The sequence below is a fragment of the Myodes glareolus genome, chromosome 5 (assembly GCF_982192425.1).
Source record: "Myodes glareolus chromosome 5, mMyoGla1.1, whole genome shotgun sequence".
Lineage (NCBI taxonomy): Eukaryota > Metazoa > Chordata > Mammalia > Rodentia > Cricetidae > Myodes > Myodes glareolus.
Genome location: NC_142030.1, coordinates 3,529,696 through 3,673,874, shown reverse-complemented (window position 1 = coordinate 3,673,874; position 144,179 = coordinate 3,529,696). Strand labels below are relative to the sequence as shown.

Below are 144,179 nucleotides of genomic sequence, written 5' to 3'. Positions count from 1 at the left end.
CACAACACTCCACTCAGAGTTTTCTTCTTGGCACAATTGGCCTTTGGGCATGGAACTGCCCATGCCTCAACCACTGACAAAGTACATGATATCTGGACTGGATAAGCAGGACACAGGGTAAAGGACCGCCGAACCTTGCCAAGACAAGGTAAGATGGTTCTAAAAAATTCCCTGCCTCTGAAAATGGTCTGTCAGTTATGCTGGACCTTAGAAAAGCTGGTTGCAAATGAGACTTTGGGTGATTGCTCAGGTAGAAAATTGTCTCCGTCATATACTGCAAGCTGCTTGAATGCACTTCCTGCCTACTCAATATTATCTCTCTTCTCAGGCCTTTGATGGAGTTGAAGATTAGATAGTCATATTTACCTTCCTCTTGTGATTTAGCCAAGCTTATTTCTGATGCAAGACTTAGACTCTTTGGAATAGAATGTTTATTAAAACATTTGTCATGTGTTCCTTGCTTAATACTGTTTACATTGCTTGTAATTTTATACTTGATATCTGTTCCTATTGTATATAGTTGTATTGGGTTTGGATCGCTCTTGTTTAGACAAAAGGGGGAGGTGATGGAGAAGCCTTGTTAATCAATTATCTTTAAGAGGTGGGACCAAGTTAGGGTGTGGCTTTCTGGGACCCAGAGAAAAACAGGCCTTGTGCTAGGGTTAGCTAGCCTGGTTATTTCCCGAATCGAGTTAGCTTCTACATTCTTGTTTGCCTCTTTCTGCTCTGTTTCTTTTTCTTCTATATCTTTTTTCTCTTAATACAATGTTTTATCATGTAACCCAGGCTGACTTCCAATTTATAGCCATCCTCCTGACTCAGCCTTCTGAGTGCTGGAATTTACAGAAGCAATTACCAGTTTCTTTCTTCTTTCCTCTGGGTGGTACCTTACCCTAGTAGGGTCTCATGAGGTGGCTCTTTGTGGTCAAACTCATACAGCTACTTGACAAAAAAGTAAAGAATATTTTCCCACAATCTTTGCTGAGAAAAAAATCCTTGGCTTTCCCCCCCTTTGGCACTGAATCTTGGCTGACTTCCCACAGCAATCACTGGTCAGGTGAGTAGGAGGGTATTATGGTTGTCATGGATAGCCTTCCTACACACCCTGGAAGGAAAGGACCAGGGAACTTTGATCAGCAGCCTCCTCAGAACAATTTGGAGGAGAAAGGAATTTCTCCCAAGGAAGAAAGTGTAGTCCCCAAAATGTCATGTAGCTCCAGCAATTTTTGAGTGACAATTGCTCGCCCATAGAGCTGTCACGAAAGACAGAAGACTTGCAGGTGAGAGAGGTCGGAGTCTCCAAGAGACCCGGACAGATTTGCGCTGCCACTAAATTATTAACAAGTAAGACCAGGACTCTCCAAGATTATCCCCCATGGAATAAATTCATAGTCTGGTTCATGGGCCACTCCGGAGATTTGAAGTATTATTTGTCTTCCGGGGCACAACGGGACTGTTTTCCTAGAGCCAGGGATATATTTCTCAGAGGTTAAATGATACAAGACCTGAGTTGGAATCTAATAGAACATCAGCATGCAGGAAGAAAAGCTGTGTGTGTGTGTGTGTGTGTGTGTGTGTGTGTGTGTGTGTGTGTTAGACTGCTAGGGAAAAGAAAACAATAGGAAGTAATATGCCTCTATATGCCTCTGAGGATTGATTTGACCTTGAACTAGCAGTTTTGGCAGTATCTTGGATAGGTAGGCAATTTGAATTGCCTCAGTCCTTTGCTTCTGCCCCACTTTGTTTCCTAGACAGCCTGAAGATTTTTCTCTCTAGTTTCCCACCACTCCAAGTTCAGTAGCCCCTGGCCATGGAGACCCTGGGTGAAGGCGACACCACCGCTGGCCACGTCAGCCTGGCCACGTCAACCTCGCCACGTCAACCTGGTCACATCACCCTGGCCACAGCAACTAGAGGCTGAGAACTGAGTGCAAAGAGAGACCCAGACTCCTAAGAATGGGTCAAAAAGAAAAAAAAAAACAAGGAAAAAAAAACCCAAAGCCCCCTCAGAGGCAGCCCAGCCCTTCAGCATATCCAGGACAAAGTGCCCAACTGGATCATGTTCAGACCTGGATGATAGGCTACTCCCACAGCTGTAGTAGGCAGATGCCCCCTTTCCACCACTGGAGGACAAGCCTCTGAATAGCCAGGCTGAGCTCAGCCAGGGGCACAGAATGAGTATCAGAAGTGTTCAGTGAAGAGGAGGGGAGAGGACAATGAAGAGACTCTCTTCAAGACCAGGGTGGTAGGTGTCTTAGCTACAGTGTCTATTGCTGTGAAGAGACACCACGGCCACTCTTATAAAGAAAACATTTAATTGGGATGATTGCTTACAGTTTCGGAGGTTCAGTCCATTATCATCATGATGGGGAGCATGGTGGCGTGCAGGCAGGTGTGGTGCTGGAGTAGCCGAGAGTCCTACATCTTCAGACAACAGGCAATGAACTGACAGGTTGAGGGAAATGAGCAGAGAGACCTCAAAGCCTGCCCCCCACAGTGCAGCAAGACCATCTGTACACCTCCTAATAGTGCCACTCCCCTTGGGGGCCGTTTTCTTCCGAACCACCACAATAGGAAATATCCCAAGAGGCTGTGCTATCAGTTCAGTACAAGTCAAAGGCCACTGTGCTCAGTTCCCTAGAAAACACTCATGGACTCCGAGTGCAGGAGGTGTTCAGCATGCCCTTGGGACTGTTACAGCAGACTAGAGGGATGGGGAAGGGATTGAAGTTCACTGAGAGGCAACAAAGTTCTCAGGTGAGTCTCACAGGGCAGCTCTTTAGAAGTGTCCTGCCTGAGACCAGGGGCTGAGTCCCAATATGTCCTCACCAGACAGAGGCTGCACACGCTTTCCCTCCTGGGGAGGACACAAAGGTGATTCACCTGGGGCTGTCAGGAGCAGATGCCTCCAAACGGGCACGAATGAAGTCCTCCGTGTTGAAGGAGGGGGCAGGTCAGCACACCACAGCGGCAGACATTCACTGGGAGATGACTGGGCCAGTGATTCCCAAATGTCCTCTCGAGGATTCCATCGCCTTAGCGTACTTAGAAGTTGGTCCAGGATTCAACAGAGCCGTCAACATGGATAAGGAGGAATGGAAGGTAGATCTGGGTCCCCAGTCCATCATCAGGGCCTCATAGAAGACAGAAGACAGATTCTGGGCCTGTTTCAGGGATTTATTTCTTGAAAGTCTGAGGCAAAGTCCTGAAAATTTGCTCTTGTGCAAGGATCTAAGTTATCTATATGTGACCCATCTGTAATCTGTAGCATCTATGACCTTGATAACAAACCACTGTGCAAACTGTCCAACAGGTTTGGCAGCATTCAGATCCATTCATAACACTTGGAAAGCTGGGGATCTCGAGTTTGGAGCCAACCCTGATGATATGGGAGATCTCAGATGATCCCAAGGGAGCTCTACTCCTAAGTCACTACTATTCAAACTTTTATTCATCAATAACATTAATAAAACATATATCCCCTGCAGGTAATCCCCAAAGAGAAAAAATGATACTATTTGAAGTATTCAATAGTTTCAGCATTTTGGGTGTTGTAGAAAGGTTCTCACTAAGCAACCCAGGCTGGCCTCAAACTTGCAATCCTCCTCCATCTGCCCGCAGACTGCTGGATTGTAGGAATGAACCATTGTGCTTGGCTAGATTGATATTTATTGACAACAAAAGTTGTTTATGACTTTTAAAATATTTTTAAAATTTATTTTATGTGTATGGGTATTTCGCCCACACACATGTATGTGTGAGTACCATGTGCATTCGGTGCCCACAGAGGCCAGGAGAGGGAGGTCATTAGGTCCCCCGGAACAGGCATCACAGAGGGTTGTGACCTGCCACATGGGTGCTGGGAAGTGGATCTGAGACCTCTGTAAGAACTGTCTCTTAACTGCTGAGCCAACTCCCAGCCTGTTTCTGGTTCCCTAAAAGAGAAATCAGCAGAGAGTCACTGGGGTATTGTGGTTTAGAACAGAGATTCTAGATTCTAATGAACTGCCTAGGTTAAAATCCTTGCCCGTCACGCGCTCACTCCGTGACCTCGGTAAAATTACTCACTTCCCTATGTCTTGGGCCCCTCATCTGTAAACTGGGGGCACTGGCTTACAATCAAGTTAAAACATGTTTTAAGAGTTATAGTCGTGCCGAACACATACCAAGCTCTGTATAAACATTCTGTGGGTTGTTTTGTGGTGGTTGTGAAACGCCCCTTAAACTTAACAGCTTAAACCGTGATGGCTCCCGTGGCTCTTGTAGTGTTCGCATCACTTGGTATTAACTGTGCCCTGGGGAAGCTGGCAGGTCCCAAGGGTCCTCGTGTGCAGGGAAGATGCGCCACACGCGTGCTCAGCTGAGTGCTCATCTAGCATGCGCCCTCCATGTGGGCCCCCCATGTGGCTGCAGGCCCCCCCTCACCTGGTGGCTGGGCTCCATGGAGAGTCCTAAGGCTACTTCTGCTACCTTCCCAGGACCAAAGAAACTTCAGACCTCGGCCAGAGGAAACTGGGGTGGAAGTGTGCCCCACCTTCCCACCTTCCATTGACGGGGGCAGGGGGTAAAGCAAATTACTATCTACCTGTAATCTATCACACCTTAATACTACTTCTGTATCCAAAGCCCAGGATATATCACGTTGGCCTTTGTGGGAGTAGAAAAATGAATACATGGCCATTTGCTTGAAGAGCCTCCTCCTTTACCTGGTTAAAGGCAGTGGCCCGAGCTAAATGAGTTCTTCATATCCTTTGATGGGTCTCCATGTGGATATTGCCCTTCCTGTGAAGACCTAATAAATGACAGATGTCCTCAGTAGAACTCTAGCCACACAGAGACACCCTGGGTGTTGTCAGCCTTACAGTGTGAGAGTACAGATATATCCTCACCATATGGATGTGTCCTACTTAGCTTTGCCGACTTGCCACAGCCTACAGTCATCTGACAAGAGAGCTGCGGTTTAGGAATTGCCAAGATCAGATTGGCCTGTGGGCATGTATGGGGGAGATTCCCTTAATTATTACTTCTGCAGGAGGGCCCAGCCCATTGTGGGCAGCACCATCCATAGGTAGGTGGTCGTAAGCTGTGTCAGAAAGCTGGCTGAGCGTGAGCCCGTGACAGAGCCAGAGAGCGAGCCGGCCAGCAGCATCCCTCCATGGCTCCTGCCCTGACTTCCCTCGGAGGAGGACTAGGCCCTGGAACTGTAAGCAGAGAAACCCTTGCTTCCTCTAAGTTGCTTTTAGTCGTAGCGTTTTATCACAACGACAGGAAGAAAATTAGAACAAGACGTAAGCTTCCTAGATCTACTCCTTGCCATGGATGGGTGCCTGTGGATGTGGCAAGGCCCCAAAGAGCAAATGACAGGTTCTCGACAGCAGAGAAGCTTGGGGAGGTGGGAGTCTTAGCTTGAGGAGAGGAGACATGGAAGCTATGGGAGGAAGGGGTCGTCCCACACGTTACCGGGCACAGCATGTCTGGGGGATGAGATGCCAGTCTTAAGAGTTGGGCTTTCCTAAAAATAAACCATATTGTATCTTTGCTGATGACCACAGGAAGGACTTGCTGATCTGTGTGTTCACTTATCAGTTTGAGTACCAGCCCAGCCGTGACCACTCTCCTGGGACCAGGGTCCAGAGATAGCAAGTGCTCTGTGTGGTTCGTGTCTTCTGCACCTTGCCCACAGTGGTAGTTCCTAGCAGCCATCTGTTCAGCATGAGCCCTCTTCTCTTACCCTCTCAAGGCTGTCAGAGATCACACATGAAATTGTGTTCAAAGAGAAACCCAGGCTCTCAACCGGATGGGAACTATAATGTGGAGACAGTCGGTGGCACAGCCTGCCGTGACTGTGGCAGGGATGGGGGTGGGGAGAGATGCCCAGAGAGGAGCTGAGATTGGGAGGGGCACCTCGACCAGGCCGGTGAGCCGCCCACTTCCCTGATTTTTGTTGTTCCTGGAATCTGACACCTTTCTGCCTTTCACTCAGCAGCTCTCTGACTTAGGGGAGCCTATGTGACTCTCACCAATAGTGTCTGACCTCTGTTCAGTGAGGAGAGACTTCTAATGTGTTGACCTGAAAAGATCAGCTCAGGCCGCTCAGCTCCTTCCGGTCTGTCCTGTGGCGGCATTGGGGAGGTGTGGTAGAAGCTGTGCTCTGCCTCATCAGGCAGCTTCAGACCCGTGCGCTGCTGGGAGCATGCTGGGATTCGCTGGTGGAGTTCAGCAGCTCCCATTCCTTGCCCCTTCTCCAAAGGAAGGTGGCGCAGGCTCCTCTATAGCTGTTTTCACATTGCCAAAGAAGCAGGTCCTTGGATGGCTGGGGCTCAGACTCTGGCAGCGACCCCAGGACAGTCCCCATTTCTGCTCTGCACAGGCCCAGTGGTCAGAGTCACCTCCCCACCTCCTTCTATGCTTCGGCGGAGTCCACAGATTCTCCACCTGGCTGGTGTCAGGAAGAACCTTGCCCCAGTGTCTGGGAGCGCCTTTGGGTTACAGTCCTTCTTTCATTTGCGTAGGTGTGTGACTGTAGGGCCCTGTCTTCCCTGTTCCTCGAGGCCAAAGCACAGGATGCAAGAATTGTTTACGCTAACCAGTTTAGCTTCCCCTGCTCATTCTGCCAGCCGGAGGGAACTAGTTCAAAGCCTTGTTTCTGTCATTGCTATGATAATTTCACCTGCTAAGGAAGATCCTCACAGGCTCCCTAAATCTCCTCCCATCTGTCTGTCAGGGTTCCCAGCTCGATATCCCCTACATGGAGGCTCTGGTTGCTGGCGCCATGCGGCCAACACCCCTCTTCTCACTCCCAGGTGGGAGGGGGCTCTCGTCCTCTTGCCTTCAAGTGTATAAGCCTATGTGTGCTGAATAAAGATTGGCATTTACCCTTTGGGCAAATGATCCGGTCTCTCTGTGTGTCTTGTGTCTGTTTTCAACTCCTAGGATATTGATCCAAACTCGTGGTCCGGTATGGGAAGCGCGCCCTGTACCGCAGAGTGGGTTTCGCAGATAAGTGCAGGACATGTGACCCCAGGTTTGAGAGCCTGGGGTCCCGTATCCCACTTGGTTTTGTGTTCTGGGTCCCTACTATAGTGGGCAGCATGCTTGTTCATGATAACATCTGGGGAATGAATGCCTGAGAGAACAAATGAATAATTGAACCAACTCATTTCCTCTCAACTCTATTTTCTTTAGTGTTCTTCCACTCTGACACACTGAATATGCTGATTTCCTTTAGTAATACTTGTGGGGAAAGAGCATATGCATATATGTGCATATGTGGATGCAGGTGCACAAACTGTGATCGACATGCGTGTGGAAACCAGAGGCTGATGTCTTACCCTATTGCTTCTTAGTTTTTGAAAGTCTCTCGCTGAGCCTGGAGCTCACAGTTTGGGTCAGTGAGCCCGCGGGACCCACCCGACTCCGCCCCCTCGCACCAGAGTTACAGCTGCATGCAGCCACGCTCAGCTTTTCTACCAGAGATCTGAACTCAGGTGCTCTGATCTGTGCAGCAAGCCCTTTGCCCACTGGGCTGTCTCTGCAGTCCCTGGTTGCTTTCCCCCGCTAGATTTTCAAAATTTATTATGTGTTTGTGTGATGTGGGGGTGCACAGCACATGGCATGCTTGTGGAAGTCGGCGGGCAGCTTTCCCATGTCTCTCACTCCATGTTTACGTGTGGTTCGGGGATCAGACTCCTCAGGCTTTCATGACTTTAGCCCTTTCCCTGACCCCTGCTGTTTCTTTTACGGTAGTTGTATCTTTTGCCTTCCTTATCCAAAAGACTGAACCAAAGCCCTTTCTTTTCATACCTACTAGCACCAGGCTGCACACACTAGGCGGCCATTCTGAGGTGTGAGTGTGTGCGTGTATGCACATGTGTGTAAGTGTGACACTGTGTATGTGAGTGTGTTTGTGTGTGTGAATGAGTGTAGTGTAAGAGGGAGAGAGAGGGAGATTTGCAGTGGGTCCTACAAAGCTTTAATTAGCAACCTTCCTTGCGCTCCTTCTCCAGCAGGGGATTACTTTTCCGCCCTGTCCTTGTCCCTTCTCTCCTGTGGTCAGTGGTCACCACCTCCTATCAGTGGACACCCTTCAACACTGGGCTTTAGATTTGACTCAAATGACCTCTGGCTTGGAAATTCTAGAAAGGAATTTCCTCAAATATCAGAGAGAGAGGCAGCTGTTTAGCTGTCCTGGCCGCACACAGGACCTCCTTCAGGACACGTTCCTGCACTTTCTCACTTGCTGAGAGGAGCAAAGAGGACTGAGTGGCTGCTGGGAGCTCACCAGTGTCCTGGGTCCTGGCCAGTGAGGCGACAGGTGCACTCGGTGCTGTGGTGACCTCCCTAGGGGACACAGGCCTCTGCCATTGCTGTCTCTGGTTTCAGGCTGCTTTTCCCTCCCACAAGGCAGTGTGGCCTTGCTCTGGCTCCAGCACAGCCTGTGGAGGATAGAGGGAGAAGAGAGGAGGAGAGTCAGACAGGGGAGGCCCTAGAGAGAGCCCTCTGCAGGGTGGTACGGGTCCCAGCATCTCATGGCACTCGGGGTTCTCCCAGAAACGCCACCCATCATGTTGCTAGGCAAACCCAGACTAAGGTGCTGTCAGGGCCCTGGGCTCTCGGGGCAGGAACAGCTCTGCCTGCCGTCACATAAGGGCCTGTGTCATGTCAAGGACCTGCCTTTTCCCTCCTGTCCCCCACTTCTTCCGGCCATTCACAAGCATAACTAAGAAACTTTACAGATTCCGAATTAGTAATAATCCTCCCTAAACAATCTCCTTTTCTCGTGTCTGGATTGCTGAGACTTGTTTAATCTCTCAGTTTCCCACCCATTCAGGAAAGATGTGAAATTGATGATATTCAGACTTTAAAAAGGAGGAAATTGGCAGGGTGTGGTGGCGCACACCTTTAGTCCTAGCACTAAGAGGCAGGAGCACGTGAATCTCTGTGAGTTCAAGGCTAGCCTAGCCTACATAGTGAATTCCAGAACAGCCAGGGATACAGAGAGAAACCTGTTTCAAAAAAAGAAAAAGAAAGATAGAAAGGAAGAAAGGAGGAAGAAAGAGAGAAAGGAAAGAGAAAAGAAAAAAAAAGAAAAGAAGAGAAAGAAAGTAAAATAAACTAAAAACCAGAAAGGAGGAAACCCTGTTATTTGCAACAGCACCTGCCCAGTGACACACGCCAGGTGCAAGAAAGCTAATTCTCTGCATGACTTCTCTTCCATGTAAATATTAAACCAGTGAAAAGTTCACAGAAACAGTAGAAGGGTGAATGCCAGGTGCTCCAATCAGGAAGGCAGGTGCTGCCAGAGGGATACTGACTCGGTACACAGTGTGTAAGCTCTGGATGTGGACAGGATGTGATTATGGGAATGGCAGTCACACTGGAGATTCTCAGAGAAAATAGTTTGGGGTTTTTGTTTTCTGTGTTTGAGGCAGGGTTTCTCTATGTAGCCCTCCCTGTGCAGGAACTAGCTCTGTAGACCACACTGGTCTTTAACTCAGAGATCCGCCTGCCTCTGCCTCCCCAAGTGCTGAGATTAAAGGCGTGAGTCATCAAGGTCTGGCAGTGGTTCAGTAATGTTAACACACGGAGGTGGAGGTGGAGGTGGAGAGGGAGAGACAGCAAGTGAGGGGGCAGGGGCGTGGTATGTGAGAAGATAATTGTTAAATATCTGGCTGTGACAAACATGTCACAATGTGCACACAGTGGAAAGCCCTCTGTATCTACCCACCATGCTGTGACATACATGTCATAAAGTGCACACAATGGAAAGCCCTCTACCCACCATGCTGTGACAAAAGCCCTCTGTATCTACCCACCATGCTGTGACATACATGTCTTAAAGTGCACACAATGGAAAGCCCTCTACCCACCATGCTGTGACATACATGTCAGAATGTACACACAAAGGAAAGCCCTCTGTGCCTACCCACCATGCTGCACTGTGGCCTCCCTCATTCTCCTGTTGCCAGACCAACCTGCCCCCTGCTTTCTTTGCCACACAGACCATACCTTCTAGACCATAATCCAAAATGAGAGCCCTCAATTCTTATTGTTAATTACACCTCTATAAACCTTATGAATGCCGACTGTGACATCATATAACAGTTGACCCAGCTCTTGAGAAACTAAGGCAGGAGGATGGGGGATTTGAAACCAGCCTTATCTACACAGTTTGAGGCCAACCTAAGCTACATGAGACCCTGCCAAAAAAAAAATATAAAAGTAAAGCAAAAGAGCCATAAAACTACCCCACCCCCCGGACTCAGTGGATAATAAGCACATAGACAATACAGGCAATTTTAAAATAAAAATAAAGGCATAGGTTTAATCATTTAAAGATATATGAACTTGCCTGTACTTCTACACATAAAACACAGGACAGAAATTCTTCTAGTTCTGGTCTTCTATCTAGCTCTGAGCTTCTGGGGAGAAACTGTCTCATTCTATTCTCAGAGCTGCGCAGGAACTTGAAACAGGAGACTGAAAAGTTGGGGGGTAAATCGGACCTGGTAGCCCAGGCCTATAATCCTGGCTGCCAGAGGCCCCACCTATCAGAGCACAAGGCCAACCTGGCCAACCTAGTGGAACCCTGTCTCAAAATAAAGAGTAAACAGCGGGGCAGAGCACTTGCCCAGCAGGCACAAAGCTGTGTCTAACCCCCAGCATTGCAGATAAATCAATTAAAAAGACATTGGAGGATAATATAGCTCAGACTGACCCATCTCACACACTCCCTTCTCCGCTGGCTGGACGGGTGAACTCCCGACTGACCCATTATATCCCCTTCCCTGGTGGCTGGACAGGTGGACTCCTGGCTGACCCATCACAGTGTACTTCCCTGCAGTTTTATATAGCTGACGGGTGAACTTCTGCTCAGGGAATGTGTATAGATGTGAGTGTGACCTCTAGGCTGTATTCCCTGCCTGTGTCTCCTCCTCAATCTTCTCTCCCTTCCCACACAGTGGGACTCCACCATGGAGGTGACTCAGCCTTGACTTCAAAGACATCAAGGCCTGGACATGGAGGAATCACAAGATGGAAGAACTATGGATCCTTCTGTAATTAGGGGTGAGAGGGCACTTCAAGGCCTGGAAGGCCTACCTTGGACGATCCCATAAGAAAGAAGTATCCTAAGATGCAGTACTGTTCATGGGACTCTGTCAGAGCAATCAGACTTATGGTTATGATTATGGAAATGACACAGAAATGGCATTGCTGTTGAAAAGCCTACAATATGTGGCATTGTCTGAACACCTGGGAGACAAAATCAGTGTTCACAGGAAAGCTGGGGTCATCTTTCTGTGCCAGAACATTTGGCAAGGAAGCCACTTGCAAATAACTGGAGGGCATTCCACTTGCCTATTAAGCTCTTGGGTCTAAAGGAAGCATTTACATAAAAGCCACATTGTTGATGTGTGCTAGCTGCTGCTTCCAACATTTTTTCCCCCCAAGGTATCACAGAAAGAATGCATGTTACAACTGACCAGACTGCAGTGTCCATATTCAGGATGCTGGTCTCTACAGAGCTAGACAAGTCAATTATTTCTATACCCTAAACAAGAAATCAACCAGGGTTGCCCAGAGCATTTTCCAAAGGCCACCCAGGTTTCCCAGCCAAATTAAGAGCCACACTTAAGATAAAGGTAAGGCTAAGGGTTTAAGAATTTGTACTGAAGCCTATAGTCCCAGACAGACTCCGGTGACCCACTCTTAAGTAGGTTGTTGAGAAACAGAAGCAGCTTAAGAACTGGGTCTGTGAAAGACAGGCAAGCTGACTGACTCATGGAGCAGACTGAAGACTTTCGAGGGTACTATGCTGGCAAAGAAATTATGTCTCAATTTGAAAGAGTCTGTATGTGTTTAAGCCTTAAAGCATCTGGGGGACCTTTCTATTATCACCAGAAAGCAGCGTGAAGTCTTCACAACTCCCAGGGGCGTGGCCCAAAGCTGGCTTGACATGATGCAAGGGGGGACAGTGGCACAGAAGCTCCCAGAAGACAAACCATCAGCCATGATGGACAACAGACACAACAGTTCCATGACCACTTCCATTGGCCATGCCATCCCATGGCATTGCTGGTCATCCATATTCACCAAAAGGTCCCGGTGCTCCGAGTATCGCTGGGCGGACTTCAGCGCACACGCGTGCACACCTCTCTGTGTTCTGCTGAGAACAGTGGGGGATCATGAGATATTTCATTCAGAGTGCCAGGCTCACTCCTTGTCCCAGTTCTCCTCCTCCTCATGGTGCGTCGGGTCATCTTTGGGTCAGTCTTGTCTATATTGACCTCTGGATGTTTTGATTTTTCCAGTCCATGTGATGTAGGTGGATCTTCTTTCTATGTGCTGCTTTCATTGGTTAATTAATAAAGAAACTCTTTGGCCTGATAGGTCAGAACATAGGTGGTTGGAGTAGACAGAACAGAATGCTGGGAAGAAGGCAATGAGGCAGACGCCGTGGAGCCAACCGCCAGGTCAGACATGCTGAATCTTTCCCGGTAAGCCACCACCTTGTGGTGCTACACAGATTATTAGATATGGGTTAGTCAAGATGTGAGAGTTAACCAAGAAGAGGCTAGAACTAATGGGCCAGGAAGTGTTTAAATGAATACAGTTTTTGTGTAATTATTTCGGGTAAAGCTAGCCGTGAGCCGGGTGGCGAAAAGCGGCTCGCTGCTCCTTTTACATCCATGGCTGTCCACGGGCACATCGCTTGAGTGAGTTTACATCAGATTACCAATTGAGCCAAATAGCTTTTCATGTTGTTTATTGGTCACCTAAATTTCCTCTTTAGTGCCATTCAAAGCTTTGGAGAGAGCTATTGTATCACTTCACGTCATTTTCTTCTCTGTGGCTTATCTTCTGTGTGGCTCGTCTTTTTGCCGTCTGATCTCTGGGAAGAGTGCTACAAAATCATCTGGTTAGACCTAAAAATAGTTCCTTCAAAACCCTGGTCTTAAACCTTCCTGTCAGCAGTTCACACACAGCATCCGGTTGGTTGTGCAGACCCAGTACAGGGACGGTGGAGTTGGGAAATACTTTCATATCAGAGAGTTTTCGAGGCCAGGGCCACCTACAGATGTCTGCAGTGGGCTAAGTGCCAGGCTGGCCCTATTGACTAGGACTAGTCACAACAGAACAAATGGGGGCAAAAGAAATCAGACAGAGTGGATGATACCCAAACCAAGAAACACTAAGACAGTACTCTTAGATAAAGAGAATATGATATGTACACAAATTTGGATGCTATTGAGCTTTTCCTCAGACGGAAATCGGCCATTTGTGACAACACAAATAAATCTAGAAGACATGTAGGTGACGTTAGAAGGTACAGAAAGAAACTGGCAATGACCCCGCTTAGATATGGAATTTAAACAAGTTAAACTCATAGAAATGGAGGAGAACGGTGGTTAGCAGAGCTGGGGTAGGGCTGGGCTAATGCTGGTCAAACAACACATCTCAGACAGGAGGAAATATAATCAAGGAGTCTATTGTACTTCGTGAGACTATGATTAATGAAAATATATTGCGTAAAATGTCAGGAGGAGGAGCAGGGATGGGAGAGAGACAGGAAGTGAGGGGGAGGGAGGGAAGAAGGACCGAATAAGGAAGGTGGGAGGAGGGAGGAGAAAAACGTGTATTCACAGACAACAAAGCTCTTAATCCACACTCAGAAAAGAACACAATCAGCAGACACTTCTGGGCAGTGGCATCATCCCTTCTTGTCATTCCATTCTGGGATGACGCTTTCATCTCAAGTATCTGCAGACTAAGTAATTAACAGCAATAACTCACTCTATATGTAAATCACAGTTACTGATTAAGGTAATTACGAAGATATCGCCATGGAATGATAAATTCCAAACTCCACGCATGCTGAGATCGTTCTAACTGCCACCTAAAACGTGGCAGTGCAAAGTCTGGAGGAAGGGATGTTAAGATGTACCGGTGTCCACCAAGAGTCCCTAAGAACTGGTCTGGCAGATGTGAGCTTTCCCGTCACTCCAGGAAGCTGTTTCCACCCAAGTGGAGGCCTGGGACTGGAGTGAACAGGAAGCAGATGGGGACCTGTGCTGAGAATTGTTAGCAGAGGAACGGCAAGGGAGAGCCCTAGAACCAGGAAAGAACTGTACCAGAACCATGGGCTCATCAAAGCAGCAGGCATTTCTTGAATGTCTACTGTGTGCCAGTCACTGGGGTGGAGGCAGAATGAATAGAGAGAAAACTGGGCTCTCAGGTCGTCTGGCCCATGTAATGGCAGGGCAGCAGTGGAAAAGGCCTCAGGGTTGAATCACTTCAGGGGGTCCTGGGCTGTCTCCCTTCTCTGTGTTGGTCTCACCTTTAGGCTGGCTCTCTGTCAGTGTTCCCTAATAGCTCCTCTGGACACCAGGATTTACCAAAGAGAATAGATAACTTTAATCCAAAAATACCTAGCCATTTCTGCCTTGTGTATCCCTGATCCAATCTGGATGCTGTAGTTTGGAGTTGTTTTATCCCCCAAGAGTTCATATTCAGGGGGCAGGAGTAAGAGTAGTAGAGCCTAGTGGTTGGAGCCTCATGCAGGATGGTCAAGATTATCGTGGACATCATCTTAGGAAGGAATTGTCATAGTTCTAGTAGAACTCTGAGTATTAGGAAAAGAAAAGATGGTGACGTGGTGGTGATACACTAGCGCTGGGGAGGAAGAAGCAGGAAGATCAAGAGTTCAAGGCCAACTTGGGCTACGTGAGACCTTGTCTCAAAACAAAATAAAACAAAACGTGACTCACTGGATAAAGGGCTTGGTGTGCAAGTCCAAGGATCTGACTTTAGATCCCTGGCACCCATGGAAAATCTGGGCATGGTTGGGTTTGTTTGAAACACCTGAGGGACCATGTCGCTGGGCAATGACTGATGGATTTAGTTTTTTGTTTGCTTATTTATTTGTTTGGTTAGTTGGTTTTTGGTTTTTCAAGACAGGGTTTCTTCTGTAGTCCCATCTGTCCGGGAGCTCCCTCTATAGACTGGGCCTCTGCCTCCTGAGTGCTGGGATTAAAGACATGCGCCATCACATCTTGCCAACAGATGAGGTTTTGAGAGCATGGATGCTGAAGGGCGACCTAGGCTAAGGGAACAGTGTGAGCCTTCACTGAGACCCAGGGTGCAGCACCACCCACCCAGCAAGGACAGTGACGACTCTGAGGGCAGCGAGGGCAGCGAGGACAGTGTAGACAGGGGCCATTTAGGAGAGGAATGACCCGAATTGGATCTCATAACGCTAAAACGTCCAAGTGAAAATATCTGAAGCTGGGAAGGTGCTGCTGGGGGATGACAGACAGACAGACAGACAGACAGACAGACAGACAACACTTGTTAAATGCTACACACGGGCTGTGCCAAGCACTTTCCTCACACTGCTCCCTTAAGTCTTCAGACTCTCCCAGAGAGTCTCCTTTTGTTTTGTTTGGAGGCAGAGTCTCTATGGCCTCAAACGTGTTATTTAGCTGAGGGTGACTTTGAACTCCGCATCTTGCCTCAACTGCCCAGGTGCTCAGATTACAGGTGTACCTATGTGCCCTACCACCATATCAATACTTCGATCACAGTTTTATTGAAAAGGAAATAGATACACAAAAAAGTTATTTATCAAGACCGTCCAGCCAATCAGTGGGAGTCAAACCTGGTACTCTGGAGCCTGGACGCTGGCTGGGTAAACAGGTTCAGGAATAGAAAAAGCCAATTCCCAGTGTTGCTAGCTCCAAAAAGCAGCCATCCTCCATCTATGTGACTGCTCTGACCATATATTTGCTCCAAGTTTGTTTACTGTGCAAAGCCTTTTTCCTTATGTCACGTGGGGTCCTTTTGTCTGCAAGTACCTGGTGACACTGACTCAGCAGGCTAAAATCTTACTGAGAAATGCCACTGTGTAACAGGTGTGCCTAGCGGACATCTCTAGAGTTACTCATCCACTGGCTCCAGGTCATCAAGAACCTTGTCACCCCATCTACTCTGCACTTTCAGCTGGTTACTCCTGGAAGCTGCTCTCCCGATGAATACAACGCAGCTGCCAGAGTTCAAGTTCCAGTCGAACCACAATGAACTGACAACGCCCTCGGGGGGAAAGGTTGGCCCTCTCTGTCATGTCTGTCTTTTATTTATGAAGAGGCCCAGAAGATCTGCCTTCATATCTTGCTGCCTGCAATTGTGTTACACACCCATCCATAATCAGTCACTAGCAAAACTGCCAGCAAAGGGGCTGGGGCTGCCTGATTGGTTCAGTGAAGTTCATGACCTTGTGGAAGACAACAAGACAACAATAGGAAAGTCAGGGTTCTCTTAGGAGGGAGCAGCTATGGTGGGGCGAGAATGGAGCAGGCTGGGGGGTGAGGTCACCCCGTCACAGGCCAGCAGTACACTGTCCCCTGCTTGCTGTGTCCTCTGTCACAGGGGCGTCCTCCCTTAATGTCAAAGCAGTGGTGGGAGAGGATGTTCTCTCTTTATGTGTTTGGTGGTTTGAGTAAAAATGGTCTTATATAATTGAGTGCTTATTCACCAGAGAACGGCACCGTTTGAAAGGATTAGGAAATATGGCCTTATTGGGGTGGGTGTGGTCTTGCTGGAGGAAGTGTGTCGCTGGGGTGGGTTTTGAGATTTCACTCTCTCCTCCAGCCTGCTGACCAGGATGTAGCTCCAGGCTACCCCTTTAGCTCCATGCATGCTGCCACACTCCCTGCCATGATGATAATGAACTAAAATTTCAACCCTCTGAAGCTGTAAGCAGGCCCCCAATGAAATGCCTTCTTTTGTAAGAGTTGCCTCAGTCATGGTGAGTGACTAAACAATGTGTAAAACACAGATACATATAGAATTTGTGAACAAAACTGTATACATCTATAGTGTTCAAATTTCACAAGCAGGGCTGGAGAGGCGGCTTAGTGATGAAGGGCACTGGCTGCTCCTGCAGAGGACCAGGGTTCAATCCCAGCACCCACGTGGCTGCTCACAACTGCCTGGAACTCCAGTTTCCGGGGACCTGACACCTATAGCAAAATACCAGTGCACTTCAAATAAAAATAAATCTTAAAAAATGTATAGGAAAGTGGTTGGGAGCACTATGTAAATAAGATCCCTGGAGTCAGGAGTGCTAATGGAAGAAAAAGGTGAGGAGCTCTGACACACACCCTTGCACTTCTCTCAGGTAGCGGGGGCGCCAAGCGCACATGGCCTGCACTGCAGAGAGCCGAGCTGAGCTCAGGGTAGCATGCTAAGGACACACCAGTCGTGCTCTGACCACCTGCCATTTCTGCCTCCTTATGGCTCCAGACAGAGTTCACCCTGCCGAGGGTGTGGCAGGCGCTGACTGGCTAACTCTCCACAAGTGCACAGGGTGTAATCACTGTCTTTCTTTGCCAGCTGACGGAAGGGTCAACAATTCTTGAAGGAAAGGGGTTGAATGGAACTTAGGAAGAAACCAAGAATTTCAGTGATGGGAGTATTCACAGGAGAACAAGACTGTAAAGACGAGCTGGGCACAGGTGGTGCACACCTTTAATCCCAGCACCGGGGGTTGGGGGGAGGCGGAGACAGGAGGATCTCTGTGAGTTTGAGGCCAGCCTGATCTACAAGAACTAGTTCCAGGACAGGCTCCAAAGCTACAGAGAAACCTTGTTCTTGAAAACAAAACAAAACAACAACAACAAGAGAAAACAAACAAAAAAAGAGATTGTAAAGCCAACCGGAGCCAGCCGTGCTGAGACCAAAACACATGCTCGTGCTCCACGCTTGTGCTCCATACTCGTGCTCCGCTCTAGTGTTCCACGCTCGTGCTCCACACTCGTGCTCCATACTCATGCTCTGCTCTAGTGCTCCACACTCGTGCTCCACGCTCATGCTCCATGCTCGTGCTCTGCTCTAGTGCTCCACACTCGTGCTCCACGCTCATGCTCCATGCTCGTGCTCCACACTCGTGCTCTGCTCTAGTGCTCCATGCTCATGCTACACACTCGTGCTCCACGCTCATGCTCCATGCTCGTGCTCTGCTCTAGTGCTCCACACTCGTGCTCCACGCTTGTGCTCCACGCTCGTGCTCCATGCTCATGCTCCACGCTCGTGATCCATGCTTGTGCTCCACACTCGTGCTCCACACTCGTGCTCCACACTCGTGCTCCACACGACACACTGCTTTGTAACCCTTAGTTCTTCTTTTTGCCCAAAGAGGAAGCATTCTTTCAGTGCTGGTTGCAAATGCACAGGGAGACAAAGGCAGCAGCTCAAATGCTACTGCTCAGTTAATCCATTATAGTTTACAACATTACAAACACTGAAAGGAAACAGCTTTGTTAAAAGCAAAACAAACAAAGAAACTTCTCTGAAGCAGTGTGAAGAGCGCAGTGCTGTTCAGAGGCATCCTCGCTCCGGAGTTTGGATACATCTCATCCTTACCTAGGGCACTGTGAATTGTCACCAAGGATGCCTGAAATGTGAGGCTTCACTTTAATGTCGCTTCTTCTGTGAAGCACGATTAGTAAAACTCATAGAGAGAAATTCAACCTGAAGACCCAAAAAGCAAAGCAGCCAACCACTGACCCTTACCTTGACCTCAGTCCAAAACTGGCGATCCTGCCTCCAGGAATTTCAGAATGAGACTGTGTGTGAGAGCTGTCTCCTCCTGTTTTATAACCCTCTCTAGGGCTGGGATTAAAGGCATGCACTGCCTGATTTCTATGGCAAGCTAGCTAATGTGGCTACTGGGATTAAAGATGTATGTCATTGTTGACTAATCTGTGAGGTTGGCCAATGTGGCTGTTTTACTTTCCCAATTCCCAGACAAGCTTTATTTATTAAAATACAAGTGAAATTCCACTACATTTCCCCTTTCTGTCTAAAATAAAAAAGGCTATAACTAATAAAATAAAACTATATACAATAAGTACAGTAACTACATACAATATACACAGGAAATAAATACATCAAGAATGTCTAGATCATTTACATTTGACAAATTCAGAGGAAAATATTCCATATCTATCTTATCTTGGTGAGTCCAAAGTCTTGTACCTAATTTACTTTCTATCATAACTTGCTTTCTGCACCTGGTAAACTATAACTATAGCCATCTTCAACTCCCTCAGAGACCCAAGAAGGAAATAATATCAACTGAGTAAGCAGGAAGTGCAAGCAAGAGATTTCCAAAAAATGTGAGTAATGACAGAAACAGCTGGCTGCCTGGACAGTCACCCAAAGTTCCTCTGCAATGTTGGGGCATCCATCTTCGGTCTACAAGCCTTGCATATCCGACAGACTTTTCTGTGAAGCTGGATATTTTGTGTCCTGCTTGTCTAGTTAGGACAGCATAATGTCAGCAGCTGAGGCAGGGGCATTTTCTTGCCCAGTGGCTTACTTTTGCCACAAAGAAAGTAAACTCCACGTGGAGTTTCTTTGATGCCCATCGTCTTCTCTGAAGTAGACTGGTGTTGCCAGGAGCAGAAATGTCTCATTGTTATAAGAAGAATCTAGGTTATCAAAACATCTTAAATGCCATATTCTGTATATGTCTGAAGTGTTTGAAGATTACTTGTCTATCTAAAATATATCTTTGTTTATCCTTGAAAACATACCTAATGCAACTACAAGTTTGATTATAATAGGTGATTAATTATTAACCTGCATTTTCTTTTCATCCTAAATAGTTGGTAATAATAATTTTCAAGGACTAGAGATTTGCATTACATTGTTAAGTGAGCTGTATAGGTACAATACCTTGAACAAGATTAGAAATGTATGTACAGGGGGGCTGGAGAGATGGCTCAGTGGTTAAGAGCATTGCCTGCTCTTCCAAAGATCCTGAGTTCAATTCCCAGCAACCACATGGTGGCTCACAACCATCTATAATGAGGTCTGGTGCCCTCTTCTGGCCTGCAGACAGAATATTGTATACATAATAAATAAATAAATAAATATTTAAAAAAGAAATGTATGTACAGTAGGTTTTAACAAAATTAAGCTCAAATTTGTACCAATATTCAAAATTTGTATACAATATTCAAAAGTCCAATCCAATATAAAACATATAAAACTAGTAGTTGCTTTTAAAAAGTAGATTCAATAATCTACCTTTTTATCTTATCATAGCTATATCCTCCTTTTCTCTTTTCAGAGTAGATTCAATAATCTATCCTATCATATCTACATTCCCTTCCCCACCCCAAACAAGAACCTTGAATCTAGTTTCCTTTGTTTAGCTTTTTTCCATTACCCATAACAACCTGTAACCAACACTCTAAACAAAGACAAAGATCCATAATCCATTTTTGAGGAATGTGGATGTAGTTTTATGGGCTGATTGGGGGTGCTGATAATCTTATGAGGACCCAAGAAAATTTAGAATTATGGCCAAGTCCTTTCTGGAGTATTCTGTGAGGCGGGATCATCTCAGCCAGCAGTCTTGAGGCAGTTCTGGATGTAGAACTCAGAGGAAACTGCAGTGGAGGATCATCAGGGCCATCTGCTCCTATCAGAGATTCTTCCGGGGGTCTTCCTTGATCAAACCTTAGTTTTCTTAATCAAGAATGAATCCACAGCTTCTCATATCCTGTGGACACAAAATCAAAACCTCTTCTCCAAAGTGACATATCTTTTGACTTAATGCATTTTTTAAAATATATAGGTTTGATTAATCCAGCAGAATTTATAATCAAATGTCTTTTAGCAGCTGTTGCTCCTTCCTCAGCAGTCAAACACAAATACAAGACAATACAACAACGTGCAATACCCAGATTCTCTGTGTGCTTTCCATCTTTACATGGAAGCTAAGCTGGGGTGGGTGGGAGCTGGGAGCGCTAGTTTTCCCCTAAACCCAGGTGGCTAGGTTTGGGTTCCTAGAGCTGAAATTCCAATCCCAGCTCTGCCCTGGGCTGGTAGCTAAAAAGCCTCAGGCAAATGGCTTTTTCATAAATTCACGCCCCAAAAAGTTTGGTGCCAAATGAAGCACGATTAATTAAAAACTCAGGAATAGATATTGGGGTTCAACCTGAAGATCCAAAAAACAAAGCAGCCAGCTGCTGGCTCTTACCTCAACCTCAGTCTGAAATTGGCACTTCTCCAGAAATTGGCCTCCAGGAATCTCAGAGTGAGATTGAGAGTGAGAGCTGTCTCCTCCCATTTTATAATCCCCTCTAGGGCTGGGATTAAAGGCGTGCACTGTCGGTTTCTATGGCAACTAGTGTGCCTACTGGGATTAAACATGTATGTTATTGCTTACTGACTGGTCTGTAATGCGGGCCAGTGTGGCTGTTTTATTTCCCAGATCTCTAGGCAAGCTTTTTTATTAAAATACAATTGAAATGCCTCTACACTTCTGGAAACTTCATCTGCACAACAGAATTGCTTTTCCTTATGAAGTCAGTGTATTGCCTCCCCTGAGCTCCCAGGCTACACAGATGAGCCTCAGCCAGTGGTAAGGGCAGCATTCCCACCTATGTCTATGTCTATGTCTATGTCTATGTCTATGTCTATGCCTATGCCTATGCCTATGCCTATGCCTATGCCTATGTCTATGCCTATGTCTATGTCTATGCCTATGTCTATCTCTGTCTATGCCTATGCCTACCTCTATGCCTATGTCTACGTCTATGCCTACGCCTACGCCTACGCCTACGTCTATGTCTATGCCTATGCCTATGTCTATGTCTATGCCTATGCCTATGCCTATGCCTATGTCTATGCCTATGTCTATGTCTATGTCTATGACTATGCCTATGCCTATGCCTATGTCTATGCCTATGTCTATGCCTATGTCTATGCCTATGCCTATGCCTATGCCTATGCCTATGTCTATGCCTATGCCTATGCCTATGCCTATGTCTATGCCTATGTCTATCTCTGTCTTTGTCTATGTCTATGTCTATGCCTATGCCTATGTCTATGTCTATCTCTATGTCTATCTCTATGTCTGATAGAGGAGGGTTATTTGTCTATTGTGTTATTTTCATTGGTCAATAAAGAGACTGCCTTGGCCCCTTGATAGGACAGAAAATTAGGTAGGCGGAGTAAACAGAAAAGAATGCTGGGAAGAGGGCTATGAGGCAGACGCCATGGAGCCAGCCACCAGGTCGGACATGCTGAATCTTTTCCGGTAAGCCACTACCTCGTGGTGCTACCACGAGATTATTAGAAATGGGTTAATATCAAGATATGAGAGTTAGTCAGTAACTAACTCTCTAGAGATAATGGGCCAGGCAGTGTTTAAATGAATATAACTTGTGTGTTATTATTTCTGGGGCTAAGCTAGCTGTGCAGGAGCCAGGCAGGATGAAAAGCAGGCCTGCCCGCAGCCCCTCACTACATATGGCACTCACGTGGATAACTGAATCCACAGAAAGCTTGAGAAAGCTTGGAAAAGAATAGAGTAAAGCATGTTTTCTTGGTATGGTAGCAGCAATTTCTCAGGTCTGCACTGCTTGCTAGAGGCAAGCAAGGCTCTCAGTTAAGAGAGGCTTCCTGGCTCAGCTTTAGCTGCAAAACCCTGCAGCTCATTAAGAGGTCCTGCCACAAAACACTTAAACGGTGTTGATGAAAAGCTGAATGCATGCTTTTCGGTTTTCAGTCATAGCAGGAAAAAAGCTGCGCTGTTTTAAAATGCCGTCTTTCTGGGCCGTCCTGCCAGGGCAAACTCTGACTCTTTCAGGCAGGCAGTCTGACTGAGTGTGGTCTGTGAGCAGAATACTACAGCTTGCTTGCTAGCAAGGACCTTGAAATGCCATAGAGTTGTGGCAGTGAACACAGCTCTGGCTGGTACCTCAGCCATGATGCTGGAAAGCTAAATAATGGGCTGGATCTAGCTGTCAAAGCCACGGCTTTAGTCCTACCAATATTACTTGTTATAAAGACTCATGTGGTCAGAAAAAGAGAGATATACAGTAAAGAGAGATTCAAAGACGAAGAAAACCTCTAAATGGCTTATAGTGTGTTACAAATAAATGCAGGATAAAAGTTAAAGTTCTTAAAGTAAAAAGAGAGTAGTTAGGTGTGGTGGTACACACCTTTAATCCCAATGCCCGGGAGGTAGAGGTACCTTGATCTCTGAGACTTTAAGGGGCAGAGGTAGTTGACCTCTGTGACTTCAGGATGTGGTAGCACACACCTTTAATCCCAATGCCTGGGAGGCAGAGACAGACAGATCTCTGAGTTCAAGGTGTGGTAGCAAACACCTTTAATCCCAGCACTGGGGAGGCAGAGACAGAGGATCTCTGTGAGTTCAAGGACAGCCTGGTCTACAGTGTTATTCCAGGACAAAGATATATACAGAGAACCTGTCTCAAAAAGCCAAAAGATAAAAGAAAAAATAAAATAGAGATTGAAATAAAGCTGCATAAAGATGGAAAATACACAGAGAATCTTGATACTGTATGCTATTATGCTCTCTTTGAATTGTTTGAATGCTGAGGAAGGAGCAACAGCTGCTAAAAGACTTTTGTTTATAAATGCTGCTGAACTAACCCAAGATAGGTATTTTGAAAATACCTTGGCTTCAAAATTGAAGTCAAAAGGTATGCTAGTTTGGAGAAGAGATTCTGCTTTTGTTTCCACAGAAAATGAGAGGCTCTGGATTTATTCAGAGTTAAGAAAAATCATCTTTGACCAAGGGAGGCCACCTGAAAAATCTCCGACAGGAATAGATGGCCCAGATGTCTGAGTTCTTCATCCAGAACAGATTCAAAATGCTGCCTGAGATGATCAAGACTCACAGAATACTTCAGTCAGGACTTGATTATAACTCTAAATTTTCTTTAGGTCCCCATAAGACTATCAGTGCCCCAAACAGCAGGAAGTAGCCTGAAATACTACGCCCACATTCCCAACAAATGGACTATGGGTATTTTTCTTTGTTTAAAAAAAAAAAGAGGGAAATGATGCGGGAGAATTGTCTGTATTGTGTCAATTATATTTTAATAAAACGCTGATTGGCCAGGCAGGTAATATAGGCGGGAAAGCCAGACAGGAAGTAGGGGTGGAGCAAAAAGACCGGGGATATTCTGGAAGCAGAAGCTCTCTCAACCACTCCTGCGCAGACCACCGAAGAGGTAACATGTGAGCTGCCCAGCTGGAAAAGGTACTGAGCCATTATGGCTAACATAGATAATGATAATGGATTAATATAAGTTACAAGGACTAATAAGAAGCCTGACCTAATGGGCCAATCAGCTTTATAACTTATAGAGTTCTCTGTGTGATTGATTTCCTTGGGGTTTGCCGGCTGGGGGGTACCGGGCAGGACAGAAACCCCAACAAGCCGGCCCTCATGCTACATATGTCTATGTCTATGTCTATGTCTATGTCTATGTCTATGTCTATGTCTATGTCTATGTCTGTCTCTGTCTCTGTCTATGTCTATGTCTGTCTCTGTCTCTGTCTATGTCTATGCCTATGTCTATGTCTATCTATGTCTATGTCTATCTCTGTCTATGTCTATCTCTGTCTATGTCTATGTCTATGCCTATGCCTATGTCTATGCCTATGTCTATGTCTATCTCTGTCTATGTCTATGTCTATCTCTGTCTCTGTCTATGCCTATGCCTATGTCTATCTCTATGTCTATGTCTATCTCTGTCTATGTCTATCTCTATGTCTATGTCTATCTCTGTCTATGTCTATCTCTATGTCTATGTCTATCTCTATATCTATGTCTATGCCTATGTCTATGTCTATGTCTATCTCTATGTCTCTGTATCTTTATCTCCGTATCTCTATCTTTATTTATCTCTATCTCTCTATCTTTAGCTCTAGCTCTCTCTATAGATCTCCCATAGATAGCCATCTATGCTTGGCTACAATCTCACTTCTAACATTGCACTTCTCCTTGCTTTGGCACACTGCCATTTTCAGAAGACTGATTCTCCTTTTGAGATTATCTGTTTCTGTCAGATGTCACATGCTTTCATCATGAGGAGACAAAGGGTCAACACAGCAGGTTTCCTGTATGCGTGTGTGAACTAATAGATGGATTTGATCAGTCACCAGATGGCAGACTGTGCAAGAGGTGACATGACCAGCCGCTGATAACGGTGCATTGGCATTTATGCAGTGGTCTGCACACGGAAGAGCCATTCGTCCCTGGTGCAGTTAGTTGTCAAGCTGGCATGTTACGGAGGCTGGAATGGTGACCCAGACACTGTCATCAGGTTGCTGTTGTATTAACTAAATCATGGGAACTGAAATCCATGCATTCTAAAATCATGCAAATTGAGAGTTGCTTGCTTAGAAACAGGCAAATTAGTGTAATAATCACATACACCCTACCTGTGCTGAGCACCGAGCTTCAATCCTCCTGTACCCAAGTCAGTCATTTGTGTACTACTGCAGCTGATCTAACCTTCCTATATTTTAAGTCAAATCCCTGGTATCTCATGAATAAATATATCTATTCTCAATTCAAACTCAACTCTGTCAAGTCTCAGAGTCCAAGTTCTTAATATGCCCTGTAGCTAGTGAGAAGCACAGATGACAAGGAGCACTGATGGCAAGGAGCACCAATGACAAGGAGCACAGATGACAAGGAGCACTGATGACAAGGAGCACTGATGACAAAGAACATGGATGACAAGGAGCATGAATGACAAGAAGCATCAATGACAAGGAACACTGATGACAAAGAACATGGATGACAAGGAGCACAGATGACAAGGAGCATCAATGACAAGGAGCATCAATGACAAGGAGCACGGATGACAAGGAGCACGGATGACAAGGAGCACGAATGACAAGGAGCACGGATGACAAGGAGCACCGGTGACAAGGAGCACCGGTGACAAGGAGCACCGGTGACAAGGAGCACCAGTGACAAGGAGCACCGGTGACAAGAAGCACTGATGAGTCTTTGCTCTTTTGTTCTGACAACATCTCTGTAAGTTATTACTGACTTTTTTTCAGATGTGGCAATTGAGGCACAAAAGGGCTAAGTGGTTTAATCATGATCACACATCAGTAGTTTGTTTGAGGCATCAAATTCAGATCTCCATATTCAACAGGTCTCTGTCGTAAACGTTGCTACACAAAAGGGACTTCTTGCCCATTGTTGACTATCTCTCGTGCCAGCCAGGGGTCCAGAACATATGGATCCATCCTTCCCTTCACGTCCAGCCTTACTAGATGGAATATACTTTAAAATGAAAGAGAAGACAAACAAACAAGGACTCAGAACAAACCCTGGCTCAGGTCTTGCCATCTCCCTTTACCATGGAGTATTATGGCTCCCACTGCAGGCATCTATTCCAGAGAAGTACCTGCTGCACGCTGAGGAGGGTAAAGAGGAGCCTGCTCCACTACAAACCCCACCCCAGAAGCCTTTCTCTGTGTCACCAGCTCACAGAAAACCTGGACCAAGCAGACGGTTGCCTTGAAGTCTGCTAGGCCTTCAGCTTGACCCTAGCTGCACCTAGGATAAGTTATTCTGCCCTTGCTCCAACCCCGCTCTGGATGCCAGCCTCCAGGGGTGGAATATCTGGCCTGAGGAGGAATGTTGCCTGCAGAGATTGGTTACAATGAAAACAGCAGACAAATGTGCAGGTGGTTGGGGGTGAGAGAGAGTGGGAGGAAAGGTCCTGCCTTTCTCATGTGGGATTCCCTCTAGATGGCTGGGGATGCGTCCAGCACTAGCAGAGAAGGCCTTAGAATGGCTTCTCCTTTTCCTTTCTGACTTCCCTGTAAGTCTTTCTCCCATCAGAACCGAAACCATGCGCTCTCCTTTCTCTCAGGAGTCACCAGAGTGGGGTTCTTTCAGCCTCTTGGGCTGGAGTTTCCCAGCAATCTCAGCCGTGACTGTGGGTGAGCCTGGGACACAGACACTCGAGGGAGGAGGTCAAAGGCTCTGAGAACAGTGGGACTGAAGGCTGTTGAAAGAAGGGAGGAAAGGTTTGCTGTTGACTTAGGTTCCAAGCATCCAGCCTTGTACCCGACATCCCAAGGGCTGAAAAGGCAGCCGTGTTTCATGTGCCCAAACTTTTCTCCACTCTCAGATACCTACTTTGTGAGAGCATTTACATACTCTTCCCTTTGGGGAATTACCTTTTCCATATAAATGACCCCAGAGCAACAGCCAATCCTGAAACCCTTCTCTCCTCACAGTGGGGGGCATGCAACCCAGAACTGGCCAATGAGATCCTTCTCCTTGGCCTTGGTATGCAGATACCAGAAAAGAGAAGCCTTCTTTCCCTCCAGGTTGCTAAACAGAAGTTAAAATGTTTGCAACAATTGCCACCCCATGTATAGAGGCTGCCCATTTGCTGTAAGAGACGTGTGTGTGTGTGTGTGTGTGTGTGTGTGTGTGTGTGTGTGTGTGTGTCTGTCTGTCTGTCTGTCTGTCTGTCTGTCTGTCTGTCTGTCTGTCTGTTTGTCTGCCTGCCTGCCTGTCTGGACCTGGTACCTTTATTGATCTTCTGGATTGTCATAATGTTGACATATGGTTAGAAATACTTCTGTGAATCAGTTTGTGTGTGGAGTGGGTAGAAAGCTTATTTAAGTTGAGTTTTCAATGCTTAGGGTCCTTCTGTCCTCCTGACCATCCTCTGGGGCAGTTGAGGCACAGAGGGACACAGGCAGCATTGAGGAGCAAAGGTTCACAGGAGACCCCTCTGATCCTCAAGTTCTGCAGCAAGCCCCTCCTCCAAGCTGCCTCTCAAAGTCAGGTAGCCCTGGTCCTACCCCAGAGCAGCACAGCTTGCGAGGAAATCTAGAGCTTTGTGGTGTAAAGGCAGCACAGTGACATCACAGATACAAGGAAAGTTCAGCAGGATCCACTGGGGAGAATTAGTTTATACCAAATTGTACCTTATTCACCCCAGCCCAATTTGGAGGATTCCTGTTTCCTTGAATGCCAAACAAAACCCCAAAGTGCCCAGTCTTCCAAAGGCACTTCGGGCTGTTAGGGACTCTGGCCGTTGTATAACAAGCAGCTTTCACAACTTCAGCAGAAGCAGCTGCATCCTCTAGCTCCCTCCTGCAGAACCCAGGTTCCCAGTTGCCCTGAAACCTTTGCTCCCAAGAGCAACTGCCTCACCTTGTCCGTCCGTTCCTAGTCACTGCTGTACTTGTTCACTGAATCCCATTGACTCCTGCTGTGGCTATAGTGAGCCCGCAGCTGGGTGGGAAAAAGTAAAGACATATTTTTATTACCCAAACATCTGCTGAGAGAAATGTATTTGTACAAGTCCCTTGAAAGCCATTGTAAAGGTGTGCAACACATTCTGTTGTTGAATCTTGGTTTTCAACCATTTCTTTTTCTTACTCTTAGATGGCTTTCAAGTTGGGCAAAATAACCAAGTAGGCCTACCTGTTGGAGGAGGCCACTTGTTTGTTTCCTGGCTGCCCAGAAACTGAAATAATCACACAGAAACTGTACTAATTAAATAGCTGCTTGACCTATTAGCTCTAGCTTCTTATTGGCTAACTCTTACATATTAATTTAACCCATCTCTAGTAATCTGTGTATGGTCACATGGCTGTGGCTTACCAGCTAAAGTTCTGTCTGGCTCCAGCAGGGCTACATGGCTTCTCCTGATTCCACCTCCTTCTTCCAAGCATTCAGTTTAGTTCACCATGCCCAGCTCTGTTCCCCTATAGCTCTGCTATAGGCCCAAAGCAGTTCCTTTATTCATAGCATACAGAGGGAAATCCCACATCATCTATCCCTCCCTTCTAATGAACAAGTGGACAAATTAAGAAAATTACTATCAAGGGACCTGCATAAAGTATATTTGGAAAGATCAGGTGTGTATGTGCCTTAGCCGTCAGGCATATGTGACTATGATCCCACTGCAATGCATAATTGTCTACAGGTACAAAGAAACAGTTAAACACACACCATTAGTCACAGATCTCAACGACCTTGCTACAATGGAGCTAAATTGGCAATGAATCATAACTGAAAGCAAGAATGGCAGTAACCGGAGACCTTGATCCCCTCCTGACATACTGATGAGGAAGCATCCGCCCTGATAATGCAGAGACCAGCTGGGCTGCTGGGTGGTGTGTGTCAGACTTCCTGGTAGAATGCAAAACCAGAATCCTCAAAATTTGGTCCACCTTGATTTTGACTTAAGAACTTCACTTAGTAAGTGGCCATTAATAGGTCTTAGAGGTACATAAAAGTGAAAACGTTACAGTCTGAATTCAGACTGACTTCCAAAGACTCATATGTTCAAAGTTTGCTCCCCAGTGAAGCAATGTTCAGTGGTAAGGTTTGGGGAAAGTGAATGGTTCTTGGGAACTCTGACTTCATTCACGGAATAATCTACTGATGGGTTCATAGTGTGGTGGGCTCTTAGGAGGTGGGACCTAGTTTAAGGAAGTCAAGTTTTGGGGGTCCTATCCTGTCCTTACAATAAGCACAGGTCCAGAACCAATGGGGCTACACAATCATGGGCTGTAACTTGAGGAAGTGTGAGCCAGACTGAGCCTTCCCTCCGCTAAGCTGGCTGATTCTTACGTCTTTTGTCACAGTGTGGAGAAGCTGGCTAGCATACAGGGTATATGTAAGTGGTTACAATAAAGTCGTCCCACACTAGGTCAGAATGGAGTATGATAAAGGTCTCTTTATTTAGGGGTAGACTCACAGATCAGCAGTCCTCTGCATGAGCAGGAAAAAGGAACTGAATCCAACAGTCAAGGGGCTTCCCCACACCCCTACCCCTGCATATATAGTGTCCAAGACCACGCCCTAAGTGGGCCAGCATCTCAAAGACCATTGGCTGAAGGAGTTCCCACAGCACCTCCCCCTCTTGTCTAAATAAGAGAGTTCCAAACCCAATACAAAAACTATATACAGTAAGAACAGATGTCAAGCATAAAGTCAGAATTACAAGGTGCAATAAATGTCAGGGACAACTGACGACTTTGCAGATAGTTTAGCTCAAAAGAATACACGGGAGATTTGCTTTTTCTGAGTCAGTTTCTAGGTCACATGGACCTGAGGCAGAAGGTGCTGGAACACAGCTAAATCATTCTCAGGAAATTCAGACAAGACACAAGACCTGAGAACCAGAGATGTTCATCACTTGTTTTCCACTCTAAGAGTTACTTCAGGATCTCAGGCACTAACTAAGCATTCTAGCCAGAGGGGTTATTGTATAGGTTAGTGAGTCTTCGAAGGTTCTTATTCTTGCTAATTACAAACAACAACAACAACAACAACAACAACAACAACAACAACAAGTGCCTCAGAGTAATGAACATTGAGAATGACAACTCACCAAAGACTTGAAATACTTTAGTTGTGCCTTAAAAATTAACTGAAAAAAAGATTAGGGAGTAGTTGGCAGAAAGCCTACAGCACTGGTCTCTGAAGGGCATTGTACCTGGGCTTTTCTTTCTCAGAAAGCAACACTTTCCCAGCGTATAACACTTCAGCTCACATGCTTGCCTCCAAGAGCAGGTGTAATTTCTGAGGTGACCTGAGGCAATTCACATCTCTCTGACCCCATTTTCCTCCTTCCTTTAACCCTCTCCTCTATCTCCTTGGGTCTGTATTCCTCCTAATGTCCTTTCTCTCTTATTCATTTTTCTGTTTCTTGGTTTCTGCTTTAACAGCTCTCTTAGCTTATGCTCAGCTTCAGATAAGTCTTTCCAGCGTTAACCAGAATCCAAGACATGGCAGATTCTGTTCTAATCCAATATAGACTTGTGGAGTCTGTTCTGAAATATCAAACTATTTATCTTTCCAAATGAGTTAGGCAGACCTTCCTTGGAAGGTCTTTGTTTCCAGACAGATTCTCAAACAGTGAGTGGATTTATGCATTGAAAGCCATTGGTGCATAGGATAGGTTATCCACCTGTCTAGCCTGGGTGAGTCAGCCAGCACCAGTTGTGAAATCTAAAGCTCAAGGCAACTGGAGGTTTCTTAGGGCTTCATTGTGCCCCACCTCTCCAGGTTCACATTGGAAGGCCTGATTACCTCAGAACAGGACCTCGTTTGGAGACATGGCCTTAGGTGAGGCAAACAAGTTACATAACATTAAAATGAAGTTGAAAATGAAGCCATACAAGTGAGCCCTAATCTAAATGACGGGTATCTTTTTATAGAGGGGAGGTTAAGGACAACCACATACAGAGAAAAGGTCAACCAGGTGAAGTTACAGGGAAGGAAGGGGGCCTGGAGCAGATCTTTACTTCACAGCCCTCAGTAGGAGTCTATCTACATTCTGAACTCTGATTCCTGGCCTCCGACCCTGTAGAAAATGAAATTCTGTTGTTACATAATACAGCTTATAGCATGACAGCCCTAGAAAGCTAGAAAAGGGACAGCAGGGCACAGCTGGCTCAATTTCCCACCTCATCACAGGGTTGTTAAGAATAAAACGGTCTAAGAGAAATATCAAACTTCAGAAATGAAGCAGTAATGAAGATGAAAGCGATTGGTACTAGTTTTGGGGAAAGTGTATAGGAGCCACCTGAAAGGGAGGATTTCAAGACTCTGAAGAAAGGTGGATGAGCCCAAGGCTGCACAGAATCCATGAAGTGGAAACTTATGGAGGGAAGTATCATCTTGAGCAGCAGCAGAACAGCAGAGGTTCCCACCCCTCAAAGAAGGAAGAGAGGATTTACACGCTAAGATGGACAAAGCTGGACTGTGACCAGCTGGAATATGCCCCGGCTTTTCTGGGTCTGTATGTAGCGTGAGATATTTGGCTCTGTCAATGAATGTGTTTATCTTACAGGGTTTGGAATACGTGCCAGGCTCACCTGAGGCCCCAAATGGCAGTAATGACTGGCAAGATGATTTAGTGGGTGAAGGTACTTGCCACCGAACCTGACAAGCTAGCTCAATTCCCAGGACTCACATGGTAGAAAGAACCAACTCTCTAAAGTTGACCTCTCACCTCCACAAGGGTGCCATATTATGCATGTACATGCACACATACACATCACCACAGAAATAAAGTAAAAATGGAATTGTGAAATGGCAATCATAACCAAGATGTGTATGGTTGTTGACTCAAGCTAGGTTCATCTTGATGTGGGATGTCCTTCTATATATGTGTTGCTTTTATGGAATAATGAATAAAGCTATTTCAGTCAATGGCTTAGCAGAATAAAGCTTGGCAGAAAGTCAGAACAGAGATAGAGAGAGAGAGAGAGAGTAGGCGAATTTAGGGAGATGCCATGTAGCTGCTAAAGGCGAAAGATGCCCAGAACCTTTACTGGTAAGTCACAGGCTTGTGGCAATACGCAGATTAATAGAAATGGGTTAAGATGCAAGAACTAGCTAGAAATATGCCTGAGTCATTGGCCAAACAGTGTTGTAATTAGCATAGTTTCTGTGTGATTATTCAGGTCTGGGAGACCGGGAAATGAATGAGCGGTCTCTGTTAACATATCCTGTGCTAGCAGAGTCCCCTTTGGTGCTATCCTCAAAGTTCCTGCATTTAATACGGCTTCTCTGCAGAAGGAGTACCCGGATCCCTTTCCATGGCTTCTTTTTCTCTATGTAGCGTTTATCGTCCTCCAATGGTCTCTACTGTGTGTTATTTGTCTCCTTCCACTAGAAAGAAAGAAGCTCAGGGAGGTCAGGCTTTGGGTTTTGTTCGCTGCTGTCTCATCAGCCCTTGCCAGGCACATGGAGGGTCCTCACTGGTCAGCGCTGAGTCCACATTTGCATCTTCTCACCCTCATCAGGACACACCTCCCGATCCTCTGAGACCTAGACCTGCTCCACCCATCTTCTCCCAAAGGAAACCTCCCAGGCCCCACCCTCTACCCTAGTTTAGAATTCTTCTTCCCTTCTTTCACAAGGACATTTTTATCTTTCTACTGAGCACACTGCACTTCCATAGTGCTTGTTTTCTCTCTGGCTCTCTCCCTCATCCTTCCTCTCATTCCTCCTTCCTCTCTCCCTCCCTTCCTCCATTCTTCCCTTCCTTTCTTCTTTTTCTTTATATGGTTGGATGGTGCGGGAGATTATCCGTATTCTGTCAATCATATTTTAATAAAATGCTGATTGGCCAGGCAGGAAGTATAGGTGGGTCAACCAGACAGGAAGTAGAGGCGGGGCGATGAGAACAGGAATATTCTGGGAAGCAGGAAGCTCCCTCTGCCATTCCTGCCCAGATCACCGAAGAGGCAACATGTGAGCTGTCACACTGAGGAAGGTACTGAGCCATTTGGCTAACATAGATAATGATAATGGATTAATATAAGTTACAAGGATTAATAAGAAGCCTGACCTAATGGGCCAATCAGTTTATAACCTAATGTAGACTATGTGTGATTTTCTTTGGGACTTGCCGGTTGTGGGGTACCAGGCGGGAACAGATACCCCAACAAGCCGGCCCTCATGTTACAGTTGGAGATTGAGCCCAGGGCCTCATGCATACTAGACAAGTGATCTACAGCTCCAGTGCCTGTTTTTCTTCAGTATAGCAAAAGAGCTGAGCTGGGTAATTCTATAAAAACAAAGATGTGTGTTTTTCTTGGAGTACTGAAGGGACATGGGCATGGTGCCTGCTTGGTTCAGCTCTGTGAGGGCCTGGGCAGGAATGCATCACAGCAACGAGTGGGTGGTGGAAGAGACAGATCACAGGATAAGGCAGGAAGCCAGAGAGCGTTCCAGGGTCAAGTATGGACTTTCATAAGAACTCTCGCTGGCAAGAAAGCTACTACCTAAAGGGACCCTTGAGAATAGTCATTCCTTCGGGAAGCATAACCCCAGTGATGTCAGGACTTCTCAGGTGCTGCACCTCTGAAAGGTCCCGCTATTGCTACACTGTCGCATGAGTACCAAGCTTTAAACACTCACACTTTGATGGACAAATCATGGCAACCAGTAACTAGGGAGCAAGTGAAGGGTATGGATCTAACATGGCACACTGTGAGGTACTGACCTTATTATGTAGGTCCAGCTCAAGAGCTGAAATAGCCAAACATGAGTATGTTAAAGGAAGCCTTATGGCAGGTCCTTTGAACAGGACAGGACAGGAGGCCAACTTGATATGGTATTAATAAATCATAGCAGAGATGAGCAAAGCCTCTTTACAGATGAAAAAGAAGGTCTCCCGGATATGCAAAGTGGGGGTATCACTGATGCATAGGTGATTATCTAGGTCTGTGATACGGCCTGGCTACTGTCAATTCAGAGACCTTGCTAGGAAGCAGGACTGAGACCTGATTGTAAAGTGACTAGACCTGGGGCACAGGTATCAAACTTTCCTGGGAATGAGCTGAAGGCAGAAGAAAGGCCTCCTGGGTAATGGAAGCACTGTGAGGCCGGTGATATAAACATGGGGTTCACAGACAATAGACTGGTTCAACCTGAGCCTTTCTCTGCCCTCTAAGCACAGGAGAGACGAAGCTGAGATTCCTCTCTTCGCAGGGAAGTCAGGCTCTCTAGTTGATGCTTCCCCTGTGGGAAGAATGAGGACAGGTTCTGCTTGTGGTTCATCATCCTGGGGCGGGCGAGGGGCAACAGATGTCATCCTGCCTGTTCATTCACTCACTCATTGAGATGTTTGTGAGTCCAACACCAGATCTTGAGGATACAAAAGTAAACGTCCACAGCCAATCTGATTAAAAACCATAACATCCTGGAACTGTGTAATCCATAGTGCAGTTGGAACAAATACTCTCTGGCAGCCTCCCTGAGCGGAAAGTGGTTAGGGAAGACAATGCACACAGCCATGGCAAAGCTTACCGAGCTGAACTGAAGACTGGGAAGAGGGTAAGACTCCAGCCCACTGGACAGGCTGGAAGTACAATAGCACAGGTTCTTGCTGGGAATTTGACAGAGGCGATTAGAGCAGAAAAATAGACTCAATTAGGCTATAGGCACAGCCGTAGCAACCACTTAGTTGAAGCTGTCATTGAGCTAAACAAGGGAAGACTTCATTAGACAAACCTTCTGGGATGCCTGCAGAGGCACGAAAAATTGTTGCCTGGGTGCATTGGATCATATCTTTCCGGACAATGGATCACTGCCCTCCAGAAGCAGAAAGATGAGTCTAGCCTGAGCCACACCACCTGGTTTTAAAAATACAAAGCTGTAGACAGAGACCACTCCTTTGTTTCCCAGCTTCTCAGACCCAAATAATCACACAGAAACTATATTAATTACAACACTGCTTGGCCTATTAGCTCAACCTTCTTATTTAATAACTCTTACATCTTAAATTAACTCATTTCTATTAATCTGTGTATTACCACAAGGCTGTGGCTTACTGGTAAGAGTCCAGCATCTGTCTCCTTCAGCAGCTACATGGCATCTACCTGACTCCACCTTCTCTCTCTCTCTCTCTCTCTCTCGCTCTCGCTCTCGCTCTCGCTCTCTCTCTCTCTCTATCCCTTCAAGCCTGGGTATAGGCCAAAGCAGTTTTATTCATTAACCAATAAAAACAATACATATACATAAGAACATTCCACATCACAAAGTATATCACCCAGGCATGTTTGCATGTGCCTTTAATCCCAGGACTTGGGAGGCAAAGGCAGGCAGATCTCGGTGAGTTCAAGGCCAGACTGATCTACAGAGTGAGTTCAGAAACCCTGTCTCCGATGAACAAACAAACAAACAAAACTGTGTCTCTCCAAGAAACAGTGTGAAAGGTAACTCCCTAGACATTTTGGATCTTTTGTGTGGTAGAGATGAGATGATGTTTCACATCTATAGTGGATGTAAAAGGAAGCACATCTTGGAAGAGAAATTGTGACACGTTTGTATCTTTCTACTATTTATCAGACTAATTTAAAAAATAATTCACCTCTGTGTAGTAGGAGCGGCACCCAGCTCCCGGCTAGTTTACACCCGAAATAATTACACAGAAACTGTATTCTTTTAAACACTGCCTGGCCCATTATCTGTAACTTCTTATTGGCTAACTCTCACATCTTGACTTCAACCCATTTCTAATAATCTGTATGTCAGCTCGTGGCTTACTGGGAAAGATTCAGCATGTCTGACCTGGCAGCTTCATGGCGGCGGCTCTCTGCCTGACTCTGCTTCTTTCTCCCAGAATTCTGTTCTGCCTACTCCACCTATCTAAGCTGCTGTACTATCAAAAGCCAAGGCGGTTTCTTTATTAACCAATGAAAGTAACAAATAGACAGATGACCCTCCTACATCACCTCTGTAGGCCTCATTGGCTACAATCTACCAAATGATTTCTAGTCTTTGGCAAATACAGGTTCTTTTATTTCATTTTTAATTACTAACTCTCAGAGTACATGTTATACACCATGTTATGCTCAAGTTATTAATCACCAAATGAATTCATGGAGCTTGTTTCCTATACAAACTACATGAGGGTCTTTATTTTACAAACCCAAGTTTGGACCACCGCTTTCTAGCACCCCAGAATGGTGAACTTTTAAAGAGAAAATGCTGCCATCAGGGGGGTTCATGTCCTGTTGTCCTGAGATGGGGTAAGGAGGGCATAGGGTAAGGTAGCTTCTGAAACCATTGGTCAGCTTTTGGGCATGAAACACTAGCAAAGAGCCATTAATAACTGACAAAGTATCTTCAAGGACAGAATGCCTCTTAGGAACATCTGGACCTCGTTCAATTTTATGGTTCTGCTTCCTAGTTCTTTAATTGGCTTTTTCAGGGTATCCATTCAAATCTGCTATGGCAGCACATTTCTGGAACTGAGATCAGGTTCCTGATCATTATATGGCTTAAGATGAAGTCCCTTCTTTAAAATGGAGTTTGCAAAGTCAGGTCCTCACAACCATGATCCTATCTCTCCGTATGTTTATTTGCAGGCTGGAGAATAGCCACGAAAGACTTAAAGAAGCTACAGTAGAGTCCAACTTCAAGGAGACCTTCCTGACAGAGCAGAGCAGAAAGGAGATGCAGAGGCTGAATTGCTGCAGTGTTGAGGTAGGAGAGTAAGAAGCCAGCTGCTACAGGGTCTCAGGCCGAGTCGTGATGTGGGATTCCCCTCTGTATGCTGTGAATTCCATCGGTTAATAAAGGGCTGCTTTGGACCTATAGCAGGGCAGAACAGAGCTAGGTGGGGAAAACTAAACTGAATGCTGGGAGAAAGGAGGTGGAGTGAGAGAGAAGCCATGTAGCCCTGCCGGAGACAGACGCTGGACATGCACTTTTACATCGGCATAAATAGTATAAGAGGCCACGCTCAAGTGGGCGGGTAATTTAAAGGTTAGTGGTGGTAGGAATTCCTACCTCACCTCCCCCTTTTGTTTAAATAAAAAGGTTCTAAGCTTAATACAAAGTTATATATAATAAAAACAAATATTAGGTATAAAAATTAGAACTACAACCAGCATAAACAATATCAAGCAAGAAACATGTGATGTTTTAATAATTATCCTATCCTAATGAGTCTAAGCATTATATATACATAACTTGGCCAAGTCATGAGAGGAAAGTAACTACAACTATCTAGTCGTCAAACCCATTGAAGACCTGAGAAGGGAAATAATATTACTTGAGTAAGCAGGAAGTGTAATCAAGCAACTTCCAAAAATGTGCAACAAAAGACCCGAGAAGGGAAATAATATTACTTGAATAAGCAGGAAGTGCAATTAAGCAACTTCCAAAAAATGTGCAACAAATGACAGATACAACTGGCTATCTGGGCAATCACCCAAAGTCTCATTTGCAACACTGGAGCAACCAACATTGGCTAAGGCCTAGAGTAATTGACAGACCATTTTCAGAGGCAGGAAAGTTTTCAAAACCATTTTACCCTGCCTTGGCAAGATTTGACAGTCTTTTTTCTTGTATCCTGCTTGTCCTGTCCAGACATCATGCATTTTGTCAGTGGTCAATGCATGAACAGTTCCTTGATCAAAGGCCAGTTTTGCCAAGAAGAAAACAAGCTCCAAGTGGAATGTCTTCTGTGCTCAACAATCTCTCGGAAATAGATCCATGCTGCCAGGAGCAATCTTGTCTCACTTCAACAGAACCTTAAATTATTTAAATGTCATATTCTACAGCTCTTTGAAGTGGTTGAAGATTATTTACCTATGAAGAATACAATATGTATCTAAAGAACCTGATTAGTCTAACTACAAGTGTGACAAACATGGATGACTATTGACCAACGGATCTTAATACCTACATAACTTAAAGACTAAGACTTCATATTAGAATATTAAACAATCTTTAAACAACTGTGCAACAAATGAGGACAATGATTTCACAATATAAACAATGTATAAGTATCTTGATCAGAGGTATAAATGTATATTGCATTATGATAAATATATCCTAAAATTGTATCAATATACAAAATGTTTTAAGTAGAGGTAGATGCATGCATGCATACAATATGACAAAATAGCTTTGTTTAAGTATACAAATATTGTAGACAAAAACAGGAACATATTCAATATAATTTAAGTTTGCATCAATATACAAGAAGCTATTCTAATGTAAATTGCCTATAAATAATAGCTCACAAATATTCATTGTATTACTGATTATTATTATTTGTGTGAGTAAGCTTGCACTAATCTATTATCCCATCCAATTGAGCTGCAAGGTTCAGCACCTGTAGTGGCAAGGTACAGGACCAGGTCTGGACAAATAGATGGTAATTTGAATGGGCTCTGTCAAGCAATGGGGACTAAGCTGACTTGAAGCCTAGGGGACAATCAGGAATTCTTTGTTCATTCCTACACACACACACACACACACACACACATATACACACCAGATGGTCAGATGACAGTTCAGTAGAACTATCATAGTATTAGGTATCTCCCTTCTCATGGAGCCCAGAGGAAGGTAGTGTACCCTCCAGGGCTCTGATGTGATGGATAGGTTCTTGGGCCTGTATTCTCATCTGGTTTAATATACCTATGTGTTCATGTATTAAGTCTATTTTGATAAATTGACAGTTGGCTCTGTTTTACTTTTATGCATCAGTTATTTATTAGTCTGTGCTCATGAGTGGCACAGGACAGGTGGTGGTGTCTCCATGCACAATAAAATGCAGAATTCCTCTGCCTCCACATCTTTATACAAAATGGAATCAAATGCTGCTCACAAAATGGAGTCTGCCAGGACAAAGTGCAGCCCAAAAGCATTGTTTTGTCAATAGGACATAACCCAGAGTAAGGAACAGGCTGATCTGTACAGCTGCCCAGATTTGTCCAAGTCATCGTCTGTTTTCCACTAATTAGAAGTTTGCCAAGGGTCCCTCTATTCAGCATCATGAGGCAAGTCATTCTCTGTCCTACCAGTCAGCTCCCAAATTATGACACTAATTATTAATTAGGAAATCCCTACCCTAGCTTAGACTTGTTTCTGACTAGCTCTTATAACTTAAATTAACCCATTTTTATTAATTTACGTTGTGCCTCATGGCTTTATTACCTCATCTCCATAGTGTCCCTACTGCTTGCTCTGCATCTCTTGGCCTTGCTTCCCTTCTTCTTCCCAGCATCCTCTGTGCCCGGAGATTCTGCCTACCTATTGGCTGATCCGTTTTTTATTAAACCAATCAGAGTGATACATCTTCAGTGTACAAAAAGATTATTCCACAACGGCACCGTGCTGGATTCCAGAGTGATGGAGAATGCTACAGCCAGTCCTGTCTAGGCTCTCTATCTGGTAGGCGTGTTGGAGATTAGGATCCCTTGATCTGAGAAGATGGGTGGGGAAAAGAAGTTTTTGTTTAAGAGTGTTCTTAAGATCAATACCTGTATGGGACTGAGGGAAGATGGGCTAGGCAGAGGAGGAGGTTGAACTGTGATGTGATGCATGGTGTCCTCAGCGGTTCCTATGGGTCACTGTGAAGCTGAGATGGCCCGAGCAATACCTTTTTGTACTTGTCACCTTTTAAGATAATGGTTTTATTTTTTCTTTGAAAATTTCTTACATAGATACAGTATATTTTATCTTATCTCCCCATCCCTTCCATTTCCTTCCTTCATTTCCCTCTGAACAAGTCCCCATACATCCCCCCTTTCAACTTCATATCCTTTCAAATTTATTTATATTTTTATACACCTCATTGAGTCCAGTTAGCACTTTTCATGTAGCCATGGATGTGGAGCCATCGACTGGAGCACGGGCAAGCTTCCAGTGACCATACCCACAGAGAAAAGTGATTCTCTCTACCCCAATAAATGCTCAAAGCCTCTGCCAGGGGTAAGACCACATGAACCCCTCACCCAACCATGGTAGACTGTTTGCTGTCTGGATCCTGTGCTTGTCTTGTACCAGAAGCCAAGTGCTGTGAGTTCACAAGGGCAAGAGCCACACCATGTCCAGAACACAGCGCTGAGACGATTTTCCCCTCCTCCTGATCTCACATTTGGGGGATGGGAGTTGATATATAGATATTCCATCTATGGTTGAGCCCTCAACAGACACGTAGTCTCAGAACTTGTTTATTAACTGTGAGAAAGAGCTTCTCTGACAAGAATGAAAGCAGCATGGGTCTATAATGCACATACATCATAAGACAATATGATAACATGACTGTTTAGTAGAATAATAACAGTAGGCTCCGTGCTAGGGCCTATGACCTTCTCATCCATGGGCATGACTTCTCTCCTGTGAGCAGGCCTCAGATCTGATTCGGAGGTGGTTGCTCACCTTTCTAGTGCACCAGTGAGCAATCTGGGCAGTCCTGCAGGATCCATCATCTCTGAGTTAAAATCATTGATGTCTTTTCTCCCCTGCTGGCCTCTATCTCACGCTCTGCACTCCAAATGCTAGTCAGCAGGAGGGAAGTTTCCAAACTAAGGTTTGAGACTGATTTTGCTATGTCCTGCCACCAAAGTGTGTGGTGTCTTCACCAGGATTTTAATTTTAGGTAGTATGGGCAACCAAAAACAATGCCAAGAACCTGTGTTGTTTCGGGGGACTTCTGAGACCTCCTTCTGACCAATAACTCATAAAGAGGCATCCTATTGCTGGCACTGAGGTTTTCATTCATTAAAGCCATGTCTTCTGGAGGCAGTATTGTCCACACAAGCAGGGTACCTTCATTTAAACTCAATTTTATTTTTTAAGACTAATTTTATCTATCTATCTATCTATCTATCTATCTATCTATCTATCTATCTACCTACCTACCTATCTATCTATCTACCTATCTACCTACCTACCCACCCATCCAGACAAGGTCTCTTTACATAGCCCTGGCTGTCCTGGAACTATATAGACCAGGCTGGCCAGGAACTCACCAAGATCTATCTGCATCCGCCTCCTGAGTACTGTGATTAAAAGTGAATGCCACCATACACAGTTTCCAAACTTATTTTTATTATATTTTAAATATAATATATAACATATATACATACACACATGTATATACACATAGGTTTTATTTTTATTTTATGTTTATATTTATATGCCTATGTCTGTGCATTACACATGTGCCTGGTGTCCCTGGAGGCCAGAAGAGGGTCTGGAGTTAACAGATAGTTGTGAGGCCACTACTGTGTGTTAGGAATCAAACCTGTGTCCTCTGGAAGAACAGCAAGTACTCCTAACCACTGAGCTGTCTGTCTCCCCAGTCCTCAATTATATTTTTAACTGAGCCATAAGATAATAGGTTTCCTGGAGCACAATCTGAGCTCCTCAGCGCTCGGGAGGCAGAGGCAGGTGATCTCTGTGAATTCAAGGCCAGCCTGGTTTACAAGAGCTAGTTCCAGGACACACTCCAAAACTACAAAGAGAAACCCTGTCTCAAAAATCAAAAACAAAAAGGAAAAGATAGTTGGTTTCCATATGGCTTTTCATACACCTTCCGTTTTGGTTAACCCTACTGTGGTGGACTGAGTAAGAATGGTCCCCATAGGCTCACACATTTGAGTGCTTTCATCAGGGAGTGGCACTACTTAAGAAGGATTAGGAGGTGTGGCCTTATTGAAGGAGGTGTGTTACTGGGGGTGGACTTTGAGATTTCAAAAGTCAAAGCCAGGCTCTGCTTTGTTCTCTTCCTGCTGCCTACAGATCCAGATGTAGAACTCTCAACTACTTCTCCAGTACCATGTCTCCCTGCATGCCGCCATGTTTCTCTCCCTGATGATAATAGATTAAACCTCAGAAACTATAGCAAGCCACAACTAAATACTTTCTTTTATAAGAGTTTCCATGGTTATGGTGCCTCTTCACAGCAATAGAACAGTTTCTAAGACACCTACCCTTTACACCCTTGCTTCACCCATCCTTCACCCCTCCCTGCTAAACCTTTCCACCCCCAGTATTCTCCCTCTCTGCTTTTTTTAAACCTATGTTCTGCTGTCTCCCTCCCTTTACTCCCGCAATGTATCCTTTCTAGTTCCCTGGCTTTCACAGTTGCTCCAAGTTAAAGCACAAAACAAAGAACTTGAAGCTAGTACCCACATTTGTGAGAGAGCAAACAGTCTTTCTGAGCCTGGATTACCCCACTCACTGTAATTTGTTTTTCTAGTTTCATCTACTTTGCTACAAATTTGCTTTCATTTTTCTTTACAGATAAATAAAATTACATTGTGTATAGGTGTCATGTTTTCCTTACCCATCCCTCAGTTGATGGGCACATTAAGGTTGATTCCTACCTGTTGTAAATAAAGCAGCAGTGAACGTGGGTGCTCAAGAGTCTGTAGAAGGATGTAAAGACCCCAGGAGTGTGAAAGACAGGTCACACAGTTGTTCCCCTTCTAAGTTTTTGAGGATTCTACAGACAGATTTCCAAGTGGCTACACAGTTAATACTACTGCCAGCAGTGTGTAGACTCCCTCTTTCCTCACACCCACAATAGCATTTGTTGGCATTTGTCTCCTTGGTGAGTACCCTGAGAGAGGCGAGATGGACTCTCAATGTAGTTTTAATCTGTATTTCTCTGGTAGCTCAGAGACATAAAACCTTTTTATTAAAAAGGTTTACTAGCCCTTTGTATTTCTTCCTTTGAGAACCTTCTCTTCAGCTCCATTACCTATTTTATTATTTATTTATTTATTACTGAGTTTTTGTTTTTTTAGATAGGGTTTATTTAGCTTTGGCTGTCCTAGAACTCACTGTGTACACAAGGGTGGTCTTGAACTCACTGAGATTCCCTTGCTTTGAGCTCAATTTTCAATTGAGTGGATTGTTTTCTTGGTGTTTAAGTTTTTTGAGCCCTTTATTATATTCTAGACACTAATCCTCTGTTGAATGTTGTGTTAGTTAGGGTTTCTGTTGCTGTGAAGAGACACCATGAACCGTGCAAATCTTATAAAGGAGAACGTTTAATTGGGTGGTTTATAGTTTCAGAGGTTTAGTCCATTATCATCATGGTGGAACATGGCGGCACGCAGGCAGACATGGTGTTGGAACTAGAGCTGAGAATTCTACATCTTGATCACAACAGGAAGTGAACTGTATCACTGGGCATCACTTGAGCATAGGAGACCACAAAGTCCATCCCAGCAGTGGCACACTTCCTCAATACCATACCCTCTCCAACAAAGTCACTCCTCCTAATAGTGCCACTCCTATGGGGCCAATTACATTCAAACCACCACAGATGTATAGCTGGTAAAGATTGTCTCCTATTCTGTAGGCTGCCTCTTTCCTTGATTAACAGCATGAGACCCCATCTGTCAATTGTTCGTCTTATTTCCTGTGCCGCTGGAGTCCTTATTTAGAAAACCTGCCTGTGCCTGAAGTTGAGGCACATCCCTTACCTTTTCCTCTAGCAGTTTCAGGGTATCAGATCTTATGTTGAGGTTTCTGATTCATTTGGAGTTGAGTTTTGTTCAGGGTGAGAAATAAAGATTTAGTCTCATTTTTATGCATGTTGAAATCCTTTATAACTTGAGTGCATTGGGCAGCTGCCACATTGTCTTCCAGGAGTATCTCTCTAAATTCATTCTTTTCCTAAGAGAATATTTGCCACTTGGACCAACAGAGGCAGTTCTCTGTAATGGAGCTCTGGTTTCTTGTGCCGGGTTAGTGCCTCAGCGTGTCTGACTATCTCTGTGAGGACAGAGAAGCTAGCAAGGGGTGTGACATAGGACTGGGATGGAATGATGGCAAGAGGTGAGAACACAGCTAAGAAGCTGAGTCTAGATTGATGATAGAGCCTTGTGAGCCTAACCCTGAACAGATAATAAAGGATATACAAATTAAACCAGAGAAATAAACATCTATAATCAACAATGAGTTTGAAGCAATAATAAAAAGTCTCCCAATTTAAAAAAAAATCTAGCACTAGAAGGATTGACAACAGAATTCTACTAGAACTTCAGAGAACAGTTAACACCAATACTCTTCAAATTATCCCATAAAATAGAAAAGGGGGAGGCCTCCATATCCTATTTGTGACTCCAGTATTGCTGTGACACCAGAACCAGGAAAAGATACAACAGAAAGGAAATTACAGACCGATTTCCCTAGTGAGCACAGATACAAAACACTTGTAAACCTAATTCAAAATCACATGAAAAGATAATCTATTGTGACCAAATTAACTTCATTCCAGAGATTGATTATATATATAAATCAATAAATGTAATTGAGCACATGAATGAACTCAGAGATTGAAATAACACGATAATCTCAATAGATTCAGAAAAGGCCCTTGAACAAAATCCAGAAGCTCTTCATGATAAAAGTCATGGAAAGGTTGGGATAGAGGGAACCTCAACATGATATACAGCAAACCCATAGCCAACATTATACAGAATGGAGAAACACTTAAAGCATCTACACCAAAAGTAGGAGCAAGATTTCAATATTGCTTGAAATCGTAGCTAATGACAACAGGAGGAGAAAAAGGATAAATAAGAAAAGAAGTCAAAGCACATCTATTTGCAGATGACGTGATTCTATGCTATGAGACTCTAAGGACTCCAGCAAAAGCCTGTTAGAGCTGATACACATTTCAGCAAAGTGGCAGGATAAAAAATTAAAACACAAACATTAGGAATCTTCTTATATACTAATGACAGACAGACTGGAAAAAAATCAGGGAAACAATTCAATTCAACACACACATACAGACACACACACTACATGGATATAAATTTAAAGACCATTACAATGAAGACATTAAGATACTGCAAAAAGAAACTGAAGGATACACCAGAAGATAGAAAGAACTCCCATACTCATGGATCAGAATAATCTTGTGAAAATGGCTTCTCTACCAAAAGCAACCTACAGATTCGAGGCAATCCTCATCAAAACTTGAATGTAATTCTTCAGGGACTTGAAAAAATAAAAATGTAAAAATATATATAGAAAGACAAAGTCCAAGGTTCAATCCTTAGTAACCATCCCACATACACACCTAATGAATAGTAGTCTAACATGTACTTTCCCAGGGAACCCCGCTCCTCCTTCCTTGTGCTGATGGCAACAGCTGACTCCAGAAAATCTCATTCCATCTATTTCTGCTCCCATCCTGCACTGGGACCACAGATCCAGGCAAGATACTTCCTCGCTTGCTAAGTGAGCACTGTTCCCTCAGAAGAGGGGACATCTACTCATCTACTCCATTGAACCAGCTCCCACCCCAGAGTGCACAGCAGGGTCCAGTTTCTTAGCACCCACGGCCTCCTCGGATAGTTGTGCCCCCACTCCTTAGATCTTTTCAGCTGACTTCTTCCCAAGGGTGTTGGGATTTGAGCACAAACTGGCCAGAGTCAGACTTGTCAGCTTTGCTTTCCATGTGTGTCCTTCTCCACTGCCCATTCTTGCAGAAGGCAAAAACGAGATGCTGATGATGGTTGCTTTTGAGGGAATTCAATAATAGCTTTCTCTATCTCTGAATGTGATTCTCCATCAACATGCTGTTAATAATTAATACAGCAATATCTATCCCACAAATATCCATAATTGCTAGGTTGCAGTGAGGTCTAAAGACAATGTGTATCCAGTCCCAGACACATCAGTGATATCTATGAAATGGTGGTTATTATTGATGCTGTGAATTTGCTCCAGCTCTGGAGTCAGACAGCCCAGAGTTGAAGCTGTAGCCCTGGATGTGCAAGGCCGAGTAACCCAGGTAAATCACAAGCCCTCAATGACCAGTTCCCACCTCACATGGCTGTGGAGATCTGATGCTGAGTTCCTGCCGAGCGTTGTGCTCATCACGGTGCACCAGGCTTTGGCACCACAGGAACTGCCACTCTGGGGCCCTTCCCGTTATGCTGGTCCTGGATGTCACACACTATCTTCTTGCTAAGGTTCTCCACACCCTTTTCTCCCTTTTGCGGTATGTACAATTTTTAAATTAAGAAATCTATTTGGAAGAATTCCACTGGACTCTTTCCCTCTGCTCCTCGGCATGTCTATTTTGATTGCTCTCTAGGTCATGGTCTTTGGCATCACTCTAGTTCAGGGCATTCTTGACGCAAGCCTATTACAAAGATGCAGCACATTCAGTGACTTGGAAGCTCTCTGTTCAATAACAGCCATGCCCTTGATTACGGTCATGATACTTGATTCACATCTGTGGCTGCTTTTTCCCAAGAGTCCATCCGTGCTCTTGAGCCACCAGCAGTGTCAGTGGTGGCCCGCCTCCTTTCTGTTCCCTCAACAGCACCTTTCAGGGCACGTGGTCTCCGCTCACCGCGACATGTCCCATCTCATCTGTTGCCCAGGGGCTCTTTCTTCTGCTTCTGTTCCTTCTGTTTCTCTGTAGTTCCCCTTAGTTTTGAAGCTGTAATAACATGATTTAAATTTTGTACTATTTCTCACACTCCAGTTCCTAAAATAAGACTATACTAGCTAGCAGAAATATCTAAGTACAAATATGCAATAATTATGTTTTTATAGCCCAAAGTTTGATGCCCCCCCCCATTTTGTCTTGTTTTTGTTCTTTACAGACAGGAACTCAATTTTTAGGTCAGGCTGACCTTGAATTTGTGGTCCCTCTGTCTCAGCCTCCTGAGTACTGGGATTATAAGTATGTACCATTATGCCCAGTTTAGTTAAGTTTTCAAAAGTTATATTTTGCTTCAAATATGCCAGGAGAGAAAACTGCTCCCCATAGTGAATCCCATTGAAAAGGATGCTTGGCCCTAGCTTGTGCCGATGCATAGAAGCATGAGAACGTTGATGGACCTGATTTACAGCCACTGGGATTCTCACTCGGAAGCGTTTATGAGGATCAGAACTACACACTCAAAAGATTCCAGGTCTGCTGGGCATAGCTTTCAAGATGGCAATGTAGGGGTTATGGGCAGAGAGTAGGTAGAAGAGGGCTTGCCTAGCATGTGTGAAGTCCTAGGTTTGATCTCAGGCACCATACATCACACCATACACTGTAAAATGCAGAGGGAATAATATAGGTGACCTTGGATTTGGTAAAGAAGTGTTAGGCACAATGTCAAAGCCATAATCTATGAAATAAATGATTGACAAGATGAGCTTTACTAAAATTAAAAATGTATGCTTTCATAAAGATGTTATAAAATGAGAAGACATTTGCAGAAAACATCTGAAAATATCTATAAAATGACTAATGTGTTCTCTATATAGCTGTTCAAAGCATAAAAGACTCTTCCAATAGGAAAGTAACAGCCTGAGGAGCAACAGGGCAGAAGACGTCTGTGAATGTGAAGGACACTGTCCCTACTCAGCCCTGCTGCAGTCAGTCACTCTGGCTACCGTGGGAAGCACCACACCCCAAGCACATGCGCTCTGGATTTACTGGGCATTACAACAGACATAACACTTACCTTTAGTGGGTGTTAGTTAATGCCTCTCTCCAAGTTTTCTTTGAAGCTATTGATAGTAAGTATAAAAGATTATACCTTAATTTGGTTAGTTATTTATACACAGTATCATCTTGTGAAAAAAGTTATTAAATAATAATTATCAAATAAATAATTAAGTAATAAAGAGAAAAAAGAGCAGAAGACCTGATGCCAACCTGGTCTGACAGGGCGTACATACAGAAAGTATGCATACACAATTTTTATTAGGTAGCCAGAAACTCACACTCTGTCACTCTAGTTTCAGAACAGCCATCATCCCAAACACTGGAAACACCAAATGCATGGGGATGGGGAATAACAAGAACTTCTCAGTGGAGGGAGTGCAAAGAAATACCCATATTAGAAGATAGCGTGGCCATTTCTTTCTTTTTCTTTTTATTATTGATTTTTATTGAGCTCTACATTTTTTTCTGCTCCCCTCTCTACCTCTCCCCTCCCCACTTCAACCCTCTCCCAAGGTCCCCATGCTTCTAATTTACTCAGGAGTTCATGTCTTTATCTACTTTCTACTTCCCATGTAGATTAGATCTATGTAAGTCTCTCTTTGTGTCCTCATTGTTGTCTAAGTTCTCTGGGATTGTGGTTTGTAGGCTGGTTCTCTTTGTTTTATGTTTAAAAAACACCTATGAGTGAGTTCATGTGATAATTGTTTTTCTGTGTCTGGGTTACCTCACTCAAAATAATGCTTTCTAGCTCCATCCATTTGCCTGCAAAATCAAGATGTTGTTATTTTTTTTCTGCTGTGTAGTACTCCATTGTGTAAATGTCCCACATTTTCCTTACCCATTCTTCAGTCGAGGGGCATTTAGATTGTTTCCAGGTTCTGGCTATGACAAACAATGCTGCTATGAACATAGTTGAACACATGTCCTTGTGACACGATTGAGCATTCTTTGGATATATACCCAAAAGTGGTATTACTGGGTCTTGAGGAAGGTTGTTTCCTAATTTTCTGAGAAATCGCCACACTGACATCCAAAGGGGTTGTACCAGCTTGCATTCCCACCACCACACACAAATAAATATTTTTTAATCTAATCTTAATAGTAATTAGCACTCACCATTGAATAAGAAAATCTATGGGAAGAACCTGGGGCAGGTAATTCAGTGGTAGAGTGCCTGTCTAGCATGCACAAGGCCCTGCATCAATATTCAGCACAGCAAAAACCTGGAAAAAAAGTCTGGGAACTTTCATTAAAAATATATCCTTGGCCAGGTAGCACACGCCATTAATCCCAGGAGGCAGAGGCAGGCAGATCTCTGTGAGTTCAAGGCCAGAGTTACAGGACAGCCAGGGCTACACAGAGATTCACTGTCTCTAAAATAAAAACAAGTAAACAACAACAACACACACACACACACGCGCATGCACATGCACACACACACACACACACACACACTCACAGTGGAATGGACTTCAAACTATGCTTCCATTTTATTTTAGTGGCTCATACATTTTCTTAATCAAGTGACTGCTTTGAAAGTCTACCATGACTAATTAAAATGTATCTTGTAGTCAATGACATTATTTATTCAATTTTCACAGTAATTTATAAAATTACATACTCCATACAGATGAGGAGAAATGGGGACAGAAAGATTTATAAAACAGCTCCCAGGGGGGCTAGAGAAATGGCTCAGAGGTAAAGAGCACTGGCTGCTCTTCCAGAGGTCCTGAGTTCAATTCCCAGCAATCACATGGTGGCTCGCAACCATCTGTAATAAGATCTGGTGTCCTCTTCTTTACTGCAGGATACATGCAGGAAGAACCCTGTATACATAATAAATAAAGATCTTTAAAAAAAAAAAACAACAGTTCCCAGTGTATAAAGAACAGAGCGGGGACGGGAATTCAAGGACAGTGTGACTCTAGGGCCACACTCTGGGCATGACGGCACTGAACCTCTTTAGAAAACTGTATGCTGATCTGATTGGCTGTGGTTATCATAAACTGCCATGCTGCTTAGCTCATAAAATCCATCTTGAGCTACAATGTTAAGGAAGGAGGTAGTGGGGCAGCTGGTCCAATGAGCATGTGATAAAGGGGTGGAGTCCCCCTGCCAATCTTCATCCTGGTGACAGAGCCTTGGCTCTGTGATGAAGATAAGGCCACTATCTTTCCCTCTTGAGCTCTACTGTGATTTTGTTTGTTTTTACATTTATTTTTATTTTATGAATATGAATGTTTATCTTGCATGTATGTCTGTGTGCCATGTACATGCCTGGTGCCTGTAGTAGCCAAAATAGGGCACTGGATCCCTGGCACTGGAGTTATAGATGGTTGTGAGCCTCCATGTGGATGCTGGCTAGAACCTGGATCTGCAAGAGCAACCAGTGCCCCCAGCTGCAGAGCCATCTCTCCAGCCCCTCAACTATGATTTTACCCATCAAGACCCCTTGAGCCTTTTCAGCCTGCAGGACCAAGCTGGGTGACGTCTCACCCAAGACAGTCCTACCCTGAGCATCAGAAGGTCACTTCTCAGAAGTGGACTGCCAAAGTGTTTTAAATGAGGAAAAGAACTGTCCCTGATAAAAACAAGGAAATTACTCAACTGCAGTTAAGACATCGCCCTGAGGTACAACTCAGCTAGTCCTGCTGGAAACGTCACTCTTCTGAGGCATCTGCAGAGACAGCCAGTCCAGGCAGGCAGCCTGCAGCAGCATCTCTGGAGTGAGATTGCGTTTTAACAAATAAAGCTTGTCTGAAGATGAGAGGGAGCTAAGCCACTAGAGGCCAGGCAGTGGTGGCACACACCTTTAATCCCAGGACTTGGGAGACAGAGGCAGAGGGATCTCTGTTAGTTCAAGGTCACCTTGGACTACACAAGATTGAATCTGTCTAAAAGAGAAACAGAACTCACACAAAGGTGATCCCAGCACTTGGGATCCCATGCCTTTAATCCCAGCACTAGTGGGGTGGAGACAGGAGTGATATGGCTGGGTAGGGTGAGGAATAAAAGGCAGGAGAAGACAGGAGGGCAGAGCTGTCTGAGGTTTGGTGGAGAGAGATGCAGTCTGGAGATGCAGTCGGAGGACAGGCTCACCCCTTTGGTCTGAGCATTGGCTTAAGTGGCTGCCTCCTGAGTGAAGCGCACCAATACTGACTGTTAGAACTGTAGAATTGGTAGAATCGTAATCTGAGTCTACACTGATGGCTGAGTGCAAACTTGAAGTCAAAAGTAAAAATATTTTTTAATTGGTATCGGTTGAGAGGTAATATAAAAAATTATCAATGATTTTCCTTGAAAGGAAACCACCTGCCAACCACCTGCCAACCACCTGCCTGTGCTTTCTGTTTTGCTAGAAATCAAACCTGGACATTAAGCAAATGTCCTAAACATTCGCTCTTCCTCAGCCCTAGGACTCAGCTGATTCAAGTTTCGAAGGAGAGTAGTGAGCAGCTTTCAGCAAGAAACCGCACTGTTTTGAAATGGTCCCCTCTAGTGCAGCTGCACATGCTCCACCCACCCCAGTGCAGCTGTTGTCATTCCTCAGAACCTCCAGGGTACAGGTAACATGTTTGACAGAGAATAGCCCAAGAGAAATTATCAGAACTTACAGCTGAATTCAGCAAAGTTGGAGCATAAAAGATTAGTATTTGAAATATCAATTATAAATAAAACTGGGTAAGCAATTATATTAACAATAGCATAAAAACAAAATATTTAGAAATCACTGAGCGGTGGTGACACATGCCTTGAATTTTATATATAAAATAAAAGACATACAGAAGCTTTTCTCTGAACACATAAAATATTACCATCACAATCTAAATAATAATTTCATCTGTTTTTTTGTTCCCCAAAACTGGTAATTTGATTATAACATCCATATGTGAATTCAAGGCACTAAGAATAGCTAAAACAATCTTGATTAAAAAATAAAATTGGGGGACAGAAGAGATGGTTCAGAGGTAAAGAGTACTGGCTTCCCTTCCAGAGGGCCCAAGTTTAATTCCCAGCACCCACATGGCAGTTCACAACTGTCTATAACTCCAGTTCCTAGGGATCTTAAACCCTCACATAGACACACACACAGTCAAAATACCAATGCACATAAAATAAAAACAAATCATTAAAAAGGTAAACATTAACAAACTGCAAAGGGGCAGTAATCTAAGCAGCAGAGTACTGGCTCAGGAAACACACGACCAGTGGACAGAATAGGGTTCAGAGCTCCTCAGAGCTGCGGTCCATTGGCTGATCGGATTGCTTAGACTATTCATTCAATAGAGAAAGAATATCTGTTAGCCGAGTGCTGTAGTAGCATGTGCCTTTAATCCCAGCACTCGGATCTCGTTGAGTTCCAGGTCAGCCTGGTCTACATAGTGAGTTCTAGCTACATGGTGAGATCTGATGTGGGATTCCTCTCTGTATGCTGTGATTACCATTAATGAATAAAGAAAACTGGCTTGGCCTGATAGGGTGGAACTTAGTTCGGTGGGGAAATCTAAACTGAATGCTGGGAGAAAGGAGGCAGAGTCAGAGAAAAGCCATGTAGCCCCCACCAGAGACAGACACTGGACAAAACTTTACCCAGTAAGCCACAACCTAGTGACGATACACAGATTAATAGAGATGGGATAGTTTATGATATGAGTTAGCTAGCAATACACTTAAGCTATTGTCCAAACAGTCTTGCAAATAATATGGTTTCTATGTGATTGTTTCGGGGCTGGGTGGCTGGGAGATCCTGTCTAAAACAAACATCCAAAAATGCCAACCAAAAAACAAGCAAATAGAGAGAGAGAAAAAGAGAGAGAGAGAATGAAAAGAATATTTGCTTAACAAATGATATGATTCTGGAGCATCTGGATAACTATAAACAAATTAAATACAGTTGCCGCAAATTTAAAAATGAACTCAAAAGTAGTACTAAACTTTAAATTCCAAGAAGATAACATTGCCATAAATGAATGAAAATGAGGATATAATTGCTCCTAGTTATGGCTGAGGAGAAAGTTTTTACTGTAGATATGAGGGAGAGAACAGCCAGAGGCATCTGGAAGAGTCCAGGTTGAATATGGCCAGTAAAATAGACAGGGCCATGAGAGGCGGAGGGGGAGGAGTGTGAGGGGGCAAAACAAAAGAGGAAGAGAAGAGAGGGCAAGTGGATCAATAGAGGAACCAAGGGCCTAGAAACCAAGAGGTCAAGAGAGGGAGGTGTCAACATAGGTGGGTTATATAGAAAAGAGAAGCTGGGGAAAGTGGGTGAAGCTCAGGGGCTGGAGAAGTTTGGAGTGGGACAGGGCACGGAGAAGAGCCAGACTCTCTAACAGGTGCTACAACACCCAGTGTTGCTCTGATATGGTCATAGGCACCTCAGGTAGCATATGTTCTGAGTTCCTTTGGGACCAAACAATAAATTTTTGCTTTTTTAGTGGAGTAGGCTTCTTTCCTTCCTTCCTTCCTTCCTTCCTTCCTTCCTTCCTTCCTTCCTTCCTTCCTTCCTTCCTTCCTTTCTTGATTCTGAGACAGGGTTTCTCTCTGAAGCTTTGGAGTCTATCCTGGAACTTACTCAGTAAACCAAGCTTGCCTTGAATTCACAGAGATCCGCCTGCCTCTGCCTCCCAAGTGCTGGGATTAAAGGCATGCGCCACCACCACCAGGCTCTAGAGTAGGCTTTCTTTGATGTGGAAACAAAGCATAAGTAACAACAGAAAAATAAATAGATAAGTTGGATATAAAAATATTTTTGTGGTCTACTAACAAAAAATGAAAAATGGGAAACTATTTGTAATATGTGGATGATAAAGGGGTTGCAGTTAGACTATATAAAATATTATAATTCAACCATGAAAAGAACCTAAAGCCTAAAGACAGAAAAAAATCTGAATGAATATTTCTCCAAATAAAGTATGAAACTATGAGAGGAATACAAATCAGAACAGGGCTCTAAGATCTCATACCCACAAGAAAGGTGTGTGTACCTTTGCATCACTGTGACAAATACCTAACAGAAACAGCTTAAAAGGAGAAGACTTCCCTTCTGTTTGTTTATGGTGTCAGAGCTGCCGCCCATCATGGCAGGGAGGCGCGGTGGAACACCTTACACCACAGTGAACAGAAAGGAGGTGAAAGAAGGGTCCCTGGGAAGATAAAGTCCAAGGATATTTCCCTAAGTGATCTACTTCCTGCAACTCAGCCCTGTCTCCTACTGTAATCACCTCCCTGAAATGCCACTCTATTCTGAAACTCTCCATGGGTTAACTCATTGGTTAGTTTAGTGCCCTTGTGATACAACTGTCTTCGGAAATGCCAACCTGATGAGGTGGGCTGCACTAGTCCCTTGGGCTTGTCTTAATCCAACCAAATTGACAATTAAAAGTCACCACCCCAGACGCCTTGGAGAAGAGAAAGGACGTAAGAGTGGAGACTCCAAGTCCCCACACTTTGCTGGGGTGATGGAGTCTAGCACGCCATCTGAAAAATATTGTCAATAGGTTAAACACAGAGTTGCCATGTGACCCACAACTTCATACCTAGGTACACGTTTAAAAGTATTGAAGACATGGCCCATGACAAACTGGTTCACTGATGTCCAGAGGAATGTTTTCATAACAGCTGCAAGGTAGAGATAATTTAAACATGCATCAGTTGATGAACTGATTGGCGCAATAGCATACCAGACAATGGACTATTTAACAATCCAAAGTGAAAGAAGCCGGACACAAGAGACTGTAAGCTCCATGGTTCGATTTATTTGACACGACTAGAATAGATCACTCTTTAGAGACAAAAAATAGCAACTTTCCTATAGCCATGGAATTCAAAGAAAGATAGTATGTGGTTACTAATGGACTCAGACCTTGTTGGGTTGAAAAAATACTTTCAAAACTGATTGTGGTGATATTTGCATAACTCTGTGAATGTACTAAGAAAAGCATGTTTTATATACTTTAAATGAGGGAGTCATGTGCTATGTGAATCACATCTCAATAATCCTGAAATATATGTTGTATACACTTCTATGTATATTTGGTTTTTATATAATACTCTTAATTATATCACAATATATATTTACTGGTAGAGCTGTATGATGAAATATATATATATTTCAGAACTGGGTCTTTTCCTCCTTTTCTCTCAGCTGATCAATAGCTATTCTTTACTACTTAGAAATTTGATAGTGTACCTATTTTTTTTTTCTCCACTCCTCCTTCTTTTTCTTTGAGACAGGGTCTTGCTTGTATTATTTGCTAGACTGGAATTCACTATGTAGCCTAAGCTAGCCTTCACCTTTGTGTAAGTCTCCTGCCTCAGCCCACCATCAGAGTGCTAGAATTAGACTCATGTGCTACCATACCCAGATATCGAATGGGTTTTATATAGAAACAAAAATTTTTTAATGTATCTTGAGAAACATGATAACTTCTCTAGTTGATGAGAAGCATATAAGGATGGATGCAAAGAGATTCCACCTACCACACATCCCTCTGTTGCAGATAGGAAGACGCTTTCCTCAGCCTTTCAGTGAAGCATTCCCGAGGTCATGTTTTTGTGCTCCAAACAGAATTCACACCTGGACACAAGCAGAGTGAGCAAGTACTGTAGAAGCATTCCAAGTGGTCAAGTCAGTCAAAGCTAAGTCATCCACCCAGGGAAGAGGGCAGGTCAAGTCAGAAAATGGCTTGGTCTGCCTCTAGCGTCTACCATACAAGGCTTGCTCTACCATGTCTCTTCCTGTTGTCTACCTTCAGGTAGTCTACAGTGGTCTCCTTTTGGGAGCAGGCTCAGACTTTCTTAGAAAATGTCCTTACACACAATTCAGTCTGTGACAATTAGATATATTATATGCAAGAACATGAATAAATGTGTAATTGCCCATAAAGTTGAGAATTGTACTAGGGGAAAGGTCAACCATACCTTGTAGGTGCTCTTTGGGGAGGAGGGAGTCATGGCAGTTGCTCAGAGCCTACCCAACCTGGTTTGTTATTTCTCCTAGAGTCTTGCCCCTTCTCTTAACTAATCATCATGGCTATATCTTCATACCCAACCACAAACCTTTCTATTTATCTTCTTCAGCATTCTTGTCATTTTAATTCTAATATTTATTTTAGCCATAGGAACTTCTGCAACACTGTAAAATATCTAAGCTAAATCATCCTAAGTTGGGGATGTCAAGAAGACATTAAATTTGACAGGAGATGCATAAAGTGCAAAGCTGGACAGAGAGCTATGAATGAATTCCCAAGTGACTCTAACTGCCGGTTGAGCCTGGAGGCCATGGTGTACTGTATAATACCTCTCTATCACATTGTGAGAATTTCTCAGTTTGACCCGAGCTTCCGGTTGATCGATAATTCTGCTGTCGCAATACAATGTGAGAAGCAAGAAGAGGGCACTAGCAGCAGGAGGGTGAGAGTAGCCCAGGGGAAATGAAGGGTGGAAGGAAAGGAAGCAAGGATTCAAAGCAGCAGATGTGAGGGAGTGAGGTGGGAGAGAAGGAAGCTGTGGTCAGAGGCTGGTAACAGCTGGACCTCATGGTCAAAGCAGTTATGGTAGCAACCAGCTCCAAGATGACTCTGAGTGGGTTGTTGATGTGTGGGTTCTACACACCCTGAATCTGCTTCCTCGGAGCTTCTAGACATTGAGGTAGTTTTTAGGGTGTTTTGTTGTTTGTTTGTTTTTATCATGTCCTGCCCAATTCCACCTCCTAAATTTCTATCAAGTTCATCTCAGCTTCACTGTCCCCACCCCAGCGTGAGTTACCGCATTCTCTCATTCTCATGACTGAATTCTCCTAGAAAACCTCAACAGTCTATGAGTCTTATGTCCTTTTTTTTATTTTTGGTTTTTTTATGCCAGGGTTTCTCTGTGCAATAGTCCTAGCTGTCCTGGAACTTGCTCTTGTAGATCAGGCTGACCTTGAACTCGGAGGTCTGCCTTCCTCTGCCTCCTGAGTACTGGGAGTAAAGGCATCCGCCACCATGGCCCCGCAAGCCAGGTTAACCTAATGTCTTATTTATTGCACTACTCCCTTCATTTTCAACACAGTTGTGGGGGAGGGGATAATAGGAACAGAGAGGAGGACATCAGAGTAAGGAACAGACCTGCAGATGCAGCAACAGACAGTCGGAATCTCATTGCTCTGAAGGTTGAACCTAGCCCTGGTTCCACAGCAGTGTGCTGACTACCCGAGGATGCTGCTCAAAGCCTGCCTAGAGTTCCCTATTATGCTTCGAATACAGCCTGCTACCAATCTCTCGGTCTTTGGAATGGGTCTCTTGCGTGCCCCTCCAGGCTGTTCTTGTTCTCGTAGCTCTGGTTCATCCCAGTGGAAGAGATGTACATTCTGTCTCCTTTCACTTCCTCAGCTTCATCCCCTGTGACTGGCTTCTTTCCACCCCAGTCTGTTAGACTCCTGATAGAGCTTCTCAGAACACACTGCCCTTTCTCTTAAGGGCGTTTACTCAATTTGTCATTCCACAGTTACTCATCAATAGTTTAACATTTAAGCCAAGTGTCTTGGTTAAGATTTCTATTGCTGTGATAAAATGCTATGACCAAGACCTGGGGAGAAAAGGGTTTATTTCATCTTACAGCTGGATGATGTTCTCTATCACCAGGGAGGTCAGGGCAGGAACTCAAGGCAGGAACCTGGAGTGACGGGTGCTGCTCACTCACCTGGTCTTCGGGGCGCTCAGCCTGCTTTCTCACAGCATTCAGAACTAACAGTCCAGGGTGACACTGTCCACAGTCATCTGGGCCTCCCACAACTATCACCAATCAATGAAATGTACCGCAGGCCTATATGGTGCGGACGTTTTCTCAGTGAGGTTTCCTCTTCTCGAAAGGCTCTAACTTACAGGACTTCTTTGTGTGACAGCACTTGGCAACCCCTCCACCTCCTGACAACTCAGTGTAAGAACCCCACATGCTCCTGTTTATCATTGTGGACTTAAGTCCTAGAATGTGCCCAGAGTACAAGGGGCTAAATAAGCATCTACACTGGCTCTACTTCAGATGCCATAGCCAGACTGGAGAGTTTTGAAGATTTTCCTCTTTCTGGTCTATTCACCTTCCAAACTCTAATAGTCACTCCTGCCAGGCCAGTCTCTCATATCTGAACACTCTCCCTGGACACAGCTGGCACCGTGTTCTCAGTTGGTCTTCTGATAGGCCCCTTTGCACCAACAAGGCAGAGTGCTGAGTGTGTATGTACACCAGCACTGTGTGGACACCGCGTACAAACAACAGCGCTCACACAAACAACAGCGCTCACTCTTCACTTGTTCCGTGAGTGGGCACAAGGTTGGTGAGACTAAAAGTGCACTTGGAGTAGGGCTTGTAGGAGACCCAGGTGCTTGTCAGCTTTTGATACCGAACCCAGGCAAATCAGCGTACAGAGAGAGGTTGGTTGTGTTTTGTAGTTTTGAAGATTTTGACCCATGGTTTTGTTACTGTGGTGAAATCTTAATGGTCACTGAAGGTGGGAAAAGCTGCGCATTGCCTGACCAGGACAGGACACTTTCCAGGATATGAAAAGGAAAGAGCACAGCCCTGGGATTCAAGGAGCTCCTAGCAGACTCTATCACTTCCCCCACAAAGGGGCTTTTGGGGAACATGTACTATAAACTACAGCAATATCTATACATGTTTTATTAGTTTGAAATATGTTTGCCTGTGCATGGCAGAAAAGCCCAAAACATAGCAATAATGGCTTAAGTAAATTATATATCCTTTGTGGTCTCTCTCGCCTTAAGACCAGAAAACTGTGCCTGGAGTTAGGTAACTGGTCATTAAGGGCAAAACATATATAATTTTCTTCCTTAGTTTGTAACTTCCACCTTGAGGTCCAAGAGGCCTACCTGGACTCCAGTAACCCTCACCCTGTCAAGCATGGCCATGCCATCTTGTAAAGCTCCTGTGTTGGTTAAACAATGACAATTTCTGAAACTAAAGCAGCTTGGTTCCCAGAACTGAAGCAACTTGTTCTTCTAGAGTCTTGCCCTGCCTGCCCTATTGACCCTGCAAGAGCCAGCCGCCAGAGACGGTATCAGTCACCTGGCAGTCTCACCTATCATTTACCACATCTCCCTAACTACACTTAGCAATGACCAAGCACAGGCCCCCAAAGGAAAATTATAGTAGCTTTCTCACATCCCCTTTCTTCATTGTAACTACACCAAACCATAGGCGGATCCAGGACTGGACAGCCAGTCTGCTAAGCCTGTGAGGTCACGAATAGCTTGTCTTTTGTCTTGCCTTCTCACTGGCCTTACAGTTCCTGCTTAACTAACAGGAAGGAGAGGTGCAGGGAAAGCCCGTCGCCAGGCTTTAAAGCTGCCTGAGAGAAGCCACAGCTGGTCTACTTAGCGCTCACCGGCAGGGACCCTGTCACATGATTTCACCTCCCTCCCAAAGAGGCTGGGAAATGTAGTCTGAGTATTGTTTTAAAATTTTGTTGTTGATTACTTTTTATTTCTGATGTGCACTGTTATTTTCCTTGCAAATATGTCTGGGTGAAGATGATGGATCCCCTGGAACTGGAGTTATAGACAATTGTGAGCTGCCGTGGGTTGCTGGGAACTGAGCCTGAGTCCTCCAGAAAAGCAGCCAGTGCTCTTAGCCTCTGAGTCCTCTCTAGCCTGAAGTCTGTGTTTTTGACAGCTATGAACCCAAGGATTATTTGTATTTATTTATTTTTGATACAGGATTTAATAGCCCAAGGTTTTTGGTTTGTTTTCCTCTTACAAGAAAAAAAAAAAAAGAAGAAGAAGAAGAATGGATGTTCTGGGAAAATAATCAGCATTTGTTAGTCCCTCATCAAGCCTCTATCACTAGACTTTTCTGCTACGTGCAGAAACCTGACTTTCAAAATTATCTACAGCTCAGCTACATCCTACATAATTGTCCAGCCCTGGCCACATTAAACCTTTGTCACACTGGGTCCTTTATCACACTGTCTCTCAGATAAATCAAGATCACCTCTTCTCCTCCACAAAGGTTTGTTTGACTGTGGCAGTTGGCTTTGTCCTTGAAATCCAGTTATAGGCTAGAGCTGGTGGAACACACCTTTACTCCAGCTGCAAATGCTAGATAGCCACAGGCATAGGCATTTCATTAGCCCCTGTGTTGGTGCTCTTTCCCCCATTGAGTGGGAGAAGTGGATCTAGATACATAGCAAACACCTACTAAGCACTGACTGGTTAACGTGTAAGGCAGACCTGCCTCTTCTAGTGCTTGTTGGTTTGCTTGTCCAGGAAATCCTGTCAACACAAGTTAGTCCACACTGTGGGACCTCTACACTCCCTCTCCTATGGAAACACACTCATCTAACAATATTTATCGAGTGCTTCTTACACGCTCCATGAAAGAGGCTTCTTCTTCTAGGTTAGTTATACGCCTCTCGCTTGGTTCCACTTTGTGAAGTGACAGCCTTATCCACACTGGGATCACTTAGGATTTTTACACTGCAGTCCTGGCCCAGGCAATCTGCAGTACAGCCAGAAGTTCTACATGTCCACGCTCCCCAGGTGACTCCACGAGGGAAGACAAAAATAGCAATGTCACATCACCCACCTCTGATCACAGGAGACACTTCTAAAAACCGAAGCTCCCCAGCCTATCCTAGGCCCTCAGAATCAGAACCTCTGGGATGGGGTTCCAGAATCAGTGCTTAAAAAGTATTCCCAGATACCCACATAAACACAAAGTCCGAGTTTTAAAAGAACCACAGGCAATTCTAATGGTACACATGTCATTTGGTTCTCAGACTGACAATGGGTAACACACAACCACATGTAATTCCAGCTTCAGGGAATCCTCTGGCCTCTGAGGGTACATGCACATGAAACACACACACACACACACACACACACACACACACACACACACACACACAACTTAGGAAATAAATGCCTGGTGTGGTGGTGTATTCTAGCACCCTGGAAACAGAGGCAAGTGAATCTCTATGAGTTTGAGGCCAGTCTGGTCTACATAGTGAGATATTTTTCAACAAACAACCAAATACATAATTTAAAAAAAGTTTTTTAAAAACATTGTTAACCCAGAATTTGAATTCTTAGCACTTAAAGTAGGAGCTAACCCAGGTCCCCCAGTTCCAATTGGTGGCTTCTCAAGGTTGTTGGACTGCCAGCAACTGATTTAAATAATTTACATCTCTACTTTAGTTGATGCTTTGAAGAGAAGGTTTAAGAAAAATAAAGTATTTGAAAATATGTTTCCTAAACTATTTCCAGAAGACATGTCAAGAGCAGATAACTTATAAAGTGTTCTCTCTCCTTACCGTTCTTCTCATCAGTACATACTGGCCTATCTGGGGAGGAGCTTTTAGTGTTCAACAAAATGACATGTGTGCAAATGAGATTTGCTGTCTGCAAAGCTCTGGAGAGATTCAACATGACCTGATGTTTATGATGACAGCATTCAGCAGGCTCAGTCTCTAACATGATAAACTCACCTTAAACAGAGTTCAGGCAGGACCAGAAGAAGTTCTACCCACTGAGACCCTCAGAAGAAGTCACATTGCACTACAGAAGGCTTGGTGAGGAGGGAAATGTAACCCATATAGGGACAAGTAATGGCTCCAGAGGACACATTAAACACTGCTATCAGTCCCGAGTTGCTTGTTAGCCATGGTGTATCAGATCATCAGACAGCAGATGGGAGATCAGACAGTGTGGGAGAGGGGAGGGGTAGAGAGAGAGGCTGGACATCTATAACCTGGCTAAGGTACTGCACAAACACCCCACAAATCAAGTGGCCATGTGCTGGATAGTTATGTCAACTTGACACAAGCTGGGGTCACCTGAGAGCAGGGAACCTAAACTAAGAAAAGGCCTCTAAGATCCTACTGTAAGGCATTTTCTTAATTAGCAATTGATGGGGGAGGGCCTGGGAAGGCCCAGCCCATTATGGATGGTGCCATGCCTGGACTGGTTGTCCTGGGTTCTGTAAGAAAGCTGGCTGACAGATGGGTCAAGACCACCACAAGAAAACCCACAGAATCAAGTAACCTGTGGTGTGGGAGAATGGTCTGTATTCTGTCAATTATATTTTAAATAAACGCTGATTGGCCAGTAGCCAAGCAGGAAGTATAGGTGGGACAACCAGACAGGAAGTAGAGGTGGGTCAATGAGAACAGGAGGATTCTGGGAAGGAGGAAGCCCATTCCTCTTCAGTCCTGACCCGATCACAGAAGAAGCAAGATGTGACTGCCCCGCTGAACAAGGTACTGAGCCACATGGCTAACATAGACAAGAATAATGGGTTAATAATGAGCTATATAAGAGTTAATAAAAAGCCTGAACTAATGGGCCAATCAGTTTATAATTGATGTAGACCTCTGTGTGATTTCTGTGGGACTTAATGATTTGGGAACCAGGCAGGACAGAAACCTCAGTCAACAAACCTGGGCTCATAGGGGCTCACAGAGACTGAAGTGACAACCAGGGAGCCTGCATGGTACTGACCCAGGCACTCTGTATATGTGGCAGTTGTGTAGCTTGGTCCTTGTGTGGGACTCCTAACAGTGGGAGAAAGGGCCATCTCTGACTCTTGTACTGGTTTTTGGGATCCTATTTGTCAGACTGGGTCACCTTGCCCAGCCTTAATACATGGGGAGGTGCTAAGTCTTACTGCAACTTAATATACCATGTTTTGTTGACACCCATGGGAGACCTGTTCTTTTCTGAACAGAAACAGAGGTGGAGTTGGTGGGGGTGGGGAATGACAGTGTGGGCATTGGGGGAATGGACTGGGAGAGGAGGAAGGTGAAACTGTGGCCTGGATATAAATTTTAAAACAAACAGAAAGAAAGTCAAGAAATAAAGCAGGCTGTGCAAGCCATGAGGAACAAGCCAAGAAGCAGCAGCCCTACCCCACCCCACACCACCACCATGATGTCTGAATCAGTTTCTGCCTCCAGGTTCCTGTCCTGAATGAATTCCTACCTCACTGCTTTTGATAATGAACTTTGAGCTTTTGATATGGAATTATGAGCAAAATAAATCCTTTGCTCCCTCAGTTGCCTTTAGTAATGATGTTTCATCACCACAGTAGTAACCCTGATTAAGACAGGTTACCATTTCTGGAATCTGAGGCTCTCAAGGCTAGCACTGTAGAGGAGAGAGTACAGTAGGATGTGCTGGGCACTTTAAGACCATACAATCCGATTTGGATACATTCTTCACATCTGATCTCCCCATTCATAAATGGAATTACATAAACCAGGTATAGTAACAGAGACTTGTCATTTTAGTAGTAGAGAGACTGAGGCAGGAGGATCAAGAGACCAGCTGGGCATGGTGGCAAAAACCTTTAATGCACTTAGGGGCAGAGGTAGGTGGAACTCTATGAGTTTAAGACCAGTCTGGTGGGAGCTCGAGAGATGGCTCAGAGGTTAAGAGCATTGCCTGTTCTTCCAAAGGTCCTGAGTTCAATTCCCAGCAACCATATGGTGGCTCACAACCATCTGTAATGAGGTCTGGTGCCCTCTTCTGGTCTGCAGGCATACATGGAAGGAATGCTGTATACATAATAAATAAATGAATATTAAAAAAAAAAGACCAGTCTGGTCTCAAAACAACAACAACAGCAGTAGCAGCAGCAGCAGCAGCAGCAGCAGCAGCAGCAGCAGCAGCAGCAGCAGCAGCAGCAGCAGCAGCAAAGAGTTCCAGGTCAGCCTGGGTCATGCAGGAAGGCCCTGTACTCCCACCAAACTGAAACTACCCTGTGTGTTTCTTTTAGAATTCATTTCTAGAAACCCTGTCTCGAAAAACCAAGAGAGAGAGAGAGAGAGAGAGAGAGAGAGAGAGAATTCATTTCTATCATTAAATGTCACCAAATCCTGACACTTAAAATAAAAGTGATCCAGGATATTTATTTATTTCTGTGATAAACTTGGAGACACAGGATAGCTGCAAACAAAGGATTCATCTAGGCTAGGACTTTCTGCAGTGAGGAGACCTGAGTGTGACATTCTCAGGTTTTGTTGGGGAGGTCGAAGTAAGGAGGCATAAATTAGTTCAAATCCAGTCAAGGGACTATTTATAGAAAGAAATCTGCTTTGGGAACTTCTGTGGCCAGAGTTCAGGGACACTGCCAAGTTGGAATTTAGGTGACTCTGAGCAAACTCAAGAGGGCCCAGGAATTTGACAAAAGCCAGCTTTCCCAGGGGCTAGAGAGAGCAAGGCAAGATCTAGCTGTACGCTGGAGGATGGAGTAAAGGATGGAAGATAGAGAGGCCAGACGGGAGAAAGAGAGGGCAAAATAATGTGACCACGAGCTAAGACAGAGGGGGACGCACACCAGGAAAGGGAGCTAGGGACAAAGGAGAGAGGGAGAACCGAGGCAGAGGCACACCAGAAAAGAATTATAGCGGCACATATGTTTTAAAATACCTTAATAAAACCCAGCGTTTTGTATACTGACTCAAAGTTTTTAATTAAAAAATGAATTTTCTGGCAAGACCCAAAGAGGGCAAGGATGCTTGCCATCAAGTCTAATGATGAAGCTCCATCCTTCAGACCCACGTGGAGGAGGGGAACTGACTTCTCTAGCTGCCCTCCGACCTACACATACACATGTACATACAGGTAAATACATATATAATAAACGGAAAGCGTTTTTTAAAAGCGAATTACCTGGAGAAAGTGGGATATGAGGGAGATGAGCCCGATGTGGTGGAGCATACTTGTAATCCCCAGTGTTGGGGAAGCAGAGGCTGCCTGGGCAACACAGTGAGTTCTAAGTTCTTATGTAGCTGGGGAAACTGGAATCTGTTTGCAGTCTGAGTGGGAAGCCATGAAGCTCTGTCCTTGATGACATTTTGTCAACTTAAATAAGCTCGATTTATCTGGGAAGAAGATCCCCAATTGAGAAATGCCTCCACCCAGATTATAGGCAAGTCTGTGGGGGGCATTTCTTGATTAATGATTGATGGGAGGGCAGCCCATTGTGTGTGGTCCTGGGTGCTAGAACATCAGGCTGAGATGGTCAGTAAGAATCATTCCTCCATAGTCTCTGTTTCAGTTACTGCCTCTAGGTTCCTGCACTTGGGTTCCTGCACTGAAATCCCTTTCTTCCCCAAGCTGTTTTTGGCTACTGTCTTAAGGTGCCTATTACCATGAAAAGGCACCATGACCACGGCAACTATCATAAAAGAAAATATTTAATTAGGACTGGCTTACAGTTTCAGAGGTTTAGTCCATTATCATAATAGCAAGAAGCATGACGACATGCAGACAGATGTGGTGCTGGAGAAGGAGCTGCGAGTCTGTATCTCGATCTGCAGGCCACCCTAGGCCTGGCTTGAGCATAAGAGACCGCAAATCCTGCCTCCACAGTGATACACTTCCTCCAAGGCCACACCTCCTAAGAGGGCCATTCCCTATGGGCCAAGATTCAAACACATGCATCTATGGGAGCCATTCCTAATCAAACCACTATAGCCAAAATGTTTATCACAGCAAGACACGCTAACACAGACATTGTGCACTAGGAATGTCTCAAGAATGTGTAGGGTTCTAGGTGACAGGCTTGTTGTAACCGTAAGCTACAAGAAATGTGTAGAAGATATGTGTGAAGAAGCAAAGAACCAAGGAAAAAAATGGCACTTTGAATGTAGTGGTTAATCAGGAGAAAGACCTGGGTCCTGACAAGGAGGCGGGCTGTCTCTGGTCAGGAAGAAAGAGGATGGCATTCCAAAGGCAGCTCTTAAAGCAGAGCTACAGGAATGTACTCAAGGACAAAGGTGGCAGTTGTGGAGTAGGGAGAGCTGATCTGGAAACTGGCAGTGTTCTCCACCACCAGATGATATGGTGCTCACTGGAAATGGTAACAGCAGATTTGCAGGGATTGAAATAAACTTTTAAAGGTGTATGAGCATCATGACTGTTCCTGGTCACAGACTGAATGTCAGCATTTAATATCATTTAATATATCCAACTGTATATGTTATGTATATGTTAGAAAGTAAAGAAAAAAAACAGGTGGTTGGGGTGGTGCACGCCTTTAATCCCAGCACTTGGGAGTCAGAGGCAGGTGAATCTCTGTGAGTTCGAGGCCAGCTCTATAAGAGCTAGTTCCAGGACAGCTAGAACTGTTATACAGAGAAACCCTGTCTCAGGAAAGAAAAAAAAAGTGAAAAAATAGTTCAAATAAACTAAATAAACATTGAGTTTTTTAAAAATCTATTTCTTATTCCTTTACAACAGTGATTTTCAATCTTCCTAATGCTGCTACCCTTTAATATGGTTTCTCATGTTGTGATGACCCCCAACCACAAAATTATTTTCATTGCTACTTCATAACTGTGATTTTGCTACTGTTAATAATTGTAATGTAAATATACGATATGGGACCCCTGTGTTGGTCATGACCCCCAGGCAGAGAACCATCACCATAGAAAATACCTAAGTAACTGGAAAACAACAGCAAAAGAACACAATGGAAAGGAAGGTCTATGGAACCCTCATGGAGAAGGGGCAGTGAACTTCGAGTGAGGTAGGAGCTGAAGATGATGCTGTGCCTTCTTGGCTGGACCACAAGGGGTTCATTGGACTCACAGGTAGAGGAAGGGGACTATGAGCTTATTCCCCTCCCACATCTTCCACTGTGGCTAGTAGCATGAGGGTGAGCGCCAGAGGCCAGCAGGAGAAAAGAGCGAAAGAGACAAGTCTAGGGTTGGAGAGATGGCATGGGGTAAAGCGTGCACTGTGCAAGAGTAAGAACCCACATAAACAGCCGAGTGTGGGGGACACATTTGTAACCCCCAGTTAGAGTGGAGACAGGTATATCCCAGTGCTCATTGGCCAGTCAGTCTAGTCAAAAATATCAACTCCAGGCTCAGTGACAAACCCTATGACAAAAAATGAGATGGAGAGTGATGAAGACAGACACCTGGCTGTCACTCTCTGGCCCTCCTAAGTGCCCATGCTGGTAAGCACACCCATATACATTTTCTCTCTCTCTCTCTCTCTCTCTCTCTCTCTCTCTCTCTCTCTCTCTCTCTCTCTCATGCACACACACGTGCACACACATGAAGGATGGGGAGTTCATGCCAGCAGTTCTCAGAGAAGCACTGCAGCTCAGGAACTGAAAACTCAGTTCAGACTCCTTCACCTGCTAAGTGACCTAGGGCAAATTCTTTAATCTACCCATTTGTGAACGTGGGTAGCAATAAACCTTACAGAGTTGTTGTGAGGGGTGGAGGAATGGATGCAGGTGTGTTGACATACGCCTGTAATCCCGAGCATACTCCAGAGGTCTGAAGACTGGGAATTCCAGGCCAGACGGGCTACACAGTGAGAAGTTACCCCAACAACAACAAGTCAAGGAAATAAATATTGAAAGGATGAGGCCAGTGAAAAGGTTCAGTGGATAAAGATGCTTACTGGGTCAGTCTGAGTTTAATCTCTGGAGCCTCTCAAGGCGGAAGGAAGAAACCAACTCCACAAAGTTGTCCTCTGACCTCCACAGGTGCACTATGACCTTCAGGCCCCATCAGCATCGTGTGCATGATGATATTAAATAAAATGTATTGAAAGGAGGAATGCATACACAGCACTGAGCACGTGACCAGGGACGTCTGCTGAGTGTGCTCAGTCACACGTTGTTCTTTTGTGTCTTACCTCAGGAAAACACAGTTTTAAATCTGCATTTGTCTTATCCACAGGTATATTATGTGACTTTGTGGGTTCTGGAGGGGAAAGATCTTGCTGAATTTTTTTTTTTCTAGAATATCTTACTCACTGGAGCCCCTAGGAAACCACCAGGAGAAATGGGCTGTGGCTTTAGGATGGCAGGAGGTCCTTTAGAAAATGTTGATGCTGTAGGAGTAGGCAACACTTTCACAGCCAGAAGCTGTGTGTTGACTTAACTCAGTAGGCAGGACACAGAGGGTGTGGCTGGGACAGTGCAACACTGGGCAGAAGATTCTAGTTTAGGATGCTGTCTTGGTGGAACCATTGCCTTTCCTGGAGTCTCTAGGACCCTAGAGATAGTTTAGGCCTGAGAAGAAAAGAGAAACCAGACAGACAGGAAAGGAGCCCAGAGAAGACAGCCTTGTTTATGTCATAATATTGTTTAGGAGCAACCCTGTTAAGATTGGGTGCTGAAATTCTGCAGTCAAGACTTGATGGTCTGACTCTCCTTGTCAAGAGGTTTTATGGAAAGCCACTAGGGACATCTTTCAGTCCAGTCAGCGGATGAAGTTGACAGCGTTTGGAATGCCAGATTCTCTGGGGTGGGGTGGCTGACTTCTAGGTTGCCACTGTCTCCTAGCAATCCAGGGCCTGCGCCAAGGCTCTGCACAGACACAAAACTGCTGGTGAGTTTTCCCTAGAGAGGAAATAGCTCGCTGGAGCCTCACTGTAGAAACCAGCACAGGTAGGGAAAATGTTTTTATAATTGCCACTAGGAAAAAGAGAGGGCCCAGGGGGAGTTTTTTGCCCAAGGGGCCCCCTCTCTAGTTATAACCTAATTTGTTGTGCGTATGTGGATTACGTGAGTGGAATTTAGCCTCCTGAGGTATTAGGTTAGATTGTTTCAAATGTGTGGAGACTCCCAGAAATGGAAGTTATTGCGTTTTCCCACAATGCTCTGTGGTTAATGTGAGGTTTGAGGTAGAGAGATTGACACCTGTTGCCATAAGGCCAGGTCTGTTTCCTCTTTTCCTTATTGGGGTTGCACATGAAGGCTCTGCAGTTCTGGAATTGAGGTTTGTGTTTTGATAAAGACAGTTCTAAGGTAGAAGACCAGGGAAATGGAAGCTAGTTGTCAAGGAAGAAGCTTCGACAGCCAGTCAGGCCTTCCTGCTGGGGTTCATTCTAGGAATTTACATTCATTTGCATGTGGCAGACTGTGTAAATAAACCATAGGAGAACCTCAGCGAGCTACCAGGAGTGTAAAAAGGTGCCAGGCAAGAGCTTTCTGGCAAGAAGAAGGTATTATATGCAAGGTGAAAAATGAACCCAACATATAGAACTGAAATGAACTCCGAAATACAAGAAGTAGGTATAAACGCCATTTGAAAGGGTTTCCTGAAGGAGTCAGGCCAAACACTGTTTTTCATGCTTTATAGGGGTTTAACTGTCTTGACTGAATGTGACTCGTGGTCAGAAGGCTAAATACGTCCCTTCCACGCATCCTTAGTATGTTTGTACCTGCAGCACGATCTGCTGCATGGTTTGCTGAATTTCAAGAAAAGTTTAAGAACAGGCTGGGGGTATAGTTAGAGCTGCAAAGTGCCTGTTGAGCAGGCTTGAGGCCCTGGGTTCAAACCCAGCAACTCCCCCTACTAAACAACAAACAAACAAATCGTCTTGGGGTTGAAGCTAATTAGTAGAAATGTCTAAGATGAGCAAGAAGATCAGGACTTCTGGGGCCTTTGCATGAGGAGCTAGTAAAATGACAATTTCAATGTGTACACTGAAACTCAACTCCTGCTTCTTCAGAATGCAAATAGACCTAGGGCCTTTAAAGAGACAACTGTTTTGAAATGCAGCCATTTGAGTGGGCCCCAATCCAATCAGACTGGTTATCTTACAAGAAGTTTGGCTGGGTGTGGTGGTGCATGCCTCGAATCTCAGCAGTTGGAAGGAAGATACTTGGGTAGCACGCTGCCATCTGGGCCAAATGATGATCTGGAGGCAGGCCTGCTGGTTACCTAAGGAGACCCTGTTCAACAGGAACAGAGAGCTAGAGAGAGGAAGCAGATGCATGCCCAGAGAGATGACCCTGAGCACTGGGTAAGAGGATGGAGGCAGAGCGGAAGGAAGCACAGCTTTCCACACGGAGATCTCGGGCTTTAGCCTCCGTAAGTTGAAAACCAGCCCCTGTTATTTAGGCATCAGTCTGGCGTTTTGGCGGCTGTCATTATGGACTAACACAGACAGAACAGATGAGATACAATAATGACCTGAAATTTAATTTCTAGACCTGTGGGGTCTAGAAAAGGTTGTGAGCATCTCAGGGTACTCCTAAGATTCATGTTTCTTAAAGTCTACAAACCATCAAGAAAAGTTTCAAGAAAACTATCAACCTCAGAATCTCCTGTCGTAGTTTTTTGTTTGCATGTTTGGTTTTTGAGGCGGGGGTCTCTCTGTCCATAGCCTTGGCTGTCTGGGACTCACTAAATAGTCCAGGCTGGCCTCTAACTCAGAGTTCCACCAGCCTCTGCCTCTGAGTACTAGAACTAAATAAAGATGTCTTCCATCATGCCCAACCTTCCTACACTACTTTGGAAATGCAGGCCCCAGGACCTTGTGTTACAGTGCTCCTCTGTGAATCTGGGCTCCCACTCTGGGCTCCCACTGGGGTGAAATGTCCCAAAGGATACTTTGATAAGGCAAAGCCTAAGTCCCACTGCTTGGCTAGCGAGGGTGAATTCATCATCTCAAGGGCTGGTGTGTCCGTGTTCAAGCAGATGTCAGTGGGTACCACAGCACGTGGGAAGCCTGAGATAGGGTGTGTTATTCTTTTGACCCTTTAAGGGGCAAGCCATGCCCACTCCCGGGGACCCCCACTCCCACCCCTGCCCGTCATCTTGGACTCTTACTTTTACTGTTCTCCTCTTGGGGTTGTGCACATCTCCCCGTTTCCCCCTCTCTCTCTCTTTCTCTGTCTCTCTCTCTCTCTGTCTCTCTCTCTCCCCCCCTGCCCTCCCTTTCCCCTTCCCCTCCATAACCCTCTGAATAAATATTTCAATCTCACTTTACATGTTGTGTCTGTCCACATCTCTGTCTCCTGCCGGCCTGTGGAACTGACCGGGAATCTTGGGCAGGCTGCTTGGGAACTGCCCGGGGATTTTTTTAAATCATAAAATTAGTGCCGTGAACACATGGGATCCTTGAAGGAATTTACATTTGATTCTGGAAATACATTCCTCACCCATCTTCCTTAAGAATATAATGTCACAATTTGAACGGTCATCTTCAGTACACGTTACTACACTTCTCTGCTTAGGTTTATATTTAAAGGTCCAGTATCTTGGTGCCTAAATTGACCAAGGGAGAACAGGAACTGAATGAGCATATCAAACTTTCCTACTGCTAGTCAGTTCTTTATTGTTGTGCTGCTTCTTCATCTTCCTCCTCCTCCTCCTTCTTTTGTGATACAGGGTTTCTGTTTGACAGTCCTGGCCATCCTGGAACTCGCTCTGTAGACCAGGCTGGCCTCAAACTCACAGAGATCCACCTGCTTCTGCCTCCTACGTGCTGGGATTAAGGCGTGCGCCACCACCGCCTGGCTGTTGTGCTGTAATCATACCCTGGGCCTTGAAAATGCTACATTCCTACCACGCCCTGTACTGTAAAATATATTTGGGAAATAGATAAATGATAATAATAGCTTAAATGTTAACCATACATAGAAAGGATAAACATTCCACAAGGTCCTGTGCTGAATGGGAATAAAGATATTTCCTTATGGCATACAGCAACTTTCCCTACTTTCATCAGGACAAGGTCTGAGTATGCAGCACCGGCTGGCCCAGGACTCCTGGGTCTCCTGCTGTATAGCCGCTCCAGAGCTGGGATTACAGATGCTACACTGGGCTTCTACATTTTCAAAGCAGACAAAATAAGTGATACTCCTTCAAGTATGGCAGTTCCTTAGAGATGTGAAAACTGTCATCCTAGCTGGGCATTGTAGTTCAAACCTATAATCCCAACACTGGGGAGACCGAGGCAGGCAGACTGCTTTGTGCTGTAGGCCCGCCTGAGCTATGTTATGAGTTCCAGATCAGCCGGGACACTGAAAGAAGGCCTGGTTTTAAGAAACTGCCACCCTACTCATAAGGCTTTATTGATTTCTAGACAGGGCCTCACTCTGTAACCTAGAGTGTCCCGGAACTTGTGTAGGAACTCATTCTGTATCCCAGGCTGGCCTCCAGCTCAAGGCAAAACTCCTGCCTCAGCCCCTCAAGGGCTGAGATTACAGACATGAGCTACCACACCCAAGAAGAGACGCTAGGCCAGGTCTGCTGGGTCCGTAAGGACTCTTGGTTTTGGTGGTTTGTTTTGTTTGAAAACAGAGCTTTGGGCATGCTATCTGTTTTTCTGATGGAGTCGAGCCTTTGAACCCAACTCAGCTGAACTCCAAGTACTGACCAGGCCTGGTTAGGAGCTCCCTTGGCCATGAGATTCAGTATCAGGCCCATGGCTAATTGTTTTTTCTTCCTAGATTAACCCAGCTCAGTTTCTGTGTGCAGACCACTCAGTTCTCACAGGGTCCTGTCCCCACCGTGTGTGTGTGTGTGTGTGTGTGTGTGTGTGTGTGTGTGTAGTGGGACTGAAAATCTTGTCATTCAGGTTTTAGGTTCTCACTGAGTCCTGTTCTCCACCGTGTGTTTGTGTGTGTGTGTGTGAGAGAGAGAGAGAGTGTATGTGTGTGTGTGTGTGTGTGTGTGTAGCGGAACTGAAAATCGTCATTCAGGTTTTAGGTTCTCACTGGGTCCTGTCCCCACCGTGTGTGTGTGTGTGTGTGTGTGTGTGTGTGTGTGTGTGCGCGCGCGCGCACGCGCGCGCAGCGGAACTGAAAATCCTGTCATTCAGGTTCTAGGTGCTTTCCAGAAACAAGAATTCTGGCACTTAAAGGAATTGATTTAAAACGCTAGACCGTAATACCTTGGGGAGGGAGGTTCAGACGAAAAGCCCTGAGCGCAAGCGGGTTTCTTGAGGAATGAAAAGGAGTGCGCGTGCCAGCCCGGGCAGCGAAGGAGATTCAACAATGCAGCGCGGCCCGTTAGGCTGAGAGGGGGTCCGGGGGGCCGGTGCGCTGGCTTGGCAGGAGGGCCGGCCCTTTCCTGACCTTCCGTGCGGGCGGCGTTTGTCCGACTCCGGGGCTCGGCGAGCTCCGGGCCTAGGCCGGGCGGCCCGGAGAGCCCCGCACGGCGGACTAGGGGGTCGGTGGAGCGAGCGAGCGGGCCGGCGGGAGGGCGGGCGGCGCCTTCGTTAGAGGGCGCTCGGGGGCGCCGCCGCTTCCTCCTCCCGCCACCCCGCCCCGCCAGCCCGGGCGCACGCAGCCGCCGGGCCCTGGGGACCGAGTCTCCACGCCGCCCGCCCGGGCCCGGAGCGGGGAGGCCGCGCCGCCTGGGCCGCCGCCGTCTCCTTCCGCCGGCCATGCATTCTTCCGGCTCCCACAGCCCGGGCCGGGCCCCGGCCTGCCCGAGGTAACGTGGGGCGCGGCGGGCTGGGCCCGGGCGGCTGGGGGGCGGGGAACGGTGCCGCTGGTCGCGTGGCCTGCGGAGGAGGAGGAGGAGGAGGCGGCGGCGTCCTGAGGGCCGAGGGCGCGGTAGGCCCCGGGGAGGAGGCGGGGGCGCGCGCGGGGCATCGCCCGCCTCCCCGGGACCCGCCCCGGTGACAGGTCCGGCCTCTGAGTCCCCACCGCGCCTCTGTCCGCAGGCAGCCGCGAGGGGACTAGGGCGCCCGCGCGCCCGCTCGCGCCTCGGGCCGCCTGGGCCGCCGCCGCCGCCGCCGCCGCCGCCGCGTCCATGACCGCGACCCCCGGGCCGGGGACTCCTGCCTCCGCCGCTGCCGCCGGCCCTCAGCCCTGTCGCCGCTCGCCGCCTGCGCCCGTTGAGGTGAGCTCGCTGAGAGAGACTGGGCTGAGGGGTGCCGGTGAGGGAGCCCGCCTGGGAGAGCGGGCTGGGAGACCAGGCTGAGGGGAGTCCCCTGGAAGGGAGCCCGTTGAAGAGAGCCGGCCGAGCAGACGCGGCTGAGGAGACCGGACCGAGGAGAGCCCGCTGCGGCGACCCCGAGGCCGCCCCCTTCCTCACCTGGGCAAACCGCTGCCCGAGCCTCACCTCCGCCGGGCGAGCGGGCGGGCGGGCGGGCTCGGCATCCCTCGTCCCTCGGCAGCTTCACCGCCTGGGTCCCGCTCCCCTCCCCCTCCCACCGGCTGCCTCTCACCTCCATCCACTTTCCTGGGCCCCTCTCCTTTCCTTCCCCCTTAGTGACGAGGAAAAAGCGTACGGCCCTGCGCTGCGGCGGGCGAGCCCTGGGGGAGCCTCGGTTCGGGCACGGCCGGCGGTGGCGGGACCGTGTGCGGCGTCCGGCAGGTTCGGGTCACCGAGTGGGACGCGGTGCGGGGCTGCGGTCGGCCGGCTAACGGGACGGCTTCAGCGCTGTCTAAATATATTCCGCCGTGGCCCGTGCCCCGCCGAGCAGCTCCCTTGACCTTGTGCGGCTCCTCCCTCCTCCCCTCTGTCCCCCTCTCCCTGTCCCCCCTCTGGAATTTGACCTCGAGATCGCCGCGCTGCCGCTGAGTGCTGCACCGGGAGAGCTCAGACCCTCGCGGTTTCTCTTGGTTTTGTGCTAGAGGAGATTTCTGTGCTGCTGAATCGCTTTAGAGGTGTTGCATCCATTTTCCTTTCATCCCCAGAAAGACGGGAGCGACGCCAATGTGAGCATGGCTGTGACCGTGGAAGAAGCTCCGTGGATGGGCTGGGTCGTCGCGAAAGCCCTGATGAGATTTGCCTTCATGGTCGCCAACAACCTGGTTGCTATTCCATCCTACATCTGCTATGTAATTATACTACAGCCCCTCCGAGTGCTGGACAGTAAGCGTTTCTGGTATATCGAGGGACTCATGTACAAATGGCTTTTAGGAATGGTGGCGTCCTGGGGATGGTACGCTGGATACACAGGTAAGAGCAAGAGCACGCTACAGCATATGAGCCAGTTTGCAATGCTAAGCATAAGTCAGGAGCCATGATTGAATATATATTATGCTTTGGGTTGAGAATGCTTTGACTACGGGTGTGTGTGTGGGGGGGAGTCTTGCTGCATTTCTCATCAGAAGTGCAGCCAGAAAGCTTGATGTTTTCAGAAGTACAATTTTATAATTAAATAATGTTGATAGATTCCTTAAATAGTGTATTTCTGGTGTGATTGACATTGACTTATTAAAAAAGGTCTGCAAAAGCTATCATAGAGGAGCAGGAGTGCATCGTGGAGGACTCTGAGGGCTCACAAAGTGGACACATGAGGGACTTAGTCCATACGCATTGCAATCTAGAAAATCCATACGGAGCCGGACTTCTGCTAAGACAGTTTTCATGCATTGTGATCCTGCACTGTGTGAATGTTTTAAACCCAGCCCCCCATTTCTGTTAAGTATGTTTCTTTTGTTTTCTAGAATTTATCTATTTATTTATTTTATCTCATAAATCTGACATTATTAAAAATTTAAAAATTGTTATGAGACTTAATTTGCCCAAAGTGTGTTTAAATGGATTTCTATTTTTGCTTTGACACTGCATTTTGGGGAGAAGGCGTGTTAACTACAGTGCTGAAGGGGGCCTTCCGAGCACTGGATGAGAAGTGGTGTGTACCTGTAAACTTTACATATTTTCAGAGCTTCCATTTCTGTCCAAATTGTTTTTTTTTCATTGATTATTTCTTCCTTAAGATTGAAATAATGCATAGAGAGGTGAGGTTTCTAGTGCCTATGACATGCGGAAGCTTGGCCAGGTTCCTCAGCACTCTGCTGCGGATCTGGCTGAGAAGAGTGGAGGGTACTGGAAGGGTTGGGAAGCAAAACAGTTCTCCATTTTCAATCCTCTCTCCCTCTTGATGACGCAGCCAACACCTGCAGATTTTATCCATACACACCAGAAAGAGACCAACAGCACTGGGGTCTGTTGTGTGAAGAAATGCTCTTTGTTGCCCCATGAAGGCTCTCCCCTTCCCTCCTTGATACCTATTTTCCCGTGTGCCCCTGGGATAGTATACGTGTTGCTTCTCTGTGAAGAGCTTTTGAGACCCTACTGCTTTCTGGATACAGAGACGAGCACCTCGTCCTTTCTAGAGCCTGGTGGCAGCAGCAGCGGTAGAGAGAAGCATGGAGCGCCTGCCAGCAAAGCTTTGCTGCCTTAAGAATGGCTTTGCTTAGTGTAGTTGGCTTTCCCAGGTATGCTCTGTAATAGCTGGTGGATTTATTCTCTGCACAGTAGATTTAGGTTTGCTTGTTTGAAATGAGCATATAGGCTTTCAGAAACAGCTTCTATTTTTCTACGTAAAAGCAATAAAATAATTGAAATATTTGTACTTGTATGTAATACATATTTATGTGTGTCAGCCTGATGAAAGAAATCAGTCACTGACCTTGAGATTATGAGAAACACAGGGCTGCTGCCTGGAGTTAGTCACCTGTGTCACCCCCAAACTTACCCTGTAACCCAGAGTGGCACTGAACTCAGATCAGAACTCCTGCCTCAGCTTCCCAAGTCCTGGGATTTCTGTGCCTGCTTCACGTGTGTTTTTAAACAAAGTTTCTTGGGGGCGTCGTCTTTACTGACTACAGACTTCTAAGTTTTTGTTTTTGTTTTTTTAGCCTCCATCACAATGGTTATGGTGTGGTCCCTGTATCTTAGTCTCTTTGAAACATTTGCTCCTCTTCAGGCTACCAAATGTTGGCTGTTTGATCAGTTTTCATCGGATTTTAGTTTGCGTATTTACATTGAGTTTTTTTTCATGAGCAGAATACTTGGTTATGGAGTCTGGCCACAGTCTGATCATAACAGCAGTTAGGAAGTCAGACAAAGTAGGAATGATTTTGTTGAGGTTTAGTGAGGCTCGCCTACATAGGTGATGTTAATGAACTCTTTTCTTTGCATTTATAGCTTATTTCTTACCTTTCTACCAAGAGGGCAGTAGGCGTTCTGCTTTCCTTTCTCACAGTTGGAAAATTGAACAATGTCAAAGGAACTCTCAAAAGATCTGCTCAGTGACTTGGTGTTAGAATATTTGCCTGACATACACAGATTTCTGGTACCTCAGACAAGCAAATAAGGTTCCTTGTTCATGTAAAGGAAAATTTATTGAGAATCATGAAGAGGCAAATGTCATAAAAACGAATCCTTCAGACAGTGTGATTCTTGCCCCGTAAGCCCATGGACCTTTCTTTGTTTTTGTGGAGATCGCTCATCACTCCCTTGCAGGTTAGCGTCTGTGCCAGATCGGTGTTGCGGAAGTCATCCTATACTGTTAGCTCCACCACTGCATTTCCTGCGCTGACTGTCCTGTTAGCATCAGGTTTATGTTTCAGGATTAAAATTGCCAAAATTTTGTTGAAAATCCACTTAGAAGGAAGTTTTAACGCCAGTTAGAAAGCTGGGAAGTCAACACTGATTTAGAATGACAGATTTTCCTGTTGTGGCCTTCGGTGTAAGGGGAGGCAGCTGCTCAGCTGAGGTCTGTGGTGATGCTCTAGCTACCCTGCCCGAGATGGTAGCAGCTAGCTGCATGTGGATGAATTGAAACAACATAGAGTTGAAGTTCAGTTTGGTTACAGCTACATTCCCTCCCGCTCAGTGCTGGTGGCTTGGGGCCGCTGAGCTGACAAGAACGGATACAGCACACTCTGTCACAGAGAGCCACTGGACAGCGCCAGCAAATTGTCCTTGTGGCTTTTTTCCTTTTCCTAGGAGAATTGCATTTTATTTTTTATCAGAAGAACATCTTTTTCTTGCTCTAACAAATTTCTGGGCTGTGGCTATAGTTGAGTGGAAGAATACTTGTATATGTGTAAAAAAGAGGTTCCTTTGGGAAATACTGGAAGATGTGTTCCAACTCTGTGAAGAGGCAAACAAAATGAGTCCTTCAAATACACCAAGGATTCTTGTACAAGGAATGATAAGACTCGTAAGCCCAAGAACCTTTTTTGTTATTGTTGATTGTTTTTTGAGACAGGGTCTCATGCTGCTATGTGACCCCGAAACTCACTATAGGTCGTCCCAGCTGACCTTGAACTCATGGTGATCCTCCAGCTTCAACTCTCACTGCAAGCTTTTAGAAGCATGAGCCACCATGCCTGGCTCCCAGAATTGTTTATTTTGTTTGTCTTCTCAGAGATGAAGAACTACCTATAGACAGAAAGATAGGAAGGGATTTTCTGGTCTGACTACCTATTTCTGACTTTGTCTTGTCAGATGAACACATTTCTTGAAGGCTCACTTGGTGTTCGGGAGTGGTGAAAATTGCTACCACTAGCTCTTCAGTGGCAAATGATGTGTAGACATTTCTTACTGGGACCAGCGTTATACTGGTTTCCTTTGATACTTTGAAGGCCATCTGGAAACAATACTGTCTTAACTGGTGGTCTACTTTGTGTAATGCATTACTTGAATTTGTAAGTCAGCCCATCTCTCTTCCAATTTAAGTGAAAACTGGCAAATTTCAGAGAGAGCATATATATATATACATACATATATATACGTATATGTATATATATACATATATACATATATGTATATATACATACATACGTATATGTATATATACATACATGTATATGTATATATACATACATACGTATATGTATATATACATACATGTATATGTATATATACATATATACGTATGTATGTATATACACATATATACATACTATACACACACACACACACACACACACACACACACACAAAATAGGCTCCTTTAAAGTAGTTTTTTGCCTTTCACTCACTTACTTGGTACAGTTGTCGTTATCCAAACACATTTAACTAAAGTCTCAGGTCATCAACAGTTTAAAGACATTAAAGATAAAGTGGAAGCTGCAGAATTTCTACAAAGGACTGAGAATATTTGGGCCAGAGTCTGACTGGCAGGAACGTGGGGGCTTGCTGCGAACTGGCTCTGCTTAGCAAAGGCTGTTTTGCTTAGTTGGGTAATTTACCTGTGTTAGCTTCAGGGAATGCTGATGCAGTTCAGGCTGATGCTCCTGAGCGCAGGCTTTGCTGGCTCTGTTTGTTCTCCTTTGTGGGTTACTTGACTATTTGGTAGCATATGTGTGCTGAGCTGTGCCGAAGAATGTGTGGATATTTTGTTGTTGTTAATTTAATTTTATTTTTTACTATGAGTGCAGGTAGCATCTGAAAAGCATTATTCTGATGGGAATGCAGCTTAGAACTCTTGAGTCAGTAGTAATGTTCCATCTTACCTCACGAGTGGGTATGCTTGCCTGTGTCCTACCCACAGGGCCTCCTCTAGAATCCTAGATCCTGATTCATTGCCTGTTGTTTGTAGGGTGCTTGGTCAGTGTGTTTGTGTGTATATCTGAGATAGGGTCTTCTGTTCTAGTCTAGACTAATTCTGGGTTGGTGAGGCTAGTCATAAACTTCTGCTAGTACTATCTCTTCTTCCCAACTGCCAGGATTATAGGTTTATGCCACTCCATGGGGGCTGGATTTTGTTTTTCCAGGAGATGGAAGTTAGGGCCACATTCATGGGGTTTGAAGCCCTCCACCCTAGAGTTACACCCCCAGTCCACCTTTCTCTTTCTTGAGTAATCTCTTTCCTTTTTTTTTTAATTTCTTCATTAATTGCCTTTCTCATATCAAGGTGACAATAATATGAAATGTAAACCCCAAACCATGTCATATGGAGTTATTGTTTTTCATTTAATATGTTTGTTTGTTAACAGTGCCTTGCTGTATAGCTTTGTCTGGCCTGGAACTCAACCTTGTAGATTGGCCTGCCTCTGCTTCCCAAGTGTTTGGGATTAAAGGTATACACCACCATGCTCAGCCCTCATTTACTGTTTTTATTGAGCTCGTGCCTGTGTGTAGAAACAGGTGCCCTGGAAGTGTTTAGATGCATAAGGCATGGTTGGTCTTTAAGGAACTCTCAGCAGCACTAGTAGGGAGGTAGTGTACCAGAGAGGATGGAGACAGAATGATGCTCTCGAATGGAGATGCTCTCTGCCTCCCAAATGGCGGTGAGAGGGAGCGCTCACAGTCCTTAGGGAAGGAAATGAGGTTTCAGTTTCCTGGTTTGGGGACTTAGCACTGCCCCGTTAGGGAAACCTTTCTCTGTAGGGTTTTCCCTCTTATTCTGTCATCAGCCCTTACAATAAATTTAAAATATTTGAATAATTTGTCAGTTTGAAATTTGTTATTTTTGTGGCAATGATAGTAGTTACACTAATTGAAACATAGACTGAGCAGTTCTTCACACTTCCGCTTCATGCGCTTGCCGTTTGGTTTCTCACTTCCCTTGCTTACAGCGGCTGTATTAGCTCAGTGCTATTATTATCCCCCTTTTGTTATTGGTGTTGAAGTAGAAATAAAGATTTTAGTTACTTCCCTTAAGCATTAATTGAATTGATGTTTGCCACAGTTTATTTTTGTATTCAAAGAGCCAATATTGATCTTTAGATCATGTTCCTAGAGTGTTTCTGAGTTTACTATCCCCTGTGCCCTTGGTTTCAGAGGTGTGAGCTCTGAAATGAGTCTGACATCTGAAAGCAAAGTAACAACTGGATTTCTGTGAAAAGCCAAAATATTGCTACTTTACAATGTATTGGAAATTTATAAAATCCCTCTTCCTCTATGTTTTATGTTTTCATATATATATGTAACTTAGGTCTTTAACCTCATTGCCTGTTTTTCGATTTTTGTTGTTCAGATATTTAAGAAACTTTGTATTTTTTCTTATTTCTTTATATCATATTCTTAGTTCTCTTTTAATAACCCTAATGAAGAAAGGTAAAATTCTTTTTAATCCTCCTTTCTTCCCCTTGCCGGTCTCCATCCCTCAATTTTAGCCATTTTTATGCACAGTAGTATACACATTTGTGTTCTTATGTGAGCTTGTATTTACCACTTTGATTCGTGAGCATTAAGGCTATCCACTGGTTCTCTGCTGTTACATTCCGGTAACCCAGTTTGTTACTGGCCTTTTTTTGTTTGTTTGTTTGTTTGTTTGTTTGTTTGTTTTAGAGGCAGAGTGTCTCTGTAGCTTTTGAAGCCTGTCCTGGAACTAGCTCGTGTAGATGAGGCAGGCCTTGAACTCACAGAGATCTGCCTGCCTCTGCCTCCCAAGTGCTGGGATTAAAGGCGTGTACCACCACTACCCAGCTCTGTTATTGGCTTTTATATAGTCTGACAGCCTGTAGTTTGTTGTTTATTAGTCCTATCTTTGTCTGATTTTGCCTTTTTAAAAAGATTTGTTTATTATGTATACAGTGTTCTGCCTGCATATGCCTGCACCAAATCTCATTACAGATGGTTGTGAGCCACCATGTGGTTGCTAGGAATTGAACTCAGGACCTTTGGAAGAGCAACTTGTGCTCCTAACCTCTGAGCCCTCTCTCCAGCCCCTCTGTTTTTGTTTTAACTTTTTGCTTAATTTATGTAATGATCATTTAGGTATTTGTTTTTTTTTTCCCCAGTCATCCCTTGGTTGATGGAAACTCATCCTCTAGTACAGATTGAGCTTTCCAAATCTAAAAATCCAAAATATGAAATGTTCCAAGATCCAAAACTTTACACATGATGCCATAGAAGAACATTTCTTACCTGCCCTCATATGGCCAGGCTTATACAAAAAGTTTGGCTACTAAAAACTGCTTTCTTCCCGGGCTGTGGTGGTGCATACCTTTAATCCCAGCACTCAGGAGGCAGAAGCAGGTGGATCTCTGTGAGTTTGAGGCCAACCTGGTCTACAAAGTGAGTTCCAGGACAACCGGGCTATATACAAAGAAATCCTGTCTACATTAAACAAAACAGAACAAAACAAAAACCACACTACCTTCTTATCTTCAGGCTATGTGTGTAAGAAATATATGAAAAATGAATGACTTTCCTGTCTAGATGTAGGCCCCTTTCCTCTTAAATCTCATTGTGTATATGTAAATATTAACAAACAAACAAACAAAAGCCAGTAAACTGAACTCTAACTACTTCTGGCTCCAGGCATTTTTAGTAGGTTATGGCCAACCTGTTGTTTCTCAATGAGGGATCATGAGAACAAAATAAAGATATTTTCTTACATTTTCAGGACTTCCTTTATGTTGCTTTACCCTTAAAGGACAGCTTTAACCATGTTATAAAATCCCTGGCTTAATCTTCAGTGTCGTATCTTGTACAAATACTGTATCATCTGCCACTAAATGGCAACACAGAGATGTTGGACCCTAACTTGAATTTTCTCTCATTATTAGTGATTTTTTCTTTTTGTTTTATATGCTCAATAGATTCTCCATTTATCTCTGTTGTAGTAACTTTACTAGGATATGTAACTATGGTTTGAACTCTGTTTTTCCTGATACATGTGTGATTATAGATTTTTTTTTTCCCACTGAGACAGGGTCTCACTGTGTAGAATGGCTGACTTGAAACTCACTGTGTAGACCAGGCAGGACTCAAGCTCACAGAGATCCACCTGCTTCTGCCTCCCAAGTTCTTGGATTAGAGGCAAGTGCCACTATGCACAGCTAGATTAAAATATTTTATTTCAAATTTATATCTTTAAATGTTAATTGCTTTTTATAGTTTTGGTTTTCTGCAAGTTCTCTTTGTATGCCTCTTATTAATCATTTTCTACTTTATTATCTTTAATTTTTTTACTATATTTGTGTGTGCATACATGTGTATACCATAGTGTATGTGTGGAGATCAGGAACCAGTTTGAAGGACTAGGTTCTTTCCTTTTACTGCATAGGTCCTGGGGATCAAACTTAGGCGGTCTGTGTTGGTAGTTAGTGCCTTATTGTGCTATCTCCCAAGTCCTTTTCCTCTAATTCTTTCTTGTTATTATTTGAGACAGAATCTCGGATAGCCCAGGCTGGCTTTGGACTCTGCATGTGGATCTGAGAATGCTCTGAGCTCCAGACTGAGATCACAGATGTGTCCCACATCATCATCAGCTTTCCCCTTTGATTCTGACACCTCTTCATTTGTTTATTTCTGTCTCTAAAGTCCGTTTTCTGCAAAGTCTTTTCTTTGTTCTCCTTTATATTTTCTTCATTTCTGTGATTTAAAATTTTTCCCATGTCTTCACTGAATTCTGCCAGCCCGTATTTCCCTTATTCCTGTAACCTGGACACCCCCCCTTGAGTTCTCGTTTGCTGTTGTTGTTGTTTTTATTTATAGTTGTAGTTTCTTTCATAGATTCTTGCAAATTTATGAAAGAATACTTAGTTACAAGTTTTACTTTCTTCATTATAATTATCCTAATGAATATTCTTTGATAGTTCTATTGTTGCATATTTCTATAGTATATCTCAGTTAGTGCTTTGACGAGTACTTTTTTATTCCATATAATGTAATTGCTTAGATTTTCTGGAGTTGCTGTTGTAGAAGGTTTGGATGAGGCCAGATAGATTTCTTCATGTTGCATGTGCAGCACCTGGATGTGCTTGTCTGTACTACCGTAAGGCTTATTTCCTTCTAAGCCGATTGAGTCTGGGAAGCCTTATATGGCCAGTCTGGACTTTACACTCAGTCCCTTGCAGCTGCCGCTGGATTGACATTACCTTTCACAACAGAGTCAGCCCCCTTCCTCAGGAAGTGCATCACCACTGTTGATTTCTTTCTTTCATATATATTTTTTATTTATTTTTATTTTATATTCATTGGTGTTTTGTCTGCATACATGTCTGTGAGGATGTCAGAAGCCCTGAACTGGAATTATAGATAGGTGTGAGCTGCCATGTGGATGCTGGGAATTGAACCCAGGTCCTCTGAAGAGAAGCGAGTTTCCTTAACCACTGAACCATCCCTTCAGCTTACTGCTGTAGCAAGAGTTGTGATCAGTTTTTCAAGCCATGTGTCACATCACCAATCTGTTGAATCTGTCCTGCTCTTTGTGCATTCATTAGTATAACATTATTTCTTTTTCTTTTCTTTTATATACATTCATGTCTGCATGTATGTGTGTCAGATTCCCAGAAACTGGGGTTATAGATGATTGTGAGCCATCATTTGGGTACTGTGAATCGAATCTGGGTGGTCTAGAGCAGGCACCAGTGCTCTTAAGTACTGAGCCATCCCTCCATGCCCTTATTTCTTTTATAAGTCAAGTTGACTGATCCAGAGCATTGAAACTTAGTGATTTCTCATAGGACATGGTGGCACACACCTTTGATCCCAGCACTCAGGAGGCAGAGGCAGGGGGATCTCTAAGTTTGGAGCAGCCTGATCTGCAGTGTGAGTTCCAGGACAGCCAGGGCTGTTAAATAGAGAAGTCTTATCTCCAAAAACCCAAAACAAACAAGCAAACAAACCACAACAACAAAAAACTCTTCACTATTTGTTTTTATTTTAATTTTAAATAAATAATTTATTCTTTGTTCAACTTAAAACATATATAATGTATTTTAATCCCATTAAGTGACTTACTTGTGTTAATGAGGGGTGTTTGCCTGGGAACAGGTGTGGGTTTATTAACTGAAGCATTGGCAGCTTACCTGTGGCTATTCCATTGAAGTCATTAGCTGTCAGCCTGACTAAGAGTAGGGCTTCATAACTGCTCTGCTACACAGTGCTGAGTGCTGATAGGCTTGAGTTCCTGAGTGCAGTGGCCATACCTCATGCAGAGCAGCCCCACAGCACATGCCTCACATGGAGCAGCATCCACGGCACATACCTCACTCAGAGCAGTGTCCACGGCACATACTTCATGCAGAGCAGTGTCCACGGCACATACCTCACTCAGAGCAGTGTCCACGGCACATACTTCATGCAGAGCAGTGTCCACGGCACATACCTCATGTGGAGCAGCGTCCACGGCACATACCTCACGTGGAGCAGCATCCACGGCACATACCTCATGCGGAGCAGTGTCCACGGCACATACCTCATGTGATGCAGCATCCACGGCACATACCTCATGCAGAGCAGTATCTACAGCAGTCTTCCTCATCTCTGGCTCTTTCCCTGCTCTCCAACGCTTTCTGTGGTGTCCCAGAGAGTGAGGCTGGTGTAGATGTCCTGTTAGGGCTGAGCACTCTGATAAGTTCTGAGTCTGACCAAGGTCAGAGCAACATAACATTTATGTGTATAAACGTAAATATTTAGGAGGCAGTTTGGCAACTTTTAGCAAAATCATAATAATTTCCACTCCAAGGCTTATGGTCTCCCATGCCATTGGGTTTGATCAGGTTTACAATATCAGGCCTGAATTTCTTCCTCAAATCTAAGCCGACAGTGGTTTTGATCATCCTGATAGTCTCGTCACTGTCACATCTGTGTGCACAGCAGGCTCCAGCCGTGGGTGAGACTACTGACATATTCATGTCCCACCCCGCCCCCCAGCCTGCGTAGCACTTGCTAATATGAAAATTCAGCATCGGGAAAAGCTTTCAGTTTAGTACAACTTGATTTCTCTGTTCTGCAGCCACAGCGATGGTGTCTTCCGCAGTGTGGTCTTACCATTTCTAGTTATGGTGGACACCCAAAAGCCATAGCAACAGCCTGTATTCTTTGGGGGAGCCTCTGGAGCCTCTCTGACATACTGGGAAGTGTTTCATGCCTGGTTCTGGGATTTTTGTTTAATAATGAGTGATTTCTAGAAGCAGCATTGTCTATCCATGCAGAATACCTCCAAACTCCTTTTTTTAAAAAGATTTATTTATTTATTATGTATACAACATTCTGCCTCTATGTATGCCCGCATGCCAGAGGAGGGCGCCAGATCTCATTAAGGATGGTTGTGAGCCACCATGTGGTTGCTGGGAATTGAACTTAGGACCTCTGAAAGAGCAGCCAGTGTTCTTAACCACTGAGCCATCTCTCCAGCCCCAAACTCCTTTTTAAAAAATTCTATTTTTAAAATTAGTTTCTAAAGTAGTGGCTTTCCATGTAGCTTTTAAAATTACGTTGTTAGTGTTTTGGTTTTTTTTTTTCCACTTTCTCTCTGTTTGTTCTTTTTGTTCTGTCGTGTTTTTTTGTTATTGTTTTGTTTTGGTTTGGTTTGGTTTTGGTTTTTAAAGTAGGGTCTACTATATCTCTGGATAGTCTGGAACTTGCTCTGTAGACCAGCCTCACCTCAAACTCACCTCCTACCTCTGTCTCCCAATTTAAGTTCTGGGATTCAAGGTGTGTGCCATCATGATGGTTGTCCTGAGGGGTTTTGTTTAGTTTAGTTTTTGAGGTAGAGTCTTGCTTTATATATCCCTTGGTTGGCTTGTTACACCTGAACCCTCTGAAACTGTGAGCAAGCCCCCAAATAAATGCTTTGTTTTAAAGTTGCCCTGGTCATGGTTCCTTGTTCATACACTGTCTAACCCCGACATTTCCTCATGCACACAGAGAGACTCCCGGCCATCAATTCTCACTCACTTTCCTCCTCTTAGCAGCCACTGATCTGTGCTGTACCTCTACGGGCTTTTCTATACGGGACACTTCATAAACGGGATCGGTGACACGTGATCTTTTTCATCTAGCTTCTTATACTTAACACAATGTTCCTATATCCACCCGTATGATAACGTGTCAGTCCGTATGCCTTTGTATAGCTGAATAATGTTTCATTATACAGGGGTCACTTTCTTTTTATGTATTTATCAGGTGATGAATGTGTGGCTTGCTTCCATGGTTTGGTTACTCCGAATAATGCTCCTGTGAACATTCATGTGCAGGTTTTGTATTGACATACGCTTTCAATTCTCTTGGACCTAGGAGTCAAATTTCTGGATCATATGATAATTCTATGTTTAACTTTTAAGGGACTGACAAACTGTTTTTCATTAGCTCCACCATTGCATGTTTTCATCAGCAATGCAGAGCATAAATTTATTTTCTCCTTGCTTATACTTATTTTCTGGAGTTTTGATGTTTGTTTTGGTTTTAATTCTCACCCTTCAGGTGGATATGAAGTGGAGTCTCCCTGTGGTTTAGAGTTGCATTTCTTACTGGCTAATGATATTTCCATGTACTGGTGGCCATTGCGTTTCTTCTCTGGAGAAATTTCCCTTCCTATCTCCTGTCCATTTTTTAAGTTAGACTGCTTATCTTTGGAAGGTAAAGTCATGCTATAATGAGAGTTTTGCTGAGGTGGTGTGGTGTAGAGTGGGAGCCAGGGGCCCATGGGTAAGTCTGGGCACACCCTGGGAAGAAGTTACTATTTATTGTGAGACTGACCATTCTCTTGAGAGGATTAATTTGATCCTGAGGCTGGATCCACCCAGTGTCTCTCACACATTCCTGTTTGCTGAGGTGATCACTGTTGCAGTCTGCCCTGAGGCAGCACAGGAAGGGTGGAGAGGTGGCCTGCACAGTGTGCCCTTTGGATCTTCAGAAAATGTTAGACATTTTCTTTATAAAATTAGCCTGCATCTGGCATTTTGTTATATTAACAGAAAACTTACTAATACAAGTTATCAGAATTCTTGGGCCAGGTGTACCATGCCTTTAATCCTAGCACGTGGGAGGCAGAAACAGACAGATTTGTGAGCCGGCCTGATCTCCATAGCAAGTTCCAGGTGAAAGCTACACAGTGAGATCCTGTCTCAGTAATAATGATAATTTGGATACTTTATTTTTTACATTGCTTTATTGTGTTTTTAGTATTGTGACCCAATCCAGGGTCATGAAAACTTATACTATTTGTGTGTGTGTGTGTGTGTGTGTGTGTGTGTAAAGAATTTAGCTTTTATATTTAGTTTTGTGTGTTAATTTTGAGTTAATCCATTTTGAGTTAATTTTTCTCATATTTTTGGTTGTGAGCCTAGCCTTTAATGGCTGAGCTATCTCTCCAGCCCTTAAGTTAATTTTTCTATTTGTACTGAGGTAAGGAAACGTTATTGCTATCTGTCACCTTGACTGTATATGTGTGGAATGTGTCTATACTATCTATCTTGACTATGTAAGTGTTACTATGTAAGTGTTATAATGTATGCATGTTATGCATGCATGTGTTTATGGGTGTTTGCATGTGGGGTGCTTATACAGGTCAGAGATTGACTTCAGGCGTCTACGTGGTTGTTTTTTACTATGTTTGCTGAGTTAGAGTCAGTTGTTGAACTGGAACTCAATGGTTCAACGAGTCTTGATGATGGAGAGATCTGATACTTAAAAGAGCAATCCCACACAAGCTCAGAACTAAGAGATAGACATTTATTACAGGGCAAAAACTTACAAAGGATTCTCTGCTTGAACGATGGGGGAAGATGCGATCCGAAACAAAACCGAACCCAAGCAACAGTGCCCAGGAGGCACAGAGAGAGAGAGGGGCCAGACACATCCGGGTAAATAGTCTATGAGGCCACGCCCCAGTAGACGGGTAGCTATTAGTTGTAAATCTTCCCGCAGCACCTCCCCCTTTTGTTTAAGTAAGAGAGTTCTAAACCTACTACAAAATTATATACACTAAGAACAATATCCTATTCTAACTAGCTTATGTCTTGTATAATAAATAAGTTGGCCATGTCATGAGAGGAAAGTAACAACATTTATCTAGTCTTCAACCCCATCGAAGGGAAATAATGTTACCTGAGTAATTAGGAAGTGCAATCAAACAACTTCCAAAACATGCAACAAATCACAGAGACAACGGGCTACCTGGGCAATCACCCAAAGTCACATTTACAACGTTAAAGCCACCAACTTTGGCTAAGGCCTAGAATAACTGACAGATTATTTTTAAAGGCAAGAAAATTTTCAAAACCATCTTACCCTGCTTGACAATATTTGACAGTCCTGCTTGTCCATTTCCAGATATTATGTATTTTGTCAGTGGTTGAGGCATGGGCAGTTCCTTGCTCAAAGGCAGGTTTGGCCAAGAAGAAAACAAGCTCCCACTAGAGTGTCCTTGGTGCTCAACATTCTCTCAGGAATAGATCTGTGTTGCCAGGAGTGACTGTGTCTAAGTTAAATTAAATGTCATTTTCTACAGCTCTTTGAAGAGGTTGAAGATTATCTATACAGAATATAATCTCTATGTATCTAAAGAACCTGATTAGTCTTAACTATAAATATGACAAACATCGATGACTATTGACCTATAATTCTTAATACCTATCTAACTTAAAGATTAAGACAGTAAACAACTGTGCAATGAATGAGGACAATGACCTCCAAATGTAAACAATGTATTAGTATCTTGATCAATACAATATATATATCAATACATAAAATTGTTTTAAACAGAGGTAGAAGCATGCATGCATACAATATTCAATATAATTTAACTTTGTATCCGTATACAAGAATCTATACCAATGTAATTGTCTATAAACAATAACTCACAAATACCAATCTATTATCCCATCATCCAATTTTCCCTCTCTTTTTTTTTCAAAAAGATCCCTGAGGTTAAAAAATTCCTCCCCCAACCCTCAACCGTATACTAATTATAATCAACCCCTAAATGATGTCCCTAAGCCTGAGGACAAACTTTGCTGGGAGAGGGGATGTCATCCTCTAGAATTACTTCCAGCTGTCATGGGGGCGACATTCTTTCTAGGGGATTCTGTGAAAGTAAAATGATGGTTAAATGTCAAGATTAATGTCTGGTAAAATTGCAAATGGTCTTTGAGTATTTTGTGGCGGTCTGGCCAGAATGTTGTTAAAGATGTGCACCATTTCAGCTAACCAAGTTGGAACTTTTTTGTGCAGCTGGTACCCAAAACAGGTCTTGTAGTAGCACTATCAGTATCATGACATCATATCAACCAGGTGGAGTTGTTGTTATGGGGCCCCATCTTCTTCCTGAAAACTTCAAAGATTACTACAGAAAAATTTATTGTTCATTGTGGAAAACTTAAACATTATTTATATAGACATATACAGACATATATATTCAATGAAAGGTACAATAAAGACAACAATAGATATAAAGAAAAGTAAAGAAGTTTTCTAAATTCTTTTCTCTTTCTATCCCATATCATGGCTCCTGACATGAGACATTAACTCTGGGTTTTTCTCTTAACAACAGGCTTGGAATTAGAGAGGGACTGAGCCAGAGTCCAACTCCAAAACCAGCTCTATATATTTATGAATATAAATACACACACACGCATATATACATATATTTAGAATATTTTTACTTATGGAACCTATTCAATTTTCTTCTGATCCTTATTGGGTAGTAATTTTTCCCATCTGTCAGTATTCAAACATCCAGGATCCCTTGAATATTTTGAAGATGAATGTTTTCCTGCAGAGATAAGAACAGAACCCTGCCCCCATCGTATGTGCTTTTCTTACCACCTGTATGATTATCATCATTATGGATGAGCTGTCATTTCTCCTTTCCAAGAGGTTTCTCCTCTTCAAACCAAATCTTTGTTTATTTTGATGGTATCCACAATTTTTCTTCTCCCGTGAAAACAAGAGCAAAACCCCTTCCCCAATGCAGCACATCTCCTGGCTTCCATTGCGAGGTCAGCACATCCTTGAAATAAACTGGTTGATTTAGTTCAGCAGACTTTTCCATTAACCAATGTCTTTCTGCCACTGTTGTCCCTTTCTTATTAGCATTAAGAAAATTCAACATTAATAAAGCATTGCGTAATCTATTTCTGGGGACATTTTTCACCCCTTTCTGTTTGTTTAACATATCCTTTATAGTTCGATTTGATCTTTCTATAACTACTTGACCTGTAGGATTGTGTGGTATACCTGTAACATGCTTAATATTATAATAAGTAAAAAACGTTTCATTTTCCTAGAGACATAACCATTATCTGTCTTTATTTGTGCAGGTATACCCATGATGGCTATAACTTCTAATAAATGTGATTACTGAATCAGCTTTTTTTGAGCTTAAAGCAGTAGCCCACTGAAAGCCGGAATAAGTGTCAATGGTGTGGTGTACATATTTTAATTTTCCAAATTTTGCAAAGTTGAACACATCCATCTGCCAGATTTCATTCCTTTGGGTTAGTCCCTGCAAGTAGCGGGGTTTGGTTATATAAAGAGCAAGTAGGGCATCTCTCTGTAATCTCCTTAGCTTGTTGCCATGTAATGGAAAACTCTTTCTTTAACCCTTTGCTATTGACGTGATGGTTTTTTTTTAATGAAATTCTGAGGTCTGCAACACGCTTCCAATCAATAATTGATCAATTTCTGCATTATCTTGTGCTAGAGGACCTGGCAGACCCGTATGGGAGCTGATGTGTGTTATGTACATAGGACGTTATTCCTGATTATGTCTTTTACCTGGATAGACAGTGAAGTCAATTCTGTATCATCTGGTATAAATTCAGCGGTTTCAATATGCAAGATAACTCTTTCTGCATATTGTGAATCCGTAACTATATTAAGAGGTTCTTTAAAATCTCTTAGCACCATGAGAATGGCATATAATTCTACCTTATGGATAGAATTATAAGGGCTTTATTCCACCTTACTCAATTTTTCTGATTTGTAACCTGCCTTCCCTGATTTATTAGCATCAATATAAAATGTACGGGTTCCAGTTATTGAAGCATCACATACAATTCAAGGAAGAATCCAAGAAGTTCTTTTTATAAGGTTATGTCTATCATTTTTGGGATAGTTACTATTAATTTCTCTCAAAAAATTAGCACAAGCCCTTTGCCATGGTTCATTGTCTTCCCATAACTTTTTTATTGCATTAGTCATGAAAGGCACTATAATCTCTGCTGGCTCTATGCCTGCTAGTTGACGAAGTCTCGATTTACCTTTATAATTAATTGAGAGACTTTTCCCACATAAGTTTTTAATTTTTTACTTGGTTTATGTGGTAAAAAGATCCATTCTAAAATGATACCTTCCCTCTGCATTAAAATTCCCGTAGGAGAAATTCTGGAAGGCAATATGACTAGAATACAACTAAGATTTGGATTCACCCTATCCACATGTGCCTTGAGTTTACTTACACATTAATGTGGGAGCTATCAACAATTAAAATAACTAGTTAGTCAAAGCTGTGAAAGTGCTCTAAAGAAAAGTAGAGGATCTGTGAGTGTCTCAAAGAGTGTGTAATCTGAGACTTCGTGGTGCCAAAAGGAATGACTTTCTTGAGACAGTGACATTGAGACTCTTGGCTGGACTATTGTCACAGACTATATTGGTGAGATAGAATGTAGTGATATTTTGTTTGTGTTTTAACAAATAAAGATTGTCTGAAGATCAGAGTGCAGAGCTAAGCCAGTAGAGGCCAGGCAGTGGTGGCACACACCTTTAATCCCAGGACTTGGGAGGCAGAGGCAGAGGGATCTCTGTTCAAGATCACCTTGGACTACACAAGATTGAATCTGTCTAAAAGAGAAGCAGAACTCACACAAAGGGGATCTGAGCACTAGGGAGGTGGAGACGGGAGTGATGTGATTGGACAGAAAGGAATAAAATGCGGGAGGAGACAGAAGTTCAGAGCAGTCTGAGAAGACAGTCTGAGACAGGATCGCCCCTTCAGTCTGAGCATAGCTTCTCTGATCCTTCAGGTTTTATCTATTAAGACTAAGGAATTTTTACTGCAATAGAGTTTGTGTGGAATAAGAAAAAGTAAGTAGATGCTGGCCCATGGCAGCCAGGAGGAAGGGTGTACACAGGTGGAAAGGTTTGTGTTGGCCTTCAAGGGAGACCAGACTGGCTGCCCCGTGGCGGAGGCCGTGTGTGAGGGACAGCAGAGGGAAGCTGAGGATGTTTGGAGATTTTTAGGGAATGGTGGATTCCCTTGTGATACTGTACTCTGCTCTGTGGGAAGGATTAGAGAAACGAGATGGGTGGAGGATGCAGGACTGCAAAGATCCTTGCTGCACCCAGATGAAAGTGGTAGTTGATGGAGGTGGCAGTGGAGTTGGAAACGCGTGAACTGACTGGGGAGTTTTCTAGGAAGGGAGCTGTCAGCACAGGAAGGTTTGGACATGCAGGATGAGGGGGAGCAATGGGTAGCAGGGATGCCTGTGAGATTTCTAGTGGGAGCAGCTGTGTGGATGGGGAAGCCCAGAGAAGGAGAAGTTGGGAGGAAGGTGTTTTAAAAACTTGGTCAGAGCGTAGATAAACACATGCAGTGGAGCAGTGCACAGATGCAGGAGTGCATTTGGAACTGCAGAGGAGATCGGGACTTGTCAATGGAGCTGGGGCAGTGATTCTCCACCGTCCTAATGCTGTGACCCTTAGCAAAGTTCCTCATGTTATGGTGACCCCCAATCATAAACTTCTTTTCCTAGCTACTTCATAACTGTAACTTTGCTACTGTTATGTATGGTAATGTAAATATTTGATAAGCAGGATATCAGATATGTGACCCTGTAAAAGGGGTCGTGACCCACAGGTTGAGAACCACTGACCTAGGGACGTTTAAGTACTAAGGGACGACCATGGCTCAGGATGTCCACGCCCAGAGCAGCAGTAGAAGGAATGAGAGTACGGGGCCACAGTCTGCATTGCGGGGGAGGGGGGACTGACTGCATCTGCAGAGTTTCTGTCTGTAAGATGAGCCCTGACAGCAAGAACAGTTTCATTGAGGTGGTAGAACTGGAACGTAGATCGGGGTGTACTGGGGATGAGCAAGGAGCGGGAAGGGATGCCTGCTAGAACAAGGGTCGTTTACTTACGCCAGGACACTGTCCTTGAAGAAGGAAGGTTCACTGAGTAGCACTTGTCAGTGCTTGGTACCTGGAGAGAGCAGGTAAGTGTTGGGCCTTGGTGGCGGAGCCAGCTGTCTGGAGCTGTGTCATGTGGTCCTGCTCCAACTCCAAGGTGATAAAGCTCCTCCCCCAGCACCCTGCCCTCCTCAGACCCCACTACCTAGTGTGCTCTGTTTCTTTGAAAGTCTTTGACCACACCTAACTCTGTCCCCTTTCCAGTCCCCACCATTCACATGGCAATGCATAACTGTAACTCAGTCCTAGGGAATCTAACCCCTCCTCTAGGGCCTCAGACACACATCTGGTACAGTGAAAACACCCACACACATAAAAAAAATAAAACTTTAAATTTTTTTCTTTTTCTTTTCCTTTTTTGGTTTTTCAAGACAGAGTTTCTCTGTGTGGTCCTCACTGTTCTCGAACTCACTCTGTAGACCAGGCTGTCTTTGAACTCATCATTCGCCTGTGCCTCCTAAGTGCTGTGCAGAATTAAAGGAATGTGACACCACCACCTGGCTTAAAAGATTGTTTAAAAGCATTGTAGACTGAAGCTGGAGTGTGTGTGTGTGTGTGTGTGTTGTGTGTGTGTGTGTGTCTGTGTTTCTTTTCTGCACTGGGAATCTAACCCAGGGCATTCCGGGCACCGCTCTCCCACCAAGCTGTGTCCCTAGGCCTTGTTATGTGCACTTTCATTTAGTGAGAGAAGAGCTGCTATATACAGGTGTGTGTGTGTGTGTGTGCGCGCGCGCGCGCGCACGCGTGCATGTGGGTGACCATATGTTTTCATATGTGTGCAGGTATAAGTGGGTGCATATGGAGGCCAGAGCCCAGCACTGAGTATTTTCCTTGATTCCTTCACTTTATTTTTGACACAGGGTCTCCTACTGAATTTGGAGTTTATCAGTTCAGCTAGACTGACCAGCCAGTTAGCTTACAGATTTGCCTGCCTCTGCTCCCCTAAAACTGAAGTTATGTGTATAGACTTTGCTTTTAATGGGTGCTGGAAATCTATCTCAGGTCCTAATGTGCTTCTGTGGGAAGGAAGGCATTTACCAACTGCCATCTCCCCGGACCTACATTATTTTTGGCATTAGAAAGAATGTTCATGCTTGTTAAGGGTGGGAGTAACTCCTCTGTACTGTCTCCGTGCTCTGACACTGCTTACCTGCCACTGATGGTGTGCCTGTCTCTTCAAAACTTGTCAGTTGCTTCAGGACAGAGATCTGTGGTTCTTTTCTTTCTTCTACCAGAGAGCCAAGGTTGGAAGACTGTGGCCCTCACTCTAAATTCAGCTCACTGTATTGTAAGTCCCCTTTGGCTAAGAAATATTACAGCTGAACATATGTAATCAATCTGATAATTGAAAAACACTTTAAAGTATAATTAATTAAATAAAGTGTTCTTGCCTGAGAAGGAGTTGCATTCTTCTCATTAGTGGAAGTAAATTACAGAGTCTGGTTGGGTCTAGTTATGTTTATATTTTGAGTTTTGCCAATAAAAATTCTGCAGAAATATTTTTTAAAATGTTAGGTAAGTACCTGTGCAGTATCCTCAGGCTTGCCAGCTCTGCTTTGTTAGTGGGATTCCCAGCTGAGCTTTGTCTTAGTTCCTCTTTTCCTGCTGTGATGAAACACCAAGACCAAGGCACCTTATGAGAGAAATCAGCTATGGGCTTGTGGTTCAGAGGGTCAGAGTTCATGATGCAGAGGAAAGGCATGGCAGCAGAACGGCTGAGCACTCATGCCTTGTTCCACTAATCTGTCAGCTTCCTGAGACTGCTCTGATGCATTACAGCTGAATTGTGAAACAGCAGACATTTATCTCTCATCGTTGTGGAGACCAGAAATTCAGATAAAGGTTCAGCATGGCCAAACACTGCAGATCCTCCTCCCTGCTTGTCTCTTTCAGCTTCCAGCTGAATTCCTGGGCTCTAGCTCTGAGCCCACCCTCTTCCTCTTACCTTGCCATCTCCTCTTGTATTTCTTTCTTTTTTTTTTTTTTTGTTTTAAATGCATATGTGTGTAAGTTTCATGTGTTGTGGGGCATGTGTGTGTTTATGTGTGTGGTTCCTTAGACACTGCTCCTCACCCTGCTTCAGGGTCTCTTATTGGCCAAGAACTCATCATTTAGTATAGACAGGCTGGCCAGCAAGACCCAGGAATCCTTTTTTCCACCTCCCAGCATGGTGGTTTACAGGCATGCATCAGACTACCTGGTATTTTTGTGTGGCTTCTTTTCCTTCCTTCTTTTCTTCTTTTCTTCTTTCCTTCCTTCCTTCCTTCCTTCCTTCCCCCTCACCTTCCTCTCTTCCTTTCTCTTTTTTTTCTTTTTAAAGGGTTTTCTGTTTTATTTTGTTTTTGTTTTTTTGAGGCAGGGTCTCTCTACAAAGACTTGGCTGGCCTGGAACTCATTAGAGATCTACCTGCCTCTGGCTCCCAAGTGCTGGAATTTAAAGGTATGTGCCACCACACCCTGCTTCCTTATTTTTTAAAAGAACAAGTGTAACTGGATTTAAGGTCTACCTGGATAATCAGGATAAACCCATTTTTTTAAAAGAAAATTTATACTTTTAAATTTAATTTACATATTGTCCACAGTTTCCCCTCCCTCCTCTTCTTTTCCTCTCCCCTCCCCATCCACACCTTCTCTGTCTTCATTCAGAAAGGGGCAGGCCTCCCATGGGCTTGAGCTGAGCACATCAAGTTGAGGTAGTACAGAACTCCTCTCCCTGCAGAAAACCTGGGCAGAGTAATCCAGCATGGTCAGCAGGTTCCCAAAAGCAAGCTAAACATCAGGTACAGGTCCCAATCGCCCTGCTAGGACCAAGCTACACAACTGTCACACACATGCAGAGGGCCTAGATCAGTCCCATGCATGCTCCCTAACTGTCCAGAGTCCATGTGCTCCCACGTGCTCAGGCCTGCTTTCTCTGTGGGTTCCTCAATCATAACCTTGACACCCCCCCCCCCTAATATAATTCATCCTCCCTTCAGGGGGACTCCCGAGCTTGGCCCAGTGCTTGACTGGATCTCTGTATCTTCTTCCATCAGTTACTGGATAAAGGCTCTCTGATGACAATTGTGGTAGTCACCAATCTGATTACAGTAGAAGGCCAACCAGTTCAGGCACCTTCTCCACTACGGCTAAGAGTCTTAGCTGGGGTCATTCTTATGGATTCCTGGGAGTTTCCCTGGCACAGGGCTTCTCCCATCAAGAGTCTTTTTTGTTACTCTCACCCTCTGTCCCGCCCTCAACCTGCCTCCCACACCCAACCTGCTCAACCCACTCCCTCAAGTTCCTATCCCCCAACTTTCCCACCCTCAGTTTACCTAGAAGATCTCTTCTATTTCCCCTTCTTGGGGAAATCCATGCATTCCTCTTTGGGCCCTCTTTGTTTTCTAGCCTCTTTGGGGCAGTGCACTGTGGGCTGGTTCAGGATAAACCCGTCTCTAAGACCCTTGACTTAGTCACATGTTAAAAGGCATATAAGGTAGCATCCGCAGACTCCAGGAATTAACCTAGAGAGGAGCAAGAAGGGTAACTTCCTGCAGAACCTGTTCATATACTCACTGCTTACAGTTTCCAGGACCACACGTCTCTGAAGTCCTTGTGCCCATCCCATGAACTCTGGATTTGTTCAGTGGTATGCCTGTGGTGTGCTAGAGTTATGTGACCTCCTCCTTCTCACTTGACTCTGTCAGGCACATACATTCTTCATCCTCTTAGAATAAGTCTTGAAAGGACATATTTTTTCTTGACCATAGAGTCTTCAATTCATAGTTTGTTCTTTGCATTAGTTTCTCTGGCATTGTTAGGAACTGTTAGTCTTGTGTTAAGACATTTCTTTCATCATTCAGTTAGGTGGGTAGCTTAAGGGCAAATGACTGGTTCCAGTGAGAGAAGAAACTCACTGTGATGAGTGCTTAGTGTGCCAGCCTCTAGCAAGTGTTCGCACTGGCTTCTTACTCACTGTTGAGAACAGTGCTGAGAACAGGTCGCTTCAACTTGGTTATACACTGAGCAGTAGGGAAGTGAAGGGACATACTCAGTGGGTGGTAGAGTTCAAGGGTTGGAGCTGGTCTTTGGATGAAGCCATTATCCCATAAGTACACAGCATACTTCAGCTTTCGTTAAATGGTTAATAGTCTAATTTCACGAGCAATCTTTGCCTTGGTTTGAGGGGGTCAGTAGATCTGAGTTTTGGTCAGATTTGTGATGCTTATTTATGCTATTAACTGTAGAAGTATTTTTTCTGACCCTTAGGTGTAAATAAGATTAACATGTGACTTGCATGTCTTTTCGGACTGTTTTAGACATTGAGAGACTATGGATGGAAGCTGTTCCATATAGGAAGATTTTGCTAATATGTATTAGAACACAGATTTCCATGTGGTCCTGGCCTGGAGCTTGACGAGCAGATTAGGGTGGTCTTGAATTCACGGAGCTCCGTCTCCTCATCCTCCCAGTGCTGGGTTTAAAGGCCTGCACCATGCTTTGCTCTATATTTGGTCATATTCTTACTATGTTCTTTTCCTTTCCTATATTTTAAATTTTGGGAATGTGGCCAAAGCCTCAAACCAGAAACTGCATTAACCCCAACTATGAATTTAATTTCTTAGGCTCTCTTGGGTGTTTAGCTGGTGTGGCTGCTTACATTTGCTCTTTAGTTGGGGACTCCTCTAACTTGTCTGTTTCAGAAACCCCTTCTCCGTTATACCCACCACCTTCATCTCCTCTCTCTCAGTGTGTCTTCTAGCTGTTGGCTTACATTGAGAATGTTCATGCCTGCTCCTAAGCCCTCTCCTTGGGCTTAGCTTTGCTATTCTTTACTTTGTGCTGCTATAGGGCAAACATGTCTTCTGTCAGAGCTAGGTCCTTTGTCTGGACTCCACTCCTTCCTGTTTTCTCAGGAGCCTTCTTTGTCTTTAATCTTTTTTCTTTAATTTTTATAAAAAGACTTAAATTTCTAATGATAATTATGGGTCGCTTATTAATGGAAAAGTTTTTTTGAGATTTTTAAAATTTTTTGACATTCGTGTGTTATTTATTGATCTTTAAAAATATTTTTATGTGCTTTGATATTTTACTGTGTAAAGGTGTTAGATCCCCTGCAACTGTAGTTACAGACAGCTGTGAGCTGCCATGTGTGTGCTGGGAATTGATCCCAGTCCTCTGAAAGAGCAGTGTTCTTAACTGCTGAGTCATGTCTCCAGCCCTTGAGATTTTGTGTGTGTGTGTGTGTGTGTGTGTGTGTGTGTGTGGTAGTTTTGTCCTTTTATGTACATAGAGTATACTTATTCACACCTGTATCACCTTAGCCAGTGGTTCTCAACTTTCCTAATGTTATGACACTTTAAAGCAGTTCCTCCATGCTGTGGTGACCCCCAACCATAAAATTATTTTCGTTGCTACTTCATAAGTGTAATTTTGCTACTGCTGTGCATCGTAATGTAAATATTTTTAGAGATGGAAGTTGCCAAAGTGGTTGCGACCCACAGGTTGAGAACCACTGACGTAAGCTATATACAGCTTCCGTCATGTATATGACACATGATTGACTGAAACTTCATCATACAAAACAAAACAGAACTGTACTCTTTTTTAAAGCTTTGTGCATGTTCATGCCTGCTTACCTGTATATGCAGCCGTGTGTACAAGTGCCTGTGGAAGCTAGAAGAGGATACTAGATCTCTGAAACTGGAGACAAATGGCTGTGACCTACCTGGCATGGAACCTGGGAATTAAACTTAGGTCCTCTGCAAGAGCCTGCTCTCTAGCCCTATAGTATACTCCTAAAGAATTGGAGGCAGAGCCCCTGCACTGAACTAGAGTCGAGATAGAAGCACGCTGGCATTTCCAGTCCTGTGCCCTGGGTCCTCACGACCGGGAATACAGTTGTGGACATCACTGGGAACTGCCGTACCCAGACCTCAAAACTAGAACAGTCCTGGCTGCCAGAGTCGACCTGAAGAAGGATCAAGTTGAGAGCCCCTGTGACCATCTGCATCATTCTATCCACTCCAACACCCTGTCTAGTGCTTTCCACAAGGCCCACTGCTGCAGGCACGAAGCTGGCTGTCTAGACTCGACCCCGTTGGTCCCTCTACCAGCAGTGAGCACGCGTGCTGACTCTGCCACCCACAGGGCCATGTCAGCCTCTTGTCCCCTTCCTCCCCCATTCAACACCAGGGCATTAGATAGAAAGGACATGGCAGGTGACAGATCACGCTGAGAGTGTCAGAGTCTAGCCTGGGACTCTGTAAACTCTGTAAGCCCAACTCACTGATTTCTGCCTCTTGTCTAAGCAGATCCTTCTGTCAAATGGAGATAGTAATTATAATTCTTTCTACCCTCCACCCTACCCCAGGCTAGCCATTTACTCAGTTTGTAGCAGAGGATGATCCTGATCCTCCCGAGTCCACTTTCGTGGGCTTGACTGCAGATCTATACCACAACAACCATTTTCTCTTTTACAGGTGCTCACTATGTAGCCCAGGCTAGACTGGAACTTGGAGAGTCCCTTCTGTCGCAGGCAGCTTTCCTGGTGCTGACTGGAATTACTTGGCTTGCACTGCTAGCTTTGTGACATTCTTTATCATGCATTTTGTGCCTGGAAGTATTTTGTTTTGTATTGTTTGATTTGATTTGATTTGATTTGATTTTTTTGTTTTTCTGTCTGCTTGTGCTTTTCAGATTGTTTCTTAGGGACCTGTGTAGTGTTTTAAATCTCAGAGTAGCAGATTTATAATAAAGTTAAATTATTTATTAGATACTAGAAAGATGGGGGAAATGAGGCTATGGTAGTCGGGTGTGCATTTCCAAGAGCCAGATGTCAGCACAAGACCGGCACTGAATAGTAGATACCCTCCTTGGGTGGGGCCTTGGTGGTCTGAAGGAGAATGCCCCATAGGCTCATGTATTTGCATGCTTGGTCCCCAGTTTGTGGAACTGTTTGGGAAGGATTAGGAAGTGTGGCCCTATTGGAGGAGATGTGTCACATAAGGTGGGCTTTGAGGTTTCCAAAGCTCACATCAGGTCTAGTCTCCCTTTTTCTGCCTGGAACTTAGGGATCAGATGTGAGCTCTCAGCTACTCCTCCAGTACCCTGCCTGCCTGTCTGCAGCCACCGTCTCCACCATTCTGAGCATGGACTAACCCTATGAGCTGTGAGCAATCCCCCAATTAAATACTTAGTTTTATAAGTTGCCTTGGTCATGGTGTGTTGGTGGAGGCTGCTCATTCTTTTTCCGGCTGCCCAGACCCTAAATAATCACACAGAAATTGTATTAATTAAATCACTGCTTGGCCTATTAGCTTGTGCATATTTTTAGCTAGCTGTTACATCTTAAATTAACCCATTTTTATTAAACTGTGCATCATCATGAGGTCGTGGCCTACCAGCGAGGTTCCACCATCCATCTCCTTCTGCAGCTACACGGCTTCTCAATGACTCTGCCTACTATTTTCCAGCTTAGTTTAGTTCTCCCCGCCCAGCTCTATTTTGTCCTATTACAGGCCCAAGTAGCTTCTTTATTCATTAACCAATAAAAACAACAGATTAAAAAAAAACTGAAAACCCACATCAGTGATGTCTCTTCACAGCAATAGGACAGTGACAGAGATGGAACCTGTGCTTTATCCTTAGTGTGCTTGTCTGCTTCCCTCAGGTATCTCCTCATTGCCGTGCCGTCCGTGTGTGCTTTTAGGATCTGAGCAGGAGGTGGTGTGCACTTGTTATAGTTACCTTCTAGGAGGTTTTCTCTGCAACTGTTTGAGCAAGCAAGAGAAAGCAGTTTTATGTTTTGTGTTTGACTGAAATTTCCAGTAAAGTGAGGGATTTTGTACTTGACACCACCCCCCTTTTTTTTTTCTCTGTATTTTTACTTTGTATTTTACTCTTTGACTCTTTTGGAGGCTCATCACTCAGCTCCCAAATAAATACATGGAGTCTCATTCTTTCCTATGAATGTCCGGCTTTAGCTTGGCTTAGTTCTAGCCATCTTAACTTAAATTATCTTCTTTCTCTTTAACTATGTTTTGCCTCTGGACTTTTATGTTTCTCTAGTCTATATATCTTTCTTTCCTTCTTACCCCGTGGCTTGCTGTGTAGCTGGGTGGCTGCCCCTGATGTCCTCTCCCTTGCTTTTTTTCACTCCCATCTCTTCTCTCTCTCTCTCTCTCTCTCTTTCTCTCTCTCTCTCTCTCTCTCTCTTGAGACAGGGTTTCTCTGTAACTTTGGACTCTTGTAGACCAGGCTGGCCTCAAACTCACAGAGATCCACCTGCCTCTGCCTCCCAAGTGCTGGGATTAAAGGTGTGCACCACTGCCCTGCTTTTCTTTCCTCCTTTTATTTATTCTCTCTCCCTGGCAGCCCCACCTATCCCTCTCCTGCCTTGCTATTGACTGTTCAGCTCTTTTTAGACCAATCAGGTGTTATAGACAGGCAAAGTAACACAGCTTCACAGAGTTAAACAAATGCAACATAAAAGAATGCAACACATCTTTGTACCATTAAACAAATATTCCACAGCATAAAAGAATGTGACACATCTTTAACTAATACTTCACAACAGGGTTTGGATGCAAACGTTTGTAATTTTTTTCTAGCTTTAAGTTGTTTTTTTTTTTTAAGGTCAGAGCCTCAATGCATGTCTTCATCTGGAGACAAAGCAGAGAAATACTACATGGTGTACCTATTTTATGGTAGTTTGGTACAGTAATTACCATTCAGGAAGCCTAGGCTCAGTAAACACTGTATAAACATGTGTGGCACATGCTTTTAATCCTAGCACTGGAGAAATGGGAGTAGGAGTATAAAAATTTCAAGGTCATCTTTGAGTACATAAAAAAATTAAAGGCAAACCCAGGATATGGGGTAGATGTTTACTTGGGGAGATTATGGGGCTGGTCTTTGTCCCAGTGTGGTTACAGAAGGCTACAGGATGTACTCTAGTGAGAATTCATTTCTTGTTATAAGTGGTACTGTGTTAAACTGACTAAAACATGTATAGGGAAACCTACAAGACAAAAATTTTTTTAAAAAAAAACCTGTTTTTTGATCCAGTTGAAAGGTTTTAGATGTAAATAAATTACAGAGTAGTAGACTATCAAAGAATGCGTGGAAGTGGAAGTGCAGAAATGAACCACATCAGTGACATGGAAAGCAGAAAAATCCATAAAAAGAGACTTTTAGCAAAGGTAAACACAATTTACAAAACTAACTTCAAATAAAGCTAATGAAGAAGAAATATAAGTCACCGTGTCAGGGACAAAGGGAAACTCACAACTGACACCGAGGACTTACCAGTTAAAAACAGAAACAAAATACTTAAAGATTTGACAAATCTGACAGGTTAGGTTAATTAGGCCAACGCTTTAAAAATTACAGCAAAATCTAAAATGAAACAGAACAGTTTGTTTCTATTAAATAAATCCATTTTATGCAAAAGAAGTTTATTAAAAAAAAACAATTGAATGGTTCGGTGATCTTACCTAAACAGTCCTGCTAAACGTTGTTTTGTGCAGGGTAAGAGATAGGGTCTGGCCTCATCCCCACACGTGCTTGGCCGTCCACTCCAACCCACGCTGGTTTCTTACCAGTGTGTATGGTCGGCCTGTCAGACTAGGTGTCTGCAGGCGTATGGGTTTGTTCTCAGTCCTAGCCCATTGATCAAGTATGCCTATTTTTATTTCAGTGCTGCAGCGCTGGAGTGTCGTTTGAGTCTTGAGTGGTGATAACTCCAGCCGTTCTTTTGTGATTGAGAGCTATTTTGTCGATCCTGTGCCTTTTGTTTCCAGATGACATAGTCTTTTAGTCTGCTTTCTATTGCTGTGATAAAGACCATGACTAAAAGTACCCTGGGGAGGAGTTTATTTCAATTTACAGCTGTAGTCTATCATGAAGGGAAGTCAGGGCAAGATTAAGATTTATTTTAATTTTAATTATGTGTCTGTGTGTCTGTGTATGGGTATGTGCATGTCTGCAGGCACCTGTGGCAGACAGAGGTATTAAATCCCACTGAAGTTAGAATCACAGGTTTTTGCGAGTCGCCCCCTCCCACCACCCCAAACATGTATTTGGGAAACCAAACTTGGGTCCTCTACAAGAGCAGCAAGCATTTGTAACCATCTCTCCAATCCCTTAAATCAGTGCTTCTCATTCTTCTTAATCTATAACCTTTTAATACAGTTCCTCATGTTGTGGTAACCTCCAACCCTAAAAGTATTTTTGTTGTTACTTCATAACTGCAATTTTGCTACCTTTACCATTTGCAATGTAAATATATGATATGCAGGATGTCTGATATGTCATCCTGTGAAAAAGTCTTTCAACCTCCAAAGGGGTTGCAGCCCATAGGTTAAGAACCACTGCCTTAAATGCTGTTTTTAAAGTAGATTTTCTCCTTTATTTTAATTTCATTGAAATTGTAGTGATATTTTGTTTGTGATCTAACAAATAAAGAGTGCCTGAAGATCAGAGTGCAGAGCTAAGTAAGCCATGAGGTAGCCATAGAAGCCAGGCAGTGGTAGCTCACACCTTTAATTCTAGCTCTCAGGAGATAGGGGCAGAGGGTCTCTGTGAGTTCAAGGTCACCCTTGACTACCTGAGATTGAATCTGTCTAAAAGAGAAACTGAACTCAAACAAAGGTAATTTCCAGCACTTGGGTTCACATGTCTTTAATTCCCAGAACTAGGGAGTTAGAGACAGGAGTGATATGGCTGGGCCGAGAGAGGAATATAAGATTGGAGGAAAGAGGAGCTCATTGCAGTCTGAGGTTTCATAGAGACAGCATTCAGTCTGAGGGTTTGTGGAGACAGGACCGCCCCTTCAGTATGAGCATTGGTAGAGGTAAGAACTCTCTGGTGTCTGACTGTTCTGCTTCTCAGATCCTTCAGCTTTCACACCTGCTAGCTGATTCTGGTTTTTCATTATTAAGGCCAATTAGAATTAGTGCTACATAGCCTGATCTAGAGTGATCTAGAGGACAGGCAGAGATACACAGAGAAACCCTGATTAGAAAAACAACAACAAAAACAAACAACTTACAAAAAAGAATGTGTTCTTCCTAGTTCTGGAGGCAAGCAAGTCTGGAATCAGGGTGTCAGCAAAGCTGTTTTTTCTGGTGTCTCACAACTTCAAGACTTGAGGAAGTACCTCCTTGCTGCTTCTAGATGCCAGTGGTTGCCTGCCATCCAATTAATGCCTGTCTTCATATGATGTGTGTGTGTGTGTTTCCTTGTGTTTCCTTAAAAGAAGACTGGTGAGTTGGCTCAGCACTTAAGAGAACTTACCATTTTCACAGGTGATCTGGGTTCAGTTCCCAGCACTCACATGGCAGCTCACAACCATCAGTAGCTCCAGTTCCAGGACGTTTGACTCCCACTTCTGACCTCCACAGGTACCAGCCACGCATGTGGCGCACATACATGATTGCAGGCAAAACACTCATATACATAAAATAAATAAACCTAAGAAAAGAATGCTGATCACCTTGGTTTTAGGGTTAATACCCTCTCTAATCCAGTATGGCCTCATCTTTATCTGATGGGCAGTTCCAAATTAAATGTGGAATTTGGAAAACTGTAAGACTCAGAAAAGAGCACTCCAAGAGATGTCCAAATTAACTAAGTTATCCCAGGCTGGAGAGATGGCTCTATCAGTAAAGTGTGTGCTGAGCAAGCATAAGGACCTACGTTCAGAGATCTTCAGTACCCACAGAAAGCTGGGTGTAGCTGCATACATTCGTTAGCTCAGCACTAGGAAGGAGAAAACAGGCTCACTGAACAGTCAGCCTAGGCAGCTGATGAGCCTCCAGGTTCAGTAATATACCCTCTCTCAAAATACAAGGTCGAGAACAATTGGGAAGTACACAAGACTTTGGTCTCTGGCCTCCACACACATACCTTAACACACATGTTTTCAGGCTTACACAAATGTGTACAGATTTATATACCACCCACATACACACATGAGAGAATCTGAATTCATTTATATATTAATATTTAAACTAATAATATTGATTTAACTATATTATATAAAACTGACAGACAAAATACATTTTACCTAATAAACTTATTTTTATTTGAAGTTATTCCACATGCTTGTATTTCTACTGTGTGGGCCTAGGATAGCTGGTTTCCATTCATATAGCAGAAATTGCATTAAAGAATTTTTAGTGCTAAAATGCCTATTTACATGTAATATACATTTATATAGAGTTGGGACCAGAATCCACTTTACCTATTAGCCCATATTATAACACCAGAGAGGTTTTAAAAACTATTTACCTTAGAATGTAACTTGAAATGGTCTTATTTTGTGTCCATAATACCTGGGAGCAGCTGATACTGACTTAATGAATGAAGCATGAATGAAAGAAGACTGTGTATGTTTCCATTGAAATGTCATTAGGACATTAGCAAATAGCCTATCACCTCTTCAGAAAGGCAGTCTGTGGTCCTCCATAGTGTTCTGTAGCCTGCTTTTCTACAGTACATCATTCTGTAGTAGGGAGGAGTCCCTTGTGTAGACACTACATGACTTGCTTAGCTGGTTTCTTTTTTAAAAACTTATAATTGTGGTAAAAATACAAATAATATAAAATTACCATTCTAATATCTGAAGACATGCTCATGTAACAGCCCAGGCTGGCCTTAAACTTACCACATAGCCAGCAATATCTTTGAACTCCTGATCTTCCTGACTCGGCCTCCCAATAACTTGCATTATAAGTGTGTGTGGCCATATGTCTTAATTGGGGTTTTTATTGCTATAAAGAGACACCATGACCATAGCAACTCTTATAAAGGAAAACATCTAATTGGAGTGGCTCGCTTACAATTCAGTAAGTTTCATCCATTATTGTCATGGCAGAGGCAAGGCAGTATGCAGGCAGACATGATGCTGGAGAAGGAGCTGAGAGTCTTTACATCTTGACTCACAGGCAGCAGGAAGTGGTCTCAGACACTGGGTGTGATTGAGCATATAAGAGACCTCAAAGCCCACCTCCAAGAGTGACACTTCCTCCAACAAGGCCACACCTACTCCAACAAAGGCACACCTCCTAATAGTGCCACCCCCTATGGGGGCCATTTCCTTTCAAATCACCATAGCCATCTTAACCATTTAAAGTTTATTTATTTATGTTATTTATATATATTTAATGTTTAATCTCCATGTGTATATGTATGTATGTATGTATGCATGTATGCCATTTGCATGTCTGGTGCCCGCAGATGCTTGAAGAGGGTGTTGAACCCCCTGAAATTGAAATTACAGCTGGATTTTAGCTATCGTGTAGGTGTGTGAACCAAACCTGGGTCCTCTGCAAGGACAGCAAGGGCCCTTAACCACTGAGCTCTCTGTCTAGCCCCATCTTAACTATTTTTAAGAATATACTTTGGGGCCATTGAGGTGGCTCAGCAGGAAAGGCGTCCACCACTAAATCTTCTAAAATCCAGGACCCATACGGCAGAAGGAGAGAACTGATTCCCACCAGCTGTCTCTGATCATCACATGTACACCATGCTACATGCACATACACACACACACACATACACACACAAAGTAAATATGCAAATAGTTTTAAAAAGGGAAAGAGAAACTAAAGAGTAAGTATGCTTTGGTACTTTGGTGTTATTAAGTATATTTACATTGTTTTGCAATCAAGTCTCCAAAATTTTTCGTCTTGCAAAACTGTAACTGTAGTTGGCCCTCCATATCAATAGGTTCTGCATTCCCAGGGTCAGCCAACTTCTTTCTTGTCATTATTCTCTGACCAGTACAGTAGTATAGTATTTACTACTACTGTATCAAGTTGTTTATGTATCAAGTTGTCTAGAAATGACTTAGAGTAAATAGGAGGGCACAAGTCAGTTGTATACAAATACCAAATTTCTTTTTTTATAATGAACTGGCACACCTACATATTTTAGAACCCTTCTGCAAACCAATCTTCCGTAGATAAGGAGGTCCACCATGTCCATTACAGAATAATTTCTTATTGGCTCAGTCCCTAGCAACCACAGATCTACTTTGTTTCTATGAGTTGGGGCTAGCCTCCCTCTGATTCCTGGCGTTCTTGCAGTGCTGCAGTGGACAGCCTGTGGGCATGCCATTTTCACATAGTTAAGCATATCTATAGAGTGGAGTCCTAGAAGTGAAGTTACTAGGTAAAAGGTTTGACTCTTCTAAAGGTTGCATTGTTTGCAAAAGTGAGTGTGTTAGTCACTGTTTGGTTGGTGACCAAGGCATCTCTTGTAAGAGAAAGCTTTTAATTGGGGACTTGTCTACAGTTTCAGAGGTTTAGTCTGTTATCATCATTGCGGGTAGAGCATGGTGGCCCTGCAGGCAGGTACTGTAGCTATAGCTGAGATCTGAACCATAAGCAGAGAGAGACAGCCTGGGCTTGGCATGACTTCTTGAAATCTCACAGTCCACCCTCAGTGACACACTCCAATAAGGACACAATCTTCTAATCCTTCTGAAATGGTGCCACTACCTGGTGACTAAGCATTCAAATATACGAGTCTGTGGGTACTGTTCTTATTCAAACCAGCACAAGAGTTTCCTTTAGAATTCATGTAAAAAGCCAGACAGATGTGATTGCTACCTGTAATCCCAGAACTCAGCAAGCAAAGAAAGAGTCCGTGGAATAAGATAGCTTCTGAAACTAGCTGGAATTCGAGAGCTCCAGATTTAGGAGAGACCCTACCTCAATAATTAAAGTAGGAAATGAGACTAAAGAGACTTCCTTGCCTACCAGATGTTAACAAGATGGGTAATAAAACCTAGAGAAGTTTGTCTGTGCACATTCCTTCCTCTAGATGTGTGCCAAGACTTCTGAAGTGCCTACCAGACAAGGAAGGCCAGATAATGGTGGGGAAGATTAGTGTTTCCATGACCAACCACAAGAATGGCATGTTTTAGTTTCTGTCACCTGCCCTAGAGAGGCAGGTTCTGAGTGAGAGACCTTACAGAATAACTAAAATGGATAGAGCGTATCATTTTAGTAACATCTCAGTGATGATGTAGTTTGGGGGGTTTGTAAGTAGAAATACGCTGAATTTCTTCCATGAATATTTATCTTACGATAATTTCTATTTTCTTTCTTTTTTTTTTTTCCATTTCTGGCTTTTTGAGATAGGGTTTCTTTGTGAAGCTTTGGCTGTCCTGGAAAGAAGCAGGGTGGTCTCAGACTCACAGAGATCTTCCTGTCTCTGCCTCCCAAGTGCTGGGATTAAAGATGTGTGCCACCAGCGTGGGTTTATCATCACCTCTTGTCTGTTTTCCTATTGGTAAACATCTAAATTGTTATAAACACCTTTTATACCTGTAATTTTAGCTATTTGGATAAGGTAGGATAAATAAAAAATACTACCACCTTATATTATAATGGGACTAATATTTTGGGACTCTAAAATGTTGTCAACATTGTGACTTTCATAGAAAATAAACCGAGTTCCAAACTTTTAAAAGACATCATTAATGTCTACCATTTTTTTTTTAATAAAAGATCTCTGGTTACATGACAATCTTTAAAATGACAACTTGAAATGTTTATTCTTACAGTGATGGAATGGGGGGAAGATATTAAAGCAATTTCTAATGATGAAGCAGTGATGTTGGTGAACCACCAGGCAACTGGAGATGTGTGTACCTTGATGATGTGCCTACAAGACAAAGGACCGGTAAGCAGTTTTGTTGCCTCGGCAGATAGCCTTCAGGGATGGACTTAGAAGCATTGATTCAAGTATCTCATTGTTTAAAACATAGATGTAGATTTAATGTGACAACTATAGTTTTCAGTCACTCAGTTACTTCCTTCCCCAGGAAGGAAATGTAAAGACTTTAAAAGATAGTGTCTAGTGTTGATTGATAAACCAGTGTTTGAACTGTTGATTTCACATTACTTATATTGATGATTAAACATAATCAACAAATTGAGTACATTTAAAATATGTTTGGCCTCTATCATTCAAAGAATTATTACCTGAGAAGTTAAAGAAATTATGTTTCTAGAAAAACATATTAATAATATATAGACTATAGGAGTTTGTATTTGACCCTAAACTAAGTAAACCGAATGATAGATGTCCACTGATTGCCTAATGGTCCTGATGAATGACTGTAAGAAGTAAATGCTCATTGATAGCGGTGGTCACACCTTTAGTTCAGCGCTCGGGAGGCAAAGGATCTCTATGAGTTTGAGGCCAGATTGGTCTACAGAGGGAATTTCAGGGCAGCCAGGTCTATGTAGACAGACCCTGTCTCAAAAACAAACAAGAAGTAAAGACTCAATCTTCTTTCCAGGAGCCAGCCAGTATTTGAGAGTGAGCTCGCCATGTACCTGGAGAACACAGGCTACTCTGCAGAGGAACGAGCACACATTCTTAGCTTTCAGTGTTAGGTAGAATTTAGTTAGGCCGCCTCTAGTGAAATGGTTTTGGCAAAACCTGAGGTAAGGTAAGAATCAGCATAAGGTTTAAAAAGTTTTGAATCACCAGATAAAGTCAGAAAATGAGGTGAAATTAAAAGAAAATATATTTAGTTATTGCATAATCTGTTTTTCTTATCTGAAAAGCAGGGGTGTAATCTTGCTGGAATGTGAAATAAATTTAATCCTTATAATCAAAGTCTCAGACTGTTAAAGAAAACCTGCTGCTGTGTGGATGCATTTGTTCTTACAATAAATGCATTGCTTCTTAAATTCATAACGTAAAACTGTGTGTTTGGGGCGGTGGAAAGGCAAATATCCAATTAGCCAACATTTTTAGTCTCACTGATAATGGTAATTACATATAACAATTATTTTGAAAGCATGCAATGTGCTTGAGTGGCCTTAATTCTCCAAGAGTAACTCAAATGATCAGTATAAAATGTGCCGTGTTCCAGTGCCAGTTAGCTGAGGACAATAACTAAATAATAACTTAATGTTAGGTAGTCATGTGAACCAAAGGAAGCTTGTTTTGTTTGCTTTTGTAAGATTTGAATTAATTTAATTGCCTGTCCTGAGTAATTCTTTATGTTTATTTTATTTCTACATTTATGTGTTTGTGTGGATGTATGTCACATGTGTATAGGTACTGGTGGATGCCCGAAGAGGGTATCTAGTCCCCTGAAGCTAGTTACTGAGGGGGGCACTGAGAATCCAAGAGGGTCCTCTGCCAGACAGCAAGTACTACTAACCACTGAGCCATCTCTCCAGCCTCCCCTAGTAATTTTGTATAATTCTCTGATATTATCAAATAATTTGAAATCTAGACACCTTTTAAAACTAGTTTCATAGGAGATCATTTTAAACTCTTATAGTTTTTAATTATTTCCTCTTGCTTTATAAGCAGGAGTCAATATTAGTTTATATTGACAAGTAGAAATATTTATTTGAGGGCTGGAGAGATAGCTCAGAGGTTAAGAGAAATATTTATTTGATTGATTACTTATCCCATAGTCACTCAAAGATAGAATTGTAGATCAGTTTAAAAATACCTCTTTGGGGCTGATGATATAGTTCAGTGGATAAAGATATTTGCTGCCAAACCTGGTGCCTTTGTCAGGGTTTCTATTGCTTTGAAGAGACGCCATGACCACGACAACTCTTATAAAGGAAAACATTTAATTGGGGCTCGCTTACAGTTCAGTAAGTTTCATCCATTATTGTCATGGCAGAGGCAAGGCAGTATGCAGGCAGACATGATGCTGGAGAAGGAGCTGAGAGTCTTTACATCTTGACTCACAGGCAGCAGGAAGTGGTCTCAGACACTGGGTGTGATTGAGCATATAAGAGACCTCAAAGCCCACCTCCAAGAGTGACACTTCCTCCAACAAGGCCACACCCACTCCAACAAAGGCACACCTCCTAGTAGTGCCACCCCCTATGGGGGCCATTTCCTTTCAAACCACCATAGGTGATGACCTGAGCCCTATCCCCAGGACCCACATGATAAAGGAAAGAACTGACACCTAAAAATTGTCCTCTGACCTCCATACATGTATGCTTATGTGCGTGTGCACACAGTGAGAGAGATAGAGAAGGGGTTGATATGAACTATCTTCTTCATTTACCTCCACTTTCCTCTTTGAGACAGGGTCTCTCACTGACCAGCCCCTTGGACCGTATCTGTCCTTCCCCAGCACTGGGGTCATGAGCACTCTCCACACGTGGCTTTGACATGAGTGCTGACACCCTACTGAGCCATCTCCTCATCCCCTATTCTCTCATCCATGTGGGGCCGTCTAGTCTAGGAAAGGTGGTGGTCGTCTCACTGGATGTTTCCTTTGGACCTTTGTGTTGCCTTGACAGGGTTCCTCTGTGTAGCCCTTACTGTCCAGGAACTTGCTTTGTAGACCAGGCTGACCTCAAATTCACAGGGATCCACCTGCCTCTACCTCCCGAGTGCTGGGATTAAAGGCGTGTGTCACCACCAGGCCAGTTTTAGTTTGATTTATTTTTAAAGATTTATTTATTTATTATGTATACAGTGTTCTGTCTGTATGTTTGCAGGCCAGAAGACAGCACCAGATCTCATTATAGATGGTTACGAGTCACCATGTGGTTGCTGGGAACTGAACTCAGGACCTCTGGAAGAGCAGTCAGTGCTCTTAGCCTCTGAGCCATCTCTCCAACCCTAGTTTGATTTTTTTTTTAATGTGTGCTTATGACTTAGTGTTCTAACACTAGGAATCAAGACCTGTTATTTTTCATATAAACTCTATTAGTAACTACTGAGTTTGTAGAAATAGCATTAAATTTAAAATATTTACAACACTAAATGGACTCAGCAGGTTGGTTTATATACACATATGCGTATATATGTAATAGTAATAATAAAAGAAGAGATTATGAACTTTGGAGGGAGTAGGGAGGAGTTTGAGGAGTAGAAATTATATAAATGCATAAGAAATTGTCCAAAGAATAAAAAATATTTAGTCACTAATTAAAATGGATGATTATATTGAAAATATGGAAACTTGGCTAGATAGTAGCAAGTTTCTCATCTCCAACACTGAATTAACCATGTCTTGTATTTCAATATTTCAGGTTGTCGCTCAGATGATGTGGCTGATGGATCATATTTTCAAGTACACAAACTTTGGGATTGTTTCTCTGATTCATGGGGACTTTTTTATAAGGCAGGTGAGTGACGCACATTGAGACGGTGGACCTGAGTGTCCGCTGTGACAGAAGACACAGCAAAACTGTTGGGCTAAGAGGGCCCAGTTCTCAGGTCTGGGGTGCTTCCCACTTTGGATGTGTATGATCCAGCACCTGCCGCTTCCCTGCTTCTCATCTCCCTCAACAGTTGTGGGATTAAGTGAAGTTAACCATGCAAAGCATCCAAAGCAGTGCCTGCTGCTCCCTCATGAGCATTTTATCATGGATGCGCTGACAGTGTCGAACTTCTGCTATTACTGTTGTTTACAGTGTCCTGTTTGTGCTACCAGAGATAACTCGGTTATCAGGAGGGAGATTTTGTTTTTTCTTTTTTGGTTTTTTTCTGAGACAGAGTTTCTCTGTGTATCCCTGACTGTCCTGGAACTCACTATGTAGACCAGGCTGGCCTCGAACTCAGTTATCCACCTGCTGCCTCCTGAGTGCTGGCATTAAAGGTGTGGGCCACCACCACCTGACTGGAGATTTTTAATCAGTAAATATAATAATAATAATAATAATAATAATAATAATAAATGTTGAGGGAATTCATAGTAAGACAAGTGAGTACATCAGATTTTTGTAAATTCAGAAAATGTTTGGAGGAGAACATAATTTTTGGCATATGTATCAGATGAGTGGCGGTGATGTGGGAAGGGGTGTGTGTAAGCTCCAGGAATGGTCATGTAGGGCGACAATCACAGCCTCTTCCCCAGTCAGCAGGTCTTGCCATGTAGCAGCTAGCATCACACACAAATTCCTTCCAAAGCAGGGAAGCATCATATGTAAACATGTCTGTGGATAGCGAGGCCATGGTTCCTCCGTGTTCGTGTACTTAACTACTCTGCTTTATTATATGATTCTGTGTATGTGTTACTTAATACCATAAGTAAAATAAATCCTGTCCTGAGGAACCACAAATTCAGACATAAGCTGAAGTAAGGTAGAAAGCACAGAGGCAAGCAGCAGAAATCTGAGCAGCCTGTAGAGGGTCCAGCGTCCAGCCAGCCAGTCCCTTCCCTGCCTCACGCATCAAGAGTCTAGTTCCAGTTTGCCCTGGGGGTAAAAATGAACAAGTGTGTCCTCTAAAATCTTTTCCACTTAATGACAGTCAAAGTTTTGAATCCATAAGGTCTATTTCAGAGTAACTGAAAGTTCATTTCTAAAAAAGCAACATTTTCCCCTCAGAGATTAGCAGTAAAATTCCGTAACATGGGAGTGAGTGGTAGAAAAGGTGTTAGTTTAGTGAAATGTGTTGTGGATGCCTGTAATCCCAGCACTTAGATACAGAGGTGGGGAGGGGCAGTGAGACCCTGCTCAAAAGAAAGAAAAAAGTTAATTTTTTTTTAAAATTTTTCTTGGGACTTTTAACAAAATCTAATAGTAAAAGTATATATCTATATGTATATATATGTGTGTGTATGTGCATATATATGTATTTTATCTATATAAGTTTTATATTTATATACAGTATTAGAAAATTTAAAAGCTATCTTAGTCATAATCTTAATAAGCTAGTTTTAAGAGTCTTTGTTTTTAAATTTGTGATATATTTAATGTGAAGGCAGGAAGCTCATTCATTATTGTAGGAACTTTGTAACTATGCCAACTGAACCACACCAAGAGGGAATAGCCTTCTGATACTAATTAGAAGTTGGGACCTTCCAGTAGATTTGTCTGGCTGTCCATTTTCAGCCTCCAGACCATCCTGTCTCTTCTCTCAACAACTAAGATCCAGTTCATCCTATGGTCCTGCTGTCTGCTTCCAGGGATTTCCTGCTTCTATCTTCTTCTTCTTCTTTTTTTTTTTTTTCAAGAATACACTCTATCTAGCCTAATGTGGTCAGCTCCCTAGCTCACCTCCAGTGGCCTTTCTTTTAGCCCACAAGCCAGGATTTGGCTGCTGCACAGAGTTGGGCTCACCTGTAATATAAGAAAGATGCTACATCCCTTCCTCAAACTCTCTAGTGATTCTGCATTTAAAGCAGGCTTATTGCTGTGGTGACTGGAGAGAAAGCTGAGCAGGTAAGAGACCTCACTGCTCTTGCAGAGGACCGGGATTGATCCCAGAGCTCAAGTCAGACCGCTCACAACCACCTATGACTCCAGTTGCTGGAGATCCAACACTATCTGGCCTCCTTCCCCGAGCATTTGTAGACAAATGGTGTATATAAGTTCGCTCTCTATCTCTGTCTCTCTCTCTCTTTCTGTCTCTCTCCTCTCTCTCTCTCTCTCTCTCTCTCTCTCTCTCTCTCTCTCTCTCACACACACACACACACACACACACACACACACTTATAAAACAAACAAAAATCTGTAAAACCTACCACCATGCCTGAGGCCCTTTCTTTCTGGTCTCCTCTAATTTTGTCACCTACCCCTCTTGTGTCCTGTTGGCTAGGGCCCTGCTCTTTCTGGATTGTTTTTAAAAACATGGTCTGAGACTCATAAGGTAAACTAGGATAGTCTTAATCTCACAGAGAGCCACCTGCCTCTGCCTGCCAGTGCAGGGATTAAAGATGCGTGCCCAACACCAGGCCCCAACATATCAAGCGTGTTCCCACCTTGGACCTGTATCTTTTTTGGCTCTTGTCACTTGGAGCATCCTGCCTTCCTTCTTTGTGTGGCTTATTCCCTCATGTTATCTGTTAGTTATTTGCTTCCATCAGCTCGCCTTGCTCCTCCTGATCTCCTCCTCCTTCTTTCCTTCCTAAAACATATCCCCCAGTGGGGTTTGTACTCCACACTCAGCACTTTCCCAAGTGTGTCCTGTGTACTCCCGTTTCTGGTGTTGTGACTGCACGTGGCAAATAGTAGACACTTCCTGTGTGGCCACCAGCCTGCTGAACTGCTCTTTCCCCAGGAAGAAGTTTCTCTGTGTAAGTCCGAGCAGTTCCTTGCCCTTTACCACAACAGTCAAAAAGAAATAATTGGGGGAAACCACTGTTCTGTCCTGTGGTTGAATTCCAGTTTTGAAGCAATTGTTCCTTCTTAATCTTGGGGTATTTTAACTTCAGCTGTGCCTGTCCTTACTGTGTGTGTGTCTTCTAGGGAAAATCCTATCGTGACCAACAGTTGCTGGTTCTCAAGAAGCACCTAGAACATAATTACAGGAGCAGGGATCGAAAATGGATCGTTTTGTTTCCTGAAGGGGGCTTCCTCCGGAAGAGGAGAGAAACAAGCCAGGCATTTGCCCAGAAGAATAACTTGCCGTTTCTTACACATGTCACTTTGCCAAGGTTTGGGGCAACAAGCATCATCCTGAATGCACTTGTAGCACGGCAGGAAAACGGAAGCCCAGCAGGAGGAGATGCTAAAGGCTTAGGTAGGAGCCTTAGAATTTCTTGTCTTGTTTTAACGAAGTGCTTTCTAGAGTTCCACTGCTTTTTTTGTTTTTTTTTTTTAGGTTTTTGTTTGCTTGTTTGGGTTGGGGTTTTTGAGACAGGGCCTCTTTATTTAGTCTTGAGCTGTCCTGAAACTACGTAGTACACTAGGCTGGTCTCAAACACAGAGATCCACCTGCCTCTGCCTTTTGCGTGCTAGGATTAAAGTCCTGCGCCACTATGCCTGACCCAATTCTTAGTTTAAATAACTTTGACAATTAGAATTAAGTCGGGAGAGGATGAGGTTATTATCTCTTTGTCTCTTTAGCTGGTGCTCACATTAATGCACTAAAATAACTGCAGCTGCATAGTCAGAGATGTCCGCCTGCCTGTGCTGTTTCTCAGGACGACTTCTACCACTAATGATGCAAGTTACTTTTTACTTACTAAATCTAGAAGGTTTTGTTTGCTTTAATAGGCAACAAAGTTAATGTAACTTTGACCCTTAAGGTATTAGTAAACAACTTAGTCATCCTACTACATATTCATCAAAAGGAAACAACCTAAGTCAGGTGTGTTGACTCACGTCAGTAACTCCACCACTGGTGAATCTGAGGAGAAGGAAGATTGCCTTCAGTTCAAGAACAACCTAGGCTACAGTAAATTCTAGGTCAGCCTAGGCTACAAAATGAGGTTTTGTGTCAAAAAGCAATAATCATGTCCAAATATAAGTAATGCAAATTTGTCACAGGCTTATATATAATAAACCAGCCAGAGGGAGAATGAGTAAGCAAATTCCCACTTGTCTGTGTAACACAGCCTCGCAGCTGCTGCATATGGAGAGTTTGGGTGCCTGGCAAAGTACTTATGCAGGGTGTGTGTGTGGGAGGGACAGCATACAAGTCTCGTGAAAATAATGTGAGCGTCAGACAGCAGGAAATGAGGGACAGGAAAGACACCAGCATGTTAGCAGAGATTGTCCCATGAGCTGTAACAGTGTGGCTCATTTTCCAGAGTTCTAAGGTCATGAACACATACTGTTTTAATAACCAAGAAAGAGTAAGCAATGCTCAGTGATGCAGCTCCCTGGGTCCGCAATCTCTGAAGTCTCACAGAGCTGTGCCTGCAATAGCAAGAGCGTCTTCATCCAAGTCACTTCTACAAAAGCATTCAATAAGCAGCTCAAAGAGACTCACAAGGCCAGTTTCTTTAATAGCATTTTAAAATTCTTTTAGTATTATTTAAATAAGTGTTGGAATGAGTGGCTCTCAGAAATGTTTCAGATTCTGCACAGAGCAGGTGTAGAAATAGCGCCCAGGACATTGCACTGCATTTTCCCTTTCACTGGCTTTTTCCAAGCAGCTACTTGGCAGTCAGCTTTCTTAATCTTTCATCATCTATTAAAAAGGCAAATTGAAAGAGTCTCTTAATAGAAAGGAAAGCTCAGAGTAGCTCCCCTGCTGGAGAGACGTGGCAGTGTCTTGCAGGCCAAAGCTGGAGGCAAAGGTCTCCAAACATAATCAGTCCCATTAGAAAGACTGCTGTTTGCACGGTTCGCCCAGGCCATTCCCAGGGTAGGTTAGATCTCAAAGAAAGGACCATGTGTTAACAGTTGCCTAGGAATGAGAAAAGAGACTTTTCTTTCAGATAGCCACGATTTCTATTTATAAGAAAGGAGTTTATTGGGGCTGGAGAGATGGCTCAGAGGTTAAGAGCACTGATTGCTCTTCCAGAGGACCCGGGTTCAATTCCCAGCACCCACATGGCAGCTCACAGCTGTCTGAAGATCCAGTTGCAGGGGATCTGACACCTTCACACCATTGCACATAAAATAAAGTTAAATAAACCATAAAAATATTTAAAAAAAAAGAAAGGAGTTTATTATTTATCCATAGTTAATATATTTAAATTTTAAGTCATCAGAATACCTGAAAAGTATTTTACTGGTTTTTATATTTTGCTATTTGACATTTTCCACTGTTTTCTTTGGTGTTCACATTCATTAGTATTTTATCCTCTGTGGACGTAAACCCTACCTTTGTGTTTAGTGTGTGTACCAGGTACATGTCAGAATTCTTTTCTGCCTGATGGCCTTTAAAAGTATCAGGATCTTCTGCTTGTTTATTATGAGTTGTATGATAACTCACCCTGAACTGAACTCTCCTGAGCTGTTTACACTTCCTTCCATCATGAAAATTTCTAAACATAAAGTTCAGAGAATTTGTAATGACTGTGGATGAGCTGCCAACTGTGCTCTGTTTCACCATGTTTGCTGTCTGTCCCCTCTACCCTTCTCTCGGCCCATTAGTTCATTTGTTTTGATTATTCTATGCTTTGGATTGGTTTGATTTGGTTTGATTTTCAAGGCAAAGTTACATAACCCAGCTGACCTTGGGCCACCCACCTCCTGTCCCGCCACAGTCTCCCAAGTGCTGGGGTTACCGGCATGTGTCACCATGCTCAGAGAAAAATTGTTCCTCCTTACAAATGATCCCCATTCAGAATGTTGCCCTAAAATCTCTTAAGGTATTTAAAACTGGTTTTAATTCCTAAGGAGGAAAATTAATATATTTTTGACTCCTAATACAATTTAGATTTAAGCTGGAAGGTGGTCTAGAGCCTTCACCCATAGAACAGGTAACTATACTTTAAAACATTGAAAGCCAGTGTTCTCTGGGAGGGAGTTCCTCCATTCTCGCTCACTCTTATATTCATGGATGAGAACAAAATAGTGTGTGAAGGACCGGTCTAAACAGCACTTTCCTATCTCCTCCCCAACTGTGGCTATTCATCGTTCCTTCTGAAGTGCTTTGTTTTTATGTAATGCCTGCTAAAATAAGAACAGTAGCTAATAATAATGTGTGTAGAAACACGTTTAATTTTATTTCCATTTCCTGTATTTGTTAATGTTCCCTAAGTATTACCGTTATAAATCATGACTTTTGTATACATTTATGGATTTGACTTTGAAGTCTGCTTTTCATTTTTATGATGTATGCTTTACCTTCTGACCTTCTGTAGGCTGTTTGTGTAGGAGTGATAATATATAATGAAACCTTGCTAGTGCATAATTTACTTAAGATTTGAATGAGGCATGTTTAATAAATAATAGTGCTCTATTATTTGTTTTGAAGTCATCTGCTCTATAGTAAGAGTGCCTTAATTGTGTACTAAGTGCACTGGGGAACAGCAGGAGCAAAGTTCACCTCTTACCTCAAACCAGCTGCTCAGTGAGTTCTGTTCTGCAGGTCCAGGAAAGCTTGCCCAACTCAAGTCACTTTTTCTTTATCTTCAGAATGCAAATCAAGAGGCCTCCAGTGGATAATAGATGCAACCATAGCTTATCCCAATGCTGAGCCAATAGATATTCAGACCTGGATCCTTGGATACAGGAAGCCAACAGTCACTCATGTTCACTACAGGTCAGTACTGTGACTCAGCGTGTCTAACAGAACTTCCTCTGGGGACTTTGGGTGTTTTATACTTAGCCAGATAGTGGAAATAGTGACATTTATATTTATTATAAGAAATAAAATTTAATTATATAAAAATTAAAGAAAGAAAATTATAAGAAAGAAAAAAGTCATTCTTGTGCTGAATCTTTCGTATAAAAATTCATTTGAAGTAGTTATTTTCACTGATGATAAATATTTGTAAAACCCGTGTCCCATGACACTGTGCTTACTGAGTTGCCTGACTCTTGAGTGACAGTACTGTAAAGAGTCAACATCGAGGATAAATGGACTCATGGGACTAAATAGACATATATTAATAGAAACAAAATTTTTGCAAAACCACTAATCTTCACTGTATTTCTGAATATTCTTGAAAACTCAGGTATATTGCATCTATAAATTTTTTAAATTTGTGTGTGTGTGTGTGTGTGTGTGTGTGTGCGCACGCGTGCATATGAGTGCAGGTGCTGCAAAAGGTCAGAGGTGTATCTGGCAGTGGCTGTGAGCTGCTCAGTATGGGTGCTGACTATGAAACCCAGATCCCCTGCAAGAGTAGCAAGTCTCCTAACCCCTGAGCCATCTCTCCAGCCGCTACATTTAAATTTTTAATCTGATTATGCTGATGTCTATTGCATAAATAACAGCAAAAACATTTAGTGGATATCTTGTGCTAACTTCTTTTATATAAAACTTTTGAGGGAGTTTTGTGTAAATATATGAAGGCATTTGCCTGGCATTAATGGTTCATGTGTGGATTTGGCCACTTTATAAGCTATTTAACTTTACTCTGCTTGTTTGAGGCCACAACACACGTCAGCAGACTCGAGGAGCACAGCTATCACAAAGGGCCTTAGAACGAGAGGAAATTGCTCAAATTCTGTAACATCAGCAGCGAATGTGTGTGCACATGTATGTACTTTAAATGATGTCATCAGCAGCGGATGTGTGTGCAAATGTATGTACTTTAGATGATGTCATCAGCAGTGGATGTGTCTGCACATGTATGTGCTTTAGATGATGTCATCAGCAGTGGATGTGTCTGCACATGTATGTGCTTTAGATGATGTCATCAGCAGTGGATGTGTGTGCCCGTGTATGTGCTTTAAATTATTGCCTCAGCATTCTTTAAATACAGATGGGAGATTTTGAAACTTAAATTTTGCAACTAAAATGTTACAACTTTTAGTTTTTTATGGGTGAGGGGTAGTTAAAATTTAGGTGATTGTAGTGTATTTATATTAAGAAATTAGGAAGTTTATATATAAGGTAAAAGTGTAAATGATCATTATTTTTATTCAGTTTTATAAGTTTTGTTTTGTTCTTTTGGTTTTTGGTGGTTTTTTTTGGGTTTTTTTGGTTTTTTTTTTTTTTTGAGACAGGGTCTCTCTGCATAGCTCTGGTGTCCTGACCAGGCTGGCCTGGAACTCAGAGAGGTCTACCACCTTTGGCTTCCTAGTGCTGGGACTAGCAGCATGTATCAATGTGTAGCTGAGATCATACGATGTCCCATCTAAAACCTGGAAGTCGCACAGTGTCTGCTCTGCTACTTCTACCTGACTCATTACTGGATGCTTCTCCCTCTTCTGGGCTGTTTGAGCTTCTTGCTGTTGCTGTACACGCCAGACATGTTTGAATCTCAGGCCTTTATACAGGCAGCTTCCTCTTACAGAGTCTCCCAGAAATCTGCATGGTGAATTTCTTTACTTCCTTCATGTCTATCCTAAATTTAAAATTGTAGCTGCCCTGCAGCCAATATGCATAAAGGTAGATTTGGAATAATTCTCTAATTGTACTTATATTTGAGAATTATAAGTACCAAAATTAAATTCTAAAAAACCACATAAGTAAAAAATTATATACCACATTTTATAAATTATGATGCATATTTTTTCATATTAACACTCTAAAACTGAAAACCAATGTAATAAAACACTTTATAGTTTGATTGACAGGCAGCCCAAGAAGTTCCACACAGATGTCACTTAACAGAGCTCTTACTTCTCATTAAATTACTAAGGTTCTCTTTACAATATGCACATACCCTTCAGTTTAAAACAACTAATTGAAAAAAAGAAACCACCCACAAAAATTAGGAATTTGGGTTTAATGATTACTTGATAATTGCAATAAAAGTTATTTTATCTGATTATTATAAAAAATTAGTTCATTTTTAGATGCACATCATTTAGTAAATACTAAATAGACCTTTTTGAATCAAGGATATTGACATCCTCAAGTTATATAGTGTGTATTTTCATGTTCTGGTGTTTTCCTCTGTAATTTAAAAGTGAGCTTTCAATTTTTATAACAACACTCAGTAAAATGTTAGAGTAGAATTAACATGGTAACTGTCAGCTATTTTAGTTGAGTGTGGTGCATGCCTTTACTTTAATCCCAGCACTTAAGAGGCAGAAGGCAGACAGATCTCTTGAGCCTCTAGGCCAGCCTAGTCTACAGAGTGAGTTCCAGGACAGGCTCCAAACCTACAGAGAAACCCTGTCTCAAAGAAAAAAAAATTACATGAATGAAATATTATGTTACTGTAGTGTGTAAGAGTTCTCTAGAGAAACAGAACTAATAGAATACATAAAAGTATATAAAGAAATAGGCTCAGTTTATTATGGATACTAAAAAGGTCCAGAGTCTTCTGGGCTGGAAGTTGGAGACCCAGAAAAGCCTGTGAGGGTAGTTCCAACCCAAGTCCAAAGACTGACTGTAGGAGCCCGAAAGCCTCACACCACGGAACAGACAGTGTGAGCAAGCCCTGGTGCCAATATAGAGACGTGAGAACCAGTTATGTAGTCCTGATGTGAGTCTAAAGCTTGAGGAAACTCAGAAATTAACCACACATAGTAAAGAACCAAAGTTAGAGCCAGCAGAGCTAATTCTCTACAGCACTGGTGTGCATGTACCTCCAGATATCACCTGTTTAGTGGCTGGGTGTCAGCAGTGAAATGAGCTGTGTCCTCTACTTCTCTCTCTGGGGGTTCCAGGTATCTTACTTAGGATTTCTATGCTGTGAAACCAACTCTTACAATGAAAACATAAAATTGGGGTGGCTCTCTTACAATTTCAGATGTTCAATCCTTCATCATCATGGTGGGGAGCATGGTGGCAAGCAGGCAGACATGGTGCTGGCTGCACCTTGCAGGCAGTAGGAAGTTGACTGAGACACTGGTTGGTATCCTGAGCATAGGAAGCCTCATAGCCCACCCCGACAGTGACTCACTCCAGCAAAGCCACACTAATGCTGCCACTCCCTCTGAGTTTATGGGAGCCAAACACATTCGAACTACCACATCAGGTATTTTCCATATAGGGGAGGGTTAAGATATAGGGTCTCACTGTGTGGCCCTGACTGGACTGGAACTTGCTTTGTAGACCTGGCTGGCCATAAACTCAGATAACCAACTGTCTCTGCCCCTTGAATGCTGGGATTAAAGGCATGTACCACCATGCCAGGCTTTTCCTCTTCTAAATCTCTCTAAAGTCTAACAAAGTGTTATTCCTACTCAATTTTTTTATTTGTACTTTGAAGCAGAGTCCCTGACTAGACTAGAACTCACTTGGTAGACCAGGCTAGTTTCTAACTCACAGAGACCCACCTGCCTTTGGCTCCTTAGTCCAAAAATTAAAGGTGTGCATCATCATACCTGGCAATATTGAATGTTTTTGTTGTTAGCACATGATTATGTATAATAATGGGTTTCACTGGGACATTTGCATACACATGTATCTTTTTTGTCATATTCCCTTCTGACGTCCTCTCTTGTTCTCTCACTTCCACTGATCCTCCTTCCTCTTTCCAACTTTTGCCTCTTCTACTTTCATGTCTTTATTTTTATTTTTATTTCATTTTTTGTGTGTTTGAGTATCCTAATGAGTTACAGGACATAGGGTAAAGGTTCACTTATAGGAGCATGGGCACCTTACCAGTTGCTACAGTACTGAGGAGAAGTCTCTGCCTCCTGTTGAAGGAAGGCCTCTTGTTGGTTCCCGGATGCTCAGCCCGAAAATAATCACACAGAAACTATATTATTTAAATCACTGCTTGGCCCATTAGCTCTAGCTTCTTATCGGCTAACTCTTACATTTTAATTTAACCCATCTCCATTAATCTGTGCATCACCACGAGGTCATGATCTATCAGCTAAAGTTCTGGCATCTATCTCCGGTGGGGCTACATGGCTTCTCTCTCCTCCCTTCTTTCTCCCAGCATTCAGTTTAGTTTTACCCGCCTGCCTAAGTTCTGCCCTGCTATAGGTCCAAAGCAGTTTCTTTATTCATTAATGGTAATCATAGCATACAGAGGGGACTCCCACATCAGCCTCCCCTTCAACCCTTGACTGTATATAAATCCTCAAGGAGAGTAGGACCTTATGAACTTAATTTAGTATTATTGAAGAGATCATGCCTGAAATATAAAAAGCCTTAGGGCATATTTTTTAGTTGACTATTGGTTGAGCATAGCTCTCATTGAAGATTATTATTTAATCTGAGCCAGCATGAACACAGGGCCTATAATTTCAGCCCTTGGGAGATAGAGGCAGAAGGACCAGGAATTCAAGACTAGTCTGAGCTACATAGTCAGTTCTAGACCAGCCTGTGCTAACGAGTGAAAACTTCTCTATAAAAAACAAGCAAACAACAGTTATGAGATACTGTCTTCAAAATATGAAGATTTGTTTTATGCATCTGAGTGTTTTGACTGCATGTATGTATGTGTACCATGTGTGTGCCTGGAGCGAATGAAAGTCAAAAGAGGGTGTTCTATAGCTGTAGTGATGGATGATTGTGAGCCACCATGTGCTACCCAGGACTTTTGTCTAGATTTTTATTTTCACTTACCCTCCACAATTGAGGAAAAACTAAACTGTATTCAGAAAAGATAGCTGTCTATATATAGCACTCATCAGGTTTTTTGCTGACGTATTATTGTCAGTTCAGCTTAGCAGACCTAGTTTTTGACACTACACACTGTATTCTATGTTACAGCACAGTTGAAGAAACACACACACACAATAGATAGACTGTAAACCAGTAAGTGTGATCATAGACTATATAAAGGAGAAGAGGAACTGGAATTAGATGGCCAGGTCCTTGTTCTCAAGGGAAGCAGAGTAATCTGGAAATGACAGTTTTCACAGACTTATAAATAACATCTAAGTGACTGTGACAGCAACGGTTGGGTAGGTTATATCCGAAAGTGAAGGTCTGCGGAGGAAAGAGATGGGAATTTTTTGTTGTTGTCTGCCTGAATAATTGGTTTAACTCTTGAAAACTAAGCTCATGTTACTTAGGCAAACTTTTTTTTTTTCTGAGAAAGGGTTTCTCTGTGTAACAGCCCTGGCTGTCCTGGAACTCGCTCTATAGACCAGGCTGGCCTCAAACTCACAGAGATCCACCTACCTCTGCCTCCCAAGTGCTGGGATTAAAGGTGTGCTGACACCACTGCTGACAAAACATTTTTTAAAATTCTGAATCTTATTCTTGTAGACAGTACTCAGGCAGTAGCCTTTCCATGTCCTTTTCCATGAGCAAATGCTAATTCCCTCAGTCAAACCCAGCCACTGCTCTTCAAAGTGAAATGCTTGTATATTTGGCTGGCTTGTTTTCCTCATCCCTCTGGGCTGTTTATCTCCAGACCTCTCTCCGAGGTTAGTTTTCTTCCATGTGGTTTACATAACTGAACGAGGAGCGAATTGTTTGATTTATTGATTGACTCATGTTTTACAGTCTTCATGGCTTAAAAATTCAAATGTACTAACTCAGATGTAGAGAGTGCCATCTGCTAAGCCAAACATTGTGTTTTTAAAGTATAATTTCTAAGTGCTCTAAGAGAGGATTTCATGGGTTAGGGGGAGATACATTTTACTTAGAATTATATTCTAGATTACTACTAATAAAAATTTTTATTGCTTTAAAATGAGGCTCTTGTTTCTCATTTGGGTAGCTATTGGATCTGTAAAGGCTTATATCTCGTAGGTCTAAGAGCTCCCAAGCACTCCTCCTATTTGTCTCGGAAGAACTGGTACTCAGTGCATTTGATCCCTTGCTGTATTAGAGGATTACTCATTTTAATATTTTAATCCCATGGTAACCTAACAACCAGAGTAAAGAAGTAGACTGCTCTTGAGAGTGGGTATTTGGTCTGCCTTCTGGCTGTGTTGCAGTCAAGAGAATGTTCAGGCAGCTCTGGGCAGATGGTGGGATAAAGTCTCAGACCTGCACTGCCCTCCCATTTAAATGCTGCTCCCCATTTAAAGTGACAGAGAAAACCCAACAGACACACTACTCTTTCAAGAATTCATTTGTTAAACCCAAATTTTGCTGTTTAATCCAGTCTTATATTTAATGTTTGCTTTCTTCACATACAGATATAAAACCACTTAAGATCTTCTTTGACCTTATGGTTCCTGCTAAATCATCCTTAAGTTAATTAGGCCTAGTTTAAATTAACAAAAATTAAATTGATTTTATATCATATAGTAAGTACATACTGCAGTGTTAGCTGGTATGAGTCAACAATTTTTTTAATCTCTTTTCCAAGGAATACTTATTTTGTGATAATCAGTGGACGTGTGGCCATCTTAGAACAGAAGACACTTTGTAATTAATTTGTGCTGGGTCTTAAGGACAGTGGGTAGAATTTAGATAGGGAGGGATGGAAGAGTCGGAGTGGGCATGCTGAGTAGTAGTAACCATGAGGACAGCAGGAGTTTGAAAATAGAGCACACATAGCCCGCATTGAATAACCCTTAACAGGACTCAAAGGGAAGTGGTAAGAAATGGAATTGGAAAGTTGAAATCAGATATTGGTGTACCCAGAGCTGCCTGGATAATCTCATGACTAGAACACAGCAGGAGGGCAGACCAGATGCCAGCTCTCAAGAACAGTCTGCTTCTTTACTCTGGTTATTAGGTTTCCATGATATTAAAATTACTGATTTCCTTTTTGTTGCTGTGATAAAACATTCTGGCCAAAAGCATTTTGAAGAGGTCATATTCCATTCTTGAGGGAAGTCAGGGCAGGACCCATGGCAGGAACCTGTCCCATGCAGTATTGTCTCCAACCAGGGGATAAACTCTTAGCCCAGGCAGCTGTTTGCTAGCTGGTTAGCTCTCTGAACCACACTCACCTGACTTTCTTAGACATTCCAGGCCTAGCTGCCTTAGGGATGCTGCTGCCCACCATGTGTATCCTTCTCCCCACAGCATCCATCATCGGTCAAGACAGTCCTTCACAGACATGCCTACAGGCTAGTCTGATCTAGTAGTTTCTCAGTTGAGGGCCCCTCTTCCCAGGTGACTATGTTGTGTCAGGTTGACAATCAACACTAATCACACCTATACCTTAAAAGTCAGGCCAAATATATCTCTTAAGTAATGAAAAGCCGGGTTCAAACAGAATTATCTTCAAATAATGGAGGAGTTGGCTTACAAAACTCACATCCAAATAGAGCAATTTTGCAGTGTGGTTGACCACACAGCTCAGGTTTCCTATATTAGTGCTGCTCTTCTTCACATATGGGTCTCATGCTTACCAGCTGGCCCAGAAGTCCAAGCTCTCGTCCTGTGAAGACAAGCGACAGCGCTGGTTGCCGAGATGCTCTTTGGCCATACGATGACTCCCATTTGTAGGCAGAGGCTGTGTTTCATTTTCCAGCCGCTGACCCAAATAATCACACAGAAACTATATTAATTACAACACTGTCTGGCCTATCAGCTCAGGCATCTTATTAACTAACTCTTACATCTTAAATTAACAGATCTCCGTTATTCTGTGTATCAACACGAGGCTGTGGCTTACTGGTGAGGGTCCAGTATCTGTCTCCTTCAGCAACTACATGGCATGTCTTTGTCTCCGCCTACTCTCTCTATATATATTTCTATTCGGATTTCCTACTTGGCTTTATTCTGCCCTGCCACAGGCCGAAGCAACTTCTTTATTAACCATTGAAGGCAACGCATATACAGAAGGACATCCCATGTCATCTCCCCTTTTCTGTCTAAGTAAAAAAGATGATTTTAACTCTAACATAGAAAAATTACATATAATAAAATATACCAAGGGAGAATTATATTTACACTATTTAGTCTATTTGTATTTGGAAAGTTTTATATCTAATTTATCTTTTATCATGACTAAGGAAAACTATAATTATAACTATCTGTCTTTAACCCTTTAAAGACCCCAGAAGGATATAACATTACCTAAGTAAACAGGAAGTTCATTGTAAGCAACTTTTAAAATTCTAGAATTGACAGAGACATCTTGCTGCCTGGACAGTCATTCAAAGTTTTTTGTTGTTGTTGTTGTGTTTGTGTTTGTTTGTTTGTTTTTTGTAACATTGGGGCATCTATCTTCAGCCTGCAAGGGCTTATAGATTCTGGCAGATTTTTCCATGAAGCAAGGAATGTGACGATATTTTGCTTTATAATGGCAAAGTTCATCAGTTGCTTTCTTTTTGTGTCCTGCAGAATGTCTGGCAGGTTTATTGTTTTGGTTTTTTTTTTTCTGACGCACAAACCCTAAAGGATTGTCACACCTTCTTTAGGCAAGTTTGTAGGTCCTACATCTCCAGTTTATACAATATATCATCAAGCAGTCCAGGCAAGAACAGTTTTTTGCCCAAATGACTAACAAATTCCATAAGGAGCCTCTTCGATGCCCATCATCATCTTGAAGTAGATTGGTGCTGCCAGGAGATATGTCTTATTGTCATGAAAAGTCTGAATTTTTAAAAAATTTTAAATGCCATATTTTTTTAGGCTTTGAAGTGTTAAAGATTATCTATCTAGGGGAAATATATTTCTTTATCTCTAGAAATCCTAACTAACGTTTAATCCAAACTACAAGTTTGACTATAATAGGTAACTATCTAAATATTTAATTTTTAATTTTACATTGCATTTTAAAATGAACTATATGAACATAATACCTTAAACAAGAGCAGAAATACGTATACACAGTTTAACAAATTGAACTTAAATTTGTATCACTAGACCAAGGTCCCGCATCACTCCTTACCATGCCTGAAGGAACAGTGTGAAGGCAGGCATCTGCTAACTACATTTGTTCAGAATTGACCACTGTGAACCACTCTGCCCTTATAAAAAGGGAAGCTCACAGCTAAATCTTGAACTTTAAGTATACTTTTATCTGAAGTATGCTCTGGTCTTCTCCTGACTTTTACTTTTGCGGCAGTAAATGGTATCACATTGATTGCAATGTGGACACTAGAATTATATAATATTACTCAGTTATTATTGCCATTATTCTGAATATTTTTGTTAAGATGAATTTTAAAATGAAAGCACAAGATTGCTAAATACTAAGAGGACTCTTGGATGGATCCCAAGAACTAATATGGCTAGTTGGGAAGCACCGCTGACTACCACGCTAAGTGGTAGTCTTCTGGTTTACCCTGCACTATTCTGGACCTCGTTGTCTTACCCAGGCTGCCTCAGTGTCTGGAGTGCTGGGATTATAGGCAAGAACCTCCACACTTAGATAACTAAGAGTCTTCTAGGTTGGTTTTTTTTTTATTTAAAAATCTCTTTGGTCAATCAGTCAGGCTTTTAATTCCAGCACTCGGGAGGCAGAGGCAGGTGGATCTCTGTGAGTTCAAGTCCAGCCTGATCTACAAAACTAGTTTTGGAACGGCCAGGGCTACACAGAGAAACCCTATCTCTAAAGACTGAACAGACATAACAAGGAAACAAAAATCCCTTTGTTCAGAGCCAAGAACATGGTGTAGCAGTAGAGGGATGACCTGGCGTATTCAAGGCATTGGATTTGATCCTCAGTATTAAAAAACGAGGAGGCTGGAGAGTTGTTCATCAGTTAAGAACACTTGTTCTTGTAGAGGACCCAGGTTTGATACCCAGCACTCACATGGTAGCTTACACCTGTCCATATTGCAGTTCCAGGGGACCCAGTGCCCTGTTTTGATTTCTCCAGGCACCAGGCATTCCCATGGTACACAGGCCTGGGAGCACTCACACACATAAAGCAAACAAATAAATAAACAAATAATTTTTTTAAAAAATTTCCCTGTTCATAAAGCCAGTATTCTGATATGCTTAGTGAAAATCGATCAATTTGGGCAAATTTCTTCTAGTTCTCACTTTCTCATAAAGCAACATTGCTAAGGTACTTTCTTTGGTTAGTGTTTTAATCTTGGTGTGTGTGTGTGTGTGTGTGTGTGTGTGTGTGCGTTCGTGCCTATGTGTTTGTGATTCATTAATAAAGGTAAGTTTAGGGTTCTTGGGTAGTTTTCAGTTCTGAATTAAAGTAGTTCTTTTTATTTTTCTAAATCTTAATAGGATTTTTCCAATTAAAGATGTGCCCTTGGAGACGGATGACCTCGCCAGTTGGCTCTATCAGCGGTTTATCGAGAAGGAGGACCTCTTGTCACATTTCTACAGAACAGGTGCACATTTCTGAAGTTACCAGAGATGCTAGGCATGTGCTTTAGAGGAGATAAACATTTTCCAGTTACTTCTTTTTATCTTTAAAATATTTAATTTTATTATTTCTAATTATGCATAAGGGTGTGTGTGTGCACATGAGTTCAGGTGCCAGAGGAGGCCAGAGGCTTCAGAACCCCTGGAGCTAGAGCTATAGATAGGTGAGCCACATGATGTAGGTGCCGGGAACAGAACTCAGGTCCTCTGAGGAGCAACAGATGCTCTTATCCTCTGAGCTGTCTCTCCAGCCCCCTTTCAGTTGTTTAGATTAGAAATAAAAATCATTCTGTATGTAAGAATTTCAGCTTAGAATCTATGGAAAGAAAACTTTGTGTTGATGTATGTAGTTTCTTCCTTCATCAGCCCGTGTACAGAACAATGAGCCGCACAGCCGTGTGACTCAAACACCGAGGAGCACAGACAGCTGCAGGACAGGAGGCTAATAACAGTCATGTGCTGACCTTGCACTTGAGGTCACTGGATCTGTTTTTACATGCTTTTCCTTCCCTGTCAAGGAGACTTTTATTCTGTTGTATGTTTTAGTTCACAGTCAGTCAGAACAGAGAGTGGCTCAGCAGATGGTCCTGCTCTCACAGGAAGCAGAAGCGTTAGGGTGACAACTTTCCTTGCAAGAAAGGGTATAGTTTGTTGTTTTCAAGGGTACAAAGTCAGTTATTTGCCCTTGGGAGGGAAAAGAATCTATTCTTACCTCTTCTATAGTCTCAATACTCTATAGATTCTGTAAGAACTACAGTGAATCTGGTCCTGGTAGCACAGGCCTGGGAGATTGAGGCAGGAGCATCCTGAATTCAAAGCCTTCTTTGGTAACTTCTTGAGACCCTGTCTCTGAATGAAAACTAAAACTCAGGCTGGAAGTGTGACTCAGTGGTAGGTACTTGCCCAATATGTGTGCGGCTCTAGATTGAGTCCCCAGCACGAAAACACACAAAAAAAGTATAAAGAAGGCTGAAGAGATGGCTCAGCGGTTAAGAGCACTGACTGCTCTTCCAGAGGTCCTGAGTTCAATTCCCAGCAACCACATGGTGGCTCGCAACCACTTATAATGAGATTTGGTGCCCTCTTCTGGCCTACAGGCAGGATACTGAATAAATAAATAAATAAAGTATAAGGAAAAGACAGAAAAGAAGGAAGAAGAAAGGAAATCGGAAAGAAGAAAATTAGTGTTGGTTAGCATAGTAGCCAACATGTTTTCACAAATTGCTGTGTTATAGGCTGATTTTTTAGTGCCTAAGCAAGGGATGTACAGTGCAGGGCAGGGTTAATTCAAGGCTGAGCAGGCAACCCAGCGAAGAGGTCTTACCTTCCCACCCTTAGTCTCTTACCTCCTGATATTGCCTAAGTTGTAGGAACAGTGGTGAGCCTCTTTAAAAAGCCACTTGCATACCAGCCCTTGAGACTGGAAACCGCCCCTGTAAATTGCTTGTGAGCAGCAAATCCCTTTATGAGCAGCTTACCCTGAGGACTATCAGCAAGGACGAGGACTGGAGAGCAGGAGTGGCCAAGGACCACGGTGACACTGCGCCAAAGCCCTCCAGCTTTCCTTTCCAGAAAAAACCAAATTAGATATGTTTTCTTTCTAATATTATTACAAAGACATATTTTGTAAACCTTACTGTATTTTGAGAATATAAGTGTTATATAACCACTTTTGTGTTTGCTGTTTCAGAAATTATTAGATATCAATTTCATAGATCCTGTGTCTGACCACTGAAGAAATGTAACAATTCAATAAAGAGCAAGGCAACCTGAGTGCCAGTTCTCACAGGCTGGACTCCAGGGGCGTGGACAGTAGGCAGGACTACAGAAGGAAAGCAGGCAGGCTGCTGGAGAGCGGAAGGCAGGGAGCCAAGGCCAGAGGGTGCTGCTGACTGGGAGAGTGCTAGGCAAAGGCTAGGTTGCCGGACAGGCTAGGTAGCTTAAGCTTGTGTGTCAGAGGAAATCTCTGCAAAGTAAACCTAACTGTGGCTGAATACTCGGCTTTCATTCAGGAGACCTGTGCTGTCGGGAGTCACGTGACTTTCTGTCTTGTCTTCTAGGGGCCTTTCCTCCTGCCCAGGGCCAGAAGGAAGCTGTTTCCAGGGAGATGACCCTCAGCAACATGTGGATATTCCTCATTCAGTCCTTCGCATTTTTGTCAGGCTATCTGTGGTACCACATCATTCAGTACTTTTACCATTGCCTATTTTAGGAACTGATTTGGACTTGTCACATAGGAGGAGTTCAGACTTCATACATGTGCTTTATTTTACATGTGCAAATCTAAATATACAAATCAAAATATATAAAAAGCAAAGGAAATTCAAATGGATGGATTAATGTTTATCCCCCTTTGGGATATTTTAAAATTCTACTACAATGAGGATCAGTAATACAATGAAGTGCTAATGTATTTTAAGAACTTTTTATGTTTTAAGGAGATACACTCTACCGTACGTTTATGCAAGCATCACACTGGGAGAAGAGGAAATCATAAAATCATCCTAGAAGACTTCGAAAGAAACTATTGCCACCAGATGCCCTTGGTCATGCCCCTGTTCAGTGTTAATGTGTCCACCCATCCTGCTGAGGCACTGGAGCCTGGAGAGCTGGTGGGCAAGTCCTGAGGACTCGTCAGTCACCTTCTCTAACAAGCTGCAGCCTCAGTCCTGGCTGAGGAGCAGCACTGGCCTTCTGTGGTAGCAGTGTCCCTGGGAAGGCTAGCTCAGCCTAGCACCATGCTAACGTGTGCTAGTGTTTGCCTCTGTCAGGGAAGGGGAGCACCACTTTCTCTTCTGTATAGAAGGCACATCATAGAGTGATAATTGTATTTTACAAAATGCACTTTTATCAGTTGCAAATATAACAAAGGATAGTAACATAGCCTGAAACAAAGGGAAGCCTCATCGTGAGCAGGCCCTCTGGAGGCTTTCCTGTCTTCGTGCTTGCCCATGATGCACTCCAGCACCACCTTCATTGGTCACCTCCCTGACCCCACTCCCCTATTGGTAGCTGGATCTCCCCTCCCCCAAATTTGACATAGTAGCACCAAATGTATTTGGGGGCAGTTAAAGCAAATTAATGCAAGCATTTAAATGACCAGTTTAAGGGAAGTAGACTAGCATATTAGGAAATGAAACGTAGAACCAGACATTGGCTTGCAGTATTGACAGGGCCTCCTGGGGTCCCCAGAGTCTGTGCAGACATCAGTGTGTTCTGTCATGTCAAGCGGCTGTTCTTCTCAGGGTAGCAGGACCAGGAGACAGCAGCTCAGGACACTTACTAGTCTCTTCCAGTTGTTTTTGAAGAGGGCAGAGTCAAGCAAGTTTCTGTCATTGTGTTCCTGTGATTTACCTCACAGGAGAACCAGACTTTGCAAAAAGTACAGACACTTTATTGGTATTGAGACAGAGGGTTTGGTTTAGGATAATAAAATTTTTAAACCTGAATAAGGCAGCAGGAGTTTCCTGTGGCATAAACACTGTGGAGTTCCCTATTGTGGCTAACAGCACAAATAACAATTCTGAGAAATAGGCTGTAAAACAAAAGTAAGGACTAATGTTTTCTGTTTTCAAATAAACCAAAAAAAAAAAAAAAAGAGGAAAAGATGCAGATTCCCCCATTTGTACGAGAAAGGCTGAACAACACCAAATACAAGCACTTCATCTTTAGCAAACCCAGAAGACGTGTGGAAGAGAATGACATGTTAGCTGGCATACCTCACCAGCACCACACCACTGCTGTTACACTGCAGGAGACCTTTGGTGTGGGAGCATCTGTTATCAAGCAAAGCTGTTTGCTCTGGTTTACAGTGACAGTGAATAGGTGAAGAAAGCCGTCTTCATCTGGAAATGATGGGAATCCAGAGAGAAGCTATTCAGTGCTTCTATTTGAGGCCCAGAAACACTGGATGTATTGAATTGAGGCATTAGTTGGCCATCTGCGGGAGAAGTTGTTCACTAGCTAGCAGCCTATTTCCTCAGTGCAAAGTAAGCCACAGACTGCAGTGGCCAGTTCCTATATGAGTCAGTATATCCATCCATACATGCAGACAGAATTGTGGCTCTGGCCCCCTTCTACCACTACAGTGCTCCAAAGGACGTGATCTCTGAATATACTGTACATGGTAAACTCACTCCCCTAAGAGGCATCACTGTCAGATGCAGTTTGATATTCAGTCTCTAGAGTGACAAATAATGATAGATCTGAGTAACTTTTGATAATGGACATGAGCTGTAAATAGATACGTGTTTGATCTGTCCTACACATCTTCAGTTCTTTCAACATGTCTTCTGTGTGCAAAACCTGTTTGAGAGTATTGATAGGGCTTCCTTATCAGTAACTGGAGACCACCTGCTTGTACTAACTAGGGAATGTGAAGAGAGAACAGGTATTCTTTATAACAGTCTGGGGAAATCACAGTATGCCACTGTAAAGAACGGAATAAAATTCCCCATTTGAACTGTGTGTGTAAAGAAAGGAAGTTAATGTCTCAAGTTAGGGGGAAAGTGAGTAAAGCCACACCAGTTTGTAAAGGCATCCTTTAGGGTTACAGCTCTTTGGCCTCAGCTGGAGACAGGCTGGGCAACTTGCTGCTAGAGTCCTTGGACCACAGACAAGACCAAGCAACAACTCACCTCGCCCAGTTTCAGAAATACATGTATGACTGAGCAGCCCATGAGCAGTGGAAGCAAAGAAAAGCCAGAATGGGATGAAGCTTGAATAGATAAACTAGTTAGGTGAAAATTTAATAAAGCATGAAACAATAGCTGTGGATTCAGATCTGTCATGTATTAGTGTTTGGTATTACAGCTCTTAAATTCCTATAGCAAATAACTTGGGATTGCTGAATAAGTAGTCAATTACAGGGTAGTTAATTCAGTATTAAGTCATAGGAAGCCAAAAAATAATTTTTTTGTAGGAATTTCAGGCAACCAGCAGGAAGAGAAAGCAAAGCCAGCATAACCCGTGGGCTGGACAGGCATCTCTGAACAAGACAGAGTTGGTGCAGTTGAATTTGTCCCACCCAATTGCAGCCTCTGATGTGGTTGTCTGGATCAGTGTTGGAAATGCCACTTCATCCATGGCCTTGTGTATGGCTCCCTTCTTATTTGTCTTTGTGATGTGTTTTGACAATCGGTAAACACTGAAGACTCTTATCAGCTTGGTCCTGGTTGTGGTCACAGAGAGTAGTCTCTGTCACGGGTCTTCTGTGTCCACTCGTGTTTGTTTGCATTACTGAACAGGAGGAGTTAACTAATGTTTTGTGGTTTTTCATCCTTTTTATGAATTCACTGCACAACAGTGAACAGAGAATTTTCCTCCAGAGTTACCATTACAGAAAGTGTATTCAGCTCTGTTCCACAAAGGGTGGATGATAATGGTGTCTTCTATGGGATTTTTGCCCTGTGAGTGCTGTGAACCTTCTAGCTGCAGGCAGGAGAGTCAGAGGCGCTCTGGATCACAGGTGTGCTAGTTCATGTCATGATGGGTAGACACTGTTTGGGACCAAAACCACCTAAGTTGGAAATTTCTGGATCACAAAGGAGCCTGGCATACTCTGAAGTAGTTAGTGGTTGGTGCTGTCTGACGGTCATTTTGTACCAGCCCCCAGTAATTACCAAGTGGGCTCTGAGAAGAAGCTGCAGGTTCCAGACTGTTGGGGGAGAATGGCCATAGTCATGTAAGGTACAGTCTTGGGCTTTCTGCAGAAATTCCATCTGGGGAATTTTTACATTTAATATTTTTTTAAAACAGTCTAAAGAGCAAAAAAAAAATGTATGTATATTATAGTTGCAAAGTGTGCAGATGCTTTGAATGACTTTATTTTTATTGTGTAAAACTGTTGAACACTGCTATGGTGCACAAATTCTTTCCATGTAAGGAGTCTGTGCATTCTACAGTAACATCTTATGATTGGGTAATGAGACAGTTATACATTCAACTGCCATAATTTTTATTAAGTGCTTTCACTTTCTTTGCAATTATTACAAAGTTGTATTTATTTTCTACAGATGCATTTTTGTTTTCATAATGCTATAATGTTTACTTCAACTTGTTGAACTTTCTTTGTGATCTGCTTGTCACAGTGTGTTTTAAGAATGACAGTAAAGGCTGTGGCAACTGTAATTCACTTCTGTAAAGGGCTGGTCACATGTGGATCTGGTTTCTGAATGCATTAGGGATGATTTTACTAGATTACTCTTTAAGAAACTTAGATATTGTGAATACCAAAAGAAGCATTTTCTCAGCAAAAATTAATAGCTGGTTCTATTTTTTTTAATGTAGAGAAAATAAAGTTGATTCTTTTTTTCCAAAACAATGCTTTTAATTCTTAATAGTGGGGATGGGTATCTGTGCTGTCTGGAGCTCCACATTGTGAACCACTGGCGCTCGTGCCTGGAGCTCAGCATTCAGTGGCTGGTGAGAAAACCATCCACTTCCTTCCGGGACTGAAAAGATTTGCCCATCCCCAAGTCTTCTCATTTGTTGCGTGATGGTAAATGTTTAGCAGTCCTCTCTCTTGGAGAAAATTATGTATGTAAGTGCACATACATGTGTGATAAATTTTGCTTATAACAGATATTTAATGCAATTAGCAAGTAATAAAATATAATTGATTTTTACATTATAATTGTCATTGCTGAACCCTCAGAGTCAACCTGTGACTGAATATCAACCATGATTTGATTGATAGCGTTATGTCCTGATAACCATCTCCACATAGACTGTGGACTAGTGTTTGACTTATTACTAGACTCTTACTCTTATACAGAGCCTCCTTTTAGCTCAGCATTAATTAGTTTAGATAATTCATTTTTAATTATATTAAAACCCTAAAATTAAATGGTCAGAAGCCAGGCAATGGTGCACACCTTTAATGCCGGCACTCAGGAGGCAGGGCAGGCAGATCTCTGAGTTCAAAGCCAGCCTGGTCTACAGCATGAGTTCCGGGACAGCTAGGGCTACACAGAGAAACCCTGTCTCAAAAAAACCAAAACCACTAAACAATTGATCACCTCTTGGAGCTACCTTCATCACACTCCTGTCGTCTTTCTGTGTTTTGATCTGACTTAATTATTAGCATTGGATACAGTTGTCAGAATTGATTTACTTGTTGCCCCTTGCAGGTTCTCAGGTGTGGGAAAAGCATGGACATGGTATGGCCGTGGGGAGTCTGACCGCAGATAGCCTTTCAGGGCGCTCGGTGGCCTGATGCTTCACCTCAGAGCTGAGGAAATGCAGGACAAAACATTGATGGCTTAATTACTTGTTTGTAAAATATGTTTGATCCCGTTGAGAACTTTTAATGTATTACAATATCTCGCACAATTCTACCAAATAAGTTAAGTAGTTAGAGTTCAGTCTACCTCTTCTTTTCCTGGCTGGATTTAGGCTGCTGGTTGGGGGAGGCTGCGGTTTTATTTCCCCTCTGAAATACTTTATGTGGAGGACAGCAGATTGGGGGCCGAGGCCTGAAATCAGATTTGAGGCTTTCTGAGATCTGTTGCTGACCAGCCCTACACCCCACGAGTTGGGGAAAAGCCATTGTTTTTAATTCCCACTTAATATGAAAATGTTTGTTTTAGAAAAATGTTTCTTGCTGGTGAAAAATGTATTTTTAAAAGGAAAAACCAAATCCTATTTTGGTTCGAGGAGTCAGCTGTATGAGCAGGTGTGACCGTATCATAACATGCTGATGTCATAGAAATCAATAAATTTTTACCTCTCAGGAGTTGGGTGACCTTGTTCTTAACTCTTAAAGGCTGGAAAAATAGACTAGAGAGGCCCACAGTTCAGAATGCACAGAAACAAACACAGAGATGCAGCATTGAGGTGAGGAGGGGTTGGCTGACCACCAGAGTAAGCAGGCCTCTTTCACAGTCAGGAGAAGACGCTTCAATGGGTGTGAAAGCCTGTGTGCAAGGGAGAAAATGAAGCACTTCTTTTCTGTTGGTAAACAAGGAGCGCCCATAGTGCCCACGTCCTGGAGACACTCTGGGGATGGAGATAGGTGCTTGTTTGACTGAAGCAGGAAAATTACCTTTTTTATGTGTATGGATGTGTTTTGCCTGTATGTGTGACTGTGTGCCATATTCATGCTTGGTGGCCCCTGAGGCCACAGGAGGCCTCCCATCCCTGGGACTGGAGTTACAGGTCATTGTAAGTTGTCCTCTGGAGGAGAAGCAAGTACTCTTAACCACTGAGCCATCTTTCCAGCCCCGGTGTTAGTGAGAAAATGTGGAGCTGAGTAAGAGGCCGTAAAGATTCCAGTTACGTTTTGTGTTCCTCTATGTCACTTTGGGTCCCAAAACTACCAAGTCTTACCTGCAGTTATCTGTCAGGTGATACTCTATCGGGACCAGCTGGTGGCCAGTTGAGGGTGAAGAAAATAGGTACCCAAAAGGGGAACAATCAGAACTGGAGTGCTGAGAAGAGGAACTCAAAATACTGTGTGATAAAAGGCAGGTCAGATGCTGCTGTGCACAGCAGGTGTGCATACTCCAGATAACAGACTCTGCCATGAAGGTTAGTGATAGAAAGTCAACTTCCTTATCTCCTCTGTCCTAAAGACTGCCTGTCACTCATGTATACCTCCCATTCAGGTGACTGTCCCCTGAACAGGAGAAAGACCTACCTAAGTCATTAGGAATCTCCATCCGGAGGCCCAACTAAGGGACAGTTGGCAATGCTGATGACTCAGGCCCTTCCTTCCTTTAACCAAGGCCCCTAAATCCACAACAAAGCTTTTTGCTTACCCTGGTGTGTGTATGTTCCAGTAAGGACAAAGGGTGGCACCCGTATTTGGGCTGGTCTTGGATACCTTGAATTCTGTGGGACAATAGGCATTGGCAACTCAGGGCTTCCAAAAGCACATGTAGAAGCCAACAAGACCTTGTAGAATACAACCCAGGAACAGCATCACTTTCTTTTTTTTTATATTTATTTACTTTTTAATTCATTTTACATTCCAATCAAGGTTCTCCCTCCCACCTGCCCTCACCTCCCCAACCCAGCCCACCCCCATCCACTCCTCCCAACAGGTAAGGGCTCCCATGGGGAGTCGACATAGTTTGGCACACTAATTTGGGGCAGGACCAAGCCCCTCCCTTTTGTATTAAGTCTTAGCATGCCATCCCCTCATAGGGAATGCATTCTAACAAGCCAGCTCCAGTTCTGGGGTAGATCCTGGCCCTACTGCCAGGGGCCCCTCGGATAGCCCAAGCTTCACAACTGACTCCCACATACAGAGGGGTCTAGTTCGGACACCTGGAGCTGTCAGCTGTCTGTCCGGAGTTCATGAGTTTTCATGGGATTGTTCAACAGTCTGTAGATTTCTCCATCATGATCTTCATCTTCCTTGCTCACGTATTCCCTCCTCTCTCTGACTAGACTGGTGCTTAGTTGTGGATCTTTACATCTGGGTCCATCAATTACTGGAGCTGTGAATTGTAGTCTGGTTCTTCTTTGCTTTGTTCTGTATCATCTATCCACTTATGAGTGAGTATATACCAGCTTTGTCTTTCTGAGTCTAGGTTACCTCACTCAGAATGTTGTTTCTTATTCTATCCATTTGCCCACAATTTTCATGATGTCATTGTTTTTTACAGCTGGGTAGTACCCCATTGCATGAATGTACCACATTTCCTTATCCATCCTTCAGTTGAGGGGCATCTAGGTTGTTCCCAGGTTCTGGCTATTACAAATAATGCTGCTATGAATGTTGTGGAGTAAGTGTCCTTTGGGTATGTGCCCAAGAGTGATATCACTAGGACTTGAGGTCGATTTGATTCCCAATTTTCTGAGAAGCCGCCATACTGATTTTCAGAATGGCTGTACAAATTTGCACTCCCACCAGCAATGGAGGAGTGTTCCCCTGACTCCAGCATAAAATATCATTAGTGGTTTTTATCTTGGCCATTCTTACAGGTATAAGATGGTATCTCAGAGTTGTTTTGATTTGTGTTTCCCTGATGATTAAGGATGTTGAGCATTTCCTTAAGTATCTTTCTGTCATTTCAGTTTCTTCTAAAATTGAGAAATCTCTGTTTAGCGCTCCACTCCATTTTTAAATTGGATTATTTGATATTTTGTTGTCTGTTTTCTTGAGTTCTGTATTTGAAGATTAGCCCTCTGTCAGATGTGGGGCCGGTGACTATCTTTTCCCATTCTGTAGACTATCTTTTTTGTCTTGTTTACCATGCCCTTTCCCTTACAGAAGCTTCTCAGATTTGGGAGGTCCCATTTATTGATTGTGCCTCTCAGTGTCTGTCTACTGGTGTTTTATTTAGAAAGTGGTCTCCTGTGCCAATGCGTTCAAGGCTACTTCCCACTTTCTCTTCTATCAGGTTCAATGAAACTGGCTTTCTGTTGAGCTCCTTGATCCACTTGGACCTGAGTTTTGTGCAGGGCGATAGATACGGATCTATTTGCAGTCTTTACATGCTGGCATCCAGTTATGCATCACCATTTGTTAGAGGTGTTTTCCTTTTTCCATTGTACCTTTTTGGCTTCTTTGTCAGAAATCAAGTGTTCATATGTGTGTGGATTAATGTCAGGTCTTCAATTCGATACCATTGATTCACTTACCTGTTTGTTTTTTTTTTTGTTTGTTTGGTTTTGGTTTTTTTTGTTTTGTTTTTTGGGGTTTTTTTTTTGTATTTTGGGGTGCTTTTTGGTTTTTGTTTTTGTTTTTTGGTTGTTTTTGTTTTTATTTTTTGTTGTTGTTTTTTCAAGACAAGGTTTCACTGTAGCTTTGGAGCCTGTCCTGGAACTAGCTCTCCTAGACCAAGCTGACCTCGAACTCACAGATATCTGCCCGCCTCTGCCTCCTGAGTGCTGGGATTAAACATGTGTACCACCACCCCCCAGCCACTTGTCTGTTTTTATGCCCATACCAAGCTGTTTTTATTGCCGTAGCTCGATATAGCAGAATTCGAGGTCAGGGATGGTAATGCCTCTAGAAGTTCCTTTATGGTACAGGGTGGTTTTAGCTATTCTGTTGTTTACTTGTTTGTTTGTTTTTCCATATGAAGTTGATTATTGATCTTTCAAGGTCTGTGAAGAATTGTGTTGGGATTTTGATGGGGATTGCATTGAATCTGTAGATTGCGTTTGGTTTTTTATTATGTTGATCCTACCTATCCAAGAGCATGGGAGATCTTTCCATTTTGATGTCTTCTTCAATTTCTTTCTTCAAAGACTTCATACGGGTCTTTCACTTGTTTGGTTAGAGTTACCCTAAAATATTTTATGTTTGTGGCTATTGTAAAGGGTGATGTTTCTCAGATTTCTTTCTTGGCTCATTAATCATTTGTGTATAGGAGGGCTACTGAGTTTTTTTAGTTAATCTTACTGAAGGGGTTTATCAGTTGTAGGAGTTCCCAGGTAGAGTTTTTTGGGGTCACTTATGTATACTATCATATCATCTGTGAAAAGTGATAGTTTGACTTCTTCCTTTCCAATTTGTATTCCCTTGATCTCCCTTTGTTGTCTTATTGCTCTAGCTAGAACTTTGAGTAATATATTAAATAGATATGGAGAAGAGTGGATAGCCTTGTCTTGTTCCTGATTTTAGTGGAATAACTTTGAGTTTCTCACGATTTAATGTGATGTTGACTGTCAGCTTGCTGTAAATTGCTTTTTATTATGTTTAGATATTTCCCTTGTATCCCTGATCTCTCCAAGACCCTTATTATGAAGGGGTGGTAGACTTTGTTGAAGGCTTTTTTTGTTTTTCAGCATCTAATGAGATGATCTTTTTTTTTTCTTTCAGTTTATTTATGTGGTGGATTACATTGACAGATTTCCAAAGGTTGAACCAACCCTACATCTCTGGGATAAAGCTTACTTGGTGACGGTGGATTTTTTTTTTTTTTTGATGTGTTCTTGGATTTGGTTTGCTAGTATTTTATTGAGTCTTTTTGCATCAGTGTTCATGAGGGAGATTGGTCTGTGGTTTTCTCTCTTTGTTGCATCTTTGTGTGGTTTGGGTATCAGGGTAACTGTAGTCTCGTAAAAGGAGTTTGGTAAAATTCCTTCTGTTATATTATTGGTGAAATACATTGAGGAGTATTGATACTAACTCTTCTTTGAAGTTCTGATAGTATTCTGTGCTGAAGCCATCTGGTCCTGGGCTTTTTTTTGTTTGGGAGACTTTTAATGGCTGCTTGTATTTCCTTAGGGGTTATAGGTCTATTTAAATTGTTTATCTGCTCATGCTTTAATTTTGGTATGTGGTACCTATCCAGAAAATTGTTTGTTTCTTTTAGATTTTCCAATTTTATGGAATACAGGTTTTTGAAATATGGCCTGATAATTCCCAGTATTTCCTCAATGTCTGTTGTTATGTCCCCCTTTTCATTTCTGATTTTGTTAATTTGGATATTCTCTATCTGCTTTTTGGTTAGTTTAGATAAAGGTTTGTCTATCTTGTTGATTTTCTCAAAGAACCAACTCTTCATTTTGTTTTGTATTGTTCTCTTTGTTTCTATTTTATTGATTTCAGCCCTCAATTTGATTATTTCCTGTTGTCTACTCCTCCTGGGTAAGTTTGCTTCTTTTTGTTTTAGAGCTTTCAGGTGTGCTGTTAATTTGTTAGAGTAGGATTTCTCCAATTTCTTTATGTAAGCATTTAGTGCTGTGAACTGTTCCTCTTGACTGCTTTCATAGTGTCCCATAAGTTTGGGTATGTTGTGCATTCATTTTCATTGACTTCTAGGAAGCCTTTAATTTCTATTTCTTTCTTGACCCCGGGGGTGATTCGGTTGAGCAATATTCAGTTTCTATGAGTTTGTAGGCTTTCTGGAATTTACGTTGTTATATTCTAACTTTGGGCCATAATGATCTGATAAGATACAGGGGATTATTCAATTTTTTTTTTTTGTATCTGTTGAGGCTTGCTTTGTTGCCAAGAATACGGTCAGTTTTAGAGAAGGTTTCATGAGGTACTGAGAAGACGGTATATTCTTTGTGTTTGGGTGGAATGTTCTACAGTTGTCTATTAAGTCCATTTGTCATGATATCTGCTAGTTCTCTTATTTCTCTGTTAAGTTTCTGTCTGGCAGACCTGTCCGGTAATAAGAGTGGGGTGTTGAAGTCTCCTACTATTAGTGTGTGGTGTGATGTGTGATTTAAGCTTTAGTTGTTTTCTTTTGTTTGTTTTTGTTTTTGCTTTTTACAGATGTTGGTGCTCTTATATTTGGGGCATAGATGCTCAGTATTAAGACTTCGTCTTGATGGATTTTCCCTGCTACAAATATGAAATGGCCTTTTTTGTCTCTTTTGACTGATTTTAGTTTGAAGTCTATTTTGTTAAATATTAGGAAAGCTACACCGGCTTGATTCTTTGGTCCATTTACTCTAATGTAATGTCTGTCTTTGAGGTTGAGGTGTGTTTCATGTATGCAGCAGAAGGATGGATTCTATTTTCATACCCAGTCTGTTTTCCTGTGTCTTTTTATAGGCCAATTGAATCCATTGATATTATTGACCCGTGATTCCTTCTTCCTGATATTTTTGTTTTTGTTGTTGGTGGTGGTATTGTATGTATGTTTTTCTTCTTTGGGATTTGCTGGTATGGGATTTTCTATTGCCTGTGTTTTTGTGAGTGTAACTAACTTCCTTGGGTTGGAGTTTTCTTTCTAGTACTTTCTGTAGGGCTGGATTTGTGGATAGGTATTGTTTAAATATGGTTTGTCTTGGAATACACTATCTCCATCTATGGTGATTGAAAGCTTTGCTGGGTATAATAGTCTGGGCTGGCATCCATGGTCTCTTAGTCTCTGCATAATACCTGTCTAGGACCTTCTGGCTTTTATTGTTTCCATTGAGAAGTCAGGTGTAATTCTGATAGGTTTGCCTTTATATGTTACTTGGCCTTTTTCTTTTGCAGCTCTTAATATTCTTTATTTTGTATGTTTAGTGTTTTTATTATGTGGTGAGGGGCCTTTTTTTTTGGTCTAGTCTATTTGGTGTTCTGTAAGCTTTTTGTATGTTCATGAACATGTACTTCTTTAGGTTGAAAAAGTTTTCTTCTATGATTTTGTTGAATATATTTTCTGTGCCTTTGAGCTAGACTTCTTTACCTTCTTCTACCCCTATTATTCTTAGCTTAGGTCTTTTTATGCTGTTCCAGCTTTGCTGAATATTTTGTTTTAAGAATTTGTTGGAGTTAACATTTTCTTTGATTGGTGAATCTATTTCCTCTATTGTATCTTCAATGCCTGAGATTCTCTTGTCTCTTGCATTCTGTTGTTTATGCATACATCTGTAGTTCCTGATGTTAATTCAGCTTTACTATTTCCAGAATTCCCTCGGTTTGTATTTTTTTATTGCGTCTATTTCAGTTTTTAACTCTTTTTTATTGATTTTTATTGAGCTCTACATTTTTCTCTGCTCTCCCTTCCCCTTCAACCCTCTCCCAAGGTCCCTATGCTTCCAATTTACTCAGGAGAGCTTGTCTTTTTCTACTTCCCATGTAGATTAGATCCATGTATGTCTCTCCTAGTGTCCTTATTGTTGTTTAGGTTCTCTGGGATTTGATTTGTAGGCTGGTTTTTTTTTTTTTTGCTTTATGTTTAAAAATCACTTATGAGTGAGTACATGTGATAATTGTCTTTCTGTGTCTGGGTTACCTCACTCAAAATGATGTTTTCTTGCTCCATCTATTTGCCTGCAAATTTCAAGATGTCGTTATTTTTTTCTGCTGTGTAGTTTTCCATTGTGTAAATGTACCACGTTTTCCTTACCCATTCTTCAGTCAAGGGGCATCTAGGTTGTTTCCAGGCTGCCATGGCCACTGCACTTCCTACCGCTTCCCAGCTGTGCTCCCCTTCTCTCTGATGCTTCCCAGCAGCAGCGTACCTTTCACTCCATCACTCTTTGGTTAAATTATACTCAGGA

General features: G+C 43.3%; 1 protein-coding gene and 2 long non-coding RNA genes across 3 annotated transcripts; 2 read left to right on the top strand and 1 right to left on the bottom strand.

Moving 5' to 3' along the window:
- Nucleotides 1–33,101: 33,101 nt before the first annotated feature.
- Nucleotides 33,102–38,833, top strand: LOC146894789 (uncharacterized). Its single transcript, XR_015001202.2, has 3 exons — nt 33,102–33,116; nt 36,718–36,835; nt 37,724–38,833. It is a non-coding gene; the product is annotated as an uncharacterized LOC146894789 (long non-coding RNA).
- Nucleotides 38,834–49,138: 10,305 nt separating this feature from the next.
- On the bottom strand, nt 49,139–73,702 carry LOC125403798 (uncharacterized). The gene is made up of 4 exons (XR_015737832.1): nt 73,505–73,702; nt 55,053–55,149; nt 54,110–54,191; nt 49,139–49,399 (listed from the first exon to the last, which is right to left on the bottom strand). It is a non-coding gene; the product is annotated as an uncharacterized LOC125403798 (long non-coding RNA).
- Nucleotides 73,025–137,010, top strand: Lpgat1 (lysophosphatidylglycerol acyltransferase 1). Its single transcript, XM_085687524.2, has 8 exons — nt 73,025–73,176; nt 73,977–74,241; nt 108,448–108,566; nt 111,917–112,012; nt 115,079–115,352; nt 118,646–118,772; nt 129,135–129,241; nt 131,336–137,010. Exons 1-8 carry the CDS (start codon nt 73,087–73,089, stop codon nt 131,485–131,487), a joined length of 1,230 nt encoding a protein of 409 aa, XP_085543650.1. The 5' UTR covers nt 73,025–73,086; the 3' UTR covers nt 131,488–137,010.
- The last annotated feature ends 7,169 nt before the right edge of the window (nt 137,011–144,179 follow it).

What these genes read in the sequence shown, in the direction of transcription:
- Lpgat1 (XM_085687524.2), top strand. Translation starts at nt 73,087, where the DNA reads ATGACCGCGACCCCCGGGCCGGGGACTCCTGCCTCCGCCGCTGCCGCC. An exon ending in GCCTACAAGACAAAGGACCG is followed by an intron (nt 108,567 to 111,916) that starts GTAAGCAGTTTT and finishes TCAATATTTCAG; the next exon opens with GTTGTCGCTCAGATGATGTG. An exon ending in GTCACTCATGTTCACTACAG is followed by an intron (nt 118,773 to 129,134) that starts GTCAGTACTGTG and finishes AAATCTTAATAG; the next exon opens with GATTTTTCCAATTAAAGATG.